The sequence below is a fragment of the Cyprinus carpio genome, chromosome B9 (assembly GCF_018340385.1).
Source record: "Cyprinus carpio isolate SPL01 chromosome B9, ASM1834038v1, whole genome shotgun sequence".
In the NCBI taxonomy this organism is placed as follows: Eukaryota; Metazoa; Chordata; class Actinopteri; order Cypriniformes; family Cyprinidae; genus Cyprinus; species Cyprinus carpio.
Genome location: NC_056605.1, coordinates 12,429,031 through 12,550,926, shown reverse-complemented (window position 1 = coordinate 12,550,926; position 121,896 = coordinate 12,429,031). Strand labels below are relative to the sequence as shown.

The following is a 121,896-nucleotide window of genomic DNA, read 5'->3' as shown; positions in this document are numbered from 1 at the left end:
CAGCATCTTGTACAATTGATAAATATATATATATATATATATATATATATATATATATATATATATATATATATATATATATATATATATATATAGCTAATACCATATACATGAAGCTGAAGTTAGGTTGATTACATGAAGAAAAAAGAAAATTCCCTAAATGCGAAGCCAGTGATGGGCTACCATTTCAAAGTTTAAGGCCAGTAATTTAAATAAATCAATAGTTTTTTTTTGTTTTGTTTTTTCAGCAAGGATACATTAAATTGTTAAAAAGTGGCAGTAAAGAAATGTATAATGTTACCAAAACGTCTATTTCAAATAAATGCTGTTATTTTGAACATTCTGTTCATCAAAGAATCCTGAGAAAAGTATGGTTTCCACAAAATATAAGCACAATTGTTTCAACATTTATAATAGTGACAAATGTTTCTAGAGCACATATTAAAATGATTTCTGAGGGATCTTGTTTCCACACAGGATTAAAAATCATACCGAGCCCAAACTTTTGAATATTAATGTAATGTCATAATAAAATATTATAGTTACATAATGTTATAATAAATAGTATTTTATTGTTTTGTGATTTACTTAAACAGCTCAAAATATTGCACACAACTGTCATAATTGTAATTCATTATATATTTCTTTTTATCAAAGTTCTCGTTGAATCTTTTAATGATTGCACTTTTAAATCAATAAAAAAAAAATGAAATGTTTACTTTAAGTTTATTCTATTACAAGAAATGCCCACTGAAGCATTTCTTTGGATCAGTAATTGCCTCACAATTTTTTTTTACCAGAAAATTTATTAAAAACAGTCAAAACAGAATTGGTTTTAAAATGTTTATTCAAGTTAGTTTCAGTCTCACACAAAACTCCCCCACCCACATACACTGCTGTTTTTTCACACTTGTCTTAAATGGCTTGCTGAATGCATGACACAATAGCTGAAATAAGGTCAGCGTGTTTATGTCTGTGTCCAGACTGATGGTTGTCTAGCTGACACGTGAGAGACATCAGAGCGGCGGGAGCCTTTAATCAGACCAGCGAACCGCTCATCAGCTCACACAGAACAGCATTCCCCATGTGAGATCAGCCCTCGCTCTCCAATTTACCACAGCAGCACCAGAGACTCTGGGGACAAACCTTTCAAAGACCGAAACACACACACACACGGACAGTGACAGCCCTGTAATCATATCCATCTATGATGAGTCAATTATGTGTAAATAGTGAAAAGTATAAGCAACACACTTGGACTTTCGAGTGTGAATCCAGCATAATAATTCTGTTTACGCTAACTGATGCTTTCCCCAAGACCAGCATGTATCATTAAAGTTTTAATCTTTAAAAGTGTAACAAACACCTGCACATATCAAATAACACCATCATTCAGATGAAGGGATAAAGAATGCCGTGGCATTTTCCAACATGCTCCTCAGCGCTTTAATGTGAGTCAATATCCTATTAGGCCTTGATGTGGGCTGTAAGAGGTTTGCAGCCCTTCACCTGCTGCCACTGAAGACAACTTTTATCTAATGCAGTTCATCACATGGCCTTTGTCAGAAGCCTCCAAACAGCATGAAAACTGAAAGACCATAGGCCTGGGATGAGAGTATGTGAATAGATTTGAACTGCGACTGAAACAGAGACAATAGCGACTGACCTTTAAGATGCAAAGATGGAAAAACCTGCGACTTCATCTTTGGTTCACTCTCAAAAATAAAGGTTGTTTATTGGCATACGGTTACATGAAGACCCTTTAACATCCATAGAACCTGTCCGTCCCAGGTTCTTTATAGCAGAAGCCGTTTCTTCAGATGATCATATTGCTCTTCACACCAAGAAAAAAAAAAGGTTCTTTTAAGAACTGTTCACTGAAAGGTTCTTTGGGGAGCACAGAATAGTTCTTCTATGACATCAAAACCCGCTTTTGGAACCTTTGTTTTTAGGAGTGTTCCAAAAGGAAGCGGGGGGTTCACAGTGATACCATAGAAGAACCATTTCTGGTTCCCCAAAAAACCTCCCAGTGAACAGTTTTTTAATCCATCACCATTAGCATTAGCCATCATGTTGTGGATCAAGAGTGGGATTGAGAAACAATCATGTAGGCAAAATATGTCAACATGGGATTGTGTAAAGGCAATGGACTGGATTTTTGTGTAGGTAGTATAATGAAAAAACTTTGCTGTGCAATGTTTATTAAATCTTTCAATAAAAGAGATGCATAATGTTTCCAAACCACGACATTCCCACTGAATCTTTGGGATGGTAAATGTCCCTTTGTACCCTCACTGACTCTCCACATGTACGGGCAGGTCAGGAGGTAATTCATCCGCCTTTAGGGGGGATTACTGAGTGCTTCAAGTTAAATGCTTGAGATAAACACACTTCTCTGCTGCTCCCCTCTGATCTCTCTGTTGCAAAATGTGTTACAATGTTCGAGGGAGGTATTTTCCAGCATACTGTGAACTCACTCATTAGCACAGTGGGACTTCTCTGCTTGAATCCCTAAGCAGACTAAATGTAAACACATTGAGACCAATAAACAGCTTTGATATTAAAGTGCCATCCAAAGAACACAAGTGGAAATTGTAATGTAAATACTGCTTTATTTAGCTCACAGCTGAACAAGGTAAATTGTGTGGGGATTCCATTGTTATTAATTAGCTGAATTATAAAATCAGGCTATGCAAATCTGCTATTGTTCATCTCAAAACACGCTGATGCAAATAATCCTACCCATCTCATTACCTTAATAATGTTATCAATTTTCCTCATTTGACGATCAGGTATCAATGCTTAAACAAATTCATATCTGATATATGCAACACTTATTACCCCGAGGTATGAAAATGAATCTGTAAAAAAAAATTGTAACTCAAACATGTCACTTGTTTTATAATGATTCTGGGGCTCAGACTTTTACAGATCCACAATAAAGAGCTTTTTCTCTAGATTTATCTATTCTGTGGCCTTCTCAAACATTCACATCAGATTAAAACTCATCCTGAAATTGCTATCAGTCAAAATTTTACTGCGCAGCAAGGCAACACTATATTAATGTTATTTTTATTCTTCATGTACATTAGCCATGAATTTAGCTCAGATACTCTTTTTTGTTGTTACTGTTGTATTATAGAACTGGAGATTCCTTTAAAGAAAAAAATAATTCAAGACAAGGATTCCTGGATTCAATGAGTGTTAAGAACATTTTTAAATTTAATCCCATAATAATTGATTTGTAAATTAAAAAAAAAAAAAAAAATCTACATAAGGCAATTTTTTCCGTATAAACTACGCATTGATTTTAAGAGAATCAGTGCGCTTAACTTATTCAAACAATAGCCTCATACTGATACTGCTCCATTAAATGCAATGCCAGCAATTTTAGGATTTTCTGACAATTGGTAGAAGATATCCCAGAACTTCATGCAATCTCTAAAAACAAAACAACTGCACCATAACACAGTTACTCCATCTAGTGGCAAACCATTGCAATCTTGAACTGAGATTTATACAGCCTGAAGAACAAGACAAATGCAAATCAGTATCAAACTATATTTATTATATACAGTAGTAAATGGCAAACATAGGATCCTCTGCTCTCTCAAAAACCACGCCATTCCCATTACAACATTCACACATTGATTTGGCTTGAATTCACTGTGGAGTTGCAATTACACCAGGATAGTTTTTAATACTCTTGATACGCCAGAAGGGCTAAATGAGAGTGAAGTTACTATGTGACGTATTTGCAGAGGGCAAACTACGAGACGATAAAATTAAGGGGAACACTTAGTTTGTATATCATGAAATTCACAGCAAACAGCAAACTTTTAAAGACATATGCATCAAAGCTTTTAAAATTAAAAATGCATCACAACCACAATCTAGCTTTATCAAACCTGAGGTGTCAGAAAAAAAAAACAATGCTGCAACGTCACCATTCGTAACTATTCATAAAAAGGTTGTCTTAAAGTTTAGCTGTTTACCGCAATTAAAGAAATTCTGGGACCATACTAAGAAGTCACAAACATCCTCTTTCACAAAGCTTCCCTCCTTGTATATAAAAATAGATGGGGGAGGTGCAAACATACGTACATAATACAAAAACGTATACAACAGGCATACAATCTCCAAAAGGGGAAAAAATTTTTTTTTTACTAACTGTCATTTGCAACTTAGTTCAGGGACAACATTACAAAAAATGGGAATTAGGTCTTTGGATGATTAAAAAGAGAACCCCCCCCAAAAAAAAAAAAAAAAAAAAAAAAAAGAGAGAGAGCTATTAACAAATTTGATTTCCAACCCCTTTTCCATTTCAGCCCTGAACAGCAGTGGAAGCGAAAATGAGCACAAATAAACAAGTTTCATCCACATGTGCTTCAGCTCTAGCAGGTTCCTCCCGTCTGCTGCTGGAATACATCGATAGTGTCTTCATCTTCCATTTCCAGCTGAAAATTCACAAAAACATGAGTACATTTCAAACTGAGGCCTTTATAACGGTTTATGTGCGCCAAGCTCCAGGTTTGCAAATACACCATGACAATTGCAGGTTTTATTTAGCTGTTTGTATGATTGATTTATTTATTTATTTATTTTTTTGGACAAAGACTGCATCCTCAACGAGATATGGAGCCGATTAAATATTACTAAAAGAATACAGGAAAATACAATACCCATAGCAAGACAGCATATATGTTTATTAAAAAAAATATATATTACTAAAAATAGTGTGAATTGTGATGTTTTGACTTGCTAGCTGTTTGGGCTCTCATTATGACAGCATCCATTCACTGCAGAGCAGCCATTGGTGAGCAAGCGAAATTTCTCCAAATCTGTTCCAATTAAGGAAGAAATCTGTATCTTGGATGAGGCCTAAGGGCAAGTGCATTTTCTGCAAACTACTCAGGAAACAGTGAACTATTTCTTTAATCGGTTAACATTTCAGAAGCTGCTAACATCTGTACCAACAAATTCAAAAATAAGAGTACAAACCTGTGCAGGTGTGTCCGTTTCATTGATCGGCTGGCCATCAAACCTGAACCTAATTTGCCTTATGGATAAACCCTGAATAAAATACAAAAAAAAAAAAAAATCCAAGTTATAGATTTGCTGCAGATCAACACAACGTCAGATGTGCGACGCTTCATGATGTGTGCAGATGTCAGGATCACTGGAGCTCCAGCTGTGGTCTCACCTGTCTTTCGCAGTAGGCCTTCATCAGCTTGCTGAGGGGGGTGTGCCTTTTAATTTTGAACTGGACCACAGATCCATCCTGACCCGCCACTTTCAAGTTGATGTGGTCATTTTCAGTCTTCACGCCCTCCTGAAATGAAATATGCAGAGTGTGTGGTGTTAAACCAAGATGCATCATGAACATGCACTGTCCTGAAGGGTCTTAGTTACACACCAGTAGATGATTTGAGCTCAGCCACACTGTGCTTTACATGCAGTCCCAGTGTTACACATGAACGTTACATGTTCCTGTGATACTAAGAAAAGATGAACAACGTGCTAAACAGCCAGACTTGAGTCTATATCATCAGCATTTGTTAAAACACTAGAGTTGTTGGAAAAAGGGATGCGTAAACAACTGTGCGACGCTTTCGGTGCAACTGCGTTTGGCGCAAAGTTGAAGCAACTAACGTTAACGTTATCCGCCACGAAAGAAAGCCGATCTGAGCATCTCGCTGATGCTGAAACGAGGCAAAATACTGCCGACTTCATTGTTAGCGACAAGAAAAGCAATGATTCTCCATGTAGTTGGATGGATGGCTGAGAAACATGGCCATATGCGGAAAATGCGCAAAATCTTTGTTGAAAACCTCTTTGTTTCCCCACATATAAAGTGCAGGATCCCGACGATCTGCATTCACGCACTATAATCACACCAAAACACACCACTCCGTGCTGCTGGAGCCCGGAGCACAGACACATGCATGTACCTTTGCCTTCTCGTCTGACATTTTTGTAGAAATGTAGGATTCTCCCGGTAAACGTGGATGTGACGGTAACACGAGTGCTGTCCTCCCCGCGCTCTGCAAGAAACCGCAGACTGGATCGCCACGTTTGATTGGCCCGGGCAAAACCACGTGACTCCCAGCAGGGCGCTGCAGCCCCAGAACGCGCAAAATCAACTCGTCCATTTCATTGGACAGTATGAAACCATGTGACCAATCCTCCTGTTCTGGTTAAGGTCTGAGGCTACAAACTGCTTTTAATTAAGAACATATTTTCTCCTTGATGATGTGTTACTTTTGCTTAATGAAAAAAATATTACATTACTTAAAGAAACGACTACAAACACATCTCTTCCATCTTTATTTGGTCCTCTAACTCTAGCACTCTCTATTATCATTCTGGATTAACTATTTGTTGACTTGATCCTCCAACACTTGCACTCTGTTCATTTACTAACTGCTTGTTTTCTTGTTTATGCCTGTAACAATAGCTTTCATTATTCTTTTTCTATTCTACTTGTTTTTGCATATTATTGCTCTTTTGTTGTTTTTAATTGCTTTTGTTGTCATAATTTGTAAGTCGCTTTGGATAAAAGCGTCTGCTAAATGACTGAATGTAAATGTAATGTACTTCTTTGGGGTCTCATGCACAAAAAAACAAAAACATGATTAAACAGGATATACATTAAAAATTTAATTTTATATAATTATATATATATATATATATATATATATATATATATATATAAAAACTACCTTTAGTTTATTATAAGTAAAATATTAAATAGAATAAATGAACTGACATCACTACAAAAAAAAACATGAAAAATGTGTACTTTTGATGTTTAATGTGTCACAAAATTACTAGCAATATGATTTAAGTAAGATTTATTTAATAATGTAATTTTTTTCTGTTTATTGTACAATATTCACTTTTATTGATATCTTTCTCACAGTTTATTTGATTTTTGCTAATTGCACTGACAAATCAACACTTTGGTAAATACAACAAGCTAGTGATCAAAACATAAAAAAAATGCAGCGCATAGACAAATTACATTAAAATGCAAACAAATTAGCAAAAGCAGAGACAAATCAATTTGTCGATTTGAAATGTGTGGGACATTAATCTGAAAAGCACACTGTATTATAGCATGTTTTCCATATTTATGCAAAACAAGTCCTAATTTAATCTGAGTAAAAAGCTACACAGCTAAAATTCGCTGGGGCTAAATAAAAAGGAATTGTACTGCCAACCAAAAGTTCAATGCGGACTCAAATATCAACATGTCTTGCTTAATTTGGTTGAGGCTTATTTGGATTTGCAATTGTCATCCATGTACTATATTTACAAGACTTCATATTGTAGTTTGCTTAAAGATTCATTGAAAATCCAGGTGTGAGTTAATTCAGTTTCAAGCCAAAGGAAAAGTATGTTTGTGTGGTCAGCTGCTAACTGGTACATTCAGTGTCTTTCAAACTTAAAGAAAAAAGGAGTGCTGGATGTGCAGGGAAAAGTGTTCACTTTAACAACAGGTGTGAGGTAAAAGAAAAGACAACAGTGGAGCATCATCACAAGTTTCTTAGCTGTTCTCAAATTTGGAGTACGGGTTATCCTTTTTCAAACCTGAAACAGAGTGAGCACAAAACTCTGAAACATGGCGTAATTACTATTTATCAGTGAACTATAAAGATAATGCAATTTTATTATACCATTTATGATGAAAGGGAAATCTTACCGTATTTCAATCGCATTTCTTCATGTCTCTGCCTCATCTCTGCTTTCCTGCATTCAAAAAAGAACTTTTTTCTTACTGAGCACCATTTGATCAAGACATCTCCACAATTCTTAACAAAATAATCAAATTTATGAAATTTTGATAAATGGATTTTCCCAGAACAAATCGTACCTCTCCTCTTGACGGAACTTTCTCAGATGAGTTTGTCTCTCCGTTCTCTCATCACTCCTTTTAGACCTTTCAAATTTTCAGGAGAAATTAAACGTTATAATTTCTTACATGTTTCAGTGTTAAAGTGATTTGTTATTAATAATTAATAGCAGTAAATCGATCTCATTTACACTGACTACGTTATGGAGATAAATATGTACAAATTAATGGTTGATCGTAACATCACAGACTCTAATCACAAGTGCTGGTTTTCATCTTACCCGATGTTTTCACATTTACAGCAGCAGAAGCAGCAGACAAATATGGCGATGATGATCACCCCCGCGATCACAGAGATGCTAATGATGAGAGTCTGGAAATTCACTGAGATTCAAACAACACACAACAGATCTGAACATTCTTGTACAAAACTCACAGCGTGTTCTCAGACACCGGCAATAAATGTAAAGGTTAAACTGGCCTTGACACTTTTTACAGGAGTGTAAATGTAATAAAGTGACAATCAAGAACGTAATTAAGTTAAAGCTACCATGAACTATGAACTATGAATGTGACATACAAAGCTCTTCTAGTTTTTACAGTTCATTTCTTAACAAATGCATGTGATACATCCATTAAGAAGGTAAAGAGATGGCAAGATGTTTCTTGTTGTATGTCACTGTCAGTCTTACTCCAGCACACTCCCCATCGAGCTTCTGAGAGTGGACAGACACCGTGAGAGGGCAGAATGCTCTTCACTGGATAGTCAATGCATTTCTGGCTTGAGATGCACCACAAACACTGACAAAGTGATAAAAAAAAAAAACACATATCACACACATTTTATGTTTCACTAATTATTGCTGTCTGTGGAACAAACACGGAGTATAGAAGTCTGATGATCGCAATTATTAACAGTGAATAACAAATGATATCTTACCGAAACAATCATCAGACATTCTTCACAAGTTGTGTTGGTTTTTATAGTGCAGTCTGTGAAAAGAACACAGTGAAAAGAACACAGTTTTTTGGGACAAGTATCAGTGACAACTGATTTTAACGATCTCTATCATAAATAAAAAAGTAAATTTCTAAAAATTTTATTTCAATATTTAAAATGTGAACCATATAAACTCAGAAATCAGCATTGATGAACTGACCTAAAACTCTTATACCGAACACAATATTCCTTTGTTTTCTATCCCATCATGTGATTTAAACAAAAGTCTCTCTCTGCCTAATAAACCGCAAGAAACTATGAAAAAGTGCATTCAAACGAGCAAATAAAATCTCAGTTTACCATGCTTACGGGTTACAGTTGATTAAAAACCAAAACATTTTTCAAACACAACTTTAGAAATATTTTAAAAAGTATTTCAACTAGTAAAACAGTGCTTGGGGTCCAGGTTTGTTTTACTGAGCCGAGTCATATGATCAGTGCAAGAAGTCACTTCCAAGTTACATTGTCGTTAAACAGTTTGGTTATACATGACTTATTATTAAAACGTAACGATTTCCAAGAAATGGACGATGTGCTGGACGATTAATTCAATAAATGTCTGCTTGCCTGACAAACGAACCGCAAGAACACTGGCTGCGTTTCAAATCCTTGCGAGCTGCCTACACAGACAGCATTTGTTCATCACGAGCGCGCTCTCAATCTGAACCATAATGAGCTGATGTCCAAAATGCTTTCCAAGTAGATAGTAAAGCCACAGACATTGTATGACCATATCTACGGTTAAAAAGCTTGCAAACACATAGCAGTATGGCTGAAACTTACTTGTTTCTGGACTTGTCGTCTGACCAAAAACTATTACAAAACAGAAGACAAAGAAAACAAAAGTAAAAGGTAAAAAAGTCCGAGTTTGGATCATGATGGCAGTCGCAGCGGATCTGTGTTGCTTTCAGGCCTGGCTGGTCATGTGTTTGCTGATAGGACTGAACGACGACTTTTACAAGATCCTCCCAGTTTCGAAACAGTGGTTTATGGTTAAGCAGGATTTGAGGCGCTGATTTAGTTGTTGTTTTCCTGACAAACAGTAATGTGGGTTTATTAAAAGTATATAGCTGGCGAAAGTAGGCTACGTTCAAATAAAACATGAAGTCATGTTGGCTGCTTAAAACGTATTTAAACATATTATTTAATGCCTAAAACATCATTATATTAAAAGTGAGAAGGTTTGGAAAAAACATAAACCTTTAACTTTTTTAAAATGGCTAATTTTTGTAAAATAAATATTTATCTTTTATGTAAATGGAATAATTGCCTCTGAAACTATATATATATATATATATATATATATATATATATTATATATATATATAACTATATATATTATAAAAAGTAACATTCTTCGTATATTTTTATAAACATCTTAAAAATTAGCTTCACAGATTAAAAAGTAAGAGTGTAGGAGAGCATGTACAAGAAAGGATTTATTAAAAACATGACTTCAGAATTTACTGTCCACAGATATGAGTTCTGTTGCTCATAAAGCACACTATAAAACAAATCTTTGAACATGTGCAATAATCATATTTGAAGGGAAGGCATTTTGTGGTCACATCTTGCCTTGCACTGGAGAATTGAAGTCTCTTTAGGGCCCTGACTCCTACTGTAAAAATCTCTGATAGAAACATGCCTGTAATAGTCCACTATGTCTTCATGGGGAACAAAACTAAAATCCACAGCAATGCACTTTGTTCATCTTTATATTATATATTCATCTTTATATATTTTGTAACAAAGATGACCAGAAACAAACTCCAAAAATATTTGTATGACAAGCAAACTTAGATAAATTAATGCAAGATGTAATGTATTTTATATCATGTGCATGAGATTGTGGAAAAGCTAGGAACAAATGAATTTTAAAACACTTTTAAATAATCCACACCAACTGGAATTGAAATAATTTATTAAGCATTTTGTAAATCCAGTTACAAAAAAAGAAAAGAAAAGAAAAAAAAAACAATCTTTGATTTTCATCCTCTACACAAACTGGAATATTTTGGTGCTAAACTAAAGATGATGAGATGCACTCTAGCAGTGAACTGACCAGCAGCTCACCAGATTTATTAATGGAGCAATAATGAACAGGACTTTGAATGAGGTTGTGGTACCACATAAATGAGTCTCTGATACCACAGTGACATCCTCCATTCATGTTATCACTGTGTGTTACATCACTGATGTAGGGAGTCTGTACACGACATGCCATCAACATCACCATCCATACAGTGACACTAACACTGAATAAATACCCAGCCCACCCATAATTATTCACTCTCTTTTAGGCACACAAAACCATCCTTCAGTTACAAGTATGCAGGCTTCCTTAAAAAAAACATTCTTAAGAAAAAAGACAAGCATATTCCAAACATCCGTCTGAAAAAGGTTTGACATTTAAACTGAAATGGATCAATTTATCTTGAAAGTAAGAATTTAAAACTGACCTACTGTGTGAAATAGCACAGAGTCATAGCTTTTCTGCAAATATCAGTACAGCGGTATTCCACCAATTTCCTTTCAGATCTTTTTGCTATAACAACCAAAACACTGCACTGAAATGTTGCGATATTGCTTATGTCTTTATACTGTACCTGAGCTTAACCCAGATGGGGCCGTTCACATTTTATTTTTATGTAAACATGCACTAGACAGACATGTTTGACTGATGTGTTTATCTTGCGTCTTTTGAGTCATCTACGACACTGCATTCTAATTTTTTTTTTTTAAACACAAAAACTTGATCTGTGTGAATGGCCCCCAAGGACCAAACACTTCCCTGCTGTATGTTTACTTAGAAAAAACAATATAAATTAAGCACAGTGGAATCAAAAAATGCAAGATGTAGAGTCTAGAGGCATGTTTTTAAACATTTTTTTAGAACGCTGTGTCATGTATGAGACACTGCAAAAGACGCGGCACATCTAGCATATGTTTACATATAGAACTACATCAATGGAAAAGCAGTGCAGTGGAATGCAAAAACGCTTTCTGTGTGAATAGCCCCTCATGCACAATACACAAGAGGATGCATGGATGAAAATAGCAAAACGGGTAAAAAAAAAAAACCTTTTTCTCATTCTCTCAACCCATGAAACAGTAACACAGAAAGCCATCTAAATGACACAAATCTGCACAGACCAGCCCTTGTGTGGAGTAAGGCAAATGGACAAGTTTTAACATGGCTGTTGAGGCCTTCAATGTGTGCAATCACCTCAGGCTATTAGTCTCTGAAAGCAAAGCTCTCAACAAAACATTGTTATTTGTGTAACATTTAAAATCGTGTTTTGGTCGTTTCACTTCAAAGAGTGTTTGGAACTGAAGTTGGCCAAAAGTAGAAAGAAGCACGTTGAAGCATTCAGGATTTTGAGGTATTGGCGATGAACATTTGCTGGTCAACTAGTACTGCACCACGTACTGACCAGACGTGATGGGATAAAGGAACGAGTGCTAAATTTAGCTTGGATGATTGACAGTCTGTTGGTAGCTCCGCCCACAGTGGAATCTCATTGGTCCAAAATTCTACTGTATATTAAACATCAATTATGAAACATTGTTAGAGGGGTGGTTGTCTACACACACGCAGATAAAAAAAAAAAAAAAAACACATGTTTGTCTTATAACTGGTTCCTGTATCATCGTCTTATATTCATCAATCCACATCCCTGCTGTTGAATTAATGTTTCCATCAGTGTGAAGGAAGTCTCTCTCGTCTTGATTGGTCAGCACTCATCACCTGATCCAGTTGCTCCCAAAGCTGGCCACTGATCTGACACTGCATCGTTTCTTAACTATCATGTTGATGTAGGCTTTCATTATTTTGGTGATCTCACCAACCTAAAAAAAGCCACAGTTTATTCACAGTGAACAAAATTGAAGAAAGCAAACCAAGAAACAATTCTATTCAATTACACGTTGAATATGTATAAAGGGATAGTTCACCCCAAAAATGAAAACTCTGTCATCAATTACTCGCCCTCATGTCATTCCAAAACCTATTTGTGAAAACAAAACCTTGAAGCTTCAAAATTGTGGAATAGTTCTTACGAATCAAAGGTTTAATCCAAGTACAAACAAAAACATACAGCACATTAAATGTGATGAATGGAAGCTCAACTCCACTTTGTGATACATGAGAACAAACCACACTGGTTCTTGTGAAAGCTCAAGTGTGCTTGTCTGACATGTGAGAACAAATCTTGCTGTAGTACATTTGAGTTTACCATATTTGATTTGCTCTATGTATATGCATTGATCAGTGTTTCAATGTGAATAAAGGCCTAAATTAAATCTCATTTTAAGTAATCTTGTCTCCTCAGAAGACTTGGAATAAACTGCTTGCTTCATACTGATTATGCTTTCAATGTCTTTATAAACGTTTTAAAAGGTCAAAGTTTTGGTGTCATGAGCTTTCAACGAGGGGACAGAAATTTAGAAGATTAATGGGTTTGGAATAACATCAGGGTGAGTAAATATCAAATATAATTTTTTGGGTGAACAATCCATTTAAATGACATTTGATTACCTGAGGTGTCTCAAAGAACATGTCCCTCCCATCCACGGTGATCTTATATGTGCTGGCGTGAGGAGCTCCAAAGAAGACAATGTGTTCATAGGGGAAAGTCTCCAGAGGTTTAGCCTCTCCTCGCTTATACACAGACACGTTCTCCGCACTCACGCTCAGCCAGAGATCATGAGGGAAACCACCTTCTTTACACTGCACACAGAATCACAACAAGCGTCAGATCAGCCTATGCTGGATCCAAAGTGCATGTTAATGTCAAGTGTAAAAGGGGGCCACAGAGAGCTTTTTTGACCATTTCAATGAATCATCTCACATCCTCAGTTCTTACCTCCACATCAAACAGCGTTGATCCATACCCAGGCCACTCTTTAATGATGTTCATGTATTTGAGCATGGCTTGATGCTGATCCAGACCTTGCAGCCGACTCCATTTCTCCATAATATTGGCCCTGGTGGCTGAAGTCTCTTCCTTGATCCACATTTCCATCATTTGTTCCTCCTGCATGCTGCGCTGCTTCTTCATGGTGCCTGTCTTCAGCCCTCGCCTCAGCGTGCCGTCCAGGAAGCTCGTCCTCCTCCTTTCCAGGGTTTGTCCTGATCCGGCTGCCCCTCCTACTTTGGTGAACTGAAGTATGCGGTTGCGCAGACGGCCGGTAGGGTAGACGCTGTCCAAGCTCCAGTTCACCCGAGACACATCCCCATACAGGTACTGCAGACGTAAAGCAGCCAGGTGCTGGAGGGTGTCCTCATGGGCAGGAAAGTGCCCGCTTATTAAACTTTCATGAGCCTGGAGAGATGAATAAGATGGAGACTCACATCTGATGACTTCTGTGTTTTTTATGCTTGCAGATACCACATTTTGAAAACAAAACACAGCTACATAGACTAAAATCAAGTGCAAAGGTGCAATACACAGAACAGAACTCAATTACAGGGGTTAATGTTTAGCTAGTTAGCACTGTTCGCTAGTTAGCATTGTTAGCTAGTTAGCACTGTTGCTGGTATATGCTGTAAACACGCAAATCAAGTATCTTTCTCCAATGATGACCATTCAGAATATGATTTTTGAAATCGAAACACTATAGAAAGTGATTTGAACAGAATAAAGGCAGGAAGTGAAAATATAAATTTCACTTCTTCAAAATATTCTATGCTCAGAATCAATACAGTTGATGCTAAAACTAAAACTAATAAAATGTTTCAATAATTAAAACAAATCTGAAATATGACCAAATAAACTATAATTATAAGTCTAATAAACTTTAAAAATTAGAAATATTTTGGAAACTAAGTAAGTTTAAGTTGCTAAAATTAATAAAGCTTAAATACCATGAGAATAAAAAAGAATTAGATATTTGAAACTAAAATGAAAAATATAAAAGCTAAATCAGTCAAGCAACTGCCACTGAGCTGAATGGAAATGGTATTACACACCTCCATGATGGACTTGAACAGAGTAGAGGCAAGAAATGAAACTATAAATTACTGACCTGCTCAAACATGAAGACAAACTCCACTCCTTCTCTGGGCATGCTCTCCACATCCAAGAAACAATACAGTTTGAAGTACAGCTTCCATGGGCCGTCTTCCTCCACTTCACTTCCTGCCAACCTGAGAAACAAACACCACCACAAACAGTAGTTTTTGTGTTATTTCAGATTGGTTTCAGAGGCTTTGGAGATTATATTAGAATATTACAGCTTTGATAACCAAGTGATGACACATGCATTTGGCAGCGTTTTGTAGGAACAGAGTTTAATTTCTGAGAGTGAATAGGCGCAGCTTTGTGGTGTAATTTTACCTCTCGAACTTGGCCAGCACATCGGCCACAATCACCCTGCTCTCCACGGCCCGGTCGATCGAGTTGTTATGCTCGAACAAAGCAAACATGTTCCTGCTGTCCTCCATAGCCAAGCCTCGGATCAATTTCTCTACCACCTACACAAAGAAAAGAAACATAACAAAACACTTCTCCATCAGTATTACACCACGCATCCCTGATTAAGAGGAACATGATCTATATCTAGGCAAGATTTGTTCATCTGCAGTTTTCTATTCTCTGTTAAAGCTCAGATAGACTTTTATCCCCTCAATGACCCGAGCCAAAATCATTATTTGTTATATCATTGTGCACGTAAAAGCATGATTACATTTGTGGGTGCGAGAGTGCAGTTTTGAATACATCTGAGTATTCCCTTAGAACACTGGGTTCTTGTATTATAATATTTTTTATGGTATTTCTGCAGTGCAGAGTCTGTCAGCATCCCTCACCTCTCCTGCTGTTGTGTGAGAGTTGATTGAAATCTTGCAGGAGCCTCCACCATGACAGTACACAGTGGTCGTCATCTCACGTCTGTGCAAAAGAGCGATTATCTCCTCTTGCGAAGGCACAAACTCCCGCGCTTTTGTCTTCTTCAGCGACTCGCCAATGAACACAGCGAACATCTCTATTTCTGTCCCAGGGAACAACTCCTTTATCCTAAAAAGTCAATGATATCAGAAAATATTAATGGCACCAAATGCAAAATTTGTTTTTGTTGTTATTGCTAACTAAAACTAAAACTAATTAAAAATATATATATATTTGAAATAAAGCTGAGATAAAACATAAATATTAGACTTTTAAACTTTATTTAAAATTAAGATTTTAAAGATTAAAATTTTAGATGTAAAATAAGACATTGGAAACGTATTAATTGAAATGAATAAGTTTTAGTAAAATTATTAAGCTTACATTTATATAAAATTAAGTTAATAGAAATATAATATATTAATAATATAATATAAAAAAGATCAAGTCTTTAGGTAAAATACCCCACAATTTTTAAGTTTCTTACAATGCTGTAAACTGATTCCCCTATAGAAAAATGCTTAATTTTTTGCTGAAACATAATTAAATTTTTTTCAATTTTTTACAAATTGTTGTGTTACCACCCAACACAAAGCCAGGATGGGCTATGTCATTGTTATACTTTTCAAAGGATGCAATGAATTTGATTATTTTGGCTGATGTACAAGGGCTTGGGCCCAGATGCTTTTTCCAACATCTTCCTGTATTTTCTTCACAAAGTGCACCACAATCCTTCCTATATATGTTAAAAACCACTAAATTCTTTATTAAAAAGACTATGAAAATCTACGATTTAACAGTGTAAATGTCATATTCCAAGAGCATCTGCGACACCTTTTCAGGTGGAAGCGGAGGTATCTGAGGATGCCGCGGCTGGGCAGGAAGGTGCAGCTCATGCAGGTGAGCAGATGCCAGTGTGCGCGGTTGGCAGGGCTGTTGGGCTGAGGCACGTGATTGGTTTGTTTGATCAGCTGACAGTACACTTCATCTCTAAGCGGCCGCAGATCTTGACATGTCTGTAAGATGCCTTGAATGATGGGCATTGGGTCTGACACAGCTTCCATCTCCTGTAATGAGTTAAAGATTTTGACTGCCTCATCTTGCAGGCTGGTGTATCCTTTTTCCTTTTGCACTGCAGGAAGTAGGACAGGAAGAGGAGACAGATGGAGAAAGACACAGACACAAAGGATCAAATCCAGAGTTCAAAAGATAAAACTGTGTGTCACTGAGCAAATAAATCATCAGTGAATAATCCAACAATAGGGCTAAAATATGTGGACTCTGTGAACGTGTGTGATCGATTAATAAAGGAATGTCCAGCATTAAATAAACAGTAAGATCTATTAATGGCATAAGTGGCCTGCTCTCAATTACCACAGAAAATAATTTTGTCTTTTATTTTGTAAAAGGTTAGTTGACATACAATGGCATACACTTTTGTCATTTTATTATTATTATTATTTGATTACTTTAATTCATTTATATTATTATTTTTTTTATTTTGTTTTTTGTAATTTTTATTTAAGAATTATTTACATTTACATATTTAGAAGACGCTTTTATCCAAAGTGACTGCATTCAGGGTATACGTTTTGTTAGTTCATTACAGTACAGTGCATTATCTGGGAATCAAACCCATGGCTGTGCTATCATCACTATGCCCAGCTGAAACACAGGAGTAGATCAGTGTAAAGGAGAGACTCACAGCTGACATTGACCTCTCCGTACGGTAGAGGCAGCAGGGGCGAGTGCAGTGGGTGCTGCGTGTATCTCAGGATGGGGTTCCTCCAGTACATCTGCTCCACAGCCTCCACATTAAGACTGCTCTCCTGCACAACCATGAAAAGAACGATGGCATTAGGGTTTGTTTATTCACGTAACACAATGTACATCCATGGATTACTGAAGATGGAAACACAGCACACAAAGCTACATTTACATGACTGAGTGCATGTTTGCAATTCAAAACGACTCAAATCTGTTGCATGAATGTAGAACAGAAGCATGCCGAAATAATCAAATAAATAGAGAAATTAGAAAAAAATAATAGAAAACAGTCTGAGTGAACAGCACACAGAGCACCCATCCGTGTACCTCACTTAACACTACAGTTTTTGACCCTGAGGGACTGTCGGGGTTCGAGAGGTATCGGCTTCCCCAACTGAAACATGATTGTTAAGAAGATGAAAAACCTTACTCCACATGGAATCGTGAAGTCAATTCGATTTTTTTAGGGTGAATGTACCTTGATATCTCGGATGAGTTGTTGGGTAGGTGTTTCAATGGGAACCTTGCTATCAATGGCAACCTGAATGGCTGAAGCCCATCTCATGGCCTCATTCAGTAGTTTGGTGTAGAGACGGTAAGAATGCTTTCTCCCATGGACTATTATGTTCCAGTAACCTGTGGTGAACGGAGGAATCAGAAAAGGTCCAAAGAACATTTAAAGAAATCTCTCTAGTTCTCAACTCGTTCTGCATAAAAATGTGTGAACTCACCTGTCTCCTTGTAAACTTTCTCATCAGGCTGAACAACCGAGCAAAGGCTGTTTAGCACCAGTGTTCCCAGTTTAGAGGTGCTGCGCTCTGATGACTTATAATAATCCAGTGAGTTATTGGTCAGAACAAACCAGCGTTTCTTGAGCTTGAGAGATGTGCTCTTCCCACTGGACTTCATCTCTTTATGCAGCCAACCTGAAAAATTTACAATCAAGAAAGTATGAGAAGACTTTGCCTGTGTGTATTTTAATGACCATAAAATCGAAAGAATAATAATAATTATAGATTAGTTCATCATCTAAAAAAGGGATGTTACATTAATATTATAAGGTATTTAATAATATAACAGATCTACAGATATCAACAGACAAAATGCGATTTAAACATGTATATTTGCTAATATACCAATAAGGGAACCGCAAAAATTGGCACCAGTGATTCACTGATTAAAGAATGTTTTACAGAAATGTACAGTACATTCAAACATCTGGGGTTGGTATGGTTTTTGTTTTCGCAAGCTACATTTATTTGATCAAAAATACAGTATAAACAGTAATACTGTGAAAGATTAGATTTATATTATTTAAAATAATAACATAATTAATAATTAATAAAATATTAATATATATAAATATATATATATATATTTTATTAATATATATTTATATACATATACATAAATAATAATAGCTTTTATTTTAATATATTCTAAAAAGTAATTTATTCTGTAATGGGAAATCTGAATTTGAATGGCAGAAAGAACAGCATTTATTTGCATAAGAAATGTCCTGTATGAAGGACATGAATGACACCCATTTTTGTATTTTTTTTTTATGTATATATATTTTTTTTTACAAGTATTCGTCATGACCTCAATGATGTAGCAAGTACAGTGCTGGTAAATCTCTGTATCTTGTACAGACCGGTCTGACTCACCTCTCACTATGAACTCCTGGCCGTCTATTCTCGAGTCTCCTTTAGGCTTCTGCAGAAGGCCGATCCAGTGGTGCATTTCCTCAGGTGTGTCAGTGTTGCAATGGATCACACGATTAGCAGTGATTATAACAAATGAGTTTGGCCTGAGGAGTACAGCACAGACCATTATATCATGAATACTATTTTAAAAATACCATTGAAAAAGGAAATGTTCTAAAAGGATCAGTTAAATTGAATATATACAGTACGGATGATACAGAAAATATTATGTTTCTGGAACAATGTTAAGCTTGATAACATGCATTACCTGTCTGGATTGTCAGAGGCACATACAGAGTCAATAAGCCCAACATCCAGTGTTCCCTGAGGATGAAACATCACATATAAATATAATGTACATGTCACCTTTACATCACTTACAGGTGCTAGAAGAGATTCCAGATGTTTGCTAACTAGAGTTAGATTAGTGTGAACACTCACGACTGCATTCTTGGGGTTGGCCTGTTCATGCTGCATCTGCAGAAGCTGTTCTGGAGTGGCACTGTGGACGCGGCTCAGCACGTTGAACCAGCCACTGCAACACAAGCATGACAGGTATTAGTCAACAATTTGAAATAAGTTTTAATACACCACAAGGGGGCGCAACAGATGAATATGAAAGTTACACACATTGAATAAACTCTATTGATCAGGCACACTGGAATAAAATAAATATACATTTTAAATGTACCTTGCATCCTCAGGAGATTCTGCATAGATTTGGTAAGTCCTGTCCTCGGTCACAATATTCAGTGCATTCTCCTTCTCATGGTTGTCCACAATCTCCCTATGGGAAACACTACAGATCATCAGTCGATGAACATTAAAACAGTAAGCCATCAATTGGTCTTTTGCTTGTAAACATGAGGCAGACAGCCAGTTTACAGTGAACCCTTTACAGTGAACCAAAAATCTGGGCAGTGAGGTCTTACTTGGCAGCTCTGATGTCAATGGTTCCCTTCAGTTTCTCCTCACTGTCGTTCTCGAAATACATGAGTTTAGAGTCTCGAAGGATGAACCAGCGCATCTTCCAGTTCCTGCGGGACAGAGTGGACATCCCTCCACCTTTCTTGTACAGCCAGCCTGACTTGAGAGAATCCTGCTTTGCTCTGAACCACATAAAGGTCTCGTCTTTCAAAACACACCAGCGCCTGCGCCACGGGATCATCAGCCCACCTTAAAAAAGAAAAATAAGAAACAGTACGATGACACATTTATCTATCCTATCCATTGATACATTCAGTTTGAGCAATATCATCCAGTGATATAGCCATAAGCTAAACAATAAGCAAGTAAAAGGTAGGAAACACTCACTCTTCATGTACAGGTAGCTGTGGAAATAAGGAGGTCCACTTCCGTTTAGCAGATGCACTCTACCATTGGACACCTCCTCGTCTGTGTCCACATATCCATCATTCTCGTCATTGCTGTCAATGAACTATGGGGGAAAAAGGAGTGTGAATGCCAATAAAAGGCTTTTTAATGTACTATACCTCTGTTACAAAATATTTCTGACTTTACATTGTTACAAAATATTTCTATTTTCAATGCTGTTCTTTAGAGCGTTCTATTCATTAAAGAATATTAAAAATGTATCATGGTTTCCACAAAATTTTAAGCAATAAACCTGTTTTAACATTAGTAATAATAAGAAATATTTCTTGAGCACCAAATCATTAGAATGATTTCTGAAGGATCATGTGACACTGAAGACTGGAGTAATGATGCTGAAAATTCAGCTTTGCGTCACAGGAATAAATTACAGTTAAAAAATATATGAAAACAGCTCTTTTAAATTGCAATAATATTTCACAATACTACTGTTTTTACTGTATCTTTGCTCAAATAAATGCAGCCTTGGTTAGCATAAGAGATGTTTTCAAAATTTTGAATGCCAATGTATATTTTGGCTAAAAATGGTTCTTTACACTGTAACCGTACACCCTGGAGCACTTTGTGTTTGCTGCGGTAGGACATCTGCATTTCACTGTCTAATCCTACTTGTTAATGCATACAAAAAGAGCATGACATCAGTAAATGTCCTCCCATTGTTAACTGTCATGTCAAGCTTCACATTACACCCAAACATAACCCGAATCAGGTTTCTGAGTTCAAATATTCTCCGAGAGTCAACAATCAAGCTGCTGCAGGACTGTGTTTGGAGCAGGTGTGACAAGCATTGGCTAATCGTTGCACATTCTGGAAATACCCCGAAGGACAAAGACTCAATATATATCAAATCATATTCACCTGATCCCCTCATGCCGCTTTAGCAAATAAAACATGAATAGCTACAAGAAATCCAAAGCAATAATGCATTCATTATGGTATTATGCCAAGTTTAAAGGTTTTAAAAGAATTAGGACAAAGTGCTGAGTGTTTTTGTTTTGCTTCAGGCAATACCGGATCTCACTAACCTGACACTGAACTGTATAAATGTGATGAAATGCATATTCCTTTCATGCCAAATGTCTTACGAGGCGTTCACACTTTGCAGTGACAAAGCAGCTGGAAGTTGCTCATTTTAAATGAAAGGCGATGTGAGTGACAGCGACCGTTGGAGATGCCACAAAGATTAGCAGATCTCAACTTTCTCAAAATCTCAAATCTTTAGTGACTACTAATGGACGTACAGACAGTGAAACTCACATGATCCACCAGCTGATACATCAATTGTGTAGAAACACTACAAGCAACAACGGACAGGTTTGTAGGTCAACTAGTTGCCCATACTGGTGAAGGTTAGTATTTAAGAGCAGCAGTGCTGTAAAGGAGATTAAATTATAAATGCAATTTATTCACGAGGGTTGTGATGTGCTGAATGTCAACTGTTAACATGCTGAGCTGGCACCAATAGCCTTGTGGGCAGCACGTTGATATATCGCGCCATTGCACTATGGGCGTCCAGAGTTTGAATCCTGGCTCGAGGACCTCCCCACCCCCCTCCTCCCTCCCCCAATTTGCTTCCTGTCTCCTCTGCACTGTCATATCACAATAAAGACAAAAATGCCTAAATAAATCATAAAAAAAGAGATGCTGTCTTTACAATCATGCCCTTTAAAGCACTGCTGCTATGGCAATCCAAGCAGTGATTTTGCAACAAAGTGGACAGACTCAACATCAAATTTCAAGAAAATTTCACCTGCTGTGTGCAATGATTCAGTTGTTACACTTAATACATACACTGAAAAATAAATGTCTAATTAAGTAATATAATACGGAGCCATGCACATGGCATACAGGAAAAAAATAGTAGGCTAAATCGTGTGCATGATTTACTATTTTGTTCTCTCGATTTATAAATTGTGTGGACAATTTACTATTTTGTTCCCTCGATTTATTAATTGTGTGGACAATTTACTAATTTATTCCCTCGATTTATAAATTATGCACATGATTTACAAATTCGTTCCCTCAATTTATAGATTATGTGCACAATTTAGCAAATCGAGGGAACAAATTAGTAAATCGTGCGCACAATTTATTTATTTTTTCTTGCATGTCATGTGCGGGGCTCCATACTATAAGTTACCTTGCCATTTATGGGGAAACCATAAATGGTTTAACATGTAATTTTACTGTGAAATACTGTCAAATTTGTTTTTATTTTCCCCAAGTAAAAACTATAAATATCATATAATTTCTGGTGAGAAACAGTAAAAGGAAATTCCCAGAAGTCCCAGTGTGAACTCACATAGGATTATATTTTATATTTATATTTTTTGTTTCTTTTTTTGTTATTGGTAGTGTACGTAAGAAAAATTTGTCACATTTTCTGTTGTTTAGTTAATGTTTGTTGCATTACTTTAGTTTTGTGAGTTACCCTGATGGTGTTTTGTCTTTGTGTGTAACCCTGTGCACTCTCTATTTACAATTATTGGTTATGTTTTATAGACAGGCCACTCACTTTGAACTCTGATTCAAAGTTTCCACTTGCAATATTATGGCAGTTATTGGTACAAGGTATAAAGCTGATTTTGGTAGTTCAAGTAGAATCACTTCATGAAAGTTAAAATTATCAGATATGTACATTATGATGTTTTGTTACAATTCCTGTTGTATGTATATATATATATATGCAAGTGTGTTTTGTCTATTTTATATAAAATATACAATGCCATCCCATAATATCTGAAACACTGCCAACATATTACACTTCTGGTAACCAAGCCTGCCATTTTTTTCAGCATAAATATAGACATATTTTCTTACAGTGTAGGCTTCCATTTGATGGAGGGGGAAAAATGAGATGGGAGGGGAAAAAAATTCAATGATTTTGCTTGCAAACATTTGCATCCTCAAAAAATTGCAAAACTACAGCATTTACCTGAAACTTTGCATTTGTTCACAAAAGCTCTGAAATATGGTTCAGAAATATACTGATATATAGTGAAATATAGTCGCTCTCAGTGTGAACACATTGTCAAAGTGTGAAAAGAGTGAACTCACTGAGTCTGAACTTCCTCTGAAGGAGTCTGTGCTGTTGTAGGTACAGGAAGATCTATGTAGCACTTCCTCATCAGTGAGGTGTCCGTCATTAGTACTTCCTGCGTCCCCACAACTCCCCAGCGCCTCCTCAAACTCCTCTTTGTCATAGTCTGACTCTGTGTCGGGCAGAATACTGAAGCTGGTTTCCTCCACTGGCAGTACAATCTCTGTTATCGTCTTTCTGGTGTTTTTATACACCACTCCATAATCTCCCGTGGTTGACGGCAGTGCAGCTGGAGGAGGGGGTGGAGCTGTAGTTGGAGGAGGGGGAATGTCTAAGAGTCTGTTTTGTTTGATGGAGGAATTGGATTTCGGTCGCTCCATCCGTGCAGGTGAGGACGTTGCCACCAGACCTTCAGCAAAGGCGGGTGGTGGAGGCGGAAGACTGGAGAGAATCTCTTTGTCCATGGGCATGGCAGCTGGGAGAGGGAAGTCACGGAGTGGGATACACTCGTCATCCGCGTGAAAGCCTTCATCCACCTCTTCCTCAGCCAGAGGTGCGGTGGTCTCTGACGAGTCGTGAAGGTTCTCCTCGCTGGAGAGCGACTGCTCCAAACCTCCAAAGTCCAGCATCTCCAGGAACTCAGTGGCCACACGTGAAGCCTCTTTCTCCAGGCGGTAGATCTCGGCGTCCCTCTTCTGCCGCAGCTCGTCTCTGGAGCTGTCGTTTAGCAAGGACACCCCTTCGTCTCTCTGTCTCTGCAGCCGTTCAATCTCTCGCTCCAGCCGCAGGATCGCCTCCATCTGACGACTCTCCTCTTCAGACGAGTACTGGCACAGGCTTTGGGACACGTCCTTCTGGAATATAGGGGAGGGATAATGAGGACAAGGCGAATATATACAGTTCATTCTATCAATCCAAAAAAGGTTCAATCAAGAAGCACAATGCTTTAACATGCACTATGGTTATTCCATGGTATTCTTTTCAGTTGTGCTATTATGTAAACATCATGCTACATGAATATGGTAATCATTCCCGTATATGAGATAATGATATATTGTGTGTTCATGATAAACTATAAGAAATTTGTAAAAAAAAATCTGTTAAAAAAAATATCATGTATGCCATTTCAAGAAAAGTTTAAAGACTCTAAAAATGTCATGCTGTGTGATTATCATGTAAAAAGAAAATATTTTAAGTATATTTTGAATATGTTAGTGTAGACATCTTTATTATTTCCAAAATGTTTTTTAAAATATATTTTTCAAGTTAAAAAGTTAAAAACTTAATTTAATTAATTTATAAATTCATAAATACTATTAAGGTTTTGGGGAGTTGCACCACATTACATTTTACAACCAGAACTAACCTCACCATATCCTAAAAAGGTCACTTTAACTGATTTTTGAGAGGCTGCTACCTGTAAAAAAAAATCTATTTCTGCATGTTGGTCAGACCATATAACTTGATTGAGTGAAAATAAAATAAAATAAAATAAAATAAAATAAAATAAAATAAAATAAAATAAAATAAAATAAAATAAAATAAAAATTAATAATTTACATATTAATAGGCAGTGAAGCAGTTTTGTTAAACTACTCTTACAAACTAGTTAAGCTTCTCAAGAGGCTCTTTTTGACCCATATATCTCAATACCATTATATTACCCTTGGACTTACCATTGTACTGTGATTTTACTACAGATTTTTTTGTAAGTGAAGACAGAAAATTAGGATAATACAAGGATATATCTTTGCAGGTTTTAAAATCTCTCTCATGGGAATATAAAATCAAATGTCCAGTAGAAATAATACCTTGTGGTTGTGATGATTTTTCTCCACTTGACTCCTAATATGAGGCAAAACAGGAGAGAATCCTTTTAGACAGGGATTAAGCACAGTCCAGCAGCCAACAGATTTTGGATGACCTAAATTAAAACTCTAACATTTGCCCGGATTGCGTTTTACCTGCTGTGCCCTGCCTCTCTATCCTCCAGTATCTGTTTGCTCTTCAGCTCTTCCTGCCTCCTGTTCGACTCTTCCTCTTCCTGCTGTATCCGTAAAGCCTCCTCCTCTTTCCTTCTCCGTTCCTCTTCTTGAAGCCTCTGTCTCTCCTTCTCCTCCCTCTTTCTTTCTTCCTCTTGTCTTAGTCTCTCTTCCTCAAGTCTCCTCAGCTCCTCTTGTCGTCTCCTCTCTTCTTCCTCTCTTCTGATTCTCTCCTCCTCTTCTCTCCTCTGTTTTTCCTCTAAGAGTTGCCGGTAGAGTTGTCGAGTGATCTGTCCACGGATGTGTTTCTGGAGGACCACGGCAGCGGAGCGGAAACGCAGGAAAGCTTGCCTCCATAAATTAGCACAGTAATTCTTCTGGACAGTAACTTTTCTGATACTTACTTTTTTATAGTTTTTTCTGTGAGAAGGAGAGTTACAACATCAGAGAGCAAGCCTTCAAGGCTTCATTAATGATTAGTTGACAGGATATTACAGTAATTATGAGTATATTACAGCTTTTACTCAACATAATAAACAACTCTGTCATTAACACATCAGTAACTCATTTAAAAAGCAATCAGCATTACAAATATGAAACAGGGTCATTAATATAAAACACTCTGGCTAGTTGGTGTCTGTGATCATAAAAGACATTTGATCTGTGTGAGCAGCTGTGCCACAGTTCTCATACATTTAGACCAGGCCACCTAAATCAGAAAATCTCAGATCTGACCTGTAATGCTGGACTGGGAGTCTGTATGAGTCTTATACTAAATGAAGGCAAAACAGAAAACAGGCATCAAAGCAACCTGTTGAAAACATCTTAAACTGGTTTGCTGGTCTTAGCTAGAATAAAAGATGGTCTCCAAGCCTTTCCCAGATGGTCTTTAGTTTGTCAGCCAGATGTTTTCACAGCCTGATTAGTTGACAAGTTCCCAAAATCCCTTAAAAAACAGCAAAACTAAAACTAAACCACCATGGTTTAAGCAATTTTCTTCTAGCAGGGTCACTTCTGAAACACAAAGTTGCATGTAAACAAACATAAAACCCCTGATTATGCCAAGACCCCTCAAAACTTGCTGATTTCTAAAAAATAAAAAACCTGATTTATAAAAAAAAAAAGCAGGTAAATAAATTAAGCCAGTACTTGCAGTGAAAAGACTCTTCCCTCATTTGTTTCCCTGCACTTTCATAATGAATCTAATCCACTTTGCATTGCTCTCAATTCACTGCTTCAGGCAGCCCTGCTAAATGATTCTGCGACGCAAACTTCCATCTCATTCACATATTCGATTATAGCAATCAAGTAACTCAAGTCACAACGACAGTCTTTGGCAACTCACCTGACCCCATTCAACAGAGCTTGTTTATACACAAACACACACAAAGCGGCACTAACCTTGCCACATAACTTAGTATGTGGGCCCGGATCACCATACCAGCCGCTGTGCGCACCTCCTCTCTTTCCTTCTCCAGCCTCTGCTCCAAAGCTTCCTTCAGGAACACCTGCAAGGCACCAAAGAAGAAAGACAAGGAGAGGGAGAGGGAAGAGAGTAGGTTTAGGTAAACTGATGGGTAACTCTCTCCGGGCGGTGTGAAGAGCACGTCTCCAGTATGCTCAGCAGGCTACAGGCTACAGGGAGCTGATCTGTGGAGCTCTGCCATTGTGCTGAAACCACAGCGCTCTGATTTCCTGTTACTGCTGCTGCTTGGGCTATTCCAGACAGACTGACGTGCAGAGAGAGAGAGAGAGAGAGAGAGAGAGAGAGAGGGGAGGGGGAAAGAGTGGCTCTTGGCCAAAGAGCAGGCCACACCCTCACTCTCTCTCTGTCTCAGAGACAGAAGACATGAAGGCTTAACCCTTTACTCGCTGACGCCGACTCATAGAAGAGAAACCTCTGAAACACTGGTGAATTAAAGAGATGATCTGCATAAATTCCTTCATAATGAACTCTTAACGTAAATTAACATTTATACTAAACAGTACTGGACATTGAGTAGTTTGACACTAATTGAAAAAAGTTTTATACATTAAGGGATAGAGCATTCAAAAATTATGTCATCATTTACTCACCCTAATGTGTATGAATTTCTTTCTTCTGCTAAACACAAAAGATGATTTTAAAGAATGAGGGTCACCGCAGTTGATGGTAGCCACAGAAGAAAAAAACTCATACAGGTTTGAAACAACATGAGGGTGAGTAAATGCTGGCAGCTGGGTGAACCGTCCCTTTAAGTAATAAAATGACTTTTACTACAATGGTTTCACTCACAAGAACTAAAAACTTTACTCAACATAGTTCAAAATTTATATTGTGCAGTTCACCCCTCTCAGTGTATTTCACTAGGTTGAAATGGTGTGACCCGCTGTTTTTCACTGACGGCTGAAGAGAATCCTCACACTCATTGGCTGCTGCCTCTATAGATATGCTAGCAGCATTGTGTATCAGGTAATCTGGAGTAAAAATTAGACAATAAAAACAAACTTTTTTATTATCCTTATTCAACAGAGACAACAGGAGAACTCAGTACTTTTTCAGCTGAAGAAGCAGAGAAGGTGTGAAGCCATAAGACAGAAAAAGCAACAAAGGTAAAATCCTGAGTAGTGATGCCCAAGTTGATTTTCACACACCTTTTCACAAAAATAAGCTTGATGGTTAGATACAAAACTACTTCTAAATTTATGTACCGTCATAGTATGCACAGTATTTCAGGAAATCTTCTCAATTAGTGTGCATGTATGTATCATGAATATAACTTGGACAAAATATATCCTCCATGTAGGCTCTGTCATAAGACGTAAAGTCTCTATTCACCATCATTTATGAATGTGATGACTTCTTTTCCATGACTTTATACATACATAAGCGTTCAAAAGTTTGGGGTTGGTACTATTTTTTTGTTTGTTTGTTTTAAACAAGTCTGAAATATTTTAAATACAGGAAAACATTAATATTGTGAAATATTCTTACAGTTTTCTATTGGAATAATTTTTAAAATGTAATTTAATTCTATAAAGCAAAGCTGAATTAGCATCATTAGGCTACTTTTTAAATGATCCTTCAGAAATCATTCTATGTTTATTTGGTTCTCAAGAAACATTTACTATCAATGTTTAAAAAAATGGACATGCTTAGTATTTTTGTGAAAACTGTGATTATACCAACATGAATTGACCATCAAAACCACTAAAACTTGAGCTGAGATGTTGCTAGTCACCTAGCATGGTCTTCGTGCTTGAGCTGGTTTATACTGGTTAAGCTAAAAAGAAGACTGATGGGAACACCAGCAAAGCAGCATCCAATATACATTATGTACTATATAATGTACTTTCTGTACAGTCTGTATATGGTGGCATTACCAGAATCAGGTCCTTTCAGTTAATATCAACCCATGCACACCACGTCATGTCTGGCCTCCCACAGATCTTTTAAGCTCATTGTGAGATTTCCTGAAATGGACGACCCAGATGTTCCTGTAATCAACGTTGCACAGCTGCAGACACATACACAGGAGGAAGTTTCCTTGTCCACATCCTTCCCCCATCCCATCCCCCAAAACCCGAGCCCCGATCTAGGGATCACACTTCCTCAACACACAATCAGCATGGATATAATTACACACAGATTGTTTTGTTTTGAGCAAGGAAACACAATCTCAGACCCCTTTCTTGATCTGAAGCCCCTCCCCTAACCTCCACCTCAAATCTGACACTCACAAAAACACCACGAACAAAAGCCAGCATCACGGCTTAAGAAGACCTGTAGTGAACACACATTCTCTGCTGATCACAATCACACACTCCTGAATGAAATCATAAAAGAAAACAGACCTCAAGCCATGATAACAACTATAACGGACCGCCGAACACGTACAGCAATGACGGATGCAGTCAAGGTCACTGGCTGGAGTTTGACTCCCAACCTAGACTTGCTGGAATACATTAAACTGTTTTACACATGAGACTGTATTTATATAGAAACATGAAACACATGTGTGGAACATGTGTGTAAACACTGATTAAACAAACTCCTTACAGCACTGCCTGATGTCTACTTCTAATAATGCTTCATATGGCCCTATTACAACATTAGTCCAGAATCCTGACTTCAATAGATTCCTGACTAAAAAAGACAAGAAGGACACAAGCACCTATTCCCAACAGAACACAAGCTGGATCTTAAAGATGGGTGTTTTTATTTAAACACAAGATAAGTGCCATATCTTTTATGTGTCTACCAATCTTGACCCATGCTGGTTTAAGCTGGTTTATTGCAGGAATTACTGGTGAACCAGCTTCTTCCGCAAAACTTACAGGGATAATATTTTAAAGAATGTTGGTAAACCAAACAGTTGATGGTAGCCATTGACATCCATAGTATTTGGCAAATACAAAATATCTTTGTTTGTGCTCAACGAAAGAAAGAATCTCACACATATTTGGAGCAAAAGTAAATGTTGATGGAAGTTATCTGAATATAGTTTGAGTTTATTTTTATAATAATGGAAGTACATATCAGCTTAGATAGCAGGGCCTTTGAATGTCTTGAACAAAGGGCGGCTGTGGAGTCCAAAAAGTTGAGAAGCACTGCTAGACATGTTCTGTTCTTATGGCACACAATTAATTTGCACCCATTATTCCTAAAAGGGGATGTTTGTTTCCATATTCTTTGTTCAAAATGTAATAACCCGCTCTGCGTCTCTATTGATGTTAACCAATCGCCAAATAGATATTTAGGCAAACTCCCATAGATAAGGCTATATTTTGTAAATATCTACATTTCAATATCAAGTTAATTCCCAATAGATACAAACCAGTTCATGACATAAAAATTTTTCTCGCTGAATAGTTTGTTTCCATGAAAGCAAAACGAGTCAGGAACGGTGATTCATGTTGACACTAAACTAGGTAAGATATCCTGTGTGGATATCCAAAACACAACATACTGAATGCTGGGAGCCAAATACACTGGTATTTTCAGAAAGGGATAAACACAATCAACTGGTTACTGTGGAGAACAAATGCATGTAGGCCAAACATCACACACATTGATAAAAAAAAAACACAATTAGGCCATAGTTCAATTAGGAAATTTAAGTAATTTTTCATAAACGTGCCTTAGAAAACACATTACTGGTGTGCATCCTGAGCCAAAACAAAGGCACTGATATATTTTAAGATCAGTCAGTGCAAGTTTCTTTCAGTTGACACAGCTCAGACTTACATTTTAGTCTGGGACTAGGCTTAATCCTTGTTTGTGAAACCGGGGGGTAATGTTTTAGTGAAGTACAGTGTTGGGTGAACTGTAAGAGACATGCATTTTGGGATAAGATCTATGCATGGTTCATTAGCCCAGCTTCTGTCATGAAGACACCAGCTTTCTATGCGTCCATTAAGGGCAACAGGCTATTTAACAAGTATGATCATGGAGGCTGGTGGAGCAGTGAAAGCTGTAGGTTAGAGTAGCTGACCTTGAGTACATGACGTGCTGAGAACAAATTGGAGCCATCCAGCTCTGACCCCACCACTCAGAACAATGAGGCTATTTTACAGCTAAACAATTTGTAAAGCATGACTCTATTCAGCAGGGAGCGAGACTGCGTGTCCAGTGTGTGTATCTGAATTCATTTGTTCCACTGTCTTTATGCATATGTGTGTGGGAGACAGAAAGCAACATTCTAGGAAAAGGAGAAATACTGCATTACGTTCAATCATCTAATGAGGCCATGATGAATTCAGATAAATTGTGCATTTCATGGCACATACCGTCTGAAATTGTTTTTAAAGGCATAACTTTTTCTGTGATATTTAATTTTATGGTACATTTATTTTAGCAGCACCAGTTCACAAACATGTATGACTATTAAATATAATCAATTACAATTATGCTATATATGTACGCCATATCATTGAATTATCATAGACATTGCTATGCCTTGGAAACAATCTCAGATGGTATGTGCCATGCAATGCGAAATACTCATCACCTGAATATACACAAGCATTCAAATGTTTTGGATCAGTAAAACTGATTTAATTGTTAAAAAAAAGTCTCACCAAAGCCACATTTATTTGACAAAAAAAAAATACAATAAAAACAGTTATATTGTGAAATATTATCACAAAACTGTTGTCTTTTAACTATCTCTCAAAATCTAATTTATTTCCATGATGGCCAAGCTGAATTTTCAGCATCATTACTCCAGTTTTCAGTCACATGATCTTTCTTATTATCATTATTATCATGTTTTTGAGGACTCTCTGATAGATAATCTTTTGTAACAATAAAAATGTCATTACTGTTACTTTTGTTCAATTCTAATATCATAATTATTAATATATTTCTAGATAACCTGATTTTTTTGTAATAAAATCAATTTAAATTCAATACTCAATACTTACACTTATTATTTACTATTCATTCATGTCAGGCACTCCACCTTGCGTATAGTGATCCTGATGACCATTTCTGGGTTTATTTTGCCTTAATTCTCCTTATGTAGTACAGCCTAACTGTGTATAGAAGTCATCTAATTGTTTGGTTTGAATTGGCTTTTCCTTCATAATAACCCACACGGCATCCCATGACCGAAAGGAGCACTGACAGGTCATCACTGTTTCCATCTCAAGTTATTTGATTTATGGGATCATTTCTCTGCTCCAAATAAATCCAAACCTAAACACAAATAATTACAGCAACACCGCATTAAGGCCCCATCAAGCTAACAATGCGACCCCTGATAAAGAGATACCCAAACGAGCTTTTAGGAAAGCCAGAAACCACAAGACCCCAAAGGAAATAACACAGAGCACGCTGGATTCAATTAATTTAAAGAAAAGTGGTCTGAATCAAAGCACGCAAGAATGCCTTTTATTTACAGTGCCTTCCTGTTCCTCAGAAACCTCAGAGCTCCGCTTACTGTAAAAACAACTCGACTGAACCGCCATGCTTAATGTGAGGCAGAGACTGACCAAGGAGAGTGAATAACTGACTGATTACAAGATAAGAATGAATAGACACTGTTGAACAGAGAACAGAAAGTATTCTTTACAGAGCTGCTGTGCTCCTGTTGCCAAACGCCCTTAAAGTGCTGCACTCTTTTTTCAGTCCGGCTAGATCGGGATGAGTCATTTCAGTAAAGTGAGGGACCGCAAAACTCCTTAACAAGATGTGGAGAGGGGTTTTTTGAGGGGGGTGAGAGGAAGAAAAAGGAAATAATATAAAGAGGAGAGACAGAAAAAACACCACAAGACTGAAAAAAATCCCCTGCGAAAGTCCAGAAGTGTTGCAAAACATTACCATGAAAATTGCACCTTAATTTTTTGTCACTTCCATGATTCTAATATTAAGATATCATCTGTGTGCTCACTACATCAAGTCCCTCAGAGTACCATAGTGGCAAGAATAAGTTTGTGAACCCTTTGCAAATATCTGGACTTCTGCATTAATTACTTATTTAATTTGTTCAGTCAGAATTACAGACAAACACTAGTAACACAAACACTGGGTGATTATTCACAGGGCAGGGCAGTGTGGAAAAAACAAGCACACGACTAATTAGAGTCGGGTTAATGTGGGTTGCACAGGTTCCCTGTTCTTAAAATAAAAGACACACAAAGCCAGGCTTCTACTAAATATATTCTTCTCAAGAATGACTGGTTAGTGTGAACCATACCTCGATCACAAAAGCTTTCACAGGAGCATAACGAAGCATAACAGCTGAAAAAAGCAACAACTTGGATGTTCATCCATCCATGGTAGGATTCTACAAATGTAGCAAATTCTGGACTGTTGCCACTCTCGCTAAGGCTGGGTTGTCTATAACTGTGATTTTAATTAAGATCAGACCACATATTATGAGTACGCAATGCAGAAATCTGGAAATTTTCAAAGGGTTCACAGACTTTTCTTGCTGTAAAATGCCATGAGAATTGAACACTGTAATGTAAACACTGAACATTGTATGGTAAAAAGTGTGAAAAACCCCTAAGAGCCTGTCTATATCTTTTTTCTTCCTTGTTGCATTTCAGATATAAATTCTAAAGTAACTCTTGCACTGAGGTCTAGCACTGTTTATTTATACTGGATCTTTAAACTATGTGTGTGAACATGTGCGGGTCACGCAACCGCACCTTAGTCTTTCCCAGCTGCCACTCTTTCTTTGTGACGTCATACTTCGTAAGCAGATCTGTACATTTCTTCCTTTCATCCACCGTGTGGTTTTTGTCCCTCAGGATCATTGTGTATCTGCACAGGAAGTGGGCACAGCTTGAACACACATGCATACATTCCACTTCAATCATTTTACTGTAAGGGAACAATGTACTGATAGATTCAGAAAAGCTTCCCTGCAATTGTTCATTATGATTTCAAGAACTTTAACTTCACATTACCTTTCCAAAAACTGTCAGAGATCAAATATGTGCATCTGGAACTGATTTTGTGCTTCTAACTGTATTTCGATGGACTGTCAGTGGTTTCTTGATGATGTATCTCACCTGCTGAGGAAGTCTTGGAAGGTTCTCCGTACAGGAAAGCCTGCTCTACGGATCTTCACTGTCTCCAGCATTCCGGAGTAACGTAACTGATTCAGAACCACATCTGCATCAAATTTATTTGCGTTCTGGAAGAAGATAGAAGGAGATGTCCATCAGCACTGGCATCAACCAGCTAAGCCCAATATTACTTGAAACTGAATGGACCAAAACTCAGTATTCAACAGTGGTCCTATTCCACTACTACAAGTTAACATGAAATATTGTTCATAATAACACATCTGATTTCTGTAATCTGATGCAAGTTTTTCTATTAGTTATATGAATTGCTCTTTCCTCATTAGCATTTTTTTACGATGATGATGATGAATTTATGAGGTTTATGAGGTTTATGCTTAAGAGAAAACTAGGTAACACTTTACTTAATGCCTTTATTCATAATGCATTATAAAGGGTTATTAAAGGGTATAAAGCATTATAATTATTCATAATGTGCTTTGTAATATATTATATCTTTAAACCGAATTTACAAAACATAGAGTAACAATTAATTGATAAGTGTTATAATGTATTTACTGTGGTTACAATTATTAATGAAACTGTACAATGCATTATAAGGTCCATTACAAGGCATAATTAATGCATTAAATAAAATACATAAAGGCTTTAAGTAAAGTGTTACTGAAAATTGTATAATAATAAAAAAGCACAAAAAATGCCAGTGGGGTATGATATATACACCAAAATGCATTCTCTGCTAATAAATCTTAGTAACTTATCTTAATTTAGTCAAATAGATATTTTTTTAAAAGGCAAAAATACTGATATAAAACCTTGAAGAAAATAATTTTTGCAGTTTATGACAAACATTTTATCTGTGGGCAGAAAAAGGGGTCAAACACCAATGTCAGCCATGGGAGCTTTCAGCTGGGATTGATTATGTCTATTGTGTGAGGTGTTGCGTCATGTTTAGTGGTGATCTGTAGCTGGATCAGTAACGTCAGTGCCTGGTGTTCAGCTGCTCCCACACTGTCCTGTCTCATCAGGCCTTTTGATCGCTATGTTAAAGAGCGGGACTCATTGTTGGTGGCCTGGACATCTGGTGCGTCTTAACAGCATGTTCCACCATTGCCTTTTGCCATGTCCTTCATTTCAGTCAGCACAATCTGAACTGAAATTATCATGTCAGGCTAATGTGACAAGAGACTGAGGTGTATTTCTGGTCTGCCTGTGTAATTTGGGGAGTAAACCTGGGTCAGGCATGAAGTATGCAGTATCACAATTGTCTTTAACGGGGCCCCAAAGTGAGGTGGGATGTGTTGTGTGGCATAAACGATAGAAGAAAAGGTGTGGAATGACAGAGGAGGCCAGGCGCCAGACAAAGCCACAGCCGTGATTCCCCTCCCTGAGGACAGTTATCACGATACAACAACCCCACCAGAAGCGCCAACCTGATCCTCTGCCCACTGAAACGAGAGTCCTCTATGAATCAATGCAATCATAATAATTCCGGTAATATGTGAGCTCAAATGAGCATCATTACAGCTCGACTGTGTCACATAATAAAGGGTAGAGGCTCTGTGTGTTTTTCTGGCTGTTATCTCTACATTCCTCTGCTGCAGGTCAGGAGTGTGCTACTCCTCTCAGTGCCGCTGAAGCGGACAGCCGTGACCTCTGACCCCAGCACTGGCAGGTTTGGGCTGCAGGAATGTGCTGGCGGTGGGGATGGGCCACTCCAATCTGAGCAAATCAGCACAAAGAGACTCTATATACAGAGTGCAGAACACGACAGGCTGCTGGCTGTACAGCTTCTCACAATGTGATGATGCAAGATTGTCCTGTGAAGTTTCATTTTAACATAAGAAGAGGCCACTGCACTGATACTAATGATTTCTTAATCAGTCTGTTTTCCAGCAGAAAAAAATAATAATAATAAATTTAAAATCATGGTAAATTAATTAAATATTCGAAAAACTTAAAGTTAATCCATTATAATTTCTTATGTTTGTCTGATCTTACCATTTTTATCCATCATTTAGATATTTAATGCACAGTTTAAGTAGCTCACCAGATTTATATTTCAATGGAAATTGTATTCTGCATATACAGTAACTGTGCATGTAACTAATAAAAGTACTGAATCATAACATAAATCAGAAGCAACATTGTATACTGAAAATCAGTTAAAAATTTGCTAGAGTATAAGACAAAATATACTCATATTAAAGATACATTTTTAAAAAACAAGTCTTAATATCTTATGCAGTGTTGCTTAAAGAAAATGTATCTTGTATCAAAATATTTAAAAAAATTTAACTAGAAAATAACTTTAAAAAAATCTAATTTTATTATTTGTTTGTTTCTTTGCAGGGCTTAAAAGTTTAATAGCTGAATAGTTCACTAAAAAAATCTAAATTCCCATTTATTCACCCTCATATCAAACCCATGTGGATTTTTTTTTAAATTAATTTATCCAAAAAAATAATTAAAAAAAGTAATTGCAAATTTTGTTCAAGGTGTTATTTTCCATGCAATGAAAGAATATAGTGACCAGAGAAAGCCGAACTAAAAAAAAGTCATCATCACTGACAATCTCTCACATAGCTCTCAAATCTAATTTGCATTTCTGCAAATTCAAATTTGGTGCATCAATATTTGGTTATGAGACAAGCAAGAACCACTGCTGCTTTATGTTACTGACGCCAGACATTGCGGAACACATCTTTCCGCATGATGTGCCGGTATGATTATGCACATGCTTGAATATGATTCTGGAGCTACAGTGAAGCGGAAGGTTATTGGTCAATTGCTCAAATTTGGGTCTGTTCCACCAAAAAAGCTACTGTAAATGTGCGGTCACTATTGGTCTATTGTCATTAACACAGCTCATATCAAAGTTACTTTCAAGTGAAGCAGCTTTCTGTTGGTCAGTTTGTTTATTATGAACAAGCTGCTTTAACTTCACTTGTGGAATATTGTCATGTTTCTATCAGCTGTTTGGACTGTCATTCTGATGGCACCCATTCACTGCAGAGAGATCATTGATGAGCAAGTGACATGATGCTACATTTCTTTAAATCTGTTCCAATGAAGAAACAAACTCATAGATCTTGGATGGCTTGAGGGTGTGGAAATGTTCAGCAAATTTTATTTTTGGGTGAACTATTCCTTTAAGTTGCTCTTTGATTGTTGTAATATATGGAAAAAAGCCGCATGAACATTTATTTGAATTTCCTTTTTTTATGTTTGACAGAAGAAAGAAAGTGAAACATGTTTGAAACAACCTGACAGTGAATAAACAATGATGGACTTTCATTCTGGGTTGAGCTATTCATCTGAAAAGGACGTTTTAGAAGAATTCTAAAAAAATATATATTTTCTGTTTGACTCAATAAGGAAAGTAATATGGTTTGAGTGTGATATGGCCAGTACAAAAAGTGTCAATCCTACCTTCTCCATGTTAGGTTTGATGCAGCGCACAAAGAAAGGGTTGGAGGCACTTAAAGTGGCCATCAGTGCATGAAGAGAGTCCTGAAACACACAGTCACAATAACACTAAATTACACCCCTGCACAGGAAAGTAACAGCACCAAAAGTGCCGTTCAGCAACCACAGCTGCTATTTGCTTGTCCGTCCCCCTGGCAAACACAGGCAGTGACAGGGCTAGTATTTACCCAGTCACATCAAGGACCCTTCAACCTGGCACTCTGTCCCACAGTCTCAGACTGAGAGGCTCCAGGTTGGCTTTAATGACAGGGGAACAGGGGAACATGCACGGACCCTGTCAAACCCTTGTGCCCGGTTTGTGGGTAATCCCCTGGCTTTAAGAGCCACACTACAAGGGCAGCTGTCAAATCCCCTGCAAGGCAGTTATGACATGCAAAGCCCCGTAACCCTGCAAACGGGCAGCTATACAGGGTCATAGACAAGAGGACAAAACACACACACACAAATGCAAGGTACACACAGAGTCACGCATATGCAGAAAAATAAGCAAAAATTTATTCTAGGTTTACCCTGTTGAAAAAAACAGCATATGCTGGTAAGGTATGTTTTGACGCTGAGATACTGGTTTATGCTGGTCTATGCTGGTCCTTTGCTGGTTTATGCTGGTCCTTTTGCTGTTTTTTGCTGGTCCTTTGCTAGCACATGACCAGCATAAACCAGCAAAAGGACCAGCATAAACTAGCAAAGGACCAGCATAAACCAGCAAAGGACCAGCTCAAACCAGCAAAGGACCAGCACAAACCAGCAAAGGACCAGCATAAACCAGCATCCCAGCGTCAAAACATACCTTACCAGCATATGCTGTTTTTTTCAGCAGGGTACACTCATAATCTGGAATGTACACCCAAAATAATAAACCTAAACATGAAAACACACATTTTAGCTCTGTTTTGAAACTTACTGAGCTGCCTCACTTACTACTGCCTACAAAGGCAGCTGTCTTTTAAGGGAGCATCCTTAACCTAATAAGTGACTGATTTGAAACGTTCAACATTGTCTGCAATTCCTCGTAGCACACAAAAAGGACTTCACAAATGTGATTTAACAACTGATTTCAATAGAGTGCAACAGTGATCTACCACTTTTTCAGCAGCCTTGGTTCAGGGTTTTTTTCCCATTATTTTTTCCCATTGACATTTTTAAAAGGTCTTTGTTAAAGAGTTATTATCCATGAACTAAACCAATCAGCAACGAGTAGGTCTGTCTTTAAAGGTCAACAGTCAGGGTCAACCAGACTGTTGCACTCTCTAGAGTTTGATGTTAGCATTTTGCTAAGCTAATAACACAATACTCAGATAAAAATACATAACACATAAATGCTGATGCAAATAATCTATTTCTAATTACACTTAACTGGTTTGCAGATTTCTGCAGATATTAAGTGAAATATGTCTTTCTTCATCCGTCATCTCGGATCTTTTTTTCAGTGAGCAGTGTATTCTGGGAGTAACTGTTTATGTGAATCACATGATGCTGCCTTTGAACTTAGTAAAAACAAGGTATTTTAGCATGTCTATAATGCCTTAAAATGCTAAGCTAGGTTTTAGGGCAGAGCACTTGTCTCACAGTCTTCTTGTTCCGATTCTTTCAAAATAGAGTTGTATAAAAACATCAGATGGCACATTTAGATCATCAGCTGTCTCACCCTGAACTGAGAGCTGACGGTGGGTTTGCGGCGGGCAGTGCCCATCTTCAGAGTCTCGTCTCCATTCCTGCTACCAACACGTTCATACAGGTCATAGATGAAGTCAAGCCTGAGAGACACACAATAGAGACAATATCGCTCACAAACATCATTCATATCAGAAGAAATGGAGATCAGCAACAACTGCTTCAGGGTAGCTGGATTTTTAAGTTCAAATTTAAATGAATGTATTTAGGAAGTGTATTTCTTAGGCCCAGCAAGTTTTTAAACAGCTTTTTGCCTTCATTACATGATTTTAAATGATCCTTCAGTGTGTCAAATTCATTTTTAACTCTTTCCCCACCAAAAACAGAATTTTCTGTGTCTGTGTTTTCACTGTTATAGGCTTGGGTACGCTAATATCTATCTATATATAATATCTATATCTGCTGAATGAGTCTAGAATGTGCCAATCAAAAACACAAACGCGCGATCTTGTATATATGCATATGCATATGAAAAATAATGTGAACATCAACAACAAAAAGCATATAAATGAAAACTGGCTAATGTTACAGAGTGAAATGTTAATCCAGAAAGTGGTAAAAGACTGCGCAAGCTTTGGGGGTGCTGCATCTTCACTTTGATCAATGCACTGAACATGATCCAGATGTAGTATTTGATAAAATACAGTTTTCTCAGCTTTTTGCTCAAAATGTTGCTTTTTTATGAAACCTGTCTACATTCAAGTGTTGATAAAAAAAGAATGCTTGAAGCTAGAATAAACCATAAAGAATAAATTAAGAATAAATTAAATTTTTTGTTTAAAAGTAGAGGCTCTCTTCTTATTTTGATGTAAGGCATGTTTAGATATTCGAACAGCAAAATATTCTGGGTGCCTTGAACTTGGAAAGTGGCATTAAAAATATTCCATGTAGTCTATAAATTAAAATTAATTCATAAAAGCTTCATTAATGTAGGATTTTATATGCAGTATAATATCACAACACATGTCAAAATGCCCAAAATATTTCTTGTCAATAGTTTTTGTAGCATGAAAAGCATCATTTACAGTACATATATACATCGCTGATCTCATGACAAGCTAAGGATGATATGATCCACAGCATTGCTTAGAATAACAGAAACAAAGTGACTGATTTGTTACCTGCTGTCCTTCAGCATATTGAGAATATCATCTCTGAATGTGTCTCTGTTCTTCTCTAGAATGCCACGCACATCATACAGTACCTGACACACACAAATACAGTTACTAAATACATGTACAATGACTTAATGATCATGCATATATTTATTTTATGAATGGAAAATATTTTTTAATTTTACATTTTTTCATGTGTCTGTCCTAACATTTCAGCCTAATAATGAGAGACCGAATTGAGAGGTTGATCGAGCTGCTGCATTTTAATGCAGTCACCTGTTGAGTATTACTCAGTCATGACCTCCGTGGCGACAGATTCCTCCACTGATCTTTACACTATGAAATAAACTCCTGAGCTGTAAAGTATGCAGCATCCACAACACATGCTGGTGGTATTTATAACACCATCTTGATAATTACAAGCTCTCATTTAAACAGAGAATTCATCCAAAGCTTATAGTCCGATCTTTCATTTGTGTTGGCCTAGAGAGCAGATGCTAAAGATATTCTCCACCTGAAAGCATTTGAAAGACAGGATAGATATTATGGGAACCATGCATCACATCAGACATTTTGCACACAAGACTAAGGTGAAGCTATCATGCAAAATTAGATGTTTTCCAGTAACAATATATAAAAATCCTTAAAAGGAGATTGAAAGCAAAACTCTATGAGATACAAGTCTTAATACTCTATGCAATTTTAGATATTTTACTGGAAAGCACGACTGATTAAAATGACCTTTTTTGGAGAAGAGAGAGAAAGTAAGGAGTAAAAGTAGAAGCGTGAATAAAAACTGTCAGGAAAAGAGAAATGGCAGCTAGAGAAGGAGCTGGACTGCATGCCAAATGCTTCTCAGGGGAGTGCATGTTAGGCGTGTGGTTTCCAGCACATTAAACTGTAGAGGATTCGTGTGGTGCCCACGGTGAAAGGGCAAACCAGCTTTTCACTTTCCATCTCTCTCTCTGTGCTTTTTTCAGCATACTGCTCTAACTGCGTTCTCTCACTCTCCCGAAAAGACTAATTTTGCTGCTCTCTGTAAGAGAGGCAAAACAAATGAAACTGCATACTGCAGATGTGCAATAGTGATAAACGGATATCAACCAATATTTGAGATTATAAATATCAACAAAAATATAACTATGAAACAATAGTGTTAAACGGTTTCATAATCAAACATTTATTGCAATATTTGAGATTAGATTAGAAGTTTCATCACCAGGATTTAAGATTTTAAGCAAATTTTTACACCCTGTTGTTTCCAAAATGTACAAACAAGCAGTAACAGCTGAGACTTGTCATGCATGAATAATGCACATTTTCATTTAAGTTTTACATAAAAAATTATACATGACAATCATGCCATTAATCGTGAGAGTAATTTTAAACTTGATTTATAAAATAGCTTACGCTGGTAACTCACATTTTACCCACTGATTTCTGTCTCCAAAAGCACCTCCTAATGGCAGAGAATGAATGTGCATTTTCAATAATCCAGTCTGCAGCAGACCAATGCGAAATATTCACCCACATAAATCTGTTTTAAATAATATATAATTTATACTTGACTCATCCCAATAATATTAAAGTTTCAGTTTGTGAGGTTTATCCTACGTGGTCTACAACATGAAATAATAAAAGTATCTGCTAAATGAATAAATTTAAATAAAGAATCCCATTAGAACATGTACATAAACAAATGTAGAAACATTGGACAACAACAATGTGGGGCCACCATTGAAGCAAGCATCACGACAGGCCTCGAGGGTTGATCTATAAAATGTGTGCAAATGTATAGGGCCCCATTCCTGTATTATATCCTACAATTCACTAAATCGCCCCTGCCCACGGGTGAAAAGGGCAAACAGCAATTTACTGCTCTAACTGCGTTCTCTCACTCTCCCGAAAAGACTAATTCCTCTCTTAAAGCCTGAAACTGATACTGCAGATGATGAGAGAAGGAGAAGACTTAAGTATGTTTTATCAGTAAATAGTGATTTATCAACCAATTTTATGTTTTACATTATACAAGTTAGTTTGAGAACTTGATTTATTAGCTTTACCTGAGGCCTTGTGCCTACAGCTGAATCATTTATTAGCTTTACCTGAGGCCTTGTGCCTACAGCTGAATCATTATATTATTTCAGAACCATTCATATGACATTATACTTTTAATGTTACTGTTAAATTAAATTATTTTAAAACACAGAATAAGTGTCACATTCTTACCACACTTCCACTGTGTGTGTCTGTGCCTGTGTGTGTGTGTGTGTGTCTGTGTGTGTGTGTGTGTGTGTGTGTGTGTGTGTGTGTGTGTGTGTGTGTGTGTGTGTGTGTGTGTGTGTGTGTGTGTTTGGAGTCTGCCAACACAGATGTCAATTAAATGCATTTAAACTGTACTATAAATTTTGGTAGACCATATAAAATCTTTCCAACCTCACAAATAATGCACCACAAAACCAATACTGTAAAACACTTTTGCTATACACTGCAATTTTCTTCTACATACCTGGCGAGACGCATTATAAATTCTAAGCTGTATCTTAAAAAAAGTGTGTTTGTTTCTCTCACATTTGTCACACACTTGTTGACAGATTGGTTACAGTTTACTAATAGTAAAATTATTAAAAATTGCTTCTGAAATAAAAAAAAATAAAAAAATGTACTTTAAAAAAATAAAATATAAATACAATTTGAAATATTGCTGAACATTAGCTGAAGCACTACGCCACTAACTTACTAAAATTAAAAGTGAAATAAAAATAAGCTAAATAGAAATATTAAAAAAAAAGTTTAAATAAAGTTTAAATAAAATTAACATTAAAACTGAAAATAAAAAATAAAAGCTGATTCAATAATACAAACATGCTAAAATAACACTGCTTGTTGATGTAATTACCTCTCCTGCATAATGTTTAATACCAAACTGGTGATCTGCCACTCTTGGTTTCACGTAGTAAGGGTTTGTCTGCAGAGATAGAAACACATAACACATTATTTTTCATATTGATTATATCTGAAGTGAGTACACACAGAGGTACTTCAGTCAGGCCATACTGTATGTGTGTTCTCCGAGGACACACTCATTGTTCCTGTGCCCTGAGGAAAGCCTGCTCACGTTACCGTATTGTGCATGTGCATGTGAGAGGCTATGGGGGTGTGACTGGGTGTTGCCTATTGGCTCAGCGCTGGTCTTTATCAGCGAGTTTAAAGAAGAATTAACTCTCTGTGATCTGAAATGAGATGCGGGAAAGAAAAGCATACTGTATGTCTGTGAGTGTTTCGAAAAGAAGGACTTACGGCATGCCGGCTGTGGAGTTTCTCCAGTAGGGTGTAGTCCGTGCCTTTAGGGAATCTGCTCTCTTCATTGATAAGAGCCAACATGCCCAGTTTCTGAGGAAAGAGCACACTGATCTAAGCACACGGTCTCTATGGCTCTCCACATTAACCACAGGGGTCTAGTTTGTAATCGATCAGAGATGTTAATTATTATCGTTTTAACAGTGGGCCATCATTCATTATTAGTGTCAAATACTGTCTCTCAAATTACACTAATATTTACTTGTAATGTCATGTAGCTTCAAGTCAACGTCAAGTTTTTGATTATTCTCAGTGATAACTAAGATGCATTTTTTCAATCATATTGTGCTTTTTTGCCACTTGATATGGAAGCCCTGAGAGCATATGGGTCATACATCTTTTTGATTGCAGCTGGAACATGCAATTCTTTCTGCAACATAATATGCAATCATTTGCAATCTCATGCTGTTCAGTGTTGAACATTCAGAAGATGTTTCTACACTTTTTTAATTCAAATTCACTGTTTTAGAATGTTTGGAAGAAATTTGGGCAAATTCTAATGCAACACTTCCCAGACCTCTTAGAGATTTACACTACGGTTCAAAGGTTAGGGTCAGCAAGATTTTTTTTTTTAAAGAAGTCTCTTATGCTCACCAAGGCTACAATAATTTGAGCAAAAACACAGTAAAAACGTTATAAATGTTCCTATTTTAATATATTTTAATTTGTAATTTATATTATAATATAGTTCTGTAATGGTAAATCTGAATTTTTAGCAGTCATTATTCCAGTCTTCACTGTTCACTGTCATATAATCTTTCAGAAATCATTCTAATTTCTTATTTAAGAAATCATTTCTTATAATTATCAATGTTGAAAGTTCAAAAAACAGAAAGTTCAAAAGAATAGCATTTATTTAAAACAAAAAATTCATTTCAAGAATTTTATTTGCATTAACACAATAATTGAATAAATATAGTAGTGTAAATGATGTAGAGGGCAAGATATGATGCAAAGAAGAGATAGCATCATCACCTGTATGAGCATCATGGCTAAACTAGACATAGACCCTAATTATTTACATTTTTTTTTAAGATTGACAAAGCCTGCAAATCTTTCTGAAAATGCAATATAAAATTGCTCATGTGCTAATAGTTATCAAAAGTGGAAAGGTTTCTAATGAGCACTGTGTAGTCACAGTGAGAGCTGATTAAAGGTCAAAGGTTAAAAGGACACCTTTTCGATCAGATCCAAACACTCTGCGTTGTCCATCCAGTCGATGGCTTCCCAGTGTATCCCCTCCCTGTGCGAAGACACAAGAGAACCTCTTGAGCAACATCACAACACTACAAGTACACAAAGGTGGTATTATCCTCAGGGTTCATGTGATGAAATGAGCTGTGACCGGGCTCTGCTGTCCCCCCTCAGCCATCACATTTCAACACAAGAACACAACTGTGTGGGAAAGACGAGACCCATTCACACATCTGGCAGAGTGCCTCCATAGCCTCTACAGCAAGAACAGTCTGAAAAACCCGCCCTCAGTTCATCTGCTATCTCTCCATCACTGTACCCTAAAAGAGATCACAGGACCCATGTCCTGTATATCATGATCATGTCGCACCTCCACCCTTCTACGCTATTTCACCCCCACCCCACCTTAACCCTATCTCACACCTAAAACTTATAATCTAAATCTATGTACATACAGACGAGCCTGTATCATTCGCTTTGGGTTTCACACAGCTATTTCATCTCCTGATGATGATGTAACTGTGAGGACATAATGTACGCAGGGAGGGGCACCATCTGATATTGGTGAAACATATTTGCAGCATTGAACAATTTAGCCAATCACAAACATATCTGTTGATTTCTAGAACGCAATGACCAGAAGTGTTTAGAATCACCTCACCACTCAAAATGCAGAGTTTTTGTCAAGTGCTGAGTTCTGCAAGCTCGGGAAACCTCTCATTATAACAAAGTGTACAGTAGATACGATGTAAATAAGAGATTCATTGTGAAGTGAAGAGGGCTTATTAATGAAATGTTGTGAGATCACAATGAACTGAAGTGAGTGACAGCTATTGATTATATGAGGGGGCACTCTTTGCGTGCATTCTAGGCTGTATAATACTGTCTGACTGTCTCATAATGGATATATTAATCTCAGAGAAGAAAGTATTGTGTTTCAAGTCATAATTTTATTTGTCTTGGTGTTTCAAAATGACTCTCTTGTATGTTTTTCCTAGGCACTATGTTTTCCTCACACTTGTATAATGCACTAATGCAATGACTGGAGATTTTTGCTTAATAATAGATTCAATTTTCGATTTCTTTCTAGGCAAACCCTACCATATGCCTTCAGAACATTTGGAATATGAAGTGAGTTGCATGGGATAATTTTATGTTTGTAAAAAGTTTATCATTTAGTAAATGGACAAGTGCAAGCATTTTTGATAATGTCTTTATTTGTGATCTGAAAAAAATAAGGTAGCCTAATATGGCTTTAGAACATCAGGTTGACTAATTACTGGTTGTGAAGGGATAAATAAACTATAAACTAGAGTGAGAGAGCAAAATAAGGGTTAGGCGGAAAAGAGCAGTTATTGTGTTGGGGCCCCATACCTGGAATTTGCTTAGGGTCCCAAAATCATTAAGTCCGCCCCGGTTATTAGCTATAACCAGTGTTGGGAAGGTTACTTTGGAAATGTAATTGGTTACATTACATAGTTACCCTATTTAAAATGTAATAAGTAGTGTAACTATTTCAATTATTCTATTAAAGTAATGTAACTGATTATTTTTGGTACTTTTCTAAATTCTAACCAAAGTTTTCAAATGTTAAGAATTTTCAAACACTTAAATCAGACAGGGTTAACCTTACAGTAGCACCTAACTTAGATTACTGTAAATACTGTACTGTAAATAATAATTTAAATCTAAAGTGCAACCACAACAAAAACCCTTTAGCACCTCTTTTAACTTTGAGATTGTTTTGAGCTCAAGTCCAGATTTAAAATCATAAGATATAGTTTAATAGTAATGATACTGTTTTTAGATCAAAACTTTGCATAGCTATGACAGGAAAAACTTGCATTTAACAATGCCTTGGAAAAAAAACGTCAATCTTAAAAAATAAAGCATTTACATAAACCAATTAGGAAAAAAAAAACAGGTATCAAATAAGCATGTGTCTCATTCTGTGTCCTTAACTATTTTAGAGCAATGCAATTTGGGAAAGAAATCAATCAAACCTGTCTGTGTGTGAAAATATTCAGATGCAATCCCCTTTGTAATATTAACATTTTCATAAGTAATTGTAATTTAATTACAGATTACAGTTACATTTATTTTGTGATTAAATTACATAATCCATTACTAGTTACTCCCCAACACTGGATATAACTAGCTATAATGCTAACTAGGCATATCTTGTTCAGACATATTCACTAGCTGAAATACATTCTGTGCAAGTATATGACAGAAAAACTCCTAGCTATGCAAACTCCTAGTATGTGTGTTTGAATGTTACAAAAAATGTCTGAAGAGCATTAGCATAAAATTCTCTCTTCAGCAATTGATTTTCTTGCTATAACATGACATTAGCATAAATTGTCATATTCTATAGTCACTTCCAGTGAACTATTGTCATAGTAGAGCAACAGTTTCAAATAAATAGCTAAAGTTAACATTTTTATAGCTAGCAAGACAATCTTGCTGAGTTTTTTTTTTTTTAATCTAAAATAACTCAAATATTGCTTCTCTTGAGTACAAAAGTCTGTTACCCACACAGTAACATACGTAGGAAAACACAGACTGTGCCCAACTTCCAAACTATAGGCCTATAGTATGTGAAAAACAGTTTGTGAGACAGTAAAAAGTACCCTGAAGACAACCGTCAAAGTGTGCATGTGATGAACCTATTACTATGCCATAAGACTAGTCTACTTTTAAGTAAATGTTTTGATCTTATGATCATGCATAAACCTAATATGGCAATATGGAGTATCAACTCTCAGACTCATTATTTAACACTCATTATTTTGAGTGCTATATTAGGTCAAAATCAGAGAAAAAAAGCTTGTTTTGTTGACAGATCTCTTCCAGGAGCAGGGCTTTAATGCTCACCAGGGTCACTGACAGTACTCACCTGTTATATTCAAGCTGCTCCAGGGAGAAGATGTGCTTGTTGAAGTACTCCTGGAGCTTCTCGTTGGCATAGTTAATGTTGAACTGCTCGAACCGGTTCACCTGGGGGGGCGGGGGTCATAAAAACATGACAACATGCCATCGACAGACAGTTTAGCTGGAACGTTTCACCTCTTTGTACTCAATAAACTCTCACCTCGAAGTTTTCAAAGCCAAAGATATCCAAAATGCCAATGGACTTGAAGTTGTCCTTTCCTTTGATTTTCTGGTTAATTCTGGCGATGATCCAAGAAAAACACTGGGAATACAATGCCATGGCCACAGAGTCCCGGGAATCAATTGCCTTTGGAAAGCAGGGCAGAGACTAATATTAATCTAGAGATATTTTCCTTTAGTTAGCCTCCAACAGTGCAATTTAAAACCACAATGTCAACAAGCAACGTCTCTAGAGATCATTACAAAACACTAATATGTCTGTTTGAATTTCAACATCGTGAAACCCCCCCCCCAGTAAAGTTCACATTATGGGCTGAATCTGCAGGGTTGTTATTCTCTGTAATTGTGCATGTCTTTAAGCGTGCCTTAAGTGCGAAGTTTGAAAACAATGGATGTCTTTCCTGATTTATAGCTGAGATTGGATACAATACAGTGACCCCAATAAGTATTTGGACACTTAAGTCACATTTAAACCACCCATTCCCGACAAAGCAGTATGATTTTAATTACGCTCTGTTTTTAATTATGCTCAGAATTAAGAAATAAAAAAAAAGAGTAGTGGAACTTGTTCATATTAAATGTGATAAACTACACTGGTGCAAGACTACACATACAGATTGTGAGAAATGACTTTAACACAGTCAATCCACTAAAACTGGCCTACCAATTCATTTCACAAAAGTGATGAAAAGTGTGGAAGCTCTTTGCTTCTGGAGTTTCAGTCCAGCTCATAAACCCAGCAATAACCCTGAGCTGCTATTACTGGATTACAGATGGAGAGAAAGTTAATACCCGCAAATTAGACTCTGCTATTCCTAAGAACGCCAAACTCCCGTCTGTTGTTTCAGCAACACTATAATTCATCAGTCAGAGACACTTCTGCCTGATTCTGAACAGTGTACTGGCTCCATCAGAAAGACCTGAAAGAATGGCTGTTTGTGCAGGATCCGGCCAATGGCAGCTGTTGAGGTCCTGACCACTGTGTTAATGCATTATGGGGAAAGGAGGAGGAGGAATAAGGGCCTCCATTAAGACGTGGCACTGCTTTATGACCGCTGACACAGGCTGGAGTTAGTGGCCATTGTCTTTGTTCATGAAAAGATTGCTTGTGTGTGAGTCGGTCACAAAGGCCAGGGTCCGTTCTACATGCTAGATGAGATTTATGGGATAATGTGGGTTGGGGTCTCTTTATTCTTTGCATGCATACACCCCCCCACCCTTTCCCCTCAATGGTCATCACATAAACCAGTTTTACATTTCAAAAATCAAGCCTTTGATTTTGGTTCCTTTGCGGAGAAGAGGAATTCTTAAGAGTACATTTTGAAAGCTCTGCACTGGTGCTACATCGACTGTTTCTTGTGTTTAGCGTGCATATTTGTGTAATAGACTGCCCCCATTAGGCGGCTGCTAACCGCTGTCTCCACACTCGGCCTCTATTGTGTTTCTTCTCATGAGATCTTTATCACCGAGTTATTATAGCAGGAATCCGAGGGGACAAAAAAACAGGAAATGGTACCAAGTCACGCAAAGACGCTTTCTACACAGGCATATGGGTGTGAGCATGTTTTTAATGACAGTCTGTCAGTAAATCTGGGGTGAGCCTGGGGATGCAGGGAAACATGTGTCTGGACACACTGAGGGCACAGCACAGACATGCCACAACATGACGGCTAAAGCAAACAAACCAAAAAAATGCACTGCCCAATCCTATGCCAAAATGTAAATAAACCAGATTTAAATAGGCAAATGCATAGCTATATCTTATTTCTAGACGACAGTGCCTGATGCCTATATACTATACAACATCACAAAAAAGTATGCATGTCCTGGTTCCTTACCTGTTCCACAGTGAGAGGTGAGCAGATCTCTTCTCCTCTCAGGATCATGGACCGCTGAGTCAGAACCTCAGACAGCTGAAAGGAGTCGAGTCCCAGCAGATCACTGACAACACTGACCACTGTCAATTAAATAAACAAAACACACTGTATAAGCCTTCACAATGTGCAAAGTGTTTATGCGTACACAGTTAATGGTAATCTTCAGTGGATATTATATATATTTTCAAGTAAATATTCCATCATATGATATGCAAACTTGTTATATATGTAACAAATATTCAACAGTCAACATGACACAATTACACATTTCAGGATGCATTGCATTCATAAGATAAAGAACTGTAATCAAACCTTCTACGATTAAAAAAATTGGGGTCAGAAAAAATACAACTTTTGTTAAGCAATGACCCATTCAATTGATCAAAAGTAACAGTAAAGAGATTTATAACATTACAAAAGATTTCTATCAAAAAATCTATTCATCCTAAATGAAATGCTTCATGGTTTCCATAAAAATGCTAAGCAGTACAACTGTTTTGAACATCAACGATAATTAAAAAAAAAAAAAAAATCCTTGAGCGCCAAATCCATTACTTTATTAGAATTATTTCTGAAGGATCGTGAAACACTGAAAACTGTAAAATTCAGCTTTCCCATCACAAGAATAAATGACATTTAAAAATATAGAATATAATAATTAAACGCCTATTTTAAATTGTAATAATAACCTATGGTCTCCATTCATTGCGACCGCATGGAAATATGCAACCAGTAGATTTGAGTAATTGATTACAGAATTTCTTTTTCTTTTTTCTTTTTTTAATGAATCAACAGTCTTTTGGAACTGCTCCAGCATTAAGACGGGTTAGTGAGTTTTCACCCATATGAAGTACAGTTATCAAAGTGAATTCTGACATGTTGTAGCATGCCTCTAAACACTCCACTCAGTGAAGGCCTTTACTCTTAGCTCCTGATATTGTGTGTCAGGTCTACAGGTGGTTTTTAATAGATCCTTCCACTATGCTATGCACTACGCTATCCTTCCACAGAAGCTATGCTTCTGAATAATGCTGATTTGCCTCGAACCTCCTTTAGTGGTGATCTGAGCACCCCCTGCAGTCATGAATTCAATGTTGCCGATCTGTAAGACTCCAGAGAGAAGCTTGAAGACATCGCGGATCTCTTCCTCAGTGAATTCCATCACCTTCAATGCTTCCTGCAGTCATTAAACAGAAGAATATTTATTTGACATATTTTATTTGTCTATTTTGACAGATACAGCTGATATTGAATTCTTAAGGGAAAGAGAGGAGGAAATGGGATCTGGACACATTATGCTTACTGTGATCACAAACGTCATTTTTATATACCAATAGATATGAATAAAAAAACTTAGAATAACTGGAGTTTAATTATTTCTACCTAATTCTTTCCGAGCAAGTTACAGATAAGAGATGATGTGGTGCCCTCTAGTGAACATTTATTAAAGCCCAGTTGCATGGCATTAAAAAAGACCAACTTTCACGTTGTTCCTTGTGGTTTTCATGTGAAATTGAACTGTTTTAGAGTCGAGAATGCCGTCAAACATACAGTATTGACTCACCATCACACTATCATAGAGGTGCTTGTCATCCAGGCTTCTGTCTTTCACACAGCCGGACTGGTTGAGGTAATGATACGCCTCGGGGGAATCAGCCAGCATGTACATTTCTGATGGAAAGAACACAGGGTTACTCTACACTGCAATACAACGGCCAAAGAGAAAAAAAACAAAGGTTCAGGTTGTGTAAAGGTGAAGTGTGTAATGCCTGTGCCTCTAAAACATAATGAAATAATGCTAAAATCTCACCTCTGTGCTCATACTTAGCACCTGACAACAATGCATAGAAAATATGGTAGTTCCTCTCTCCCGGATTCTGCCGCACAACTCGATTCTGGAATGTAATGACATTTTTAAAACACAAAGCATTTAATACAACTGCTTAAATGCATGGCTATAAACAGTTCTATTTTTTTTTTAAAAATAAAATACATAGAAAATACCTTTTCAAGTAAATAATCAATAATACAGCCACCCTGGATATTTCCACTCTGAGAAAAGTGAAGCTGAATGAACTTGCCAAAGCGACTAGAGTTGTTGTTGTAAACGGTTTTTGCATTTCCAAATGCTTCCATTATTGGACTGGAGTGAAAGAGGAAAAAATGGGTGTTAAAATGGAAAGAGATATGACAACATCTGTAAGAACAGAGCAAGTGTGATAGAGCATGTATGACCTGCTCTGTACGATGGCCTGCTCTACTCTGGTGGTCCTCTCTGAGAGCGGAGAGCCTGTAGAGTTCTGACTCATGACGGACAGGAACTTCAGCAGCAGTTTGGTGCTCTCTGTCTTCCCAGCACCACTCTCTCCACTGAGAATACATACACATGAACATAAAAAACTGAGAATACATACACATGAACAACAAACATAAAACAAATTAAACAAAAATACATTAAAATGTTTTTGAAAGAAGTCTATTATACTCACCAAGGCTGCATTTATTTAATCAAAAATACAGTAAAAACAGTCATTAAAATAATTACAGCTGTTGTATTTGAATTTATTTCTGTGATGGTAATGCAGATTTTTCAGCATCATTACTCAGTCTTCAGTGTCACATGATCCTTCAGAAATCATTCTAATATGCCGATTTGCTCCTCAAGAAACATTTATTATTATCATTGCTAGAAATCAGTTGAGCTGAGTGATTTTTTTATTTTGTCAAGATACTTTGAAAAATAGAATGTTCAAAAGTATTCATTTCAAATATGAATATTTTATAAAATGTCTTTACTGTCACTTTGAATCAATTTAACATATCCCTGCTAAGTAAAATTAATTTCTTTCAAAAGAAAATCTTACTGACCACAAACTTTTAAATGGTATTAATAAATGAATACAAATTGCATCACTCATTACAGCCAAAAACCCTAAATTTAGTAATATCTGCTCCTGAAAGGTGAATGATTGTGAATTCTTTCACTACATTTATTTTAGCCAAACTTTGTTCATTACTGAGGAAGTGCACAGTGACTGGTGGGTCAAATATTCCTCTCCACAAAAAAATAATCACACAAAATATTCCTCTCCACTTCCTGTGAAATTATATATTTATGTATATTTGTTCGATGTGCAGTTCCCTTACAACTATGCAATCCCTAACAATACTATAAACTCTCTACAATTTAAGCTTTTGATTAATATGGCCAAATACAATATGAAGAACACTTCACACAGCACTATTTTGCAATTGGAACAAACCCATAATCATTCCAAGTGCTCACTTTAGAGGGCTTCTGATTCCAAGCTGCCACTAAGCAAATAAAAGTAACCTCTGACCTCCATGCCAAGATGAGTTATGCAATAAACCTTGCAGTATAAATCAAACATAATCCATTTCTAGATTCAGCAGTCGCACTCTGATTGGATTGCAGTCCTATGGAATAGCAGATGACCAAAACACCCATGCACCTCAGTGATCTTGTATGCATTTGAAAAGCATAAATCACCAGCAGCAGTCTAGTGAGCTTTATATGTAGAGGATCTGATTAACTGTCTATTAAAATTACAAATTAATTCCATCCCAATCTGATAATAATGCCTTTAAATTAAGCAACTTAAAACTAGCAGGGCGTTACCTGATGAGCACACACTGACTGTCATGTCTCTTCCATAGACAGCGGTAACACTCATTGGCCACAGCAAAGATGTGTGGAGGTAGTTCACCCAGGTGATGTCTGCTGTACACATCCACTGCCTCGGTGTCATACAGACCCGATATCTGCTTATAAGGGTTCACAGCTGCCAGGATGGAGCCAATGTTGGTCTGCAAGGTAGAATGAATGAATAACAATGAGAACATACGAGCTTGATCTTACACTGTTTAAAGTTTAACATGGAGTGTTCAGCCTTGGAAAAAAGAATCCATTAAAATATTTTGTTTTATATCATTAATGGTTCAAAAATGTTTTTTCATAGACATATCTAGCATCACATGGATTTTACACACTACAGATTTCTACAGAATTTGTCATTTCCAAAGTTCTACAAATCCACCGACAACTGCATGATCAATTGTTAAATATTTTTGGCTTATGTACTAATGCTTATATATATATATATATATATATATATATATATATATATATATATATATATATATACCATATAATGCCATGATAATTCCAATATATGTTAAAATTCGTTTTGACAATTCAGGAAATAGTAAAGTAAAATGATGATAAAAACTATCAATGTATATGAATAATAATTTTAAAAAATTGTTAGTTTCAGACAGATAAAATTATCATCAGATGAAATACAGATTAGAAGACCATGTAATTTTATTTTTTCTAAAAATTTGGTAAGACCAAAAATACCACTAGTAGTTTTTTGTGAAGGAAAAAACAAAATGGATATCCATCAATAATTGCTTAATTTATGCTTACAGTTATTGATACATGGGAAATTCTGCACAGATTAAACACCATTAGGGTTTATAGAACAAAGTTCTTTTGAGGCACAAGACTTCTCAAAGCACAGACTGTTCTATTGTTTACATGAAAACACTGCAAATTCCAAATTCCCATTTGAATGTAATGAAGAGAATTAGTGTGTGTGTGTCTGTAGACCTACTTAACCATATTTTTGAGACACATTTGTACCCAGAAGTGACCTAATTCTTATATACCCTCTTTTTGGGGACAGTACTCGTTTTAAATTGTAAAAATGCAGAATGTTTTCTGTTAGGGTTAGGGTGTGGATTAAGTACTGTTTATAACCAGCTATACATAAAAACAAGAGAAGTCAGTTTTTTTTTTTTTTTTTTTTTTTTAATGAAACTTACATAAATGAGGTCCTTCTGGTATCGCAGGAAGAGGTTGTGCATGATGGCGGCCTCATGTAACTCGGCCAGATTGGACATGTCCTCCACTCCATTGATGCTGGTGGGATGCATGGGGAAGACCTTGAGCCTGTTCACCTCACCCTGATCCAGAGTTATCACCTTTAACACATAAAATCACACATTCATTGTGACTATCAACACACGCTGTCATCAGAGGAACAACTGTGAACATTACTTTTAAGTGTTTTCAGATTAACCAGAAAGTGTACAGTTCAGTGAACACATGATTGACATAACTAAATATGTATTCCCAAATGGCACATCAGGAATCCGAAGTGTGAAGAAATAAGCTGTGATTTATGCTGCTTTGAATCAACAGTGCGCTAAGGCAGGGCTCATTTACAGCAGTGTATGTGTGGGCCTGCAGCTTGTTTTACTAATGCGTCCGAACCTGCTCCATCTTTCAGCCAAGTTGTTTCACATTCCTGCAACCATACCCCCCATGACATCCTCACAGCGCCCCTCTCACTTTCACTGTCCTGAGCACATCTTCCACGACCTGTCCTCAGAAATCCTTGGACACTAAACATTATGTGAGATCACAAGGCTTGAAATGGTTCTCTTTTATCCATCTAACTGACATTGAGGATTTTTTTTTTTTTTTTTTTTTTTTTTTTGCTGAATCATACAGACATTATCTAGTGTCATTTTACACTGATTTATAAGCAACCCACACACTGAGGTTTGCCTTAAGGTTATATAGGCAAATATTTGGGCTACATAAATCTTCAAGTAAATGTCCAAATAATTGTTCATATTATATCAGAATAGAAATTTATGAGCAGATACCAGTGAATGTTGGATTAGGCTACAGACGAAGACATAATGATACCCATTTTCTTATGAAAGACATATACACTCTTAAAAATAAAAGTGCTTCAAAAGGTTCTTCAAGCGATGCCATAGAAGAACCATTTTTGGTTCCACAAAGAACCATTCAGTCAAAGGTTCTTTAAAGAACCATCTCTTTCTTACCTTTTTATAATCTGAAGAACCTTCTTTCGCCACAAAGAACCTTTTGTGAACAGAAAGGTTCTTCAGATGTTAAAGGTTCTTTATGGAAACATTTAGACAAAAAGGTTCTTATATGGCATCATGAAGCACCTTTATTTTTAAGAGTGCAAACAGTCTACCAGACAGCAAAAGTCAGATATTTAAGTGGAAAAAGTGTAATTATTGAAGCTTGCTAAAGTGTTGTTCATATTTAAGGTACATATTTGTGACCCTGGAGCACAAAACCAGTCATAAGTAGCACGGGTATATTTGTAGCAATAGCCAGCAATACACTGTATGGGTCAAAATTATCGATTTTTCTTTTATGCCAAAAATCATTAGGATATTAACATCTTGTTCCATAAAGATATTTTGTACATTTCCTACCGTAAATATATCAAAACTATTTTTTGATTAGTAATATACATTGCTAAGAATTTAATTTGGACAACTTTAAATGTGATTTTCTCAATATTTTGATTATTTTGCACCCTCAGATTCCAGATTTTCAAATAGTTGTATCTCGGCCAGATATTATCCTATCCTAACAAACCATACATCAATGGAAAGCTTAATTATTCAGCTTTCAGTTGATGTATAAAAATAAAAAATGACCCTTATGACTGGTTTTGTGGTCCAGGTTCACATTTAAACTTAGGGGGAAAATATTTAGTTAACTGTGGCAATTGTTCTGCACAGTTTCTGCTCATTGTTGTTATTGTTAACTAAAAATAAAACATTTTTTGTTAAATGAAATAAAACAGAAATAAAATTAAATATAAATATTAGACCATTAAACCAAAAAAGTTACCTTTTTAAAAAAAATTACCTCATCAACTAAAGAAATGATATAAATTGAATTCCTAAAATTACTAAAACTAAAAGCTAAATAAATAGCTAAAAATAGAAATATATAATATAATAATATAATAGAAAAGCTAATTAGAAATTCAGATAAACATAAAAAACATAAAATACTAAAAAATAAAATTAAAAACTGAAAAATCTAAAAATAAAAGATAATTATTTTTAAATATAGAATTTTTTTTTTTTTTTTTTATATCTATATTCCTTAAATTTGTGTTAAATGTGTTGGACGTGTTTTTCTTGTAACTGAGATGGATGATAAATCCATTAGCAAAGAGTGGCACTAAAATTGAATGATGTCATACAATAACGATCTTATCACTGTGGCTCGTCAGGCCTGTCTCCAGACAGATGAGCTTAATTGATCAGACATGACAGGAAGGAAACAGCACTTTGACAGAATACCCGCCCCCATCTGAGCTAATGTGATCTGTATGGAGATACGACACACACAATCAATGTGTCGTAACACCTGAGGCTCTGTTTACCAAATAAGAGTTGCGGGTGTGACTCTGTGAACAAGTTTCATTACTAGTTCACTCTAGGAAGCACTATTAATGATTCATTCAAGTATAATGAAGTCATTTTTGCAAAAGCAGAGCAGCTCGTAGCTGTGTCTCAAAGTTTATGTTATCGCAGTGTGACGCCTCGACTTTAAAACCAGACCTGGAATCTGCTGTCTGTGGGTAATTTCTTAACACAGCAGGCCGCCAGACGCACTCCGGGTCAAAGTTCACACACAAAATACAAGATTCGAGCCATGTGATCCACTAGCAAACATCCAGTAAAGAGGTCAGGGATGTTTAAGCAAAAAAACATTCCTGCTAGAGACGAATTCCCCAAATTCCTGTTCATGAGATGCTCGCTCCCACCACTAAGGCCAAACAAACAGCCTGGAGGTTGGAATAACACTCGGTAACATGACAATAAATGTGTCTCAACCAAACATTCACAGGAGGAGGTGAGAGAGAGAGAGGCTGTTATTACTGGAGGGTGAGCAGCAAAATGGACCTTGTGGTTGACCCAACAGTATGGGTGGTGGACCATCCATAAAAATGGTTTAAAATGAATTCAATCAACAGCCCTAATTATAGGGTCTCCTAAAAAAATAGTCCACCTAAATATAAATTTTTCACCAAAAAAAAAAAAAACTGGGAAAACATTTTCAGTAAAATAAATAAAGGAAAATTTAACTAAAAAGGAAACTAAAACAAATTTTTAGACAAAAAATTTACAAAAAAACAAAACAAATATACCATAAAGATTTTTAAAAAAATTAAAAATATTACTATAGTGGTCATAAACTTCATTAGATAATTAGATACCTGCTACTATTACTAAAACTATAATAACTCTGTTTTTAAAATCAGGGTTTCCACAAAAATATTTTCAAACCAAATCCACATTTTAGAATGATTTCTGAAGGATTGTGTGACACTGAAGACTTGAGTAATGATGCTGAAAATTCAGTTTGCCAATAAAATAAATTTTTAAAATATACTGAAATAGAAAACAATTATTAATTAATTAACCATTTAAAAAAATTCATAATTTCACAATATTACCGTCACACCCCATTGGACTTTTGTTGTGTTTTCATTCCTATTGTGTTCTGTGTGTCCTAGTTTTCCCTCCTATTTAAGTTGGGTTAAGTTCACTGTTTGTTGTCTGGTCCACTACGTGTGCTCCTACCCATTCTGTCCTGGATTTACCTTTGTGTGGATTTATTAAAGACTGTTTGCATTGCTCATCATCTTCCTCGTGCATTTCATTCCACTGTCGTGTGACAATTACTGTTTTCATAATCAAATAAATGCAGACTTGGTGAGCATAAGAGACTTTTTTTCAAAAACATTTTTTAAAAATCTTACCAACCCCTAACTGTTATAACTTGAACTACATTCAAACGAGACCCTTATGTCTGATAATTTGGCTCTCAAAGCAACATCTCATGTGTCATCTCATTGTCCTCTGCTTCTGTGACATCTCACTGATGTCAGGCAATATGTCTTATGACTGTGTAACACAATTAGAGGGACATGACATCTGACCGAGCAGCATGACAGCTACAAAATAAACTGGCCTACAGCGCAGGTGAACATTTAAAACACAATGGAAGCTATCATACAAGAAAATACCAATGCTGTTGTTTGTTCTGAGCTTATTCTAAAGCAACAATAACTTACCACATGTTACAAAACACAATCAAATTGTCATGATATTTGTGAGAATATTTCAAGACGGCAGTAGAGTGTACTTAACGTCTATGATCATCTATTTGCCCCAGGTTATAGTGGCCTGCTGTGCTCAGCAAATTGACACATGGCAGGGAGTCCGCTTGTCATAAAGCCATTAGCACATTACAGGCATTCAGACAGGACAATGGGTGTCAGTGTTGACAGTGTGCCAGGAAACGGGAACATCACCTCTGGTTGCTAAGCAATGGACCAGCCCTGGGAGTATTGGGAATCCTGATGATGGGGTCATCAATAAAACATGAGGAAAAAACAACCAGTGCAGTCAGTTTGAAAAATGATGCACTGTACTAGATAAATAAATGGAATTTCCTGGAGTTATTATTTGTGTTCCAGTATGCAACCACTGGAAAGACACTAAATTTCTAGTGGTTTAGCGGAACTGCTTCCATTGTCCATGCAGGTTTATCTCTTTTCCTCAGCAGCAAGACTTCCTCAGTGATTATGCATTAGGAATTATAGTGAATCTTCATTTCATTTTGCATGACTTGTATGAGAAATGACATATTCCTTCCTGTAAGTATTGTACACTTCAAGTCCTAGCATTCAATAAATGCTTTCATGGTCTTCCAAACACTAAGCATACATACAACATCAATCCACTTGCGTGAGCACCAACACACTCCCCTAAATGTGCATGTGCATGTGAAGCCATCTGCTAAATCCATTGATCTGGAGTTATTAAGCACACAATCAATGTTTTCCTAATGTGGCCTTTTCACCGAGGGCAGCGCCGCTGACTGATGCACCATTGTGACTAAAAGAAAGCACATAAAAAAGTACTATCTGAGAGAATGAATAAATATAATTTCTACAGTGTATACTGGAAGGATTCTGTTCAAACCAAGCACAGATAATTTTATGATGTAATTAAAATATACTAATAGTAAATATACTATTATAGTATATAAAACATATTATTAAATAAAATGAATAAATTCTAATCTAACTCAGGCTTTTGTGTATGTAATTGAAGGTCTGTAATTAAAAGAGTAACTGGCATATTTGTTTCTCTGCTCTTCCGTGCAAGTGTGCTGCATGAGGCTTTGTGTTTGAAAGACCACACCCTGCTGTATTATTGAGCATGGCCGATATGAATATGCATGATGTGGGTGGGGTCTGGAGGACAGAGATGGCCCAGTAGTGAGCAGCTGAAATGGCTGTACTCTTCACAGGAAGCAGTCTTCTCTCAACCCATCCGCTGTACCAGTGCTGAGTCACACCCTGCCCAAAGCAATCCCAGAAAAACACAGGGTTTGCTTTACAAAACACTGACTACAGACTTAGTGAAAGCCAAGAGTCTATAATATGCTGCTAACTGTGTTAAAACCATTTTAAGTCTAAAATTATTACAAACATAGCTTTATTGTACAGTATTAATACATCAGTCATTATTCAGCTTTAGATAAAAACACAGATACAGACCAAAACAGATAGATACAGTGACAGAATGAAAGATATAGCGATAGATAGGGTGATAAAATGATAGACACAATGATAGATAAAATGACGGAACAAACAACAGAACAATAGATTGATCAACAGACAGAATGATAGATAGATAGATAGATAGATAGATAGATAGATAGATAGATAGATAGATAGATAGATAGATAGATAGATAGATAGATAGATAGATAGATAGATAGATAGATAGATAGATAGATAGATAGATAGATAGACAGACACACACACACACACACACACACACACACACCCTCCTGATCTCTGCGAACCCCTGCTTCACCATGGATGCCACAGTAAGCTTGTTAAATAAAACATGTGATGGGGTCCCATGCACTTACACTTTACTATGCAGTTTTATGAGTCAGGTGTTGCACTGCATGTTGTGAGCCCCGTAAGAGTCGAACTTGTGGTTTGGGGTGTTAACAATTGGAAATGAGAGATATAATTTTTCATGATCAGCTGTAGTTGGAGTGGTCCCTCTCTATGGTCACATAATGTATACTTGGCTGAATTTGGACTGAACAGGAGGGCTGCACAAAGTGGAAGTCATTTTTGTTAATGCATATAGAAGAATTTCAGTATGTGCATTAAATCCAGAATTTAGCAAGATATATATCCATATATTCTGTCAATATGTTACAAAGAACCAATTTTTTTTCCACATTTGGCATATAAACAGTACTAAAGATAGATTAAACACAGAGAAAGAAATAATGGAAGAGAGCTGAAAGAAATCTCTTATGCTCACAAAGGCTGCATTAATTTGAGCAAAATTACAGTAAAAAAAGTTAAATATAGCTTTTTTTTATTTAAAATAACTGTTTTTTTAATGTATTTTGAAAAATATAACTGTAATGCCCATTACTTCAAGCTTCAGTGTCACATGATCCCTCAGAAAAATTGTGTGCTCAAAAAACATTTCTTTTTGTTAACAATGTTGAAGAAAGCTGTGCTGCTTAAAAAAGTGATATATTTTTCTCATGATTCTTTGATCAATACAAAGTAAAAAAAGCATTTATTTGAAATTAAAATCTTTTATAACACTATAAATTATTATTATTTACATTCACTTTTGATCAATTTAATGCATCCTTAATTATTAAAAGTACTAATTTCTTTTGAAATATGGTCCCCGACTTTTTTAAGTGCATAAAGAGACAAATGTATAGAGAGAGAAACAGACATAGATAGACACAGACTGATGGAGATGGAGAATAAAAATTGTATCATATGAAGTCTGCAAAGAATATTTAAACATATGAGCTGAACAGTATATCAAATTCATACATTCTGAAGTACCAGAACAAAGCATACAGGCTACATGTTGACACACATCTGATAAATATATTCTGACCTGCATTCTCATTGTGCTATGAGAACAGGATTTCCTCCAGACACAAAGCTTTAACAGAGGGCCATACTGATTAAACGCACTGGCTAAACTTGGCTCTCTTATGGACATTCCTGCTATTCATATCAAAGGTCCTTCAGCAGCGGTGAGAAACTGCAGATCAGTCAAAGCATACTATAGCATACCTACAAAACCTCACACAATTAAGACCTTTATGTTTATCTCTCTCAGACAGATGGGCAGTCCAATTCATTAAGAATATAATTCCAAAAACAATGGCACAAGCCTGTTTAGTCATAAATAAAGATGGAATTTGGATATTAAAGATCTTAAAATGAAGGTAAAATAGGTGAAATACTCCTTTAAAGATGTTCCCTAAATGTGTTTTAAGCAGACAGTCTTAATTACCTCTCCATAGTCTGTGGTGAGGATGAGGGTCCGGTCATCGCAGCAGCTGACGGTGGAGGGCATGAGCTGCTCCTTATCCCGCACCCACACACAAGCTCCCTAAAAGACAGACAGACTGTATGAGACACTAAACACAGCAAACCAATCAAGAGCAGCCATAAAAAGGCACAAGCATTAAAGATACGACCTAAGGCGGCAGACATTTCCTTCCCATTGCGGCTGGTACAGAAATTAAATATGTATGTTTATGGAGCATGCAGGCAACATTTTGTGATTCTAAAAAGAGCTGAGGACAGAACATGACGATACAGAGAGAATATCACTGAGCAATTTCAATTGATCCAATAGCAATCAGTGATCTCAACCACAGCCCATCATGGTCTTTCCTTCATAATCATTAAAACACCACAGCCATTCTATCTCGCTACGCTTTCATTTCATAGACACACAGTGGTGCATTTGATTGGGAAAAGCTCCCTCCCAATGGGTTTAAAGGCACATTGTGGGCACATGGGCATTACAGAACACTATTCATGCCAACAGCACATGCTGCAAACCAAAGTAAAGCCCTTTGGCAGCACCAAACCCTGTACTTGTCTCGGTGTAAAAAGAGATGGTTGTTTCTCATGTCAGCATTACGAAGGGGCCTTTGCTTGTGCACTCGCCACCTTAATAGGGTGTTTTGAGTGGATACCAGCACATTGCTGAGTAGTTTCTAGGGTGCTCTGGATGGTTGCTTACTGGCTCCAAGGCAATAAAATCAAATCCCAAGTCTGATCACTCTGAAATGTAATTTCATATGTAATTTAGTAATGTAATTTAGCAAACTAAATGTAATTTAGAATGTAATTTAGCAAACTTGACTGAACCTTTTTCTGTGGACTACCCAAGTTTGTTCTTACAATTACAGTTAACAGGGTCCAAAACAATATTGGAACAACATAGGTTTGGAATGACATGAAGGTAAGTAAATGCTGACAGAATTTAGATTTTTGTTCAAAATCTCTGATGATGAAAACAGCTGCAATGAAAGGGTGGTCTAGCTATGCTTTTGTCTAATTGTGTGGCATGCTTTAAACAAAGCCGCCAGCTTCCATGTTTTCAATCGGAAGGCCAAGAATGCAGATATGGAGATCATGTAAAAACAGGAAGACACAAGTCTGGCTGCTAAGACCACTAGTCATTTCCTTCTGTTGAGAACCCGAACACCGTCCTAAGAGCTACTTACACCAAGGACGATAATGACAACTATAACTATAAAGTTTTAAAAAGTGTTTTAATTCAAGAGGAATAGGGACATTAATACCACAACTATAATAATAACAATGACGTAGACAATTCATGTTGTTGGAATCACTTTCCGAACAATTTTTTTCAGCTGATGATCGATAAAAACATTGATCGCCAATCAGCATCCACCTGACTTTAAATAGCTTAAACATTTAAAGCGACAGATGACAGAACTGCTTATAATAAACAGAATCACACAAATATAGTTTGAGTTATCTTTATAGTTATCGATCTTGGTGTGAATGGGCTTTTAGTGTGTATGGTGTGCCAGGTTCTGATGGCCCTCGCGTTTACTCTGACAGGCATAAATCTCCACAGCGCAGCCATTCAGACAGCCAATGGAGTGTTGAGAGAGTAGTTTGTCCAACAGCACATGAGAACCAAAGGATCAATGGGAGCAGATTCCACCAGGAAACCCAAGCCCCAAGGTCAGAGCTCAGGGATATCAATCCTCATTAACTATTAATAATGACCTGACATGTGCAAGAGCACTGGGTCCCGTAGGCAGCATGTGCAGGCACACGCACAATATACATCCACTCTTTCCAAAACACACGGTATGAAGATGATCATAGACATATGATACACTGGAAAGGAGATGTGGACTATAATGAGGTCAGACACATTCAAGGCTTCAAGTGGAGGCATTCATTAAAGCATAGTTGACCCATAAATAAATTCTATCATCATTTACTCACAATCATGATGTTTCAATAGCTATTTAAACCCATTTGACTTACCTTCTTCTGTTGGATGCAAAAGGGGACATTTATAAGAATGTTCATGCTGCTATTTTCCAAAAAAAAATGGTGGTTAGATTTCAGTTTGTTCATCACAAAGCTATTGCATAACATCATACGACTTGGAATATAGTGCACAAGTTTTATGCAATTCCCTGACATTTTCGGCGCTTGACAACACCTAGTCCCCATTCAATTCCATGGACCTTTTTCACATGATGCATCTCCACAGTCTACAGTTACTAACATATTTTCTTTTCTTTTAAAATAAATGTAATGTACAGTACAGTTAAATTACTATACTTTGCCTTGCATTAAATTACAGAAAACAAGTTTATACTGCTGTGTATGTATTTCTACATACTGAGGAAGTGATACAAAATGATGGATCTTTCTCTCTTCTGACCACCATAATCAATCTCATAATATTTCTTTCCTCTTTTGGAGAGTCATAAAAGCATCTCTTTTGCTTTTGGAAGAAATGTCTGTCTTGTTTACTACTACAGAAGTTTACCTTTGAGTCATCTCTTTTCAATATGTGCCACACAGCATCATGTCCTGTACCAACAGGATCTTTTTCAGGTTTCAAAAAAAGCCTCAAAGCCTTCCTAAATGTAGCACTAATGCTTTGGGGCTATGGGACTGAGTTAAAAGGGCTTGAAGAAAAGAAGAGGTGGGGAGGTTAAAACTGTATTCTAATGTGTTCCTATTGTTTGACGAGCAGAGGAAGAAAGCCAACATTCAAATTCTCTGACATGTCCAATCATCACACATGCGTGAGACTAAATATGACTACTTCCATCAGTTAATGTGTGCCATAGGCGTTCACTGGCAACAAAATACCTTTACTTTACAGGAATACAATTAAAACAGCTAAAGGGCATGATTTTATTGAGCTGGAATCATGGATCAGATGAGCGAGATCAGCCAGGTCTGTGACTGGCACGAGAGGAAAATTACTTAAGCACAGGACTCGGAAAAGCTGCTTCACGTGACCTGAACAAACTGAATTACATCCGAAGCAGGGTCTATGGATTTAAGAAGATCAGATGCCATTGTTATATAATTCTAATTTACAGCATTTGCACTTTATGGCACATGGTGTCATTGAATTACTTGTGTTTAATCTCATAGATTAAAGGAAGTAAACATAAGAGCTTTTGCAATAGTTGATTTACTGCATTAAAAGTGGTGGGATTATTTCATCTTTTATGTGTTTAATTGAAAAATAATAAAATATATATGAGAGTGAATAAAACCATTAGTGCATGCAACCAACTCAAAAACTAACATACAAAAATATGACTGTTGCAAATTAAGATAAATCACATAATGGATAATAATCCAGCTGTATTTACCATAAATAAATGGGTATTGTTGGTTGGGCACTATAATGATTACTACATATAAATAATAATAATTAAAAAAACTGGCATGGGAAGAACTAATGTATTAACTTATTCATGATTCAGATAACTGTGTTTCAGACTGCTGAAATCTATCATTATGTTGTGGAAGAATAAGGATTAGCTTTCATGAAATATTCAAGGATAATCTTAATGTTTCCCTAAGGAATACTCAAATAATTAATGTTAGGCATTATGAAAAAATGGACAAAAAAAATTAAACATGACCATGTGAACTTGTACATATATACACATAAATAATACCTCCATGCAACTACTTTTCAAAGCAATCAGACTGATGATTTTGCCTGGTGGATGATAAAACGGGTGAAATATATTACATATCTCAAGCTGTATCTAGGGAGCAGATTATCATAGAAACTCATTGACTTGGGCTAGTAAACAACCACCCTAGCAATTGATCTTTCAAGTCTAGAGAGAGAAATATAGCCAAATAACAGATGCTCTCTACTCAAGGACACTCAATGTCAAGTAGCACCAAAACATGTGACTTTTCCCCCATGACCCCATTTAAAGGCAGTATGGACAGAGATAAATTACAGTTATAGCATCTGGCCAAGTAGAGCTATTGTGCTCAACAATCATCTTTTTCCCAAAACATTAGCATTTTTTACTGCATTACCGTGTTTTTTTTATTTTTTTTAATCATGCTGAAACAGCAACGACGGGTTCTTCCTTGAGGTCCTGTATTTCATATTTATTTTGAGAGAACTCAAAGGAGAAGAAGAACTCTGAAAGTCTTATAATATCCCAACTATAATGACAACGTTTAAGACCAGACATGTTTCCACTGGCACTGCTGCAAACCGCATGATGTCATCAATTATGCGGTGAGGTTAACAGATTTTCCAGAAGCGAGCTCCATGATGCATGCCTCTGAAAGCACAGCAGTGTAAACCTGCTTTGTGCACGGGGCGTATTGTATAGGCAACAGATGGTCACAGAAACACAAACCTCCTCCTCCTTCTATTCTCTCCTCCACTTCCATCATTTCATCCCCTCCTTCCCCCACACCTTTCCATCACCTCGGCCGTCTCAAAGCAGAATGGTCATGCTTGGGTCCCAGAGGCCGGCCGAGCGGAAATCCCTCAACAAAGGCCAGCTGGGCAACTGCAAAGCAGGGTTTTGTCTGTCAAACTGCAGCACACGTGCAAACAAAATAACTCCTTCATATCATATTGCATTATAGTTGGAGACTATAACATTCTGAACTAACATTCTGCTCTGCAGTACGAAGCATATCTTAATTATTTTATGACCAATTCAACTGTTTTGATCTTGTCATTTTTAATCAGAATGTCTTAACTGAATCTTCCAGTGAAACGACAGACTACTCTCTGGATTCTCCAATCATTTAGTCGAAGTTGATGAATTAAATTCAAAGGATCTTAACTGTTAACTTAACTGTTAAAATAGTCCCTTGCCCTTTAAAACAGAAAACACAGTTTAAAACGCTCCGTCACTCTGAACCCTCACAAAAGGCTACTATTACCTCTGTGTGTTTAACGGTGCCAAATTTGGAGGAGATTTGCTAATTAATGAGCCTCAATCATTAATGAGACTACACAGTGCAAGGTGGCGTGTCTCTTTCTCCTTGTGGCAGGAAGCCCAAGACCAAGAGTATCGAGTGATCCAATCAGCTCAACAAAAGAAAACTAATCAACATCCACAAAATTAGATGTTATTTGGCAATTAGTCCGAAGCTAATTAATTTTTTTTCCACTCACACTATCACTTAGCCTGGGATGACCGATTATGCATGAGACAGAGGGACAGAGAACTTACCAGAACTACTAGACATTTTGTTTGAGAAAACTTGTTTGAGAACTCCTGTGGACTTCACAAATATCATAAAGAGTCTTTCAGAAAGCAGCTGGTCACGCAACATTTCAAAGAGATTTCTGCACACTGTTTAGATCTCAAACAGTGACATTTATTCAGATTATCATAACAATACTGACACCTCCGCTGACCTCTGGCTCTCCTTCAGTGCAGCTGTGCAGATGTGAAGAGCTCTTTACGTTACTGAGGGCCTCAGCTATACTGAAGAGTGAACTGTCTGAGGAAACTCAACACTGACTGACACTGCTGCAGACAGCTCAACGAGTCTTGGTTTAATCTGTTGCATAACACTATGCTATATTCATTGCAATTATCTTGAGACAGTAATAGAGCAAAAAACCAACCATGCAAAGCATTTCTATGAATTAATTCTAGCAAAACTTTTCTCCATCATTAGGACTTCTACTGATCCAACTGTTAATTTACTGTGCAACATGGCAGATGACAGTTCAAAGCTAACAGAAAACTGCTCTTTTGTATTTAAAATCAGTCACTAGTCACTGGAAAGATTTAAGTTAAGTTGCAGAAACGTGTCCAGGATCAGGGATTTGATCTGAGGAATACTGAGTGACAGAAATGATGAGAAATTGGCCAAGAAATGAGTGAGATTACGGGTTGGTATCTGATTAGATGGACTGAAATTACTGCTGACCTTACAGGCTCAAGTTTAAAGTCTTCCAGATCTACATATGTCATTTGAACAGTGTTGACATAACCTTTAGGGTTGGGTTAGGACAGTCAACAACTGCCTAGCGGGTTACTGAGGTCAACTAGTGTGTTTATTAAAGGGGTCATGAACTGCCTTTTTTAATTATTTTGTACTGTTCTCTGAGGTCCACTTATGTTATCAATATTGTTGCATCAATAAAACATAATTTCGAAGTAATAGACTATTTTCAGTCCTGTTTTGACCCCCATCATCAGAACGCTCTGTTTGAATAGGCGTGGCAGAATGTGGACTCGGAAGTAAACGACCACTGTTATGATTGAACAGTTGTGTTGTGTATGTTTGACAGCCTACATCCCTCACAGATGGACACATAAATACTCAGTACATATCAAACAATCTGTAATAACGGACAAAGCAAAAGTGTCAGTGTAACAAAAACAGTTACTCATGTGTATCGCAACATTACTGTCGAATCCAATATAGTCGGCACAACATTGTCTATTAGTTTCGATCTTTCTGAAAATCCTGTGTCAAATTGCGCCTTGTTTGTAAACAAATCTGCGGTAAAATGAAGTGAATAAAATACTGAGCTCTTACTGATGTGGTTTGGCACTTAAAATAAAGTTAATCAAATAAAGTTTATTGTTTGGATTCTCCGCAGACCTGCATTTGCCACTCTTGTCATTTACCTACTACATATGCAAATCGGGGGGCGGGGACACTCAACAGCGATGTAGAAGCAGGCATTATCTTCTTCTGCGGAGGCGGTGTTTAGCCACAGTATTACATCACAGAGTGGCACATTCCACAAGCTGTCATTTTGGCAGAATAACTCCAATATAAGCTGTTTTTAGACTAAGGAGAAAGTTTTGAGTTCTGAAGGTTTTTTATAGCACAATAACCTCTTATATATCAAAAGATCAAGGGAATTTTGATTTCTCAGTTCATGACCCCTTTAAGATTTTTTAGCTTTCAGATTGTAAGTGTTTGAAAATCAGTGAATTTAAAGCTGTAACTAGCTATCAAAGCACTTATTTATGTAAGAGATTTACTTGTTTAAATGATGAAATACACACTTAGGTATACACTACCATTAAAAGGTTTGGAGCCAGCAAGATTTTAAATGTTTTTAAAATAAGTCTCTTATGGTCTCCATTATTTTTCAGTACCCACTGCAACCCCAGTCTTCAGTGTCACATGATCCTTCAGAAATCATTCTAATATGCAGATTTGCTGCTCAGTATTTCTTATTATCATTGTTGAAAACAGTTGTTCTGATTAATACTACTGCTGCTTTTTTCAGGATTACTTGGTGAATAGAATTAGTGAATTTGAAAGAACACGTTTATTTGAAATGGAAATCTATTGTAACATAAACAAAAATAATACATACTTTATGTATATTTATAAACATAAATAACATAAATGTTTCTACTGTTTTACTGGCTTCCTGAAGACTACAAAAATTAATGTAATATTCAAAACTACTTTTGCTCCTGCTCAATAGTCCAACTCTGGATTCCATTAAAATGCATGACAAGAGCAACTGAACCACACAAAAGACTAGCAAAAGCCCAATCTAGTGCAAGAGGGGAAACTGTACCTTAGGATGCCTACTGTATGTCACATGCTACCGCCAAGTGAAACTAAGACAGCTCTCCCTACCCCGTGTCAACCTCAACCTCCCCAGACCTGCATGACATCATGCTTTGCCTCACCTCAAATCAGGGTCCCAGCCGAAATGGACGTTTAGCATCCTGTGGAATAAAACTCCTGATGGTGAGCTCAAACATTCTTAAACTCTGGGACATATTTCAGGAATAATTTGCAACAAGCACCCTTATGTCATGCTCGAGCGATACATTTACAACATTAAGAATTTAGAACATGTAAATTCACAGTTGAATTGACAGTAGAGAGAGAGTCAGAGAAGGAGAAGTGTTTTGTAAAGGATCAGATAAACAGCCTTGACGTTCCGTCACCAGGCTGACAGCAGTATGAATAAATGATGGAAGGTGCAGCTGATCAGAAATTAGCTAATGGAGAGATTGTGGCCCCAGGGGAAGGACACTTCCCAGACTTCCCCCAAACCAGACAATAAACAGAAAGAGTGCTATTAGCATTGAGAGATTGTGACACTTAATGGTATTAACCTTACAACTGAGATGTTTGACTGATTTGCATAAAGCAAAGAGACGGTGATTAACAGTCAGTTACTGACAGGTTGTATTGTACTAAGTAAATGAAACTTGTGGTTGAATACTCCTACACAGTAGACAGTCTTGTTTACAGTACAGAAATATTGAATTGGATGGATTTTTTATTAAATCCAGTTTTTAAAACCAACTATTCAAACTACAAGTTATATATGTCTAAATATATTTTTCTCTTCAGTAGCAGGTTCAGACAACATTACAAAAAAAATTAAAGGGAATATGTAACGTTTGGTGCTGCAGGTACCACAACTAAGCAAGCAATATAGACTTTTGAAAAGACTGGTGGAAATGTAACAACAATCTATCAACCAATGAATGACAAAAAACATAAAATTTAATTTTAAACCACATACAAAAGTGGTTTAGATTGGGCAGTTTTTTTTTCCTGTTAATACCACAAAAATCTATTTCAGTTTTTTTGTGTACACTGTAGGGAACGCATAGGGTGGAGTGGGGGAAAACACCCCCATAGGGTAAAATGCTCCCCTACTGTTTTTCCCAAAATAGCCACAAGATAAAGTCAAGCTAAATGTTTATTGTAACTATGGCCTACGTTGACATGAGTGATGTAGAAGTTACACTGGTGATGTACCGAAAAAAAAATCTTATTTCAGAGTAAATATCTAATTTTCAGCAGTAAGAAAAAAAGTGTTTTAAAGTTTTAAAGCATTAAACCGTCTCATAAACTGTTTGACTGTACACTTTATTTTTGCCACATGGATCACTTACCTACTGGTGTTCTGCAAAAAAAAAAAAATAAATAAAACTATTCCAACATCCATCATACATCAGCAAATAACAGTGATGGTGCCACACAGGTTGCGCTACCCACTGAGAACATAATGAGAAGTGTATTTCTCTGATGGAGGAGTTGGTTGGGGCTCCAAATCCTCAAGCTGAACACAGCTAGCTTGCTGATCATGTAATGATGACTATAACCATTTTAAACACCATTTACAGACACATTTAAAGTCACATAAAAATAAATTAATTACAGTTATTTCAACATAGGTTTCACAACAATGCAGAGGGACTCAATTAGGGTAATATTCTTAAATACGGTTGCAGTTTAATGGGATGGCAGGATGCTTGAACTCGTTTTTTTAACCTATGACTATTCACAGATGTCTCTCCGTGATGTCTTAATCACAGGGCAAAACTCGTGCTAAAATAGGAAACTCGCCATCTGGGCTGGATAAACAATTACATGTTTTTTTTTTTTTTTTACTCAAGATACTCTTGGTCTCCAAGTAAGCAAGGATTATGGATATTTCTTTCTATTAAACTGACATACACCTAACAAATAACAATTCTGACTTTGTTCGTCTTCCAAACAAAATGAAGAGATTTCTTTCCTCAAAAACCTTTACACTTCTTTAAATGTTCATAAAACATTGTGAAAGTAATCCACATGAATCCAAGTTTAACACAATCACTTTATATGATGAACATAATAATTTAAGGCTATATAATTTCCACATATAAACACTAATCAAGGCACATACGTAAAGCACATCAAATATGGTCAACAGAAGCTCAAAAGTGCTTGCTTGATGCATGAGAACCAATGACATTTGTTTTTGCATAGCATGCATTGTGTACACATTTCTTTAACTGCAAAACTACCACAGAAAATAGATAAGTCCTGTATTATATAGGCATAGATATACAAGAAACATTAAATTTTCATAACTAACTTAAACATATCCGCCATGGAGCTGAGGAGTCCAGGTCAAGTCACAGGTGGTGTGCTAGCATTAACAGAATAACATTCCAACTATTATGAAACAAATCATTGTGAGGTCATAGCAGGTTTGACAAGCTTAAATTGAAGGATGATATTACATGTCAGCTGTGCAACTGCTTAATCTCCTTAGAGACAATCCCCTAGTACATTTAAAAATATATATATATATGTAAAAAAAGAGATGAGTACAATATATAAGCAAACATGATAAAATATCAGATAAAAATCAATAAAAAATGTCATATAAATGTCCTGCCCGACTAACCATACCCAGCATCTCTTCTGTTTTATGGTAACCTGTGTGTATAGACCTCAGTGAAAATGAGGCTTATCAGGGCCACCTGTGAATCTTCCTGGGGTCCAGTCAAGGGACCGTCTCGTGTGAACAGACTACAGCGCAAGAACTGATTGTGTTAATCAGAGCCTTTAAAGCCTGTCTGCTAAACCCGTCTGCTCTCAGTGCCCCGAGCTACAACCGCTGACAGGGGCACATAAATAATGCTGCACCGTCACCAGAAGGACAGGAAGGATGGGATGGTACAGCTGTTATGAAAAGGTGGGTCTACTGGACTAATTTATTGGCCCCGAGTGGGTGATAATTGTACAGATGCTCTATTATGCCAAAACATTTCAAGATTCACCGTGTTTTTCAAGTCACCGAGCTTCCTCTATAAGGGTTTTAACAGATCATTTGTTTTTTCATGCACTCTCACAGGTCTAAAAAGAAGAAAGGGATCTCTGCTCAGTAAAGGTGAGGAAAATCTGTTAAATGTAGCTCCCCATCAAAGACCCTGTTTTTAAGAATAAAAAACTTAAAGCATGACTAGTTCAAAAAACGAACATAGAAAACAAATGACAGTCTATAATCAGATGGCTAAAATGAAATTAACCCTATATGATCACATTTTGGAGTTATCATAATGACTATTTTCATATGAAGCCATTCTTCTGGTGCCACACATACAGTGACTACAAAAAAGATGAAAAACACAAACACTATCGACCAAAAATTCTCTCAACCAGACAACCTTCAACAGTCCTCAAGGCCTGAATGGTATATTGGCACAAACTTGCAACTACTTCCACATAATTTGCCCCTTAGGCAAAACAAAAGCCTTTTCAATAAGCTCAATTTGGTGTTGATGGCAAGGATCCATGGCCACTGTACCTCAGCAGGGGGCAGGAGCAGCGGCAGATGGAGATACAACTGCAGAGGTACAAGTATTAAGAAATGAAGGGGGAAGGGGTGCAGTGCACACACGGGCCTCAAAGGAGATGACAGAGGAAGTGCTATTTACACGCACCCGCCCTTCAAAAGGCACTGCAAAGTGTGTCTAAAAAGAATCAGTCCCGTACAATGGCATAGCTTTAATAGTGTTTCTGAAATAGCAAATTTGAGTCATAAAATTGCTCCAAAAATGTTTTTTAGAAAAAAAAATGCTATGTGCATACACTGAATGTATCAGACAAGTCTAGTGCATGTCTACACTTACTATATTCAGTAGCTTAAAATTGCTGTTATGTCTTAAACAAATAAACTCAATATAGCTCACCAAAAGGGATGTGTTCTTACTGAGTCATGCTTAATACTTCTTGAACCATGGATATTTTGGTTTACTGCACAACGTTTCCAAATAGGCTCCAAAACCACCATGCTGTGATGAGTACATCTTTTTTTTTTTTTGGATAAAAAAAAACAAGAATGGCATTTGCAAATTTAGACAGCTAAGGTACTTAAACTCCATAATGAACAAAAAATAAAACAACAGATTGGCCACACAAGACCAATTAAGCCCACAAACTGAACAAAGAGTTGGACTGGGGTGAATCCATCTGGGTTTGCATCCAGATGCACACTACAACCTAATAACAATGTAAAAAACTGGTCACAAAGAATAAATCCTGTCAAAATCCACACACAAAAACTGTACAACAGACAAGCTTTAATAAATAAGTCAGTCCTGAGAATAAGCAAGCCTTGCTAAAGTCCAGGCCACAGTGAAAGGGATTAATATGGCCTTGTGGGATTGCTGCTGTACTCATATAGCCCCACTCCTGCTCAAGACTGGATCAACTAGCAATCCGGTTTCAACTGAAATAACTCCTGCATGTGTGAGAGGACAATCCATAATTCTTCACACCGACCTGCAGCATGACGAAAGCACTTACTGAGCACATACAGTCAATCCTGTGACTGATTAGTCATAATAAGAGATTATAACGATGCAAGTGGGTGCCTGGAACCTTATAACAGACTTATTATTGATAATAAACAAGCCTAAAACACTCTTGATATATGGATTCTCCTTAAGAAGAGATATACCCATGAAAGGTCTGATGAACAAAATAGGTGTGGCAGAGAACAGGAACACAAAAATCAATTTTATTGTTTTGTTCTTCCTGTCTAGTACACCCAACAGAGCAAAAAGGAAAAGCTACGATTTCAGTTGCCATCAACATCTCAGCACATAAGAGGTTGCCTGAGGAAGTTAAAGCCTCAGTGAGAAGAATAGTGTGAAACCCAAACCAGAGGAACTTTAAATCTTCTATGGGGCGACTAGAAGGCATGGCTAGGAATCTCGGGTCAGGGTTAAAGAGACTGAGATCCTCAGGACAGGAATGTATCTGGAAAAGGAATCTGGTGTTGGATGTGAGACACTCTTTCGAGAGACACTTTAAAAGTAGGAATCCCTTTTTAAAGCAGGTCAGCTGTTGTTCCAGGCGACATGATCACTACATCGATCCCTTTTTTAGGTTGCTCCTCTGGACTTTGTGGGTATTTTTAACATAGTTGACACTGAGCTGGAAATGTATTTGTGGTTCTGTTAATGAATGGACACAGGTGCTGTTTGAGGAATGAACTGCATTCCTCAAATCAGTATGCGAATGAGAAATATAAACATTTGTGCACGCTATGGATGGGCATGAGTGCCCATAATTGTGTGACTCCACAATTTCATTCCAATAAATGATGCAAGAGTAGCTGAAATAACTGAAGTTATTCATCTGAACTATCCATAACACTCTAAACATAAAAGTTAAATTACCCAGTTAAGTTAATTTTTTATACATTTTTAATGACAGTTTCTAATTATGTTTCTAAAACACACTGTTCTAGGGGAACACAGGGTTAACTCTCAGTTTAAAAGCCTTGATGAGACTATCACAGGTGGGAGTGCTGAGTAGAACGGGAAGCCCATGCTTCATAAATCTCTCCATGTGGACAAACCCACTAGTCTGTCTGGGAACAACCAAACTTAGTCATAAGGATCAGTGGGCATGGACAGGTAAGCTCCAGCAGGATGATCTAAATGACGCACTCTGAGTATTCAGTAGTCTAGTGACTCAGCAGCTGGCAGAGGAAGGATGAGGGCTTGTCTGAAGGAGAACACCGCTTGGAGGGGAAGTTAGGGATTTGGCAATATCATCATGCCTTGTCCCAAGCGTGGATTTCAGATGGGAAGGAAGGCAATGCTTTGACATATCAGTGAAACAAAACAGCGGGAATGTTAGCTTAACTCTAAATTACAAATCATACAAGCAGAGTGAAGAATCTTAAGGTCAGAGCTCAGAAAAATCCATCCTGATTATCAGACACATTGTTTTAATAATTCCAAACCAACTCATGCCTCAATAATTCTGATGTAGAAATGCTTTCAATGTTTCAGATTAATTATAGCCACACTGGCCGCTGCATGGGCCAATGAATGGGAACTTCCTCCTGACAGCAGACCATGTCTATAAATAATCATGGAATGTTTGCGTTGCTACTTCTAAGCCTCATCATTCCGGCTGCATCCATGCATGTGGATCCAAGCTCTTAATCTTAGATGTGTCTCCATCCCAGACAGATGTTTAATTACTCTTCCCATTTAGGCCTGCTGTTGTCCTCCAATGCTCTGCTATGAAAGCCCGGCTTTGTGACTTCATATCTCACAATACAACATACTGAGTATGTGACTCTGTATGATAAAGTAAAAGGATTGTGTGGAAAACAGCTGCCTATGTACAGCTGAGGTACAAAGAACTATTCTTTAATTAGACCCTTTAAAACCTTTAGACCACCAAAGTTAAGAGAGAATAACACATGCAGTGCAAAAAGTACCTGTTTAAACCTGACTACAACTATTGTATGGGCTTTTTAAATGCATTTCTTTTGTCTACCAATTCTATATCTACACTATGGTGGTCTGAAATATCGGAAGGGGGTTTATACGGCTATCCAAATGCTTTATAAGTATCTATTTAATAGTGCTGCAGTGGGTCAGTGTGGTGTGTGTGAGGTCTGAGCTTTCATTGCCAGCAGGTCTGTTCTCATGCTGACACAGAGACTGAAGAGCAAAGCAGACAGAGGGAGGCATGAAACACATCCTGGGGGTCTTTACTGGGGCATTTATGATCATTTTACTCTGGATCAAGATGGTATTTTGTTCACTGCTTTTCTGCAAGCACTAGTGATCTTCAAAGGCAGTGATTCGGTGTTAAATAACCTTTGAACTGGTAATGTGGGAGGGATTCCCTGTTTTTTTCTCACCTGAAGTGACAGAGGGTCCTAACAGATTTAACACCTAATAATGAAACACAACAAGTACTGTTTACAAATTACAAATATAAGTTTATTATTAAGATTCATTTAGCTAAAATAAATATAAATATTCATACACAAAAAAAAAAAAATATAAAAATAAATAATTAAATATATCAAACATAAAAAAAAAAAAAAATATAAATAAAAATTAAAACGTATATATATATATATATATATATATATATATATATATATATATTATACTTGTTTAAATGTTTTTATTCAAGACAGTATAATTTAGCAAAGTGATCAAAACTTGATGTAAGCTCAGCAACATCCTTTTAAAGGCAGCACCATCACAAAGGAAACAGGGAGAGATGGTTCCAGTGAAGTGTTCAAGTTTTCCACCCACCTCAACAAAGAAGGTATCCATCTGTATTAAGGTTCTGTCCGGTGTTTGGTGCTCAGGGTACCACTGACTGTAGAGATGCTCTTCATTCACGCGGTTAACATACAGCTGAAGTTCCCATCGCACCGTCCATACAGTAATTCCTCTGAATAAGCTTAAAGCTCTCTTTAGAGACTCTTGACAAACTGATTGGGAAGCCGCTATGAGGGCTGGTCTCTTGTGTATATTAGAAGAAGCTCGCGTTTATCCCAGCAGCGGTCCGGCTCGTCTCGCGCGGCGTGCGCTTCTGTATCTTTGTGAAGAGAAAACACAGAGGCCACCGGCTCATTTGGGTATGACTGCTGGAGGCGGGGCTTGGCAGCGACACCGCGCCCACTAGACACACCCGTGTGAGAGCGCTAGAGCTGCATATAACAGCATGAGACTCCGAGCTAGAGAATTCCTTACATATAAAATGAAGTGGTCTGGCACCAAGATCTTTTTTATTATTTGATCAATACTGAAATGCTTTGTATAGCTTAACTGTAAAAGCAAATTAAATTAATGCAATTAATGCATGCGTTGTTGTTGTTGTTACTGCTTTTGCTGTCTTCATTCACCTCATTGTGAAGCCTGGAAAATATATATATACATTTGTGTTTTAAATTTTAAGGCAGAATAGAGATTTTGCAATTGTCCTCAGAGGTTGCCCAAACGTATTTAGACATATATTATTATATTAATACTTTTATGGTGAAAATTCAACTTTGTTTTAAGGAGTCCATTACTCATGACACAATAAACTGTGGGTTTTCTGAGCATTCAGAGAGAAAAAATAATACTGTAGATATCCAGGGAATTCTATTTTGGGAAAAACCTGGAATGGCTTTGACCCACTTAGTGCCTGGATTACCACTGTCCTCTTCGGAAAGTCACCCAAATTTAAACTTCCTACAAATCTAAAGATCCTACATATCGGTCATCATTTTAAAACATTTAAAAGTAATTATGAACATATGCTAATTAACAACTCTAGCTATAACATATGCATACAGGTATTTATGTAAAATAATAATATCAAATCAATATTTGGGAATGGTTACGAATGATATGTTAGAATGAATACATTCAGGGTCCACACGTCAGTATCAATAATGAGAGCCACTATCTCAGCTTGTTTGACCCTTACAATGGGGTTAATTATATTCAAGTGAGCTCCTATGAATCTCTGTTAGGAGCTCCTCTCAAGTCACAGACTGAGGGAGGTCTATCTGTATGAATGTGTTACAGCTGCTCTTGCTGTAGGCACTGTGCTATGTGACCTCTCTCATTTAGGTTAGCTTTCTATCAGCTGGGGCTGCAAGGACAGAGAAAGGCCAGAGCAATATTAAACTAGGTTTAAACAATGATAAACTGAACACAAGGTGTATGCAAAATAATGTTGCATGTAATTTTTCTTCATCAGTCATTTGCTGTGCTCTTTACTTTGAGAGTTTGGGACATGGCATGAATGTTTTAAAATTACTTGGATCCCCAAACTAGAAGTCTGAATTCAAAAGTACTTTGATGGGCCCAAATTTATCTGCAGCTCTCCTTGAAAATGTATGTCCTATAAACTTTTTAAGATATAAAATTAGATTTTGTTAGATAAGAATCAATAGAAATGGAGTCAAGCGGTTCTTCTGGGAATAAAACAATGTCCTCTCCCAAACTCCATTCTGTCTGATCCATAGCTTTATATTCAAAGTGCTCTGTCATAAAAGCACTCCGTAAGACTGGGGAGAACATTAATCTCTGGTTGAGTGGTCTGCGAAAGATGTAGAAGCCTAAAAGATGCAGTTCAATCGTGAGTTTTAAAGTGAATACAATTTATATAGCAGGCTTAATAAGATTTTTTGTAAACAACTGTGACAGCCGACATCTTTATGTACTTATAAAATGAAAGAGCGAAAATTGAAAGACATTTAACTGATGTTTCTTGTTCCAAAACTTGCCAGACAGGAAGTAGTAACTGATTCTGATCAACGGCGATACAGAATATTTATCTCCGTCAGTGACAGACTTGCAGAGATGCTTTATAATCAAAAGAGCTGCATACTAGAGTTGACTCTCAAAATAGATGCCTGTCTAGTAAATTGTGCATTTTTCAGTCATTAAAGAAATCTTTAGTTCGCCCAAAATTAAAACTTTTTTAAAACATTTAATCACCCACAGGCCATCAAAGATGTGGATGAGTTTGTTTTTGTACTGAACAGATTTGGAGAAATTTAGCATTACATCGCTTGTTCACCAATTGATCCTCTGCAATGAATGGGTGCCGTCAGAATGAGAGTCCAAACAGCTTTTAGAAATGTCATAATAATCCACAAGTAATCAACATAACTCCAGTCCATTAATTAAAGTCTTGTGAACTGAAAAGCTGCATGTTTGTATGAACAACAGGGGATAGACTTTTTCCACTGGAAGATGCATTATTATAGACAATGGGCTTGTATTTTGGCCGGTTTAAAGTTAAAATGCCTTAATGATGGATTAGTTTATTACAAACATGCAGCTTTTTACTTCACAAGATGTTAACCGATGGACTTGAGCCTTGTTGTGGATTATTGTGATGTTTTTATCAGCTGTTTGGACTTTCATTCTGACGGCACCCATTCACTGCAGAGGATCCATGGCGAGCAAATTATGTAATGCTATATTTCTCCAAATCTGGTGAAGAAATGGACTCACTTGGATGCCCTAACGGTGAATAAATTTTCTTACCTTTAAGAAGAGCTCAGCCACTGTCATGTGTAAACTACAGAGAACATGATCTGTTTCCAGTCTTGAGCTGTTTTTCACTGCATTCTCTTGTATTTCTGAGCAAGGTTTAACCAAACAGGTTCTTATGCTTTAATCCCAGTCAAACTGATTCCTTGTATGCAGTGCAGCTCATTACCTAGATTTATATCTAGCTCTGTTCAGACAATGAGACTTTATTCTATGCAGATTTCAGATCTCTCTAACATGAGTGCAAATGCTGCTATAAACAGCCTTTGACTTTGTGTTTGCTTTAGACTGAGGCATGTGGCTGGTATGAGAACGGCATCAGGTGCCGGTGACAGATCCCAGCAGAAGAAAATCTGTTAAATGACAATTTCATGCTAAACTGCTGATCAGAGCGATTCTGTTGTATTGCTTTATGCTAATTTACTCCTGGAAATAATTTATTACAAATGCTGTTTCTTTATGTAGTATTTCAGATTACAAATGAAAAGAAAATCTGAATGATCAGTTTCAACTCAAGTGGGTTATTATGCAACTATCAGTATTCAAGGATGCTGTACATTGTCTGATTGGATGGGTTGGTGTTGTGTTAAAGTGGTGCACCAACCCCCATCCATTTCAGCAAACACAAAAGAAAGTAAATTTGTAATTAGTCTCACCCCATTTCATAACCTAACCTTTTTCAGCTGTGTTGTGCGCATGCTGAGATGCATTATAGAAATTTCAGGTCACCAAATAGATAAAGTCTTGTGCAATACCTGAGGTCAGACAAAGAGCTCAGACAAAGGCAGGCAGTGGGGTGGCTGCCACTGGCTAATCAGAGCAGCCCATGAGGAAATGGGGGAGGGGAACAGACTGAGACAACCTGGCAGTATTTCTGTAGCCCCCATATCCCTCTGGAGAATATCTTCATTATCCAGCACCAACTCTATGAGATACATGCAGTCAGTGTGTTTGAGAAAACAAAAAAAACACAAAAGAGATTTTTTGAGTGAGAGTGTGTCAATACAGTGTGTGATTACAACACTTTTTTGCATCATGTTGTGTTGCTCTTGTGCAAAATGATACTTGGATCCTCCTCTGATTTTTGAATTTGAAATGAAAACATTAAAAATGCTAGATGAAACAGTAATGATATAGAAAAATGTGTTAAAAATATTTGTTTTTTCAATCTAATTTAATGAGTTTGGGGTGAGAGTTGATGACAATTTTCTGTTTAAAACACTTTTGGAAAATTTAGCCAAAGAGTTTCATACAAACAACATTTTTATCAACACACAATTATTTAATTATCATATATATGTATGTAATAATTGCATATTGATAAAAAAAAAAAAAATCTAAAACATTACTCTAAACTCATTATATTGTCATCCACTGGAATAAATAAATAAAAACCAAAAAAAAAAAAAAAAAAATTAAGACATATTTGATATTATTACTGTTTCATTCAGTATTATTATGATTGTCAGATTTCAGATACAGCACATTACAGAAGTCACACAAAATATGTTTTTATTAGGTTCATGTATCTAACTTCATTCTAATAATCAGTAGAACATATAAACTTTTAATAAATATATTCCAGATAATATTTTAATAATTTTCTTTAGCACAATGAATATAAATATCAGTTATTTATTTATTTATTTTTAAATGATGCCTTAATAATATCATGCTTTATATTTTTCTCACATGGTTGGTCAGTTGGTCTTTACTCTTTATACATTAAAATGTATATATTTTAGTAAGGTCATCATATTTAGGGTTCTGGGCATGAAAACATTTGAAAACCCTTGGCCTAGGGCACAAAATAAGCATGGATTGCAACTGAGTAGCCCTCAAAAAGGAAAAAAAAGTAGGTGCATGATGCTCCTGATCTAACATACCATCTCTGTGAGAAAAACAGAACAAAGCCACTATGAGTGGAGCTGTCAGAGGATCCACTACAGGGCCTGAATAGCCCTTCTGTGTGTCAGTAGACAACACTGTGTCTACACACACACACACACACACACACACACACACACACACTGTATTCAAAGTCAACATAATTAGTGCAGAGTATACATCAGACATTAAAAGATAAAAACTGCTTATGCAGCTCTTGTTCTGGGATTTTGCCACATTCACAGTTTGCGCTCTGATTTTACATCAGCGGTTCTGCTTTGGCATACAATGCATACAAATACCAGTTCTGAAGTCAATTCTGTCTGTCTGAGTGCTTGTTTGGCACACAGTCTGTCTTTCTGAGAGTTTGTTTCAGTCCCCTGACCCTGAGTCAGTTTACTTGCTGCCAAAATTGCAGAAATGTATTATGCTCTGTATTTTGACAGTGATTTCTTGTGGATTAATGGCAGTCTTTGTAACAGTCTAACACTCAGTCAGGCCCAAGGCAAGGTCAATTAACCCTTGATGAAAGTATCAGATCTCAGTTAATGGGGCGAAAAAGGGGGATATATGTTGGAGAGGATGTTAGATAAAGAGTCTTTGTAATGACTCACAGTTGTAGTGCAATCACTGCATTATCACATGATCAGGCTTGGGGTGATTATGTAAAAACAGAATGGCACTAATGCCTTGATGCAGCGGCTGATCAACAGCACATGTATTGAGCTAATGTCACAACCTATGAAACATCAGATAAGTGCATGCACTGTCGCCTCGAACATAAAATCATATTAGAGAGGACACACAACCCCTCTCTCAATCAACAGTACTGTAGTGACTGTCTTGGGGTGATTTTTCTGAAAACCATGCTTGTGTACTATTGTATCATTTTGACTCGAGTCTTTACTACTGATATAAATGACACACTTGATGTCTCAAAAATCAAAAATTCCTTAAAAATCATTTTACAAGTTCTCCCATCAGTTTCAGTAGAAAAACAGCCTGATATTTAAGCAATTTTAACAATACAACCTTGGCAGCTATAGTTCTCCAGTGTGCCCTGCAGCACCTCACACTCCAGTCCAGTAGGTGGCGGAAATGTGCTATTCTTCTTCTGGTGTTTTAGTGGCATTTCACTAACCAATGTAAGAACTTGCTTCTTCAAATTTATGCCTTTACCTCCATTATGAATGCACATTTTAGCCACCTACCCTCGACTAGATATTCGTTAAAACGCCAAATTTCTGTGCGCCACAAAAGAAAAAAAGGCTGAATGGCAGATTTTCACAATGTACTAGACATCACAATGCGAGAACAGTAATCTAGATGATCTCACTCATACTTTCTGCTCTAAGTCATCATCTATTTACTGGGCAAGACACTTAGAGTACACTAATGCTAAGTGAATGAACTAATTTAATTGAGCCCTCTAAATTGATGGATTTTTTCAGAGTGACAGAGTGCAGATCTTCAACGTTACAACTTTAGAAGAACATTGCATTTTGTGTTGTGCTACCTTATAGGTGACATAAAACGCTACGAATTTCAGTTAATATTTGTGCTGATTAAAAACATAGTGAGCTTAGTTAGCATTACTTACCTCATTTTAGACTAATTATAATACAGAACTGCATTCATTTATGGTGAAGCAGGCAACCCAGAATGCATTGCAACAAACTCCAAGATGGTGGGTGAATTGTTAGAAATGTCAGTTATAAGTTTTAATTTAATTACAGTACTACAGTTTTGCTGGAAATGAATTAAAAAGTTGAAAAGTTGTTCAAAAACACTGCAATGAAATCAGTGCGGTCTCATGCACAATGTGCTATTTTGTGATTCGTTGAACTGCTGTCAATGTACAGTGTCCAAATCAGTCACTTGTGAGGTTCCCTGATGGTTAGGATGCTGTCTTAGAAAACAGCTGCCCTACTGTACTGTATGTAGGTGGTATAAAACAAGACCACTCACAAGGTTTTGGAACAGAGCTGCTGTGCTATATACTTAATAATATAATCAGGGTGGATGGCCAAAGAGGAGTTTAGAAGGGGGCTGGTTTGTTTTGGTTTAACCATCATCCTGCAGTGCATGAGAAACTTACAAAGGTGTGGAATGCAGAAGATCATGGGTGGCAAAAGAGGGGGGCTTTAAATGACCTCACAGTTAACTATGTTGGAAGATAAGGAGAAATCCTGCTGTGGACCAAGCAGTTCCAGAACAGGCCTGAAAAGGTCAACTTTTTTTGAGTTCTGTTCAGTTGTGAATGTCAGGGAACTTGGGTTCAATTGTCTTGCGAGGCCATCACTAATGTTTGTTGTAACATGATGCTCACTGCAGCCATCTCACATCAACATACACTATAAAAAGAGGCACATCGACCACACAAAGCACTTCAATGTTCCATAAATATACACAGACACAAATCTTATTTATTTTCATTTTAAAGCCCATCATAATAGTATAACAAAGCAAGCTGATCTCCTATTTTCCTATATTCTAAATCTAAAAGTTATCGACCTTTTGAAAGTTTGGAAACCTAACAGAAATATGTTCTAAGAACGTTTTCAGCCCGATCTCACGGCAATTCGTACATATTTTACGACATTCGTACGAATTCGTACGACCACACTTACAAATTCATACGATTTTTTGCCAATCGTACGTATTTTACGAGTTGCACATTCGTAAATTTGTACGAATGACCTATAAACTACCCGTCAGTGGGGTCTAGCCAAAACATGTACGAAATCGTACGAGTGATGTCGTACAAATTCGTACGAATTAGCCACCTCGTAAAATACGTACGAATTGGTCGTGAAATAGCGTCTAGATAGCACCTAACAGAAATATGTTCTAAGAACGTTTTGCTAATGTTCCCATTAAGTTATAAAAACATTATTTCTGGATGTTCTCTGAACATTCAAAACATTAAGTTTTAAGTTTCTTGGTTATTGTAATGTTAAGGGAAATTTCCACCCTGAACATTCTGAAACAAGTAGTAACATAAAAAAAAACATTAAATGAGTTTCAAACCAAAACATTTCAGAAAAAAAACATTCCATGACAGATGTATTAATAAAGTTTTTGTGCTATTGTTTTGAAGAACATTAATAAAGACGAAGAACATTTGTTCTACTTTTGAGAGAACCGTGCCTGTTAGTTGGAATAAAGTTTTGTTCAGCTCTATAATATTCTGATTCTACAGTTACAGAATGATTGAAGAAGAAAAAACTCTTCTCCAGAAGTCTCTGGAGGGACTAATTTTTTTGTGAAATATAGTAACATACCATTTCTCATTCTTCAAAACAAGCAGACAAAAACATTTTCAGCATGCAAAACTCATGACTCATTATGGGAATCTACTGAGCACCCAGATGTCAGGGTTAAAAATGAATCCCTTCAATGTTGTGTTTATGAGTAGTCACAGGAAAGATGACCTTAAATAGTCAATGGGAGGAATTTAGAGACATTCATCGATGTGTTAATGCAGTGTAACATGATCCATGGCACATGCAGTGTGTAAAACTGATACCACATGGTGAAGATATATGTGCTGTGATTCATCAGAACCTATTAACTTTGGTCACTAAAATGGCAAAAATGTTCACTGTTGAGAAATCTGGAGGAGTTTGTCTGGTCAGGCGGTTGATGATTTTAAGATTCCCAAGACTGCTGGAGGCCACTGACATGATTCTCTCAGGGAGTCCGGATGGAGCCAGGAAATCAAAAATATTTGGTTTATGTTGTAAAGAACATAGTCAGAATAGAAGAATTAATCAGAGCTGACATTTCACACTTTGAAGTTTTAAAAAAGGCTTTTTTTTCCTTTAAAAAGTTATTAGTTGTGTTAATCTGTAAATGACAAAACTGTAATACATTACATTTTAGAAATGTTAAACTAGATGTATAACAATCTCAATTTTTAACGATCAGATTATTACCAAAATAGTAATTGTGTATTCTCAAGACAAATAAAATAGCCAATATGATAAACTACATAAGATGAGTTTACTGTTTTCACAATAAAAACAGGTGGAGTCCCATCTGAAGCATATCACCATAGACGGCCTGTCTGCACATTCAGGAGAGCTCTGACTCAAGCAAACCCTCAAATAAAAAGAGGCCTTTTCCGGAAAAGCCCTTGAAATACAGCTGTGACACACATTATAAATAGTGAGTAATTAAAGGAGTGCTTTGTGTGCATGTATGGACACAAATTGAGCAAAAGAAACAAGAATCAACAAAGAAAAGAACATGAATCAAAATACTATGGGCCTTTAGTGACCTGTTTACGCAGTGTGTTGATTTGATTCAAAAATAGGCAAAAATTAGGTTTAAAAAATACAAAAGACCACAGTTATTTAGGCCACAATAATAAAGTTTCAAACACAGCATTAACTGTATTAATCCAAAGCCATTCTAATTACTAGGATTACCATTTAACCCTTTACAGGATATGTATTTCTGTATCCTGACAGAGAGAGGACCTGACTCACGGCCAAATCATCTCAAAAGGCCCCAGAGACTGACTCATTTATGCTCTACTTATTAACCAAAACTGCTTAGACAAACAGAGCCATAATGGCACACAGAGAATGTGATCTCAGCCTGTCATTTGCACTAATAGTATTAATAAATAATAAGTTTATTTAGATGCAAGTGAAGGGAGGTGAGTACTGGTTGGTTTAATTAATGCCTGAGGGATGCTTTCCCTACAGAGAGCTAATAGTCTCCTGCTGAAGATAGAACTGTCAAAACTGAGTATCATCTTACCAAACTAAATGCTGCAAATCACGGAGGACCTGTCCTGGACCACAAACACCTCCAGCCTGGTCAAGAAGGCTCACCAACGCCTCTTCTTCCTCAGAACACTGAAGAAGAACCAGCTGTCTTCAGCCATAGTGGTGAACTTTTACCGGTGTGTGCGATCGAGAGCATCCTGACCAGCTGCATCACAGTCTGGTATGGAAACTGCACGGTGGCTGAACGCAAAGCACTGCAGAGGGTGGTGAAAACTGCCCAACGCATCACAGGGACACCACTTCCTGCTATTGAGGACATCCAGAGGAAACGCTGTGTACGTCGAGCTCGCAGCATTCTTAAGGACTCCTCTCACCCTGACCATGGACTGTTTAACCTCCTGCCCTCCGGGAGGCGCTTCAGGAGCCTCCGGACAAGGACCAGCAGATCCAGGAACAGCTTTTTCCCTACAGCTGTCTCCTTGCTGAACTCTGCCCTCTGACACCCCCCCACACTCCATACACACAGACTCCTCCCCCACTTCATCACTACATCTGACTGATTTATTTATTTATTTATTTACAACAAGCAAAAACAGCAAACCTGCTATTACTTGCACTACTGTCTGTTCATCCAGGAACACTGAATAACCCATTTGCACACTGAAATATTTTCTATGCACTTTACTTTCCATTGCAATAGTGTAAATTGTTCATATGTTCATAGTTCTGCCTATAGTGTACATACACTTCACATATTTCATCTGTATAATATGTTCATAGTACACCTATCTGTATATCATGCTGATAGTATTTAAAATCTGTAAATTTTGTCCATAATACTTATCTGTATAGTTATTGTACATATTGTAGACCTTGTATATTCTGTACTTACTGCTTATTGCACTTCTGGTTAGATGCTAACTGCATTTCGTTGCCTTGTACCTTACATGTGCAGTGACAATAAAGTTGAATCTAATCTAATCTAATCAAATGTGGCAAACTTAACACCCAACAAAGATGAGATATAGATTATTGTTAATTTAGAAATGTGTGTGATAAGTGTCATCATTATCCTGCACATTCAATCACTGTTTGTTATTTGATATTACATTAATGCAACCTCATCATTACAAATGTGTAATTACACATATTTAAATACTTTACATACAAGTTTTAATAAAAAATGGCATTAAAGTATATTTTAGTTCACCATAATTGTCAGTACATTCTGTTCTTTAACCATATTTCAAAAACAATAGAAGTAATTATGAAACTTAAGTGAGTCAAAATGCACTCCAAACATCATCTGATATCTTTTAGTATAAATTTAAACTGCAATAAATGATTATTTAATTACAATTAACATTCAAACAAGTGCCTGAAAACAATGCATTCAGTTCACACTTAAGAAAATTATAAGTTTTCTGTAATAAGTACTAAAAGTGTGCTAAAGTGTACTGTACTTCTTTTTCACATGGCAGCATAATCCAAATAAACGTAGACATGCTGATTATTTTATGTCACACAGAATTACCTTCATTTGCAGATATAATTACATGTTCAATTAAAGTAGATATCCAGAATAAGGTCTTTACACAAACCTGAATTCTGATTAATACAGACATAATGACAGCTGTCTCCAGAGTTCTGGAATATTTGCTTAATCTGAGAAAGGCAGTCAGGTATGTATTTACATTGACATTTATGTAATTGGAACATGACTATATTCTGGTTAATGTTGGAATATTCCTATGTATGCAGTGAGTACAATTCATGCATGCACATCTACTCACAGTTTAGATTATGTATAAAATCAATCAGTCACCAACTAAACTAAGTGACAAACATCTTAACACATGAAAACATAAGTGTTCCCTGTTTAGACTGAGTGTGTGTGTGTGTGTGTGTGTGTGTGTGTGTGTGTGTGTGTGTGTGTTTGTGTGCGTTAAGGTAACACAGGAGGTATGTGTGTTTGCTTACTCAGCTCAGCAGGATAATGACTGCATTACTGCCTAACAGCATTACGCTTGGTTTTCAAAAGAATGCCTTTAAAAGCCAAAGAGACTTGCTCTTCTCACACATGGGGTCGTTTACCCTCCAGTACACACTTTATGGGAACGTGGGAGCAATCCGTAAAACTATTTTAAATGACAGCATCTGCCTTCCTCTTCAAGCACAAACTCTATGCATTGTCTTTGAATTCTCCCTCATTCTGTGCAGTGTATCTCTTTATGGTGCTCAGCAGATGGTGTCAAACAATGGCTGTTGTGTGGCGTATGTGTCAACACCACTGGATCAGCCACTGTTTATTTGGGTGTCTGGACCAGCAGTAAACATTCATGCAGCACAAATGAAAATTGGTGACAAGTCACTTCACCAGCCCACCTGCTCCCATTAAAGCGGCAGAAAGAAATACACATTTACCTGGTGCAGACAAATATTGGCTTATCATATATGATAATTTTCTCTTTATATGAACTGAGTAGGCTAAATCTTATTTAAGCTGCATTTGTATATAATCTATGGAAACCTTTTTTTCCATTCTTAGGGAAGTCACTCTAGTGATAGTTACATTGATAACGTGCTAACACCACATATAGGAAGTTAGTTTAGACTCACTTACAGCAGGCTCTCATTAGAGGGCGCTACAGAGCGCGTGAACGAATGCGACGTCAGTCTTCTATCTTGTAGTGTAGCGCCTCTGAGTGTCTGAGGCGAACCACTGAAGCTCTGTTTATAAGACATTTAACTACATACAATCAAAAGTGTACATCCAAGGTCATTTATTATCTAAGAAGCTTAGTCCTGAGTTGCATTTATTGTTTGTAAAAAGAATAAAAAAAATTAAAAAAAAATCCTTGTTAATTAAAACACTGGTTGTCAACCTTTTTGATATGCTAGGCCCTCTTTTGTCCAACACAATTTTGAAGGCCTGTTTTTTCTGCAGTACTATGACAATTATATTTGATTCCAAACTTTTTTCTCTTTTTTTTTATCAGAAATAGGTAGTGTTTACATAATAAAATATGTAATAATAATTCATTTTGTGATTTCAGGAGATTCATGATTCTAATTATGGATGTTCCTTAATTAACAAAAGAGTTATTGAGGAGGGGAAAAACAACAACAACAACAACGACAAATAACATTTTAGTTTTATGCCCCTTTAGAAGTTTGCTGAGGACCCCAGTGGGCCCCAGCCTGGTGGGTGAGAACCGAACTAAAAGTTTTAACTTGAAATTAGACCTTTTATCCGAGCAAACATACATGATTAAACAAAACTTAAAGCTATCCCAGCTGCAAAAAAGCCTAAACCAGCCTAAACTGCTGGTCAGACCCAGTCGGGTCAGGCTGGGCTGTTTTTGGCACAACAGAAAAACTGTATGGCTTCTAGGAAAGGGCAGCAACAGCAATATGATATTACATTTATTAAAAATGTTAATTATAATAAACAACTCTTCCACCAAGTTTTGTTCACTGAGCTACTGTTTTGTTACAGATGTGCATTGTGGCTGTTGCATAGGTTCGTCCATCATTTTTTATTTATTTATTTATTTTTAATACACTTCACTAGCAGTGCAAAACAGTAACAGTAAACAGTAAAACAAGTTAACAAACTGGTTTATTACTGATGAAAATATCACTGAATCGCCGATCTGTTCAGGCGGACTCTAGGACCCAGACTGTGGCTAAACAGAATACAATCACATGACCTTCATGTTCAAAGAGAAGAAACGCTGCAAATCTATTGAGCAGAGAAAGTGGACCGCTTTATGCAAAATGACATAACAGAAAAGTTTGAGCAGTTGTAATATTATTTCCTGACACGTTAAAATCACGCGCTGCCATCATAATGTCAAACGGAAGAGTGTTACTGCGTCTTATCCGTTTGATTTAGAGATGGAGTCACAAATTACTTTCGTTTTATTAAGTCTGTGCTTGTTGCCAATAGTTTTTGTGTTGGTAAGTACCTAATTCACGACTTTCACCTCTAAACATTGTGTTTAATTAGTTTTTACCAACCCAACATTGTATTTATATACTTGGGTTCCCATGGTCATAAAAACGTTGAAATGTCAGGGAAATTTTAAAATTGTGATTTTAAGCCTGGTAATTCCCTGCTGAAAAAAAAAACAGCATATGCTGGTTAGGTATGTTTTGATGCTGGGATGCTGGTTTATGCTGGTTCTTTGCTGGTTTATGCTGGTCCTTTTGCTGGTTTATGCTGGTCCTTTTGCTGGTTTATGCTGGTTCTTTGCTGGTTTATGCTGGTTCTTTTGCTGGTTTATGCTGGTTCTTTGCTGGTTTATGCTGACACTTGCTGGTTTATGCTGTTCCTTTTGCTGGTTTATGCCGGTCCTTTGCCGGTTTATGCTGGTCCTTTGCTGGTTTATGCTGGTCCTTTTTCTGGTTTATGTTGGTTCTTTGCTGGTTTATGCTGGTCCTTTTGCTGTTTTATGCTGGTCCTTTTGCTGGTTTATGTTGGTTCGTTTATGCTTTACCCTTTTCCTTTTGCTGGTTTATGCTGGTCCTTTTGCTGGTTTATGTTGGTTCTTTGCTGGTTTATGCTGGTCCTTTTGCTGGTTTATGCTGGTTCTTTGCTGGTCCTTTGCTGGTTTATGCTGGTCCTTTTGCTGGCTTATGCTGGTCCTTTGCTGGTTTATGCCGGTCCTTTTGCTGGCTTATGCTGGTTTATGCTTGGTCCTTTTGCTGGCTTATGCTGGTCCTTTTGCTGGCTTATGCTGGTCCTTTTGCTGGTCCTTTGCTGGTTTATGCTGGTCCTTTTGCTGGTTTATGCTGGTCCTTTTGCTGGTTTATGCTGGTTCTTTGCTGGTTTATGCTGGTTCTTTTGCTGGTTTATGCTGGTCCTTTGCTGGTTTATGCTGGTCCTTTTGCTGGTTTATGCTGGTTCTTTGCTGGTTTATGTTGACACTTACTGGTTTATGCTGGTTCTTTGCTGGTTTATGCTGACACTTGCTGGTTTATGCTGTTCCTTTTGCTGGTTTATGCCGGTCCTTTGCCAGCACATGACCAGCATAAACCAGCAAAAGCCAGAAAAGGACCAGCATAAACCAGCATTCCAGCATCAAAACATACCTAACCAGCATATGCTGTTTTTTTCAGCAGGGAATGTAATTAAGTATATAGTGAATTTGGATTTTTATTATTATTAGTTTGTGTTATGCTTATTGTAAATACAATCTCTGTCAAAATGAGAATAGTTTAATAGAATAGTTTGTGGATTCTTATGCACAACTGCACATTTTTTAACTGTGTGACATTTCTGTTTTGGCAGATTCACGCTCATTTTCCATCGACTACAAGAACAACTGCTTCCAAAAGGATGGGAAACCATTTCAGTACATCTCAGGAAGCATCCACTACTCCCGCATTCCTCGGGAATATTGGAAGGACAGGCTGCTCAAGATGTACATGACTGGACTCAATGCTATTCAGGTGTACGTGGAACAGAGAAACAGTGCAAACCCTGTGTACACACTTATGTTACACATCTTGCCAAAAATATTTTGTTTGCTTTGATGCAGGTATGTGCCGTGGAACTTCCATGAGACTGTGCAGGGGGTGTTCAACTTTGCAGGAGACAGAGATCTTGAGTACTTCTTGAACCTGGCCAATCAGACAGGGCTGTTAGTCATCCTGCGTCCAGGGCCGTACATCTGTGCAGAATGGGAAATGGTGACTGTTACTTACTCATGTTGCTAAACTTGAACGTTTTTGAAATGTGATATTTTACAATAGGCCAGATGGTGTTACGTACCTCTGCATGTGATTAGGAGAATTTGACTTTTCAGGAAGTGTGTTTTTAAAGGAATAGTTCACCCGAAATTATACGTTATCTTATCACCCTTATAGCATTCCAAACCTATATGACTTTCTTCCATAGAACACAAAATAAGCTCTTTAGTAGAATGTTCATGCTGCTCTTTTCCAAACAATCAAAATCAGTGGTGACTCCAAAAGTAGCATAGTTTATATGACTTGCCTCCTTAAGTCATACAATAGGGTTATGTTAGGAAATACCTCAAATTAAGTGAATAAATCAGGAAAAAGTGTGATTAGAAAGGAATTAGAGACACAGAACATATCTTATTGCTTAAACACTGTAAGACATACACGTATACAAGTTTTTAAATCTGAACAGATTTCAAAAACACTATAGACATCATATACTTGTTGACTTTGGTTACACAGGGAAGAACTGTGCATCATACACTTAATGACTGAGGATCGCCCACTAGTAGACTTTTATATCATTCCAAACACACACACTCTTGCCGAAACATGAAAAATGAAACCAATATGTGCTCTGAAAATCATCTAAATGTGCAGTGTTTAATGTCCTCTGACTGGATGAACTCATAGCCTAAAGCTGTGTCCCACAGTTTTATGTGAAATATGTCAAATCTGTCTGCCAAAAATCTAGTTTGGTAACCAGTGTCACTAGTGTGACTGTAAATCGGGGCAAAGATCGGTGCAAAAGTTGTGTAGTGTATTCTAGCCTTAAGAAAACTTTGACAATAGTGCATAAATAATATGTTTTTAGGTCATTTTTGGACCATGACAGAACCTGGTCACCATTCACTTTTTTAAATACATGGAAAAGAGCAGCATGTACATAAGAGAGAAGGATGAATGAACAAATTTTTGTTTGAAGACTACATATAAAATAGCTTCCAAAATAAATGCTGGTAGCTACAGTTTGACTAAAAGTTGACAAAAGTTCATTGACTTTTTGTCGACTAAAACTATGAAAGACTCAAATGACTAAAATGTGACTAAGACTAAGCATTTTCATCTCAAGATAAAGACTAAGACTAAATCAAAAATTCCTGTCAAAATTAACACTGTGTACATTCTATTAAATGAAGAAAGACTGAAAGAAAATCATACTGGTTTTGAAAACATGCATGGGTAAATTTTAATTATTTATTTTATTTTTTGATCATTTTGAATGAGAATTTGATTCATGATGCTATTAATAATTAGTTCTGGTTACAACACAAAAGACAGCCTTGTGATTGCTATTTTGTGAATAAATTGTGGGTTCTTATCTGTCCGATAGGGTGGTTTGCCTGCCTGGTTGCTACAAAAGCCAAACATTATCCTTCGTTCAGCTGACACAGGTATATGTTACGTCTGCATGAGACATGACTTCACATAAGCCCGATCTGTCTTTAATGGTAGTGTTTGTCTGTTTCAGAGTATTTGAAGCCAGCAAGTGACTGGTTGGCTATGCTGCTCACTAAGATGAAACCGTGGCTTTATCAGAATGGAGGAAATATTATCAGTGTGCAGGTACAAAATAGTGCTAAATTGTCATTTATTAAGTAAGTATACAAGCATTACCAGACATGTGTCCAATGCAGTGTCCTCAGTTGAGTGGATCAGTCCCCCTAGTTGAACCCGATATGACCTTCTCAAGGACACAGTGTTGACAGCTGGGTTAGAACCTACAATTGGTTTGTTACCAGCTGAGATATTTAACCACTATGCTGCTCCACCCAGAGAAAAATGTAAAATAATATTTACTGACTATGCAATAATAACAAAGAACTTATTACAGTGACTGATGCTCATGTTTTGTAGGACCGAGAGCCCATACATAGTAATTATGTTTGGTGTTGATATGTAAACAGTGCTTTACAGTGTATAGACAAGTATGGCTCTTCAGGTGTGAATATTTTATGCTTTTTTTTGCCTTATCAGGTGGAGAACGAATATGGCAGCTACTTCGCCTGTGATTACAACTATCTTCACACTCTGTTCCGTTTGTTCCTGGGGGAGGACGTCATTCTCTTCACTACAGATGGGAACACGGATAAAGAGATGATCTGTGGCACACTTGAGGGCTTGTATGCCACTATAGACTTTGGCACAGGTAAGGTCAACTGAGGTCACTTGTGTCTGACCTGTGCAGTGTTTTTAAGAAATTTTAACTCTATTTTTAATCCATGTATGCATATCCAGTATTCAAAATGTAATTATTTTCTCCTTCAGACACCAACATTACTGCTGCCTTCATTCGACAAAGAAGGTTTGAGCCTAAAGGCCCACTGGTAAGTAAGATGTTTGGGAGAGCATTCATGTTGTGATTGTTTGTCTCTCTATTTATCAAGCTGTATTGATGTGTCATGATTTCAGGTGAATTCTGAGTTCTATACAGGCTGGTTGGATCACTGGGGTGATAAACATGCTTCTGTGGACACTGTCAAAGTGAGCAAAATGCTGGGAGAGATGTTGTCCATGGGTGCCAGTGTGAACATGTAAGTAATGCTTTCTATAGGATTTCCATTAGATGTTATCAATTAAAAATAACTTGGTTTTATATTCAAACTTGGCTGTTCCAACTTAGATAAAGAGTTTTCTTCCAATCACAGGTACATGTTTGAGGGAGGAACAAACTTTGGTTACTGGAATGGTAAGTCTGCTATCTCAGTATACTTGTTCCCATATTCTTGACAATATTGGGTAATGCAGTCATCTTAATGTGTGAATGTGTGAATGTTAATCATTCATAGGAGCAGATCATGATACCAGGTTTCGGTCTGTGGTGACCAGTTATGATTACAACGCACCTTTATCAGAGGCAGGAGACCCCACTGACAAACTGCTTGCCATCAGAGATGTCATTAAGAATGTAAGAACGAACATATATTAACACTGAATGCACATGTATGACAATATCCAATTTACAGTTGGTATTGCTGGACGTATGACTGAATTACTGTTCAGAAGTTTGAGGTCAGTAAGTTTTTTTTTTTTTTTAAATAAGTCTTTTATACTAATAATTTTATTTTTTTAAAAATCAGTAAAAAAACAGTAATTTATTTGTAATATTATGGTTATTAAAATATCTGTTTTCTATTTAAATATATTTTAAAATGTAGTTTTTTTTTTTCCTATGATGCAAAGCTGAATTTTCAGTATCATTACTCCAGTCTTCAGTATCATGTGATCATTCAGAAATTATACTAATATGCTGATTTATTGCTCAAGAAACAGTTCATATTATTATCGATGTTGAAAACAGTTGTGCTGCTTCATAATGATGTGGAAACCTTTTTCAGATTTTTTTGATGAATAGAAAGTTCAAAGAACAGCCTTTTTTTTTGTTAAAAATAAATATTGTATAACATTATAAATTAATTTTCACTTTTGATCAATTTAATGAATCCTTTACGAATACTCTTGAATTTGATAGTCCACTTTAGACATTCTACTAACTATAAGTAACTTCATGTCAACTATCTTTTAATTTGCAACAACAGTAAATGTCCTTGCAAAGATACTTCTAGTGAGTAGTATGTCTGTTGAGGGACCATCAAAATGAAGTGTATACTAATACTCTAAAGCCTGGTTGTTGACATGTAGCTGCAAAGTTGCTTATAGTAAGTGGGCTCAAAAAATTTTTTTTATTGTTATATACAGTTTTGTTTATAATGCTCAACTGCTAGGTGACCAGACCAGCTAGTATTTGTTACCAGCATATACTGAATAACAAAACTGACATCCATTCTATTGTATGAATAATATGTGTTTGTTTTCAGTTTCGAGACATTCCAGTTGGTCCCATGCCACCAGCCACCCCAAAGTTCGCTTATGGCTTCGTTACACTTCAGAAGGTGTGGATATTTCACATAGCAAAACCTTATTCATTTGCAAGATTTCTTGGCCATACAACCCTGCTTGCTCTGTTCCTATTTGCTTTCATAGGTTGGCAACATTAGCAGCTTGCTGGATACGCTGTCACCCCAAGGTCCAGTACGATCTCAATATCCTTTGACGTTTGAGGAGATTAAACAGGTATGATATTTAAAAGAACTTAATACGGTCCATAAACACTATGAACGTGATTTTAGCTAATTCATAATGTTTTCTGTTGCGTTTAGCCAGCCAATAAATGCCAGTGTTGTATTTCCTCATAAATGGCTGTAGATGTGGATATATGGTTTGGGCTTTGGGGGCTGGTCTTGGTTAAATGTCAGTGCTGGTCTGAGCTTGTGTTATGTCAACTGTGTGCAGTACTATGGCTTCATGCTTTACCGAACGACACTGCCACGGAATGTTCCCGAGCCGACCCCTCTCATCTCGCCCCTCAATGGCATCCATGATCGTGCATACGTCTCTGTGAATGGGGTGAGCAGACCACTTGTTTGGGTCACGCTAACACAATGTTTTGTTCTCACCATGGTTAGTCAGACACTATAACTGTGTAGTACCACTAGTGTGAAAAACCACTGTTTCCAACTGCTCAGTTGTTTTTGTCCTAGTGTAAACATTTTTACATATGAAGAAACAATCATTTTGAAAATGTTTAAAATGAGGTACACTCACATGTGATAAAGACTTATCAGGAAAGGGAATTGTAGAGTATAAAGTACGTAAAGACCATTGTGATGAAGATGACGCAGTGAAACAAAAAAATTAAATATATACTAGGTGCTTTCCAGTTGACCAAAAGTGCCCTGCAAAGTGGACTTCAGAGGGAATTCTGCCATATTAAGTGCCATTCCAGTCTGAAGGAAATGTATGTTCAGTTTAAAGGGCAGTGTAAACAGCATAGCGAATAACAGAACATCGATACATCTTCACAGGATATGGAGAAGGAAATTTACCCTTCAGTCACTTGTGCAAGTTTGAATAAAATAATTAGTTGAGGATGCAGCATTTTTATTGACTATAATAATGTCATGATAAAATACACACAAACGTAATATATCCAAATTATGTTTATTTTGCTATTAAACGTCACAACCAGACATTTGTTACTCAGTTTAACATTTTCAAATATGTTCATATTAATTAAATATTAATGTTCATATTATTATTAATTAACAATTCATATTAAATTAATAATAGCTTTATATATGTTATTTTAATGTATTTTAGTGCATTGAATCAAATAAAAAAAAAAAACATCATGTTAATGTTTAAATGTGTTTTTAATTATATATTTTTGTTTTGGATTTTATTGTAATTTTTTATTTATTTATTGTTTTTAACATACCGTCTATATAATTTGTATTAATATTATTTCAGTTGTATTTATTTTAGTACATCAAGTTAAACAAAAAATTAGAAACTGTTTTGGCAACTAGGTGAAAAGTTTTTTAATATTTTATTTTATTTCAGTTAACGTTTAAGTAAAAAATGTTTTCATGGTTTTAGTAAACTATAATAACCCAGTTTTATACATAGGTACAGTATATTAAATAAAAGTATGGTGATTTCTATTCTGTTCATTTATAAAGTATATCATGTCTTTATACCTCATACTCTTATAATGTGCGCAACACACATTTTATGATTGCTGATGTTGATTTTCCAAATGAGCGCAATACCAAGTGCACTTCAACTGATATCCTGTGCTCAGGGATTCTGCCAATTCTGCCAGAAAGATTAACCAATACGCTGACTTAGTTATATTCATGTTTAACTATTTATTTAGGGCCTACACTTAAAACTCCTTGTAACCATGGTTTTGTTTGAAAGGAAGATGTTTGCCAGTAAAGATGGTTCATATTGAAACTTGTCTGTGAGCAGGTGTTCCAGGGGCTTATGGAGAGGGACACTGCACTGGTGATGAATGTTACAGGACAACAAGGGGATCAGCTGGACATACTCGTGGAGAACATGGGCAGAGTTAATTTTGGCAGTTACATCAATGATAATAAGGCAAGTTAACGAAATATGGCATTGCTCAAGATTTGCTAGTATTACCAAAACCAACTGAGAAAATTCTATTGATAAAGTATATAAAACCCCTTTTCAGGGTCTCTTGGGTAACCTCATTTTGGGCAATGACGTTCTCACTGATTGGTCAATCTATCCATTGGACATTGACACTGCAGTAGCCAATGGCTTGCTGCAGGTGGATCACTCAGGGTCAGCGATGGAAGCAGGAGACGGACCAATGATCTACTCAGGAACCTTGAAGTCTACAGGCCTCGCATGGGACACTTTTGTAAAACTTAATGGATGGACTAAGGTAAGGCGTATTTTTGGGTATTATGAAGAATATCTAGAATGTGTTATCTTGAGTAACTACATGGCATTCTGTTTTCTCTTTTAGGGTCAGGTGTGGGTAAATGGGGTGAACCTAGGAAGGTATTGGCCCCAGAGGGGCCCCCAACAGACGCTGTATGTCCCCGGACCTTTTCTTAGTGCCACTCAGCCAAACAACATCACAGTGCTGGAGCTGGAAAGAGCTCCGTCGCACAGAAGAATCCTGTTTATGGACCGGCCTCAGCTGAACAGCACTGGACAGAAGACATGAACATAGACTCTAAGAGTGATAACCAGTTTCAGAACAGCTCCGTCATCTCTGCTCAAATATAACAGAGAAATACAGCCATTATAATGCATAACACACAACACTGTAATTTTTTGCCACATTTGCCCAATTTACTGGTTAGTTTTTTTCTTTAGAACTGGTAAAAATGCTAATGTTTTCCCACACCAAGGTGCTTCGGTTCATTTTAGTACTCTTGACAAATCTAATAAGTCAAGACCTTGATGTGCATTAAAGTTTATCTGCTTTAAAAGAAGATGATTTTTATCTCAGTGTCATAACTCCATATTCAGTGTTTCTTGAGGGGGACAGTCATGATGTAAAATATCTGGAATAATATAAATGCATCTAGTCACTTGGAAATAAATTAAGCTTTAAGTAATGAATAACATTATTACACCAAAAGAATCATATCAATGCTGATTTCAACTGTATTTGTACAATCTAAAACTGCAGCAGCCACCAATCAATGTGAAAGAATAAACTTTAACATTTTTACCTTACATTGTAAAACATAAAACATGCCATGATTTTACTTTACAGTTCTGAATTAACTATGACTTTTAATGAGCTATTATCTCATGAAGATATAGAACTTTTTTTGAATCACAGTGGTTGGCCTGTGTCCTGATTGAGTTGAAAAGTAATACAATATTTCTGTGAATCAATCATTCTCTTCTCTGATTTCAGATAATCTATCATGGTCTTGTTATTTCCAAATATAACTGTGAAATCCTTGATATGTTTCTTGTAAAATCCAGTCAACTCCCAGATCATGTCAAATGAAATATGTCCACAATATGGCACCACACCTTCACGTCCTCTAATGCTGTGTGGTAGGATGTGAGAGGTGAGAGGTCAGGGCCGGGCGGCTGCATTGGCTTTGCGGTGGGATTGGACGCAGCGAGGCGAACAGAAAGAGTAGTCCAGATATTCAAAAGGAATCTTCCCCAGTAATGACTCTCCACACTGAAAGCATCTCCTTTAAAAACATTTTTATGCTAGTTATTACAAAACTTATTTTTGGATGAACTTTAATGACGACTTCTCTATCTATATCCATTATATTTAATAATAAAAGGTAATACCTGATGGTAGTGAGTGTTACTCCAGTTGTGGCCATATGTTCAGCCAATCTCCTCTCCGCAGCCAGAGCTCGCTGTGTGGCATCAGAAATATGATATAATCGGCCAATCACAACAGGTCATCCACATAAGATCTACAGTAAGAGGAAGAAATGAAGTAGTCACCTTCTCTCTGTCACTAAGAGCTATGAACCTCCTCTTTTCCTCCTCTTCTTGCTGCTTCTTGAGTTGCTCTTCTTTTTGCTCTTTCTCTCTCTGTTTCCGTGCTGCTTTTTGGGCTTTCTTCTTCTCTGCCTTTTTGGACTCAATTTCTTCAGTCAGTGGTCCAGGCACCTTGAACATATTAAAGCAAAGAAAATACAGGAATACGTGACAAATTTATTACTTTAGGTTGCAAAGACAAGGCAGCTGTACATAGGTTTAAACAAACAAAACATATTTTTTAAATGTTATGACAATGTTATATACAATAATAACATGTCATAAATAAATGATTAACCTTTGTATCTAGTGCAGGTATATTAAAAAAATGTCTTTAATATGTATTAAAATCTATTTTGTTTTTAAAGTGAAAATTAGGATCATTTTTATTTGTGGTCTCCAAGCAAATGAATATTTTGTTACTATTTGTGGTGCTGCTAGTCGTCATAAGATAGATTTGTCTACCTGTGCTTTAGTGTAGTCATACTTATGAGGGTGTTCAGCCATGTATTTTCTAAATGTGTTGCGGGTATCTTTTTCAGCAGCAACGCCATATGGAGTCTGTCCTTTCTTATCCCTAAAAAAGACATTGACCATTATTTAGAACCGAACAACCCATCCGGCCATATGAAAACCTGCTGCTAATAATTGATTATTAGAATGATTCTGTAGGTGCATACTTGTTAGCTGGATCACTTCCTTCATCCATTAACAGTCTGATGACGGATTTCTGTCCAGCTGCTGATGCCACGTGCAGTAAAGTAAAGCCTGCTGAGTCTATGGGCTTGTTGAGAAGACATGAAACCCTCGAGGTAGGATTCTCTTTGGTGTTCCTCTCTTCTCCATCCTTTTCCTCTTCCTGGTCCTCCGGTAGTTGCAGGAGGGTGCGTAATGATTGGATGTCCCCCATTTTACAGGCGGTGTAGAGAGCGTCCCTCAAACTATATTCCCAAGACTCATCCACTTCTCTGAAAAGATATATTAAAAAAAAAAATACAATTTAAAAGAACTAGTTTTTGAATATATTTTAAAGTGTAACTTATTCCTTGGATGTCAAAGTATCTTCAGCATCACATGATCTTTCAGAAAGTATTCTAATACACTGATTTGGTGCTCATGAAACATTTCATAATATTATTAACATTGAAAAACATATCACATTTGATTGATTTAATGCATCCTTACTGAATAAAAATATGCATTAATTTTTTTTCTAAGAAAAAAAAAAACCTTCTGATATGTTGTTAGTGTGTATGATCCTTCAGAATTATTTGGACCGTGTTGCTGTTGCAGGCTTTGCAGCAAACTGTGAGTTGACTGTTGGCTCCAACATCAGTGTTTTACCTTCTTCTGGCTGACGTTTTTTGCCTTTCGGTTTCCTCCTGCTCTTTGACTTTCTCTGCGTCTCTTTAGAGTCATCTTCCCCTTCCAGTTCACCTTCTTCCAGTAGTTTATCATCTACCTCTTCTTCAGTTATTTCTCTTTTGCTAGAGTCTGAAGACACAAGAAAAACAAGCTGTTAATTTAACAATCTTCTCTATCTTTACTTAAAGCATTTTACTTTTCTTCTGTAAAGGTCTTTACCTTCTCTCTTCTCTTTCCGTTTCCTCCTTTTCTTCTTATTAAGCTGGACCTCATGTTCTCTGAGGTCCAGAGTTCCCAGTGTCTCCTCCACTGTCTCCAGCATTCCTGAGTCTTCCTCCTCTGAACTTTCTTCTTTACTCTCTTCTCCCCCTGTAGGCACTGACCACAAAACAGCCCTTTAATAAGTATATTTTCAGAAGCACAGTATGTAAGACACAGTCAGGGTTCAGACGCACCATTGATGTTTGGGACAGGTTTAGGAGTTTTCTTCTTCCACACTCTCTTTGAAGGACTGAAAATACTGGAGATGTCAGTGTCCTTTTCTGGAATGTAACAGACAATCATATTCAATGAAAGAAATTAACATATATAAAATACATATATTACATGGCAGCAAAACTCAACTTACGATAAACGTGTACAGTTGAAAGGAGATCAAAAACTTGCTGTATTTCTCTAAATGTTGCTCTACGGGTGGCAAAAGGAAGTACCCGGACTCTCTGATCTTTTTTGTCCAGTGGTGCTCCACGACCTCCAAGAAATATGGTCTTATTGTAACTCGGTGCTCGCAGGAAGATGGCACTTGCCTCCTTCAAATATTCAGCCCAGCTTTCTAGAAGATCGTGAATATCCTGATTAAAAAAGGGCGTATACATCAATAACAATTCCAAATGTATAAATTCTATGCAAGTTAGTGTTATTGAAGTTTTTAATATATATATATATATATAAAACAAAGGGTTGAAATTCACCTTGTGCAGCGCTGCCTCGTTGTAACGTCTGAGGGCCGCCCCTGCAGATTTAGGAGCGTGGCTGCGGTTCTGAGAGTCCCTCAGTCCCTGTGCGGTCCCTCGCTTCGCTCTCACCGTGTACCGATGAAACGTCTTATGCTGCACAATCTCTTTTCTATGTGTTAGATCAATCAATTAGGGAATAGCATTTACTTAACTAATTATTAAACAATTAATTAAAATATTTGTGGTTATAGACAACCTTCTGAACTTTTCACTGACCCCTTAAAAACCGCTCCAGCAAAGTGTCCGCCGCCAGTCATCAGAATGACCCAAATAGTGTTATTTGATATTTTCAGTAAAGAGGAAACCAAGTCTTCTTCATTGTCCTGAGTTTGAACAACAGAATCAGATGAGACTGAAAGAAGAAAGTGCTGCAGGAATGACTCCTAAAACTACAGAAATGACTTCTGGTTCTATCGTCCTAAAGTCAGTTGGTCTTTTGTTTAACTGCCTTCAATAAGGTCTGTATGCTTAACACAAGCTCAAGATGTTTTCCCATCTCATTCTATGATACTCAAATGTGGTTTTTGAAGCTTTTCTGTGTCTTGAAAAAGGTGGTTGCTAAATAGGACTAAAGAGGCATTAAATATCACACCAAACAGAAAAACTCAGCTTAAGGTCCTATTCCAGTCCTGTATGAAACAGTAACATGTCTCTGTTGAGTGGGGATTCTTCTTAGCCAACGCTCTTGTCATTTAGGCACAGAATAACAAATCTGAGAAATGATGGATAGATTTACTCACTTTCTTGTTTTGCAGAACACAGCGATACAATGACAGGTACTGTCCCTGCATGTTTTGAAAGACTGCTTTGGTAGAAAGTCGACGCGTGGACTGATCTGTGTCCAGAGCACTGTCTGTCTCTTCAGGGCCCACTTCATCATCATCCTCACTGTCTGAGTCTGAACCTGAAATGCTTGAAATGTCACCTGTTAACAGGAAGGCACACAGGAAGATTACGCTTATGCAAACTGGATGGCATAAAACAGTTCGTCAGTAAGGTCATATGAGCATACATGACTCTACCTGTGCCGGTCTTCTTCTCAAACTCCTCCACTGTGACCACTGAGCTTCCTTCCAGCCGCTGTCTCAGGTTGAAGCGGTGCCAGTCGAGTTTGTAATGCTCCATCTGATATAAGACTGGGACTGCATTAACATACATATTCCATTTCTTTCTATCCCTCACACAAAGCTATAACATGACTTCAGAAGTCTAGGACAGTAGTAGTCTCATTCCTAACTTGTATGAAAGAAAATCATATGATTTTGGAATGACATGAGGGTTGGGAAAATTCGTGACCATTCGTGATTCAGTATGCAAATAAATGTCTAAAAGGTATATGCTTTTGTTGAAGCTATCAGTGTCGTATATATCACAGATCAGTGGATTATATCCTTTAAGTACACAGTCTTTTGTCTATTTTCAAATACCTTCTTACTTTAAATCAAAGTTTGAATAATGCTGCAATTCAACTCTTAGCTGGTTGGTTTGGTTCATGGTTTATAACTTAACATAACTCAAACACTTTTAAAAAGTTAATTAGATAAATTTAAGGAGAAAAATACGTACTTGGCCAAGCTGTGGAAGAATTGGTCAGGTGTTATTAGCACACTTATAAGCTGGTTTATACAAAAAACTAATTGAACTGCAGATATTTAACACATAGTGTGCAAGGTTTTATTACAAACCCATACTTGAATTGATCGTATCAGCACTGTAATCAAGTACCTGCTCCTCTCGACTCTCAAAAGCACACCGACAGGCCGAGCAGAACATCTTGTCTGACACCTCACCGGCGGACGCAGTCTTCCTTGAGCCCACATCTGTCAGGGTTATGAAGAGTGTGCTGTAAACACCGTGTGCGACCTCATTAGAGCAGTCAGTCTGGCTCTCTTACCCTCACTGGACGCGTTAGCGGAGGGCTGGGGAGGTTCAGGATGAGCCAGCAGTCCAGACACCTCTCTGAGGCCAGCGGTCAACGTCTCATCCGCACACAGCGAGAACACACACCGATGCTCCGGAGATGACATGGCTCAGTCCGCAAAATAACCCAGCGCTAGCACCTACATACAGCGAGAGCTTTACACACGGAAGATCAAAAATGTGAGCTTTACTCGAATACACTAAACATTAAGATTCGCGAACTGCCGATAAAACCAAAGCAATGTCCATATTTTTCTCAATCGGACAGCTGAGTAACACCTGATTCAGCGCTTAAAATGCTGTGCTGACGCTATAATTCAGCTCACTTAACTATTAGTGATCCTTGTTAATGTATATATTTACCTTTTTGACAAAAGCATCAGTCCCTTATGGTATAAATTTTTAAGTTCAGTCCGCATAAACTGAAATGAATCATGTTACATCACACACGTGCTTGTGCTCTACGGTGGCCGACAAGTGTCCTAAAACTACAGCGCGATTTCGTTCCCAAGACTCTAGAGGCCAAAGACTTCCAAATATGATGACGTTTCCTTGTAATCGTATCCCTTTATCTTAAAATATTTTTTATGTAAATAACTGTGAGAAAAAACAGTGTTTATTTTAAAGACAGCATTAATTGTACAAAAACCAAAAGAAACGATCATCCATTATCTGTGAAATATGTATTAAATTGGCAGCATATCTTTTTCTGTCCACCATTAGAGTTAAGTTAGATGTATTCAGTTTTCAAATGTATTTGCATATGGTTCTTCACGCACAAAAATACTATCCCACAGTTTTACAGAAGAAAGATGAAAATACATAACACCATGAGTGTGAGTAAATGATGACACATTTAGGCAATTTATTTATTTTTATAATGCCTTTTAATTTATTTTTTACATTATCTTTGAAATTCCCCTTGGAGGAATGCCTCCAGTGTAAAGTTTGAAAACTTAAGCACATCTGTTTGAGTTTATCATCGCCACAGGTCAATCTTTTGAACCTTTACACTTTATTCAGTATAGTGACTACCAATGAACATTTCAATTGTTATATCAAATACAAAATACACAAAAATTACCATATTTTCCATGTTTATTGCAGCTTGGTTGTACTAAATATAATAAAAATTGATGTGATCACTTCCGTGTTCTTCTTTTTCTCACTGGCTTTTCTGTACACTTACTCTGGCTGGATGAGCCTGGTTTAACTGGATTCTCACCCTGTGAAACTGCGAATTGAGACTAGTTGAATATCAAACAGAATTATTCTGCATGGCCAGTTCCTAGACTGCAAAACTCTAGCTAGAGGTTATTGCTGTAGCTGTACCTTCCTCTGAGTTTGCAGAAGCATCCACCAGTGCTTTCCTCAGCTGCTCGCGTCTGAGCTTCAGATCACACTCCTGCTCCAGCAGGCTGCTTTCCTCCTCCTGCAAACTTCTCAGAAGAGCTTGCTTCGTCTCTATGGTACTGTAACAAAACAGCGTTGAGAATTCCATGCTTTAATTACAAAATAATTATAACGAACTCCCAGTTTAAAATATAATATGCACAAAGCCTTTATCTAAATTCTTGGAAACAGATGAAAATAAAATTTCCAGAACTGTCACTGTTACCATTCAGGATAGGTCCGTGCATCATCCAATCATTTGTTTTCGAGTTTAATATTGAAAGAAGAAAGTAAATGAGAACACGACTCCTTTTACAATCTAACAAAATCATATGGTGGCAAATTAGATTTATATAAACACTGTTCTAGGACAACATCTTTCAATAGGATAGAACCACAGACAGCTGGTGGTTGAGCAGTTTATCTGGATAGTCATACCTAGATAAAGTTAATTCTTCTAGCTGATTGCCAAGGCTTTTCTTCCACAGGCCTTCATCCATCTGCACCATCATCATCATCCTCCGGTCCATCTCCTCTCTGCTACAATATTAACAGAAGCTGCTATCTGCAATAGAAAGGCCACCTACAACCCTGATGCATGTAGCTAAATAATTACATAACTTAATAAACTACATTATTATTTTTTTATTAGTTGTTTTGTAGGCTATAGTATTAAACTTTGAATTTATATATATATATAAAAAAAATGTAATTCCTGAGGAAAAATGATGGCCTCCAATAATTTCCCTACTACGTTTGCGTCATAGGTAACTCGTACATGCTGAATCTTCATTTCAAACCGATAATAATAGTATTAGTATTAATTACCATTTGTTAACATCTTTGTTTACTTGCTCCACCTCGTCTTTGGTAAGCTGTAGTTCAGTTTTGGCATCCTTGAGTTGTTTTAACAAATCCTGACAGCGGAAAAAACAGCGCGCGAGTCAGTCAAACTCGTGTGAAGCTCAGCGTTCGTATGTTTGGTTTGCTAATGTGTTCAAAATAACACACACGTGGCCGCGAGCCTCACCTGTATTTCTTTATCGTCCTGAAAGGTGATGTTTAAAGAGTTTTGTGGGGTCTCCATAACGGCAAAGCAATACGATTTCTCGTGCACAGACCGACTTCACTGTTTGATGAACAAAAGACAGCTCTACATCGCACAAACTGCAACTGATTAAATGACCGAGAACAATCTGATTGGATGACGTTTAAACTAAGCGGCTTTGAATTACTATAAACACAAAATGACTCTAAGTTACATAATTTTATTTTATATTGGACTCTACTTATTTTCAGTTGAAATAAAACTAAACATGATTTTATTTACCAGACTGTTACAAGTAAAAAAAAAAAAGGGATCATAAGAATGATAGCAATGCGGAAAGCATGCAAACATGAACAATAATTGTCTGAATCAACTTTTAACTTCATAGAATGTTTTGTCATTTCCGCCTGAATCTATGCATGCACGAGCCCGGATAGCTCAGTCGGTAGAGCATCAGACTTTTAATCTGAGGGTCCAGGGTTCAAGTCCCTGTTCGGGCGAAAAAGTTTTATGAACTAAACACAAACACCGACATTATACACTGAAAATAGTAGTTAAATATGTGGCAATTAAAAACAGCGTAAAGAAGAAAACCAAACATTTGGTTGGCCACTGAGAGTACACATTATGTAACAGGAAGCTGGTGAAGAGCCCTTAAAAGGCAGGCTGCGTGAACTTAGACAGCAAACCTCAGTGCACTCATGGAGTACACACTTGCTATCATACTGCTCTTCTTCTTAGCAGGACCATGTTTGTCCCTGCCCGGTCAGGTAACTGCATATCAGTAAGTGTATATTTTGTTTTTTTTTTTATCAATCAAAACCACATATTTTGGTTGCATTTTTCTTGCAGATCTCCTCTCAGTCAAATGTTGGAGCAAGAAGACAAAGGAGAAGCTACTTTGGTAAAGTGTGTTGTATTAATTGTCATTATTCATTGAAAATGAATTGTATTTTAACAGTTTTATAACTTTCCCCAGATGATATTGACGAAAAGACTCCAATTGCAATGGAAAAGATCATAGATGTAAATGACTATCAAGGTAAAGCTTTTGCACAAGCCTGTAAAGATGTAAATGTTCTAACCGCTCTATATTTATTGTAATATCCATACAGTCTAAAAAATAAAGCTTCTAAAAAGGAGTTTTCACAGTTTTCAACAATCTTAGTTTCCATTAAGAACCTTTCAGTAAACAGTTCCACTATTTTTCTTAGTGTGAAGAACAATACTCGAAAGAACCTTTTTTCCACTATAAAGAACATTTTATGCAATGGAAAGTTTCCATGGATGTTAAAATGTTTTCATGTAAGCACAGATGCCATTTAAGAACCATCATTCTCTCGCAGGTGTCATTTCTGTGGAAGGCACCAACCTCAGAGAAGGAGATATAGCCGTGTCCAGTAGGAGTCAGAAGAACTGTTTTGCCAGAAGCTGCCTGTGGACCAAATCTATAGATGGAAAAGTGTACATTGCGTACTCAGTGTCTCATGTGTACAGTAAGCAGGAATAAGCAAACACTCTGATTTTTCATAAACAGTGCCACCACAGTAACCACTAACTAAATCTCGTTATTTGGTTTTGATTGTTCTTCTGCACAGGCGAGGAGGACGTGGAGAACATTAAGAAAGGCATGAAGCTCATTGAACATGACACTTGTGTGCGATTCGTACCCAGAACTCACCAGAGGGACTACCTGGATATTCAGCCCAAAACAGGGTATGGATATGAGATTACTCTTCAACGGCTTCGTTACTTGAGCATTCTGAGTGTATCTCCTCGTTTTTGATCGCTGATACTGTAGGTGCTGGTCATATCTGGGAGCACGTGGTGGTAGACAAACCATTTCTCTTCAGACACCTGAGTGCACCGGGTCAGGGGTCACCGTCCATGAGCTAATGCACGCCCTGGGCTTTGTTCACGAACAATCCCGAGCTGACCGGGACAAGTATGTCACCATCATGTGGTCCAATATATGGCAAGGTAAAGTAACATTCCTTTATTCTCATAGCCTTATACTTATTATCGCTCACTTATTCTTCCGTTCATTAAAATAGACCGGCTGAGGAATTTTGAAAAGTTTAAAACAGACAACCTGGACACCCCCTACGACTACGGCTCTATCATGCACTTTGGAAAGTATGTCGATATACATTTGAAATGGTACCTGAGGGATATAATAAACTACAGTTATATAATGCTATTCTTTGTCATTTCAGGTATGCCTTCTCTGAGGATGGTGAACCTACTATTGTACCAAAAAGAAACTGGAACGTGAAGATTGGACAGAGATTCGGACCCAGCGACTTGGATATAATGAAGATAAATAGAATGTATAAATGTAATGCATAATAAAATCCATTTACAGTAATGAATGGTCCATTGCACGGCTAAAAGTCTGACATTATTAATGCATTAGTGCTTTTACTTCTTAACATTTTAGCATCATATTTATTTAAAGGAAAATGGCTGATTGTGAAGATTGCTGATATAAAAATAGCTAATCAACTATAAGAATATTCTTTTGTAACCTGCTGTTTCAGATATTTCTATATTCCTTCCTGTGCTGATTTGATATCTTGATGCCTCATGTAAACATTACATCAATAAACATGGTCCATAAATATATTTTTCTCTGATATTTCATTTCATTGCAAAAGAATTCTCCATGAGCCAGTTGCAATCAAATAAGTCAAACTGTTGGTTGATAATCATATTAAATAAAGGTTCAGAATCAGCTGATCTCAGAGCTAATGAATATGTACTGAGGTGTCTGTCAACACCATAAATTACACAAGCTGAATTTAAAACAACCTGTTATTTGGTGTAATGCAAAAATGATAAGTTAAAAAAGGGCGAGGTGTTATTTATTTGCATCACGTGTTGCTACAGCATATTATGAACACAGCACAAATGACTATTGAGATTTTGTTTACAGATTAAAATGAGTTTAAACTCTACACGCACAAGTTTTGCATGGTCAGGGCGAATAAGACAAGAATCAGCAAGACTTCAAATTGCCATTATTGTGATCAGTCTTAAAAATGCTGAACTGTCTTTCCAATGAATGCTTTCCAAACCTTTCATTAGGGAAATACACGAATATCAAATAATGACACAGGACGTCACGCTAACCCTCCATCTGCAGCCTAGAGTAAAGATGGGTGGTTCTCGGAGTATATATAGTCTAGCTCCAAGGGCCCTAACTTTAGTTTACTACATGCAATACTCGACTCCATCCAGAACACCAGGACTTACACATACGTGATTACCAAGATGCTTTATGTGGGTATTTTTGTGGGACTGGTGTTAGAGTCCTGGTCTTTACCTGTGCAGGTAAGAACAGTTGAATACTACTACAGTTATGATGATAGTATTCAAATCCAATGGATGCCCCATAAATGTATTTATTTTGTATTAGAACTCTTCACTGATTCATCAGACAAGGCTGAGGTCAAAGAGAGAATATCCAGGTAAACTGATATTTCATGGTGAGCAATGTAGGTTGTTACAATGAACTGATGTAAATATACTATCCTTAATCTCTTCAGCAGAGCATTATGTGAATTCTGAGGACATGAATGCCATGGACAGGATCCTCAGAGTAAATCAACGTATGTGTGGTACAGATACAGACATATATTTACAGGGAATTACACTTTGAGCATGAAACATGTGGTTATCTTACTCCGCCAGTGTCCAGAGGTTTTCCTTTAAGAGAAGGTGACATCCTGAGTTCAGGATCCCGCAGTGCCATCATATGTTTAGGAGATTCTTGCCGCTGGCCCAGATCTGTTGATGGTTTTGTGTATGTACCGTACATCATCTCTCCAACATATGGTGAGTAAGATCTATGAAACTGCATGATAGATGTTATAAGTGAAAGATAAGTCAAGGTCTTTATTATTAATTAACACATTATTTTATATCATTTGTGTCTTCGACAGATTATATGGACAGGATCACCATAGAAACCGGAATGTTGGACATTTCCTCTGCAACATGTGTGAAGTTTGTGCCTCGCACACATGAAGCAAACTTCCTCAACATCCAGTCTAGAACCGGGTGAGTCCTTTGCATTCATAAACAGCCATGTTCTATTAGTGTTCTCTTTAATGTTTAATATTTTACAGGCCAATATAATATATTTATTTTTAATGTGTCATTATTTACTGTTTTATGATAATTTTTTAATGAAATTATATATATATATATATAAATATATATGCATAAACACACCACCATACAAAAGTTTGGAAGCAGTAAACATTCTTTCTTTCTTTAAATTATGACTTTTATTATGCAAGGATGCAATAAATTGATTAAAAGTGAAAGTACAGACATTTTTAAAATGTATAAAAAATGCTGTTCTGCTGTCACACTGAAGACTGGAGTAATGATACTGAAAATTCAGCTTTACCATCACGAGAATAACCAACATTTTTAAATATATTAAAATAGAAAACAGCTATTTTAAAAAACAATAATATTGCACAATATTTTTTGTTTTTGATCAAATAAATGGAGACTAAGTGAGCAAAAAAAAAACCCTTAAAAAAATAGTACTGACCCCAAACTTTGAACAGTATGCAATTTTTTTTTTTATTTTTTTTTGACTATTATTGTTGTCCACTCTCGACCCCATAGCTGCTGGTCATATCTGGGAATGATCGGAGGCAGTCAGACCGTGTCTTTGCAGTCTCCGGGCTGTATGTGGTCAGGAGTGGCAGCTCATGAGCTAATGCATGCTCTGGGATTTGTACATGAACAGTCCCGCTCTGATCGTGACCACCACGTCTCCATCCTGTGGGAAAACATCATAGATAGTAAGTGTTTGAAACCAGCACTTATTTTGAGTCAATGCATTCAGTACGACAGTAATGCATGGTTCTTTTCCTAGATCAAAGGCACAACTTTAAAAAGTATGAGACAAACAACCTCAATACTGCATATGACTATAGTTCTGTCATGCACTATGGGAGGTGAGTATTGGCAATCTACTGTACAGTATGCATACAATCTGAAATGCATGTAGTCTGTAGCGGTTTAAACAGTCCCTTAAACCTAAGAATTTTGTTTCTTATAAATGAAGCAATAAAAAACAATGTCAAATAATTTGAAGTTAAATGAATACTGATGCACACACAGGTATGCCTTCTCAGAGGATGGTGGACCCACCATCATCCCTAAACCAGACCCATACATTCCCATTGGCCAGCGAGACGGACCAAGTCCGACAGACATTCACAAAATAAACATATTGTATAACTGTGGTAGGTATTCATCTTACTAAAGTTTAAGAAACTGTGCTTCCTGTCTATTCATTTGAATTTTTCTTTTGTGTGTCCACTAGGTGGCCGAGTGTGAAACAACAAGCTTATGAAATGGACCCAACATTATTAACTGGACAAGAGGCACCTGACTCCTGTATTCACCTTTCCTTCTCATTTTATGATGGTTTGGCAGTGTGATGTATTTTGACACTATTTATATTACAGTACATAACAGATCATGTTAAATACAGCAAATTATTTAACAGGACAATATCATAAATTCTTTTTGGGCAAATTAAATATAACAGAATCCAAAATAAAGCAAAGAAAAAAAAACTAGGTCTAAATATGTGTTTTAGAAATGCAGTCTTTGTGTTCATGTTGTTTTATATGAAATTGGTTTACCATTTTCAGCAAAAATGTAAACGTAACGAACATTTAAATGTCATATGGTATAAATGCATTAGACATTTTTTCTTACACCTTGAATACATATGTGTGTGCACATTAATCATTATTTAAAAAACAAAATGATATTTAGTATATTTTTATGGTAAAGTAGTTGTTTATTCATAGATTTTATAGGGTTTTGGGGAGTCATACCAAATAACATTTTCAACCTGAACTAATCTTGCCATATACAATGAAAAAATTGGTGTAGGGTCTACTTTGAAATAATTTTCACACATCAGTAAATTAGTAAAAACTAAAATTGTATTTTCTTGTAAAACACAAGTTACAACTTCGATATTTTTTTTTAACAGTGTGTGAGGGTGTGCAGGAATCCTCTTATTTGAATTCAGAAATTAAAAACATGTTCATCATAAGACGAGAATATTCAGGTCATTGTATGTATGAATTGCATTTTTCATGTATTTTTGAATAAATTAATAGATCAGTTCAAAATGAGTGTCATGCAATTGTTATTTTAATCAAATGTTGAACTTGATAATAAAAAATTTAAAAAGTCGATGTTTTTGTCTCAAGTCATAGTTGTGTTATTATGTATATAGTTGTGTTATTATTATAAGTAATATCAGAATACAGAATTTAAAGCACATCATAAATGCAAACACAAATCTGTAACTACCTTGGCCAGTGGTCAGATGATATTTACACAAGATCCATCGCGTCTTTCTCAGCTTCTAGTGTACAGCCTTGCGTTGGAAACCCATCCGACTCGACAGCCTTGACCTTCCCCTCTGCCGTCTCTTTCTGCGAATTCTTGCAGTCACCTTTTGCTTTTCACTGTCCAGAGTGAGTAAACTTCGCAGAAATTTGAAGGAGAGGTAGAGAGACAGATATGTAAGAAAAAGATAACAGGACCAGAGAATCAACATGGCATCAAAAAAGAAAGAAAAGAAACCTCTCAGTCAGATGAGATGTAGCATCAGAAATATAATGTAGCTGACAGAATATCACACTGACACAGTTTTAATATCTATTGTCTTCAGAAGGACAAAGCAGAGAGTGTCAAATTTCACTCAGTTCTGTTTTCAAACCACTTGAAAACACTGTACAGACGAGAATAAAATTGAACTCTGCATGTTGTATAATTCAAGTCCCGTCTCTGTGCTAATCAGCTTACACTAGATTAGATTGTTCTTACCAGTGCCATGACACACTGATCTCTTATTAAGATCCAACACTCAATATAGTTCATCCAACAAACAAACAACAGAAATGATTGACTAAAAAGAAAACAAAAACATTTGTATAACTCATAATTAAAATAATTATTAAAATAAAACAATGATGGTATGTTATTATACAATAGCTACAATTACATTATTTTATAATGTTAATCATCTGAGAACTAATGAGTTTCTGTTATTGTATAATCTTGACAGAATTATTGAGTATAATAATCCATAGATAATATCAAAAACCAAACCTGGGGCTTACTAGCAGATCTTTTAGCTACTGATTATGCCTTAGCACATCTAAAGAGCCTCGACTAGATGGTTTTTGGCTTAATATCACGCCAAATGTTCAGCATGCAGCAGTAAACACACGGTAAACGCGTGGCTCCGCGTCACGTGGTGGCGCTGTTCACAGCACGCGCATTGGCGCACGCGGCTGCTCATTCAAAACACTCGATTAAACAGCTTCAAATCCGGATGCAGCTTCAAACGGTAAAAACAACATCAAAAACACGCGTATCCGAGGTTTTGCGTGTTTTTTATCACGGGAATGGACACAGTCAAGTAATACGTGTTTTCACAAGTAAGCTACTACTTTATATTTGCACTTTAACAGATACTTAATAAAGCAAATAAAGCTCTCTGCCACACAGTGACAGAACTCCCCGTTACATAACGTTATATGTTATATAAATATCCTGCGGGTATCTGAATCAGTCACTGAAGTACTTGCATACATTTAAGATTACACCTGAATGAAAGAACTAAAACCTGAGGCAATCCAAGCTGCCAGTGCTATCAATCATGTAATTTACCTTAATACAGTCAGTATAACAGTCCCATAACTGGTCATCTTAGTCTGCAATACCAGTCATTTAATGCTGGAAAGAGATACAGGTGACCTGCAATCTTCATAGTAGATGTTCGAGTTTCCACCATGCTTTAGGTCTATATTTTTATCACTGATGAAATGAAAATGTACTTTTTTACTTTCTTTAAATATGTTCCTGATCTTATTATGAGCGAATTATCTGTGCATGTTATTCTAAATATAGAAAATACTTGTCCTGTCAATCTCTTATCAAAAAATTGTGACAAATTATTTTAAAAAATCCTCTACCCTCTAACCAGTGACTATTTTTCACAATCAGATCGATTCCTGACAGCTCCTGTCCTGCATTTTTATTGTGTGTGTAATCATCATAATAAATAAAATTATTTCACAAAGCTAACTTCAATCAATTCAACCAAAAATTTTTATTTTTATTTTTCACAGCTGATGGCTGGCTATGGAATCAGAACTGTTGATTGGCTGGCAGGAGGAGAGGGCGGAGCTGAGGGCGGAGTTATCACGTCTGCAGGATGAGTTGGCAGAGAGCAGAGCGGAGAGGGAGGAGCTTGAGTCTCGAGCTCAAGCTTTGACTGACAGGGTGAGGACGGAGCCAGTGACGTTTCTGGTCCATCAATAACAGAGTGAACACATGGCAAGCTTATGATCTGTCTGTCTGTCTGTCCCCATGCTGTTTAGCTGTCTCAGACGCTGGACCCTTCTCTGTCATTATCAGTGCGTCTGGACGATGAGCAGAGGGAATGGCGGAGGAAGCTCAGAGAGGGCAGAGAGAGAGAAGCCAGACAGGCTCTGCTCATTCATAAACTTCAGAACAAGGTCTGAACTCACAGCAACTTTAATAATACTTCATGTACTGCAACTCCTTTAATAGTGCTGGCGAAGGTCCCTGTGGGATTTAATCTTTCAGTTTTAGATCTAAAACATTTAAGGGGAGTTACTTAGTGATTTGCAGTGACAGTGCGAATGGAAGTTCTTTATTCTTTCTTTATACAGTGAGTGTTAGCCATTGCATGACATGAACATCAGTAACTTGGTTCTCAACCTTTCTGACTCCAGTGTCCACAAAAATATCTGAAGCCCCAGATTAAAATAAGCAACTAAACTTAAATTTTAGTATTCCAGGAGTTTAGGCTGTATAAAAATAATAACTTTCTTGATCATTCGTTGTTTTGGCTTGTTTCAAAACTAGTTTTTTCTTATTTTAAATAATTTATGTCATGTTGATGCCTCCTTTGAAGTTTTCTGAGGTGGGCCCTGGCACCTTGGTTGAAAACCACTGCTTTTTGCAAATGAACAGTCATTTGATTGGGTGACTACCAGTAGAAGTGAAGTCACTGGGAGCAGGCATAGTCAAGGAAAGGCAAGATGAAGGAGATGGTAATATTAGGGTTCCCACAGCTTCTGGAAACCTGGAAACATCGAAGAAATTTCCAAAGTGTGATTTTCAGGCCAGAAATGAATAAGGTCTTAAAAGGTTATTGAAAACCCGTTAAAATTTTTATAGTCAATATATCATATCCAGTAATGTAAGAAATACTATTTCTGAACATGATCTCTGTAAAATTATTTAAAAAAAAATTGATAACAGAAAACTGGAAAAGTCGTGGAAAAATCTTGGAAATTAATTAGTCTGAAAGTGCTGCTCTATTTACATACAGGAATATAGTTGGAAACATGTAGCATGTTTTAATTGATAATCAGTCTTTCTTGTTCGTGATATCATGTATTGCTATACAACACTTTCCTCATGTTCTTTAACATCAAGAAAACAGATTCCGTGTCAAACTGTACATTTTTTGTACATATTCTATGGCCAGTTGTTAGGGCATCTAGAACAGCCTCTACAATCAGTCAGCAATAAAAACGCTGTTTATGTGAATGCCTCATTAACCTAGCTATTTGAGAGGACCAATCATATTTCAGTTCATACAGACTGGTATGTGCTCATGCGTGTCAGGTGTTGGAGTACAGGGCTCGCTGTCAGACTCTGGAGCAGCAGGCGACTAGTGAGGAGCGAGAGCTGAGGATCAGAGAGGTGAGACGAGCAACACTCCTCAGTGTTTTCCTGGAGCTCTGTGAGCGCCACATTAACGCTGTGCATTTCACAGAGGATGCTGCGGGACGAACGCAGTGACACACTGGAGAGCACCCTCATCAGGCTGGAGGAGGAACAGCAGAGGTGCAGGAGCAGAGTAAATACTATTATTATGTCTTCAGAGCTTGAAGTCCTGTGACTGAGTTTTGTTTGTTCACCGGAGCAGATGTTTAGGGCTCTCAGAGGTCAGCACTATTCTGCGGAGTCAGCTTAGCCAATCAACAGAGGCTAATGTAGCCCTGCGGGACGACCTGCAAAAGCTAACAGCCGATTGGTCCAAAGCGGTGGAGGAGGTGGTGCAGAAGGAAATCGATTGGCAAAAAGAGAAAGAGGTGAGGAATAAATATTATAAATGATAAAATAAATAATATAATTGTATATTTAATAGGAAAGGTCTAGAGATCGATTCCCAGACAACAGCAAAATCCATTTCTGGCATTATAAGTGTTGCCATAGAAACAGATAATTTCTGAAGCTGTAAATGCAGCAAAATCTCTGTGTTGTCATCTCATGATTACAGTAATTTCAATGTGCAGCATTAAATGCAGTTGTCGGTCCTGAAATATGCAGTGTGTGCATGGCCTTACAACAGGTTCATGAGCTTTTGGTAGTTGCTTAGCAATGGCTCAGTTGTTCAGAGGATTTTATCAGTGCATTAGGGAACGTGCTGCAATATATCGTCACCAAGCAACTGCGCAGTGACACACAAAGTTGAGTGTGTGTCTTCCATTAGTGGATGTGAGCGAAAAGACATTACAGAAGTGAGTTTTATTCAGTACTTTTTTAACTAAATCCTTGTTAGCTCTTTTAAAATAACCTCAAAGATTGCAACCATATTTCACATTGACACTTTATTTGACACTCAGTGGTGTTATCATGCAGTAAACATGACAACATTCAGCATTTTCTCACAACTCTGCAGTTGTAAACATTATCATTGGCACAATGATTTCTCTTGCTCAGGCTGAATTTACAGAGAAAGGCTCTGCAAATGTAGCAGGGAGATGTTGCTGCACTTGCTGCTTCAGGTTTTGTCATTCTTCGACTAACAGACACAGAAGGATGAGTGTTTGTGGCGTACACTGACTGTGCTACCACGTTTCTGACAAACTATACTCTTCAGATGATCCACAATGAAATGTTTCATTGTGTTGTTTCATTGTATTGGTTTCATTGATGCAATATACAGTAAGCAATATTTGACTTATGAAACAAGTTCTTTTTCAGTTCAGTTTTATTAAATTGATTGTATCTTTATTCTGAATACAGGCTTTAACAGGCTACATAGGGAAGGAGCAGACCAGGCTGATGACTTTGTGGGGACGTGTAGTCACTCTCAAACGCCAGTGTCACTCTCTGAAGACGGCAACTGACAAGTGAGGACACAAAAAAACTCATTTATGCTTTCAGAAGCAAAAATATGGACATCTTAGCATCAGGCTAATTGAAAATACACTACCGATAAAAGGATTGGGGTCAGTAAGATTAATGTTTTTGAAAGAAGGTCAAAAAACATTGAAAGCAGTAATATTGTAAATATTATTGCAATTTCAAATAACTCTTTTTGATTCAAATATATTTTAAAATGTGATAGCAGAGTGGAATTTTCAGTCACATGATTAATAAAGCATTCTAATATGCTGATTTGCTGCTGAAGAAACATTTCTTATGTTCACAGTTTGAAAACTTAAAAACATACTTAATATTTTTTTTATATTTAATGTCAATTTAAAGTGTCCTTGTTGAATAAAAGTATTTTTTTCAGTCATACTTTACTTTAAGGTCCGATTCTCGCTATTAACAAAGCATTAATTACGACTTTTGCCTCAATAAGCTCCTAATTTGCTGCTTATTAATAGTTAGTAAGGTAGTTGTTAAGTTTAGGTATTGGGTAGAATTAGAGATGTAGAATATGGTCATGCAGAGAATATGTGCTTTATAAGTACTAATAAACAGCCAATGTGTTAATAATAGACATGCTAAAAAGCAACTAGGCCTAGTTAATATTGAGAAATGGTCCCTATACTAGAGTGTTAACTTTTTTTCTAAAAGAAGAAAAAAAAAAGACACTGACCCAACAGTAGTGTATGTATTCTCTATACCTTCTGTTAAGTGTGCATGTGTTGTGTTTTGTGCTACAGAGACCTGTGGGAGCTGAGAGCTGAGTTCTCTCGTCTCTCTTCATCTCTCCTCTCTGTATGGACTTCTCCTCGATCAGTTCCCACGATGCACCATGACTCCTCTGTAAGTCACTCCACTACAGCGCAACCGCTCTCCTCCTCCCAGGGGCCGCTGTCTCTTGATGATCTCAGTCATGAACAAATTGGCGAGAGGAAGTCGACTGAATTAAAAGCTGACATTGAGTCAGAGACCCTGGAACTCAGGAACAGGTCATTACAGAATTCATGCAGCATTAATTCCACTGCATTATTTCAAGTATTCACAATATATTTGCAATGATTGTGCTGGTGATAAACCGATTTAGAATTCTGATTCCTTGTTTTGTTTAAACATTTACACATCATTCAGGAAATATTTACATATAGTTTTGTGTTCATTACAGTGTTTCAGTATAATGACGTTGTACTTTGATTTTTTTTTTCAGAATCACAGAGCTGAATATGACAATACAAGCTCTTGAATCTGAACGGGGGAAGCAGGAGGCAGAGATGGAGAGGAGACACAGGCAGGAGATGGAGAGAGAAAAAGATCAAGAAAGGAAGTGGGAGAGACAGATAGAACTGGAGAGAAACTTCGAGTCTGTCAGACATGCGGTCACGACACTGGTGAGTCCGATTGAAAACAGGAAATAAATTGTCCTTATTTTAGTGAAGCATGAATGAATGTGTTCTCTGTGTTTTTGTCCAGTCAAGGGTTCTCAGCTCTCAGCAGTCAAGCTCTCTGTCTTCAGAAGATGTGTCCAGTGAAGGATTGTCCTCTGTCCTCTCTGTCATCGCTCAAGCGGAGACTGCCCTGCAGTTGAGACAACAGGAAGTACAGGTTGGTCAGTGTGAAATCAGAATTGACCCTTCCTGGTCTTATTGTGAACAATTCATCAGTGCATGGTTTTCCAAACAAAAACAATGGCTTTATTGTCTTTTATCTTAAAAAAATAACATGTTCTTTAAAATTACTTTCCTTTTTGGCTGATCTAACCTCTTAGTACGCCAAATCTTTTTGTCAGGATGCTCAGATGAGCCTGCGTAGACTTGGAACAGAGAAAGAATCACTGGAGCAGAGGATCATGCAGTTGGAGAGAGAGGGAGCAGAGTTTCAGGAACAGACAGATCAGGGAGCACTGCAGATAAAACACACACAAGAGCTACTGAACAGGTGAAGAATGCTTGATTATCTCGTTATACAAATTCATAAAAATACACTTTTATCTTTCAATATTCCTGAAGGCTACCTTTAGCAGTTAATCTAAGTGATTAACTTCATTTTTAAAAAAGTGTTGTTATATAGCATCTTAGGTTATTTACAAAATATTTGAACTGTATTGGTTATCAGCTAACATGTTTTTTTTTTTTATTATTTATTTAGTGATACCGATCGCTATTGGATATTTAATTTTAGTTTATCTCCTTTCTTTATCTTTACATTTACATTTTAATCTAACTCTCACTTAAAATTAGTCTTTAAAATGCCTGTAATTTAATAACACTGTTGAATGTAAAAATTTTAATTAGAAATATTTTTCATATTGTATGTTATAATATTGCAATACCCAAATTCACTGTTTTAAAATTGAATTGAGTGAATGTAGTGGTTTATCTTTAATTTGCAGTACTGTTTAAAGGTTTGGGGTAAGTAAGATATTTTTTTAAATTAATTACTAGTTTTATTCAGCAAAGTCACATTAAATTGATCGAAAGTGACAGTTAATGCATGTATAATATTATGTATACAATAGAAATAATTCTGTTTCAAGTAAATTCTGTTCTCTTGAACTTTCTGTTCATCACAGAATCCTGAAAAAAAAAAATAGATAGATATATAAAATATAAAATTTATGCAAAAATATATATTTATATTATGATCAAATATAATTTTTTTTTTTTTTTTTTAAATCTTCCCCCAGACTTTTGAACATTAATGTATTTTTTAACAAGATAGTATAGAATTTTGTTAGCGGCCACTACAAATAATTATTGACTAATTGCTATTGGCCATAATTGTACCACTGACATTGTGTGTGTGTGTGACAGTGAGAGGGAGATGGTGACTAGTTTGCGCAGTCAGATAGAAGGGGCTGAGAAACTCGCAGAGGAGCTGAGACAGGAGAACGAACACTTGAGACGACAGAGAGAGGAGGGGGAGGAGGAGAGGATCCAGCTGGAGAGAGAGAGACAGAAACGGTATGCCTGTCCATCAATCACCGTTTAACATTATGCAGAATTCATTTAGGATGTGCGAGTCATTAGAGCCTTGTTCAGTCATGCTCATCATGTTAAATTCTGCTGGTAAATAACTCTGATGTGGTTTATTTGTAAATCAGCATGGAGGCAGAGATGCTAGAGACTGCTCAGCTGTCCGAGAGAGAGACTCGTACCCGTCTGGAGATGCACAGCCTGCAGGGGGCGCTAGAGAGAGAGAAGCTGGACAGAGCACGAGCTGAGCAAGAGGCAGCAGACACTAAAGATTCCTTACTCAAGGTAAACTGATAGAGTGCCACAAATCATTCTCACAATTTCACCAAAACCTAGCCTCTTATATACACTGCTGTTTAAAAGTTTGGGGTTGGTATGGTAAAAACGTCATAATGTGAAATATTACTACAATATTTCATACTGATTTGCTCAAACATTTCTTATTATCAATGCTGAAAACAGTTATGCAGATTAATATTTCAGTAGAAACTGTGATACTTTTTTTAGGACTCATTGATGAATAGAAAGTTCAAAAGAATGGCATTTATTTGACATGGAAATATTTTGTAACATTATAAATGTTTTTACTGTCACTTTTGATCAATTCAATGCGTCATTTCTAAATAAATAAATAAATCTTACTGACCCCAAACTTTTGAATGGTAGCGTAACCGTGATGACATGCAGACACTGGCCACTTTATTAAGTACACCTTGCTAGAACAGGGTTGGACTCTTTTTGACTCCAGTTACCTTAATTCTTCATGGCATAGATCCAACAAGGTGCTGAAAACAAGGTCCATATTGCCATGATTTCATCACGTAGTCGGCTGCACATCCATGATGTGAATCTCCCGTTCCACCACATCCC

General features: G+C 36.8%; 9 protein-coding genes, 1 long non-coding RNA gene and 1 other non-coding gene across 17 annotated transcripts in view; 5 read left to right on the top strand and 6 right to left on the bottom strand.

Annotated features, from left to right (window-relative positions):
* Window positions 1-3,547: 3,547 nt before the first annotated feature.
* Window positions 3,548-6,109, bottom strand: LOC109049608 (small ubiquitin-related modifier 3-like). The gene is made up of 4 exons (XM_042731013.1): window positions 5,952-6,109; window positions 5,204-5,332; window positions 5,002-5,073; window positions 3,548-4,457 (listed from the first exon to the last, which is right to left on the bottom strand). The coding sequence occupies exons 1-4, from the start codon at window positions 5,970-5,972 to the stop codon at window positions 4,395-4,397; spliced, it is 285 nt and encodes a 94-aa protein (XP_042586947.1). The 5' UTR covers window positions 5,973-6,109; the 3' UTR covers window positions 3,548-4,394.
* Window positions 6,110-6,839: 730 nt separating this feature from the next.
* On the bottom strand, window positions 6,840-9,837 carry LOC109049609 (pituitary tumor-transforming gene 1 protein-interacting protein-like). Its single transcript, XM_042731012.1, has 7 exons — window positions 9,639-9,837; window positions 8,796-8,848; window positions 8,548-8,656; window positions 8,137-8,239; window positions 7,877-7,942; window positions 7,706-7,752; window positions 6,840-7,593 (listed from the first exon to the last, which is right to left on the bottom strand). The coding sequence occupies exons 1-7, from the start codon at window positions 9,730-9,732 to the stop codon at window positions 7,550-7,552; spliced, it is 516 nt and encodes a 171-aa protein (XP_042586946.1). The 5' UTR covers window positions 9,733-9,837; the 3' UTR covers window positions 6,840-7,549.
* A 922-nt stretch (window positions 9,838-10,759) lies between these two features.
* myo10l3 (myosin X, like 3) lies at window positions 10,760-77,384 on the bottom strand. The gene is made up of 40 exons (XM_042731011.1): window positions 77,088-77,384; window positions 62,216-62,314; window positions 54,815-54,973; window positions 53,607-53,794; window positions 52,202-52,336; window positions 51,971-52,109; window positions 51,777-51,861; window positions 51,531-51,637; window positions 51,014-51,143; window positions 49,928-50,046; window positions 48,070-48,216; window positions 47,875-47,975; window positions 44,958-45,024; window positions 43,722-43,814; window positions 43,321-43,389; window positions 40,428-40,510; window positions 39,281-39,389; window positions 37,579-37,659; window positions 34,132-34,256; window positions 33,766-33,880; window positions 27,031-27,137; window positions 25,612-26,049; window positions 25,459-25,492; window positions 23,665-24,501; window positions 20,530-20,653; window positions 20,148-20,391; window positions 19,907-20,002; window positions 19,657-19,750; window positions 19,484-19,539; window positions 19,177-19,319; window positions 18,241-18,435; window positions 17,988-18,145; window positions 17,448-17,571; window positions 16,577-16,874; window positions 15,664-15,871; window positions 15,194-15,330; window positions 14,883-15,003; window positions 13,721-14,179; window positions 13,393-13,584; window positions 10,760-12,704 (listed from the first exon to the last, which is right to left on the bottom strand). Exons 1-40 carry the CDS (start codon window positions 77,106-77,108, stop codon window positions 12,600-12,602), a joined length of 6,342 nt encoding a protein of 2,113 aa, XP_042586945.1. The 5' UTR covers window positions 77,109-77,384; the 3' UTR covers window positions 10,760-12,599.
* Window positions 77,385-90,163: 12,779 nt separating this feature from the next.
* On the top strand, window positions 90,164-99,431 carry glb1l (galactosidase, beta 1-like). Of its 2 annotated transcripts, none has more exons than XM_042731006.1 (16): window positions 90,164-90,418; window positions 91,748-91,917; window positions 92,005-92,155; window positions 93,543-93,603; window positions 93,681-93,775; window positions 94,187-94,358; window positions 94,478-94,536; window positions 94,622-94,743; window positions 94,858-94,898; window positions 94,999-95,117; window positions 96,028-96,102; window positions 96,194-96,283; window positions 96,503-96,616; window positions 98,024-98,155; window positions 98,253-98,468; window positions 98,553-99,431. In XM_042731006.1, the coding sequence occupies exons 1-16, from the start codon at window positions 90,359-90,361 to the stop codon at window positions 98,754-98,756; spliced, it is 1,881 nt and encodes a 626-aa protein (XP_042586940.1). In that variant the 5' UTR covers window positions 90,164-90,358; the 3' UTR covers window positions 98,757-99,431. The 2 variants fall into 2 exon arrangements, with proteins under 2 accessions (XP_042586940.1, XP_042586939.1); XM_042731005.1 differs by having other exon boundaries at window positions 90,165-90,421; window positions 91,751-91,917.
* ankzf1 (ankyrin repeat and zinc finger peptidyl tRNA hydrolase 1) lies at window positions 98,610-104,876 on the bottom strand. Of its 6 annotated transcripts, none has more exons than XM_042731002.1 (17): window positions 104,722-104,876; window positions 104,333-104,498; window positions 104,164-104,258; window positions 103,461-103,563; window positions 103,179-103,363; window positions 102,655-102,761; window positions 102,394-102,547; window positions 102,051-102,273; window positions 101,878-101,964; window positions 101,642-101,800; window positions 101,402-101,551; window positions 100,738-101,023; window positions 100,523-100,634; window positions 100,022-100,189; window positions 99,860-99,930; window positions 99,584-99,753; window positions 98,610-98,739 (listed from the first exon to the last, which is right to left on the bottom strand). In XM_042731002.1, exons 2-16 carry the CDS (start codon window positions 104,463-104,465, stop codon window positions 99,630-99,632), a joined length of 2,157 nt encoding a protein of 718 aa, XP_042586936.1. In that variant the 5' UTR covers window positions 104,466-104,498; window positions 104,722-104,876; the 3' UTR covers window positions 98,610-98,739; window positions 99,584-99,629. The 6 variants fall into 6 exon arrangements, with proteins under 6 accessions (XP_042586936.1, XP_042586934.1, XP_042586932.1 ...); XM_042731000.1 differs by lacking the exon at window positions 98,610-98,739 and adding an exon at window positions 98,993-99,099; XM_042730998.1 differs by lacking the exon at window positions 98,610-98,739 and having other exon boundaries at window positions 99,429-99,753.
* Window positions 104,877-105,438: 562 nt separating this feature from the next.
* On the bottom strand, window positions 105,439-106,962 carry si:ch211-167j6.3. The gene is made up of 5 exons (XM_042731008.1): window positions 106,781-106,962; window positions 106,579-106,667; window positions 106,189-106,290; window positions 105,691-105,830; window positions 105,439-105,592 (listed from the first exon to the last, which is right to left on the bottom strand). The coding sequence occupies exons 1-5, from the start codon at window positions 106,835-106,837 to the stop codon at window positions 105,501-105,503; spliced, it is 480 nt and encodes a 159-aa protein (XP_042586942.1). The 5' UTR covers window positions 106,838-106,962; the 3' UTR covers window positions 105,439-105,500.
* A 263-nt stretch (window positions 106,963-107,225) lies between these two features.
* trnak-uuu lies at window positions 107,226-107,298 on the top strand. Its single transcript has one exon. It is a non-coding gene; the product is annotated as a tRNA-Lys (tRNA).
* A 52-nt stretch (window positions 107,299-107,350) lies between these two features.
* Window positions 107,351-109,421, top strand: LOC109050416 (hatching enzyme 1.2). The gene is made up of 8 exons (XM_042731007.1): window positions 107,351-107,568; window positions 107,651-107,702; window positions 107,778-107,840; window positions 108,145-108,294; window positions 108,397-108,514; window positions 108,600-108,778; window positions 108,853-108,934; window positions 109,015-109,421. The coding sequence occupies exons 1-8, from the start codon at window positions 107,500-107,502 to the stop codon at window positions 109,145-109,147; spliced, it is 846 nt and encodes a 281-aa protein (XP_042586941.1). The 5' UTR covers window positions 107,351-107,499; the 3' UTR covers window positions 109,148-109,421.
* Window positions 109,422-110,025: 604 nt separating this feature from the next.
* On the top strand, window positions 110,026-112,762 carry LOC109050167 (high choriolytic enzyme 1). The gene is made up of 9 exons (XM_042731010.1): window positions 110,026-110,131; window positions 110,217-110,268; window positions 110,350-110,418; window positions 110,492-110,635; window positions 110,743-110,860; window positions 111,443-111,621; window positions 111,696-111,777; window positions 111,944-112,068; window positions 112,149-112,762. The coding sequence occupies exons 1-9, from the start codon at window positions 110,072-110,074 to the stop codon at window positions 112,160-112,162; spliced, it is 843 nt and encodes a 280-aa protein (XP_042586944.1). The 5' UTR covers window positions 110,026-110,071; the 3' UTR covers window positions 112,163-112,762.
* Window positions 110,262-114,123, bottom strand: LOC122138462. The gene is made up of 4 exons (XR_006155583.1): window positions 113,974-114,123; window positions 113,159-113,334; window positions 111,413-111,599; window positions 110,262-110,654 (listed from the first exon to the last, which is right to left on the bottom strand). It is a non-coding gene; the product is annotated as an uncharacterized LOC122138462 (long non-coding RNA).
* Window positions 114,124-114,146: 23 nt separating this feature from the next.
* Window positions 114,147-121,896, top strand: part of si:dkey-230p4.1 (centrosome-associated protein CEP250) — a 19,157-nt gene continuing 11,407 nt past the window's right edge. The window contains exons 1-13 of the mRNA XM_042730997.1: window positions 114,147-114,294; window positions 114,988-115,141; window positions 115,240-115,377; window positions 116,519-116,596; window positions 116,670-116,740; window positions 116,823-116,988; window positions 117,926-118,032; window positions 118,798-119,046; window positions 119,262-119,442; window positions 119,525-119,656; window positions 119,841-119,989; window positions 120,865-121,014; window positions 121,155-121,311. Of these exons, the coding sequence (XP_042586931.1) occupies window positions 115,001-115,141; window positions 115,240-115,377; window positions 116,519-116,596; window positions 116,670-116,740; window positions 116,823-116,988; window positions 117,926-118,032; window positions 118,798-119,046; window positions 119,262-119,442; window positions 119,525-119,656; window positions 119,841-119,989; window positions 120,865-121,014; window positions 121,155-121,311 (1,719 nt within the window). The 5' untranslated portion in view covers window positions 114,147-114,294; window positions 114,988-115,000. The remainder of the gene's footprint in view (window positions 114,295-114,987; window positions 115,142-115,239; window positions 115,378-116,518; window positions 116,597-116,669; window positions 116,741-116,822; window positions 116,989-117,925; window positions 118,033-118,797; window positions 119,047-119,261; window positions 119,443-119,524; window positions 119,657-119,840; window positions 119,990-120,864; window positions 121,015-121,154; window positions 121,312-121,896) is intronic.

Bases quoted from the DNA above. Each gene is read 5' to 3' on its own strand.
- LOC109049608 (XM_042731013.1), bottom strand. From the start codon at position 5,972: ATGTCAGACGAGAAGGCAAAG. The intron at 5,333-5,951 runs GTACATGCATGT...ATTTCATTTCAG, and splicing joins TGTCAGACGAGAAGGCAAAG to GAGGGCGTGAAGACTGAAAA. The intron at 5,074-5,203 runs GTGAGACCACAG...TATTTTATTCAG, and splicing joins AGGCCTACTGCGAAAGACAG to GGTTTATCCATAAGGCAAAT.
- LOC109049609 (XM_042731012.1), bottom strand. From the start codon at position 9,732: ATGATCCAAACTCGGACTTTTTTACCTTTTACTTTTGTTTTCTTTGTC. The intron at 8,849-9,638 runs GTAAGTTTCAGC...TTCTTTTCACAG, and splicing joins GACGACAAGTCCAGAAACAA to ACTGCACTATAAAAACCAAC. The intron at 7,594-7,705 runs GTAAGATTTCCC...ACTCTGTTTCAG, and splicing joins AGAAATGCGATTGAAATACG to GTTTGAAAAAGGATAACCCG.
- myo10l3 (XM_042731011.1), bottom strand. From the start codon at position 77,108: ATGGATACCTTCTTTGTTGAG. The intron at 18,146-18,240 runs GTGAGTTCACAC...CGTTCACCACAG, and splicing joins GAAAGTTTACAAGGAGACAG to GTTACTGGAACATAATAGTC. The intron at 13,585-13,720 runs GTAAGAACTGAG...TTCTGTGTGCAG, and splicing joins CAACGCTGTTTGATGTGGAG to TGTAAAGAAGGTGGTTTCCC.
- glb1l (XM_042731006.1), top strand. From the start codon at position 90,359: ATGGAGTCACAAATTACTTTCGTTTTATTAAGTCTGTGCTTGTTGCCA. The intron at 93,604-93,680 runs GTATATGTTACG...TGTCTGTTTCAG, and splicing joins CCTTCGTTCAGCTGACACAG to AGTATTTGAAGCCAGCAAGT. The intron at 94,744-94,857 runs GTAAGTAATGCT...TTCCAATCACAG, and splicing joins ATGGGTGCCAGTGTGAACAT to GTACATGTTTGAGGGAGGAA.
- ankzf1 (XM_042731002.1), bottom strand. From the start codon at position 104,465: ATGTCATCTCCGGAGCATCGGTGTGTGTTCTCGCTGTGTGCGGATGAG. The intron at 104,259-104,332 runs GTAAGAGAGCCA...TAACCCTGACAG, and splicing joins CGCTAACGCGTCCAGTGAGG to ATGTGGGCTCAAGGAAGACT. The intron at 101,801-101,877 runs GTGCGTCTGAAC...TTTTGTGGTCAG, and splicing joins ACCTGTCCCAAACATCAATG to TGCCTACAGGGGGAGAAGAG.
- si:ch211-167j6.3 (XM_042731008.1), bottom strand. From the start codon at position 106,837: ATGGAGACCCCACAAAACTCTTTAAACATCACCTTTCAGGACGATAAA. The intron at 106,291-106,578 runs GTAATTAATACT...TTAATATTGTAG, and splicing joins AACAAAGATGTTAACAAATG to CAGAGAGGAGATGGACCGGA. The intron at 105,831-106,188 runs GTATGACTATCC...GTTTTGTTACAG, and splicing joins GAAGAATTAACTTTATCTAG to TACCATAGAGACGAAGCAAG.
- LOC109050416 (XM_042731007.1), top strand. From the start codon at position 107,500: ATGGAGTACACACTTGCTATCATACTGCTCTTCTTCTTAGCAGGACCA. The intron at 107,703-107,777 runs GTAAAGTGTGTT...AACTTTCCCCAG, and splicing joins ACAAAGGAGAAGCTACTTTG to ATGATATTGACGAAAAGACT. The intron at 107,841-108,144 runs GTAAAGCTTTTG...ATTCTCTCGCAG, and splicing joins AGATGTAAATGACTATCAAG to GTGTCATTTCTGTGGAAGGC.
- LOC109050167 (XM_042731010.1), top strand. From the start codon at position 110,072: ATGCTTTATGTGGGTATTTTTGTGGGACTGGTGTTAGAGTCCTGGTCT. The intron at 110,636-110,742 runs GTGAGTAAGATC...TGTCTTCGACAG, and splicing joins CATCATCTCTCCAACATATG to ATTATATGGACAGGATCACC. The intron at 111,622-111,695 runs GTAAGTGTTTGA...TTCTTTTCCTAG, and splicing joins GTGGGAAAACATCATAGATA to ATCAAAGGCACAACTTTAAA.